Source organism: Ranitomeya imitator, chromosome 7 (genome assembly GCF_032444005.1).
Source record: "Ranitomeya imitator isolate aRanImi1 chromosome 7, aRanImi1.pri, whole genome shotgun sequence".
In the NCBI taxonomy this organism is placed as follows: domain Eukaryota; kingdom Metazoa; phylum Chordata; class Amphibia; order Anura; family Dendrobatidae; genus Ranitomeya; species Ranitomeya imitator.
Genome location: NC_091288.1, coordinates 217886220 through 218028516, shown reverse-complemented (window position 1 = coordinate 218028516; position 142297 = coordinate 217886220). Strand labels below are relative to the sequence as shown.

The 142297-nt window shown below is 51.2% G+C and overlaps 4 protein-coding genes, 1 non-coding gene and 1 pseudogene across 6 annotated transcripts; 4 read left to right on the top strand and 2 right to left on the bottom strand.

Annotated features, from left to right (window-relative positions):
• The window catches only part of LOC138645579 (kinesin-like protein KIF22), a 27737-nt pseudogene extending 13434 nt beyond the window's left edge, over positions 1-14303 (bottom strand).
• A 235-nt stretch (positions 14304-14538) lies between these two features.
• On the top strand, positions 14539-19097 carry LOC138645577 (PAXIP1-associated glutamate-rich protein 1-like). Its single transcript, XM_069734991.1, has 4 exons — positions 14539-14718; positions 14901-15322; positions 18310-18392; positions 18593-19097. Exons 2-4 carry the CDS (start codon positions 14901-14903, stop codon positions 18775-18777), a joined length of 690 nt encoding a protein of 229 aa, XP_069591092.1. The 5' UTR covers positions 14539-14718; the 3' UTR covers positions 18778-19097.
• Positions 19098-36647: 17550 nt separating this feature from the next.
• Positions 36648-48375, top strand: MVP (major vault protein). Of its 2 annotated transcripts, none has more exons than XM_069734984.1 (17): positions 36648-36741; positions 37187-37325; positions 37498-37693; positions 37863-37983; positions 38063-38194; positions 39128-39222; positions 39692-39928; positions 40103-40228; positions 40308-40466; positions 40771-41009; positions 44144-44341; positions 44830-44974; positions 45070-45281; positions 45798-45914; positions 46016-46142; positions 47529-47717; positions 47801-48375. In XM_069734984.1, exons 2-17 carry the CDS (start codon positions 37204-37206, stop codon positions 47936-47938), a joined length of 2553 nt encoding a protein of 850 aa, XP_069591085.1. In that variant the 5' UTR covers positions 36648-36741; positions 37187-37203; the 3' UTR covers positions 47939-48375. The 2 variants fall into 2 exon arrangements, with proteins under 2 accessions (XP_069591085.1, XP_069591086.1); XM_069734985.1 differs by having other exon boundaries at positions 36733-37051.
• Positions 48376-55709: 7334 nt separating this feature from the next.
• Positions 55710-117040, bottom strand: TLCD3B (TLC domain containing 3B). Its single transcript, XM_069734983.1, has 5 exons — positions 116525-117040; positions 86268-86351; positions 79645-79849; positions 58084-58179; positions 55710-57991 (listed from the first exon to the last, which is right to left on the bottom strand). Exons 1-5 carry the CDS (start codon positions 116647-116649, stop codon positions 57665-57667), a joined length of 837 nt encoding a protein of 278 aa, XP_069591084.1. The 5' UTR covers positions 116650-117040; the 3' UTR covers positions 55710-57664.
• A 15092-nt stretch (positions 117041-132132) lies between these two features.
• Positions 132133-139641, top strand: LOC138646047 (uncharacterized). The gene is made up of 5 exons (XM_069735518.1): positions 132133-132186; positions 134538-134562; positions 135792-135935; positions 138717-138863; positions 139289-139641. The coding sequence occupies exons 2-5, from the start codon at positions 134557-134559 to the stop codon at positions 139400-139402; spliced, it is 411 nt and encodes a 136-aa protein (XP_069591619.1). The 5' UTR covers positions 132133-132186; positions 134538-134556; the 3' UTR covers positions 139403-139641.
• A 168-nt stretch (positions 139642-139809) lies between these two features.
• Positions 139810-139882, top strand: TRNAK-UUU (transfer RNA lysine (anticodon UUU)). Its single transcript has one exon. It is a non-coding gene; the product is annotated as a tRNA-Lys (tRNA).
• The last annotated feature ends 2415 nt before the right edge of the window (positions 139883-142297 follow it).

Here is a 142297-nt window from a genome sequence, read left to right as displayed (position 1 = left end):
TTCATGAATAGCTGGTTTTTGGTCATTCTGCTTCACAAAAAATCGGAATAAAAAGCGATCAAAAACTGTCACATGTCCGAAAATGTAACCGATAAAAACGTCAACTTGTCCCGCAAAAAACAAGACCTCACATGACTCTGTGGACCAAAATATGGAAAAATTATAGGTCTCAAAATGTGGAGACGCAAAAACTTTTTTGCTATAAAAAGCGTCTTAGTGTGTGACGGCTGCCAATCATAAAAATTCGATATAAAAAACCCGCTATAAAAGTAAATCAAACCCCCCTTCATCACCCCCTTAGTTAGGCTAGGTTCACATTGCGTTAATGGGTTAACGCTAACGGACAGCGTTGCACGGCGAAAATGTCACAATTAACGCCGTGCAACGGGTCCGTTAGCACAACCATTGACAGCAATGTGATTTTCGGGTGTAGCGCATCGTTAGAGCGTGCCATTTTCGGCTCGCGCTAGCAAGGTGCCGTTCTTTTGTGGCGCGCCTCGGACGCTGCTTGCAGCGTCCGCGGCGCGCCCGAGGTCCGATCCCCGATCTTCCAGAGCGGGGACGTTAACGCGACCACTAAACACGACACCTAAAAAGACATTGCGTTAGCGCAATCCGCTAGTGCTAAACGGATTTCCCTAACGCAATGTGAACCTAGCCTTAGGGAAAAATAATAAAATTTAAAAAAATGTATTTATTTCCATTTTCCCATTAGGGTTAGGGTTTGGATTACATTTACGGTTGGGATTAGAATTAGGGGTGTGTCAGGGTTAGGTGTGTGGTTAGGGTTACAGTTGGGATTAGGGTTAGGGGTGTGTCTGGGTTAGAGGTGTGGTTAGGGTTACTATTGGGATTAGGGTTAGGGGTGTGTTTAGATTAGGGTTTCATTTATAATTGGGGGGTTTCCACTGTTTAGACACATCAGGGGTTCTCCAAACGCGACATCGCGTCCGATCTCAATTCCAGCCAATTCTGCATTGAAAAAGTAAAACAGTGCTCCTTCCCTTCCGAGCTCTCCCGTGCGCCCAAACAGTGGTTTACCCCAACATATGGGGTATCATCGTACTCGAGACAAATTGGACAACAACTTTTTGGGTCCAAGTTCTCTTGTTATCCTTGGGAAAATAAAAATTTGGGGGGCTAAAAATCATTTTTGTGGGGAAAAAAAGGATTTTTTATTTTCACGGCTCTGCGTTGTAAACTGTAGTGAAACACTTGGGGGTTCAAAGTTTTCACAACACATCTAGATAAGTTCCATGGGGGGTCTAGTTTCCAATATGAGGTCACTTGTGGGGGGTTTGTACTGTTTGGGTACATCAGGGGCTCTGCAAATGCAACGTGACGCCTGCAGACCAATCCATCTAAGTCTGTATTCCAAATGGCGCTCCTTCCCTTCCGAGCTCTGTCATGCGCCCAAACAGTGGTTCCCCCCCACATATGGGGTATCAGCGTACTCAGGACAAATTGGACAACAACTTTTGGGGTCCAATTTATTATGTTACCCTTGTGAAAATACAAAACTGGGGGCTAAAAAATAATTTTTGCGAAAAAAAAAAAAATTATTTTCTATTCGCCACGACAGCACCCACTAGAGAGAGGGGATCCGCCCCTAGGAACAGGAAACCTACAGAGAGATAAAAGGGGCGGCCCCCCCTCGCTCCTCAGTTGGTTTCCTGTTCCTAGAAGGGAACCCACAGAGAAGAACTCTATGGCTAAGAAGAGGAAGACCTGCCTGGGCTACCGCCTGTATCGACTCTGCTGAGCGACAGGGGTCCCAGAGCAGGTAGACAGTGTCGGGGGAATGTTCCTGCGGGCTCCCCCCTCATCTGGTGCGGCTGACAGGGAAGCCTGAAGGTACCAACGGTCTCCCTGCTGGGACACCGTTGGGTAAGTACTAATGAAAGGCACGGCGCAGTGTGGATACCTGTGGAATGCCCTCCTGAGTGGAGCTGAGCAGCGGTGTGGTATCCCTGGGGAATCTTCCCTCCGTTCCCTCCAGAGGTAAGAGGCGACATGGTGGGAAGCAGCGCTGAGAGCGCTTCCGGTTTGCAGAGACGCGGGCGCATGCGCAGTAGCGTCAGCGTCCCATGGAAGGAAGCTTGAACTTCCGGGGTCGCGGTGTCAGAGTACCATTTCCGGGGGAACCGCCATATTGGATTCCCCCATGCGATCCCAGCGTCTGGATGCCGGTCTTGTGAGTAAAAAAAAAAAAAAAAACAGGATGGGGATGTATGCAGGAGTGGCTACACTATAAAAGTCAGGATGAGAAGTGCAGTCAGTGTGCATTATGTCATCCCAAGAGGAGGTCCGTGTGCACTCCATGGAAGAGCCACTAGTACCTAGTAGCGAAACCAGGAAAAACAGCAGTGGACACTTTAAGTTAAGTGACTCCACTGATAAATCGGGAAGAAAATCATCCCGTTCCACATCCCAAACTAAGGCAACCCCGCAGCCGGTAAAATTAATACGCTGGGTGAGTGTACGCATACTTCACTGAAGTATATATTGATTCCTTTGCTTGTATTATTTTAGGCAAAAAGGACGGGAAAGAGTAAGCACAAACAATGTGCCATATGTACCGAACCCCTGCCTGACTCCTATACTAAGAGTCTATGTCAGGCATGTATAGATAACACCTTACGGCAGGAGGAATCGGTGAAAATGAACGAGATACGGCTTATAATTAGGGAAGAACTTCAGTCGTTAGGAGGCGGTTCTTCCTCGATTAATACCGAGAAAAAGAAAAGAAGAGTATCCTCACCTAGAGCCGACACGTCAGCAGAGAGTGGGGAGGTCGACTCTGAGGTCTCTCAACTGTCTGATTCTTCAGGGGAAGAAGACTTTGTTTGCTTTCCAACTGAAGGCATAAACAACTTGGTTAAATCGGTGAGAAATACGATGGGGGTATCGGAGTCAAAAGAACCCCAAACACCACAGGAAATCATGTTTGCTGGTCTTTCCCAACGGAAAGGCCACGTGTTTCCAATAAACCAGGCCATAAAGGACCTCGTTAAAAAGGAATGGGGTAAAGGTCAAAAAGGTTTTGTACCAATACCCTGTAAAAGGCGCTACCCATTTGATGACGAAGATTTAAGTACATGGACCAAAATACCAAAGGTCGATGCTGCAGTTGCATCTACATCTCGCCGGTTCTCCTTGCCCGTGGAAGATGCAGGTTCCTTAACAGATCCCATGGACCGAAAATCAGATGCGCTCCTTAAAAAATCGTGGGAGGCCTGTGTCACGGCATTCAAACCGGCAATTGCAGCCACATGTACTGGCAGATCAATGTTAGTCTGGCTGGATCAGCTGGAGCAAAATATTAAAAATGGTGTATCCAGGGAGAAGTTACGAGCGTCTATCCCTTTGATCAAGGGTGCGGCTGCCTTTATATCGGATGCCTCTATTGACTCCCTACGTCTGGCGGCCAGAACAGCTAATATCTCCAACACGGCTAGGCGGGCTTTATGGCTAAAAAACTGGAAAGGAGATGCCCAATCTAGATCAAAATTATGTGCCATACCCTGTCAGGGTGAGTACCTATTTGGAACAGTCCTTGACGATATACTCAAGAAGGCAGGTGAAAGGAAAAAAGGATTCCCTAATCCCTTTGTTCCATCTTACAGAAGGGCCTTCAGGAAGCCACCATTCGGAAAGAAGGGAGGCTTCAGAGACAGATGGAACAATAAGGATTTTAAACAAAAAGGAAACCTGTTTAATAAACGTCCATTCAAGCCAGCCGACAAATTCCAGTAATTATATTCCTCCAGTGGGTGGAAGATTAAAACAATTTAGGCAACAATGGGAAGAGATAACAATAAATACTTGGGCCATTAAATTAATATCTTCAGGCCTCACATTAGACTTTATTAGAACTCCACCGGACTCCTTCCTCCTTACCACCTTAAGATCCAGGCCTCAGCAAGAGGCACTTGAAACAGAGGTTAAAACCCTCCTACGCAAACAAGTCCTAGTGGAAGTCCCATCTTCCCAGAGGGGGAGGGGATTTTATTCTCCCTTGTTTCTGATTAATAAGCCGGATGGCTCTTTCAGAACCATAATTAATTTAAGAAAGCTGAACTCCTTTATAAGGCCTAAAACATTCAAAATGGAATCCATTCGTTCAGCCATAAAGAATTTATTTCCAAACTGTTACATGGTAGTATTGGATCTTAAGGATGCTTACTATCATATTCCTATACATCATTTATTCCAGCAGTTCCTTCGGGTAGCAGTCTGTATAGAGGGACAAATTCGTCATCTACAATATAAGGCGATGCCCTTCGGATTATCCATGGCCCCAAGGGTTTTCACAAAATTGCTATTGGAAGTTATGTCTTTCCTAAGAGTAAAAGATACTTTAGTCATTCCATATCTAGATGACCTATTGATTGTGGGTAAAGACCCCCTACAGTGTGAGCAGAGGTTACGGGAAGTAGTGGTTTCCTTACAATCCCTGGGGTGGCTGGTTAATTGGGAAAAATCTAGACTTCAGCCGGTTAAGTGTCAGAAATTCCTAGGGCTCCTTCTAGATTCAGCTGACCAGATTTGTAAGCTGCCTGAGGATAAGAAATTCTCCATAGTTGATAAGGTATCCTTAGCAATAGAAAATCGTAGTATGTCACTCAGACAGAGCATGTCATTACTAGGTTCTCTGACATCGTGTATTCCTGCGGTCCAGTGGGCACAGGCTCATACTAGGCCTCTACAAAAATTTATATTAGAGGAGGACATTAAGAATAGAGGCTGTCTGGATAGAACAGTTTATCCAACAACGGAAGTATTACACTCCCTTAGGTGGTGGTTAAATCAGAAAAACCTTTCAAAAGGGGTTCTCTGGATAATTTCCCCCTCTAGTATAGTGACCACAGATGCTGGGCCTAAAGGCTGGGGGGCACATTTTAAGGATCAGTGGGTTCAGGATCTTTGGTCTAGTTCGGAACTAGATAGTTCTTCAAATGTCAAAGAGTTGAGGGCAATATATTATTCCCTACTTCACTTTCTTCCTCAGCTCAGCGGCTCTCACACAAGAGTGTTCTCCGACAACACCACGGCAGTAGCTTACTTAAACCATCAAGGAGGTACGCGGTCGGACAGACTCAGGCAGCTGGCATCAGACATGGAATTAGCCGAAGGTCATCTGCTATCACTATCAGCAGTTCACATCAGGGGCACAGACAACTTTCGTGCCGATTTTCTGAGCCGTCACACCCTTCATCAAGGGGAATGGATGCTAAACAGAAAAATTTTCAAAATGATAACAGCGCAATGGGGTATTCCTCAAATAGACTTGTTTGCCACAAGAGCCAACCGACAGGTCAGGATGTTTGCCTCTCTAAACAGAGAGGACAAGCCGGACATACTCGATGCCCTCCAAGTGCCCTGGACTTTCGACCTGGCATATGCTTTTCCTCCATTGAATCTACTACCTTTGGTAATAAGAAAAATAAGAGAAGAAGGAACAAGGATTCTATTAATAGCCCCATTCTGGCCCAAAAGGCCATGGTTCTCATGGCTGAGGGCGATGTCAGTGTCGGACCCGTGGATTCTGCCTCAATCCAAGGACCTGCTCTCTCAGGGTCCGTTCCTTCATCCTCAGGCAAAAGGCATGAATTTAACTGCATGGAGTTTGAAAGGCAGTTACTAAATCTCAGGGGGTTTTCTAGTGGGTTAATAGATACTCTGATGAAAAGTAGAAAACCCTCAACTACCAGGATTTATGTCAGAATTTGGAGGAAATTCCTTCAATTCCATACTACACAACTTTCCGCTGATATTCCTATATTTCCAATATTGGAATTTCTACAAAAAGGTCTGGAATTAGGTCTTTCAGTAAGCACTCTGAAAGTGCAGGTGTCAGCCTTAGGAGCTCTTTTTAATTTTGATGTAGCAGGTAATAAATGGATATCTCGGTTTATATCTGCCTGTGAGAGATCGAGACCAATTAGCATACCTCGGGTCCCTCAGTGGGATCTATCGATGGTCCTAAATGCATTGACTCAATCACCTTTTGAGCCTCTCCATGCAGCCTCACTAAAAAATATTTCTTTAAAAACGGTATTATTAGTGGCATTAGTTTCTGCCAGAAGAGTAAGTGATCTTCATGCTTTATCTATAGATCCTCCCTTTTTTGTGGTAACATCAGATAGGATACTTTTAAAAACAGATCCTTGTTATCTCCCTAAGGTGGCTTCTACCTTTCATAGATCCCAGGAGATCCAGTTACCTACCTTTTATGAGAACCACTCAACTCCAGAAGAAGAAAGACTTCACACCCTAGACGTAAAAAGGACTGTCTTAGCCTATTTAGAGAGAACTAGGGACTGGAGGAAGAGTAGGGCTCTCTTTGTGTCTTTTCAGGGTAAAACCAAGGGTGCCGGAGTCACAAAGAACACATTATCTCGCTGGATCAGAGAGGCCATAATCCTGGCGTATAAGGCTGGAGGGAAAGATCCTCCAATGCATGTGGGAGCGCACTCTACAAGAGCCTTGTCGACTTCCTGGCCAGAAAGGGCAAATGTGCCAATAGACCTTATATGTAAGGCTGCAACTTGGTCTTCACCGAATACCTTCTATAAGCATTATAGATTAGATCTATCCTCTGCTTCTGATCTAACTTTTGGTGTATCGGTCCTTGACTCAGTAAACCCACCCAGTCTATAGTCTCTGAAATTCTCTCTAGTGGGTGCTGTCGTGGCGAATAGAAAATACCGGATTACGTACCGGTAATGCTCTTTTATAGAGCCCACGACAGCACCCGTTCACATCCCTCCCTTTTCTGTATATAGTTGCACATGGTGCTTGTTTGGTGAGGTGTAAATATTAGAAAGATATAATGAGGTTGTAAATATGTATATATATGGATATACCCGAACCTGTTAACTAAAACCTGGCGGCGGTTCCTCCTATTCTCTGTAAAACAACTGAGGAGCGAGGGGGGCCGCCCCTTTTATCTCTCTGTAGGTTTCCTGTTCCTAGGGGCGGATCCCCTCTCTCTAGTGGGTGCTGTCGTGGGCTCTATAAAAGAGCATTACCGGTACGTAATCCGGTATTTTAACGGCTCTGCGTTATAAACTGTAGTGAAACACTTGGGGGTTCAAAGCTCTCAAAACACATCTAGATAAGTTCCTTAGGGGGTCTAGTTTCCAAAATGGTGTCACTTGTGGGGGGGGGGGTTTAATGTTTAGGCACATCAGGGGCTCTCCAAACCAACATGGCGTCCCATCTTAATTCCAGTCAATTTTGCATTGAAAAGTCAAACGGCGCTCCTTCCCTTCCGAGCTCTGCCATGCGCCCAAACAGTGGTTTACCCCCACATATGGGGTATCGTCGCACTCAGGACAAATTGCACAACAACTTTTGTGGTCTAATTTCTTCTCTTACCCTTGGGAAAATAAAAAATTGGTGGCGAAAAGATTATTTTTGTGAAAAAATATGATTTTTTATTTTTACGGCTCTGCATTATAAACTTCTGTGAAGCACTTGTTGGGTCAAAGTGCTCACCACACATCTAGATAAGTTCCTTAGGGGGTCTACTTTCCAAAATGGTGTCACTTGTGGGGGGTTTCAATGTTTAGGCACATCAGTGGCTCTCCAAACGCAACATGGCGTCCCATCTCAATTCCTGTCAATTTTGCATTTAAAAGTCAAAAGGCGCTCCTTCCCTTCCGAGCTCTCCCATGCGCCCAAACAGTGGTTTACCCCCACATATGGGGTATCAGCGTACTCAGGACAAATTGTACAACAACTTTTGGGGTCCATTTTATCCTGTTACCCTTGGTAAAAGAAAACAAATTGGAGCTGAAATAAATTTTGTGTGAAAAAAAGTTAAATATTCATTTTTATTTAACCCCTTTACCCCCAAGGGTGGTTTGCACGTTAATGACCGGGCCAATTTTTACAATTCTGACCAGTGTCCCTTTATGAGGTTATAACTCTGGAACGCTTCAATGGATCCTGGTGATTCTGACATTGTTTTCTCGTGACATATTGTACTTCATGACAATGGTAAAAATTATTTGATAGTACCTGCGTTTATTTGTGAAAAAAACGGAAATTTGGCGAAAATTATGAAAATTTCGCAATTTTCCAACTTTGAATTTTTATGCAATTAAATCACAGAGATATGTCACACAAAATACTTAATAAGTAACATTTCCCACATGTCTACTTTACATCAGCACAATTTTGGAACCAAAATTTTTTTTTGTTAGGGAGTTATAAGGGTTAAAAGTTGACCAGCAATTTCTCATTTCTACAACACCATTTTATTTTAGGGACCACATCTCATTTGAAGTCATTTTGAGGGGTCTATATGATAGAAAATACCCAAGTGTGACACCATTCTAAAAACTACACCCCTCAAGGTGCTCAAAACCATATTCAAGAAGTTTATTAACCCTTCTGGTGCTTCACAGGAATTTTTTGAATGTTTAAATAAAAATGAACATTTAACTTTTTTTCACAAAAAATGTAATTCAGCTCCAATTTGTTTTATTTTACCAAGGGTAACAGGAGAAAATGGACCCCAAACATTGTTGTACAATTTGTCCTGAGTATGCCAATACCCCACATGTGGGGGTAAACCACTGTTTGGGCGCATGGCAGAGCTCGGAAGCGAAGGAGCGCCATTTGACTTTTCAATGCAAAATTGACTGGAATTGAGATGGGACGCCATGTTTCGTTTGCAGAGCCCCTGATGTGGCTAAACATTGAAACCCCCCACAAGTGACACCATTTTGGAAAGTAGACCCCCTAAGGAACTTATCTAGAGGTGTGGTGAGCACTTTGACCCAACAAGTGCTTCACAGAAGTTTATAATGTAGAACCGTAAAAATAAAAAATCATATTTTTTCACAAAAATTATCTTTTCGCCCCCAATTTTTTATTTTCCCAAGGGTAAGAGAAGAAATTGGACCCCAAAAGTTGTTGTACAATTTGTCCTGAGTACGCTGATAGCCCATATGTGGGGGTAAACCACTGTTTGGGCGGATGGGAGAGCTCGGAAGGGAAGGAGCGCCGTTTGACTTTTCAATGCAAAATTGACAGGAATTGAGATGGGACGTCATGTTGCGTTTGAAGAGCCACTGATGTGCCTAAACATTGAAACCCCCCACAAGTGACACCATTTTGGAAAGTAGACCCCCTAAGGAACTTATCTAGAGGTGTGGTGAGCACTTTGACCCACCAAGTGCTTCACAGAAGTTTATAATGTAGAACCGTAAAAATAAAAAATCATATTTTTTCACAAAAATTATCTTTTTGCCCCCAATTTTTTATTTTCCCAAGGGTAAGAGAAGAAATTGGACCCCAAAAGTTGTTGTACAATTTGTCCTGAGTACACGGATACCCCATATGTGGGGGTAAACCACTGTTTGGGTGGATGGGAGAGCTCGGAAGGGAAGGAGCGCCGTTTGACTTTTCAAAGCAAAATTGACAGGAATTGAGATGGGACGCCATGTTGCGTTTGAAGAGCCACTGATGTGCCTAAACATTGAAACCCCCCACAAATGACACCATTTTGGAAAGTAGACCCCCTAAGGAACTTATCTAGAGGTGTGGTGAGCACTTTGACCCACCAAGTGCTTCACAGAAGTTTATAATGCAGAGCCGTAAAAATAAAACAAAATTTTTTTCCCACAAAAATTATTTTTTTAGCCCCCAGTTTTGTATTTTCCTGAGGGTAACAGGAGAAATTGGACCCCAAAATTTGTTGCCCAATTTGTCCTGAGTGCGATGATACACCATATGTGGGGGGAACCACTGTTTGGGCACATGGGAGGGCTCAGAAGGGAAGGAGTGCCATTTGAATGCAGACTTAGATGGAATGGTCTGCAGGTGTCACATTGCGTTTGCAGAGCCCCTAATGTACCTAAACAGTAGAAACCCCCCACAAGTGACACCATTTTGGAAAGTAGACCCCCTTAGGAACTTATCTAGATGTGTGCTGAGCGCTTTGACCCACCAAGGGCTTCACAGAAGTTTATAATGGAGAGCCGTAAAAATAAAACAAAAATTTTTTCCCACAAAAATTATTTTTTAGCCCCCAGTTTTGTATTTTCCCGAGGGTAAAAGGAGAAATTCGACCCCACAATTTGTTGTCCAATTTGTCCTGAGTGCGCTGATACCCCATATGTGGGGGGGAACCACTGTTTGGGCGCATGGGAGGGCTCGGAAGGGAAGGAGCTCCATTTGGAATGAGGACTTAGATGGAATGGTCTGCAGGTGTCACATTGCATTTGCAGAGCCCCTAATGTACCTAAACAGTAGAAACCTCCCACAAGTGACACCATTTTGGAAACTAGACCCCCTAAGGAACTCATCTAGATGTGTTGTGATAGCTTTGAACCCCCAAGTGTTTCACTACAGTTTGTAACGCAGAGCCGTGAAAATTAAAAAAAAAAATCTTTCCCCCCAAAATTATTTTTTAGCCCCCAGTTTTGTATTTTCCCGAGGGTAAGAGGAGAAATTCGACCCCAAAAGTTGTTGTCCAATTTGTCCTGAGTACGCTGATACCCCGTATGTTGGGGGAAACCAACGTTTGAGCGCATGGCAGAGCTCGGAAGAGAAGGAGCGCCATTTGGAATGCAGACTTAGATGGAATGGTCTGCAGACGTCACATTGCGTTTGCAGAACCCCTAATGTACCTAAACAGTAGAAACCCCCCACAAGTGACCCCATATTGGAAACTAGACCCCCCAGGGAACTAATCTAGATGTGTTGTGAGAACTTTGAACCCCCAAGTGTTTCACTACAGTTTATAACGCAGAGCCGTGAAAATAAAAAATCTTTTTTTTTCCCACAAAAAATATGTTTTAGCCCCGAGTTTTGTATTTTCCCAAGGGTAGCAGGAGAAATTGGACCCCAAAAGTTGTTGTCCTATTTGTCCTGAGTACGCTGATACCCCATATGTTGGGGTAAACCCCTGTTTGGGCACACGGGAGAGCTCGGAAGGGAAGAAGCACTGTTTTACTTTTTCAACGCAGAATTGGCTGGAATTGAGATCGGACGCCATGTCGCGTTTGGAGAGCCCCTGATGTGCCTAAACAGTGGAAACCCCCCAATTATAACTGAAACCCTAATCCAAACACATCCCTAACCCTAATCCCAACAGTAACCCTAACAACACCTCTAACCCTGACACACCCCTAACCCTAATCCCAACCCTATTCCCAACCGTAAATGTAATCTAAACCCTAACTGTAACTTTAGCCCCAACCCAAACTGTAGCCCTAGCCCTAACCCTAGCCCTAACCCTAATCCTAACCCTAGCCCTAACCCTAGCCCTAACCCTAGCCCTAACCCTAACCCTAGCCCTAACCCTAGCCCTAGCCCTAACCCTAGCCCTAACCCTAACCCTAGCCCTAACCCTAGCCCTAACCCTAGCCCTAGCCCTAACCCTAGCCCTAACCCTAGCCCTAACCCTAGCCCTAACTCTAACCCTAGCCCTAATGGGAAAATGGAAATAAATACATTTTTTTAATTTTTCCCTAACTAAGGGGGTGATGAAGGGGGGTTTGATTTACTTTTATAGCGGGTTTTTTAGCGGATTTTTATGATTGGCAGCCGTCACACACTGAAAGACGCTTTTTATTGCAAAAAATATTTTTTGCGTTACCACATTTTGAGAGCTATAATTTTTCTATATTCTGGTCCACAGAGTCATATGAGGTCTTGGTTTTTGCGGGATGAGTTGATGTTTTTATTGGTAACATTTTCGGGCACGTGACATTTTTTGATCGCTTTTTATTCCGATTTTTGTGAGGCAGAATGACCAAAAACCAGCTATTCATGAATTTCTTTTGGGGGAGGTGTTTATACCGTTCCGCGTTTGGTAAAATTGATGAAGCAGTTTTATTCTTCGGGTCAGTACGATTACAGCGACACCTCATTTATATCATTTTTTTATGTTTTGGCGCTTTTATACGATAAAAACTATTTTATAGAAAAAATAATTATTTTTGCATCGCTTTATTCTCAGGACTATAACTTTTTTATTTTTTTGCTGATGATGCTGTATGGCGGCTCGTTTTTTGCGGGACAAGATGACGTTTTCAGCGGTACCATGGTTAGTTATATCTGTCTTTTTGATCGCGTGTTATTCCACTTTTTGTTCGGCGGTATGATAATAAAGCGTTGTTTTTTGCCTCGTTTTTTTTTTTTTTTTCTTACGGTGTTTACTGAAGGGGTTAACTAGTGGGCCAGTTTTATAGGTCGGGCCGTTACGGACGCGGCGATACTAAATATGTGTACTTTTATTGTTTTTTTTTTTTTATTTAGATAAAGAAATGTATTTATGGGAATAATATTTTTATTTTTTTTTCATTATTTTGGAATATTTTTTTTAATTTTTTTTTACACATTTGAAATTTTTTTTTTTTACTTTTTTACTTTGTCCCAGGGGGGGACATCACAGATCAGTGATCTGACAGTTTGCACAGCACTCTGTCAGATCACTGATCTGATAGGAGTGCAGGCTGCTTCACAGTGCCTGCTCTGAGCAGGCTCTGTGAAGCCACCTCCCTCCCTGCAGGACCCGGATCCGCGGCCATCTTGGATCCGGGGCTGGAGGGAGCAGGGAGGGAGGTGAGACCCTCGCAGCAACGCGATCACATCGCGTTGCTGCGGGGGGCTCAGGGAAGCCCGCAGGGAGCCCCCTCCCTGCGCGGTGCTTCCCTGTACCGCCGGCACATCGCGATCATCTTTGATCGCGGTGTGCCGGGGGTTAATGTGCCGGGGGCGGTCCGTGACCGCTCCTGGCACATAGTGCCGGATGTCAGCTGCGATAAACAGCTGACACCCGGCCGCGATCGGCGGCGCTCCCCCCGTGAGCGCTGCCGATCGCATATGACGTACTATTGCGTCCTTGGGAAGAAAAGCCCACCCCACATGGACGCAATAGTACGTCTAATGGCAGAAAGGGGTTAAACATTCCAAAAATTCCTGTGAAACCCCTGAAGGGTTAATAAACTTCTTGAATATGGTTTTGAGCACCTTGAGGGGTGTAGTTTTTAGAATGGTGTCACACTTGGGTATTTTCTATCATATAGACCCCTCAAAATGACTTCAAATGAGACGTGGTCCCTAAAATAAAATGGTGTTGTAAAAATGACAAATTGCTGGTCAACTTTTAACCCTTATAACTCCCTAACAAAAAACAATTTTGGTTCCAAAACTGTGCTGATGTAAAGTAGACATGTGGGAAATGTTACTTATTAAGTATTTTGTGTGACATATCTCTGATTTAAGGGCATAAAAATTTAAAGTTGGAAAATTGCGAAATATTCTAAATTTTCGCCAAATTTCCGTTTTTTTCACAAATAAACGCAAGTTATATCGAATAAATGTTACTACTAAAATGAAGTACAATATGTCACGAGAAAACAATGTCAGAATCACCGGGATCCGTTGAAGCGTTCCAGAGTTATAACCTCATAAAGGGACAGTGGTCAGAATTGTAAAAATTGGCCCGGTCCATAACGTGCAAACCACCCTCGGGGCTTAAGGGGTTAGGCTGAGTGTTGTAATTTCAATATAATCAGTGTTTTCTCAGCAGGAGATCATCACTGCAGGACTAGGTGTCTGGTGCCTCCTGGTCCAGCCCTGCTTCCACCACTGATTGGATGCTCTCTGTGTACACTGCGCATAGGCAGAAACCTGCCAATCGGTGGGGGTGGGTGGAGTTATACAGAGCTGTGCATTTGTATCAAGACCACAGCAGGCACCGATGAAGCGACATCGCTGGAATCAGGGTCTGTGCCCTGACATCACTCTGCGCTGAGATGGGGCAGCCAGAGCCTGTCGGTCACACCACTACGCAACCAGTGGCCGCTCTACCCCTCTATAGGCGCTGGAGTTGGGTGGTCGCTTAGCAACAGCCTCCTGCAAGAAGTGGCCATATTCAGAACACTCTCTGGGGAAAGATTGCGCCGGTGATTCCTGCAGTCTGTGCCGCCCCTGGATGGTGTGTGCCTATATATTAACACACTGTATACAGACACGTTATATATATATATACACACACACTGTATACACACGGGCCTGTGCTCCTGGCAATGACCAACCAGGGGGCGGCACAGACAGACCGCAGGAATCGCCCGTCCGCCCCCCTGATAGCTCTGCCCGTCGCTTCCGTGCCTCTCCCGCCTCACCTGCCTCCCTGTCGCCCGCAGTCGCTGCCGCCGCTTCTTCCGCTCTCAGGCCTCAGTTACTTCAGGGGAAACCATCGGTTACTGGACCTCTTTTTCGTATTTGGCGGCCTCCTTCATTAACAGCCAATGGGAAGCCCTGACCGCGTCACGTGACGCTGAATTCCGGTGCCGAACGAGAGGCGTGAGACGCAAACCACTCGTCATTGGTTAATTCAAAAAATGGAACCCGTTGCCGTGCAGGTCACATGACACGTGCGCCATGTTTACTGTGGGCACGGACAGGCGAGTTATAATTACCAGGCGGGGCTCCGGATTTGCACAATTCTTCGTCAATGATGTACTTTGTCCTTAGACCCCAAATATCCGAGGATTTCACCACAGCTGTCAGATGTCTCCTGCACGGGAGCTTCGTGTCAAAGTAAATATGGCCGCCGTAGCCTCATAGCACCAGCTCCGCAGTGTTGGGCGGCCGGATGTGACGTCATGTGCGCCTGGCGGGGTAAACAGAGACCGGACAAGATGGCGGCCTCCTCCTGTCTGTGATCCGCGGGGATATCGGTGGAGCCCGGTGAGTGACGTCACCCGGCGCGGATTATGGGCTGGTAACGTCTGCGCCGCCATTATCCTATTATAGCTAAGTCTTATCATGGCGGAATACTCCTCGCTGTGCTGTCACTGCGCCTGCGCTGCCTGAGGCCATGGAAGTCGTGAGTGACATTTCTTTATTTTTAACCCTTTCTCCTTGTTTAGATGGAGGAGGCGTCCGGAGAGGCCGAGGAGAAGGTGACGTCCGGCATGGAGTCGCTGGCTGTGAAGGAAGAAGAGGAAGACGAGGAGGAGGAGGCGCGAGAGGGTGAGGAGGGGCAGAAGGAGGACGAAGGAGAGAAAGTGGAGGAGGAGGACGGAGATGAGCAGCGGCGGCAGGAGGAAGATGACGACGAGGAGGAGGACGAGGACTGGTGCATCCCCTGCAGTGACGACGACCTGGACGAGACGGACGGATGGATGCCGGCCCCCGAGGAGATCAAGCGCCTGTATGAGCTCATCGCCAGCGAGAAGACGCTGCCCCTGCAGGTGGACCTCCTGCTGCGCCGGCCGCCCACCCCCGAGCCGGACACTCTGGACGAGGAGTCAGACCAGGAGCAGGAGGAAGAGGAGGAGGAAGATGAGACGTGAGTGACCGAGGCCCGAAACCTGTGACCTCAGGGTCACCCGAAGCCATCAGAAAATTGTGCTGGGAAAAGTGTGGGATTACACAAACCTGTAACAACCTCTAATGTATGGCTTCACTGCGGGATCAGGAGCTGAGCCTGCGCCGTACCAGGTGTCACTGCGGGAGCTGAGCCTGCGCCGTACCAGGTGTCGCTGAGGGACCAGGAGCTGAGCCTGTGCCATACCAGGTGTCACTGCGGGAGCTGAGCCTGCGCCGTACCAGGTGTCGCTGCGGGACCAGGAGCTGAGCCTGCTCTGTACCAGGTGTCGCTGCGGGACCAGGAGCTGAGCCTGCTCTGTACCAGGTGTCGCTGCGGGGTCGGTAGCTGAGCCTGCGCCATACCAGGTGTCACTGCGGGATCAGGAGCTGCGCTGCACCAGGTGTCACTGCGGGATCAGGAGCTGCGCTGCACCAGGTGTCACTGCGGGATCAGGAGCTGCGCTGCACCAGGTGTCACTGCGGGATCAGGAGCTGAGCCTGCGCTGTACCAGGTGTCGCTGCGGGAGCTGAGCCTGCGCTGTACCAGGTGTCGCTGCGGGAGCTGAGCCTGCGCCGTACCAGGTGTCGCTGCGGGGTCGGTAGCTGAGCCTGCGCCGTACCAGGTGTTTCTGCTGGATCAGGAGCTGAGCCTGCGCCGTACCAGGTGTCGCTGCGGGGTTGGTAGCTGAGCCTGCGCCGTACCAGGTGTCGCTGCGGGGTTGGTAGCTGAGCCTGCGCTGTACCAGGTGTCGCTGCGGGATCAGGAGCTGAGCCTGCGCTGTACCAGGTGTCGCTGCGGCGTCAGTAGCTGAGCATGCGCTATACCAGGTGTCGCTGCAGGATCAGGAGCTGAGCCTGCGCTGTACCAGGTGTCTCTGCGGGATCAGGAGCTGAGCCTGCGCTGTACCAGGTGTCGCTGCGGGATCAAGAGCTGAGCCTGCGCTGTACCAGGTGTCGCTGCGGGATCAGGAGCTGAGCCTGCGCTGTACCAGGTGTCGCTGCGGGGTCGGTAGCTGAGCCTGCGCTGTACCAGGTGTCGCTGCGGGATCAGTAGCTGAGCATGCGCTGTACCAGGTGTCGCTGCGGGATCAGGAGCTGAGCCTGCGCTGTACCAGGTGTCGCTGCGGGGTCGGTAGCTGAGCCTGCACCGTACCAGGTGTCGCTGCGGGGTCGGTAGCTGAGCCTGCGCCGTACCAGGTGTCGCTGCGGGGTCGGTAGCTGAGCCTGCGCCGTACCAGGTGTCGCTGCGGTATCAAAAGCTGAGCCTGCGCTGTACCAGGTGTCTCTGCGGGATCAGGAGCTGAGCCTGCGCTGTACCAGGTGTCGCTGCGGGATCATGAGCTGAGCCTGCGCTGTACCAGGTGTCGCTGCGGGGTCGGTAGCTGAGCCTGCGCTGTACCAGGTGTTTCTGCTGGATCAGGAGCTGAGCCTGCGCTGTACCAGGTGTCGCTGCGGGGTCGGTAGCTGAGCCTGCGCTGTACCAGGTGTTTCTGCTGGATCAGGAGCTGAGCCTGCGCTGTACCAGGTGTCGCTGCGGGGTCGGTAGCTGAGCCTGCGCTGTACCAGGTGTTTCTGCTGGATCAGGAGCTGAGCCTACGCTGTACCAGGTGTCGCTGCGGGATCAGTAGCTGAGCATGCGCTGTACCAGGTGTCGCTGCGGGATCAGGAGCTGAGCCTGCGCTGTACCAGATGTCGCTGTGGGGTCGGTAGCTGAGCCTGCGCTGTACCAGGTGTTTCTGCTGGATTAGGAGCTGAGCCTACGCTGTACCAGGTGTCGCTGCGGGATCAGTAGCTGAGCATGCGCTGTACCAGGTGTCGCTGCGGGATCAGGAGCTGAGCCTGCGCTGTACCAGGTGTCGCTGCGGGGTCGGGAGCTGAGCCTGCGCCGTACCAGGTGTCGCTGTGGGGTCGGTAGCTGAGCCTGCGCCGTACCAGGTGTCGCTGTGGGATCGGTAGCTGAGCCTGCGCCGTACCAGGTGTCGCTGTGGGGTCGGTAGCTGAGCCTGCGCCGTACCAGGTGTCGCTGCGGGATCAGGAGCTGAGCCTGCGCTGTACCAGGTGTCGCTGCGGGAGCTGAGCCTGAGCCGTACCAGGTGTCGCTGCGGGGTCCGTAGCTGAGCCTGCGCCGTACCAGGTGTCGCTGCGGGGTCGGTAGCTGAGCCTGCGCCGTACCAGGTGTCGCTGCGGTATCAAAAGCTGAGTCTGCGCCGTACCAGGTGTCGCTGTGGGGTCGGTAGCTGAGCTTGCGCCGTACCAGGTGTTGCTGCGGGGTCGGTAGCTGAGCCTGCGCCGTACCAGGTGTCGCTGCGGGGTCGGTAGCTGAGCCTGCGCCGTACCAGGTGTCGCTGCGGGACCTGGAGCTGAGTCTGCACCATAGCAGGTGTCGCTGCGGGAAAGTGGTCTCAGTAAATCGCGGAAACAAACTGAGCCCCGATCCGGCGATACAGACGGGAAAATAGAGGGTCTGAGAAAGTGGAAAATGGCAACTTGTTGTTTTCTCACTAAATTGTAATAAGTGTTTGGCTGCGGGTGTAATCGTACCGACCGGGGAACGGGGCTACCTGGTGACTTTTACTGCAGCAAAAACGAAACCCAGAGTAACTATAATGGAGTTACAGACTATTTCTCTGCAGTTGGATTTTTTTTTTAGCATTTTACATGGGGGGAAAAAGAAGAGTGATTCCCAAAATACGAGCCCTTGTATGTCTGTGCGAATGGAAGAATTAAAAACAAAAGTTATGGGTCCTGGAAGAAGGTGAGGAAAAAATACAAAAGCGCTGCGGAGGCAAGGGGTTAATAACTTTACGGCCTCTGCTCCTTCCCGACACGTTTCACTGCTGTAGATGCAGCGTCTTCAGTGGTTGGATCCATTGTAACGAACCTTCAGCTGTGTGATCATTGCTTCGTCCAGACGATGAATGATGAATTACATGATAGCGGAGCTGACTGTCTCTTTTTCCCCCGCAGGCCTTCCATCCCCACAGAGTTCGATTTCAATGATGAACCTATCACTCCGAAAAACTCATTGATTGACAGGCGGCGAACGCCCGGTAAGTGATGGGGGAGGGGAGCGCCTGTTCTTAGTACAGCAGGTGCTGTATAGCCATACACTGATAGGGCAGGACTGCAGTGTAAAGCATGGTGGAGGGAGTAGTAGCCACAGCCTTGGATGAGCTGTCCGGCCACAGGGTGGTCTTCTGGTGTCTGCGTGTAAACATACATATTTAACTCTTTATTTTCTGTTTGCCAGGGAGCTCGACCCGCAGTCAGAAGAGAGAGGCTCGGATGGACAAGGTGCTGTCCGACATGAAGCGACACAAGAAGATCGAGGAGCAGATCCTGAAGACCGGCCGCGATCTGTTCGATATGGACCCGGACTCTGTGCCTACCCCAAAGCGCTCATCCGCCATCTTTCCTCGCCAGCGGAAGTACTGAGCGCCACCAGCTGGACTGTAACTGCAGCAGAACTGAGCAGAGCGCCATCTTGTGGACACTTCCTCGGTCACCCACAATCTGAAGTTCAAACATCGGCTGCTTTATGTATTTAACTATTTCACGCTCACACACATTTCTTGCAAAAAGTGGCAGACCTCAGCATGCCCTGACCGCCCGGACACCTGGGACTTGTAGTTGGGGAGGATCGGCCGAGAGGACGGCCTGGGATGATTACTGCCCCAGAAGCTTCGGTCTGCCCCCCTCAGTTTTGTGCTTCTTGTCACCTGTAAATAAATGGACCTTTTTTTCCCCCTTTAAAATCTGATAGTTTCTGTTCAGGCGTGCGAGTGACAGTCAGTCATCCCACAGCGCTGCCCACGGCAAGGTGATCTGATGGGTCCTACTCTACCATACATGCCACTTTTGGGCCACCAGCCTACAACTCTGGACAAAACATGTCACTTTGGGCTAAACCTACAATTTATGGGCAGGTAGAGTTGATTAATGCCACCTGCAAGATCAGTGGGGATGCAGTCAACATCCAATGACTAAATAGAGAAAAACAAAGTTTGCAGCTTGCACGTGTTCACATTAGGAGTGCGGGTTGGTATTTTTTCTCTCTATCTATCTATATATACAGTATATTATATTTTTAAACACTTTTTTTTTTTTTTTGGCATGCTTCATTGGCTCCATAGGAGGCTAGTAGCATGCACTACACGATCGCCTCTGCTACATGGAGGTGAAGCACGGATCACCTCTATATAACAGAAATGCAGCATTGCTATGAGCGCCGACCACAGGGTGGCGCTCACAGCAATCTGCCATCAACAACCATCGAGGTCTCAAGGAGACCTCTGGTTGTGATGGCAATGCATCGATGACCCCCAATCACGTGACGGGGGTCAGCGGTGCAAGCGCTTGCGGCTGGCGGCGCTTCTTAAATGCCGCTGTCAGAGTTTGACAGTGGCATTTAACTAGTTAATGGGCGCAAGCGGAATTGCGATCCGACCGCACCCATTAACTAGTTAAATGCCTCTGTTAAAATGACAGCTCTTTACCGCCGGAGCCCACCTCAAAGCGGGGGATATTGCCAGCTGGCGCACTATCCCGTCAGCTGGCAGAAAGGGGTTAAATGTACAGATTTAATAAGTGAAGGATGGAATATTAGTGCTAAGGCTACGTTCACATTTCCGTTGTGCGGGGCTGCGTCGGCAACACAACGCAAACAAGAACGCATGCAAAACGCATAGTTTTGCGACGCATGCGTCCTTTTTTTGCCGGATTTTGGACACAAAAAAAATGCATCTTGCTGCGTCCTCTGCGCCCTAACGTGGCAAAAAAGACGCATGCATCGCAAAACGCATGCAAACGCATGTCCATGCGCCCCCATGTTAAATATAGGGGAGCATGCGTCGCCGCGGCTGCGCCCGACGCAGCCCGGCAGAACGCAAATGTGAACGTAGCCTTAGACTGACATTATACAGTAAGATGATGGCGTCATTCAAAACTCCAACTCAGCCCCCAAAAAACAAGTCCTGATATGGCGGAAAATGAGATATGGGTCTTGGATGAAGTGGAGATGAAAACAGAAATAAAAATGTCTGCTGCCGTGGGAAGGAGGTCAATACGTTCTCTAGGACGAGACCCTTTACTTCTGCAGGTTTATCCATTGTTATACACAGCTCAAAAAAATAAAGGGAACACTAATATCCCACATCCTAGATATCACTGAATGAACTATTCCAGGTGTAAATCTTTATTCATTACATAGTGGAATGTGTTAAGAACAATAAAACCTAAAAATGATGAATGTAAATCACAACTAATATCCCACGGAGGTGGAGTTGGAATGATGCTCAAAATCAGAGTGGAAAATTAAGTTACAGGCTGATCCAACTTCAGTGGAAATGCCTCAAGACAAGGAAATGATGCTCAGTGGTGTGTGTGGCCTCCACGTGCCTGTATGACCAACCTACAATGCCTGGACATGCTCCTGATAAGGCGGTCGATGGTCTCCTGATAGATCTCCCAGACCTGGACTAAAGCATCCGCCAACTCCTGGACAGTCTGTGGTGCAACGTGACGTTGGTGGATGGTGCGAGACATGATGTCCCAGATGTGCTCAATCGGATTCAGGTCTGGGGAACGGGCGGCCAGTCCATAGCTTCAATGCCTTCATCTTGCAGGAACTGCTGACACACTCCAGCCACATGAGGTCTGGCATTGTCCTGCATTAGCGGGAACCCAGGGCCAACCGCACCAGCATATGGTCTCACAAGGGGTCTGAGGATCTCATCTCGGTACCTATTGGTAGTCAGGCTACCTCTGACGAGCACATGGAGGGCTGTGCGGCCCTCCAAAGATATGTCACCCCACACTATTACTGACCCACTGCCAAACCGGTCATGCTGAAGGATGTTGCAGGCAGCAGATCGCTCTCCACGGCGTCTCCAGACTCTGTCACGTCTGTCACATGTGCTCAGTGTGAACCTGCTTTCATCTGTGAAGAGCACAGGGCGCAAGTGGCGAATTTACCAATCCTGGTGTTCTGTGGCAAATGCCAAGCGTCCTGCATGATGTTGGGCTGGGAGCACAACCCCCATCTGTGGACATCGGGCACTCAGACCATCCTCAGGGAGTCAGTCTCTAACTATTTGTGCAGATACCTGCACATTTGTGGCCTGCTGGAGGGCATTTTGCAGGGCTCTGGCAGTGCTCCTCCTGTTCCTCCTTGCACAAAAGCTGAGGTAGCGGTCCTGCTGCTGGGTTGTTGTCCTCCTACGGCCCCCTCCACATCTCCTGGTGTCCTAGCCTGTCTCCTGGTAGCGCCTCCAGCCTCTGGACACTACGCTGACAGACACAGCAAACCTTCTTGCCACAGCTTGCATTGATGTGCCATCCTGGATGAGCTGCACTACCTGAGCCACTTGTGTGGGTTGTAGAGTCCGTCTCATGCTACCACGAGTGTGAAAGCACAACCAACATTCAAAAGTGACCAAAACATCAGCCAGAAAGCATTGGTACTGAGATGTGGTCTGTGGTCCACACCTGCAGAACCGCTCCTTTATTGAGGGGGTCTTGATAATTGCCAATAATTTCCATCCATTGTTAATTAGTGTTGCTTCCTAAGTGGACAGTTTGATTTCACTGAAGTTTGATTTACTTGGAGTTAGATTCTGTTGTTTAAGTGTTCCCTTTATTTTTTTGAGCAGTGTTTAATGTTCCATAGAAATCAATGAACGGCGGCAGCAAGAAAATCTGCAGGATCAGACGCAGAAGTTCTGCAATCAGTGCCGCAGTACTGCTGATGTCCACAAGATGGCAGAGACCAAATCACAAGGGCATGAGAAACTAAAACATCCCTTATAACAAGAAACCCTACAAAGGAGGGAGAGCCCTGCGCCCCAGTACAGAGGAGGGAGAGCCCTGCGCCCCAGTACAGAGGAGGGAGAGCCCTGCGCCCCAGTACAGAGGAGGGAGAGCCCTGCGCCCCAGTACAGAGGAGGGAGAGCCCTGCGCCCCAGTACAGAGGAGGGAGAGCCCTGCGCCCCAGTACAGAGGAGGGAGAGCCCTGCGCCCCAGTACAGAGGAGGGAGAGCCCTGCGCCCCAGTACAGAGGAGGGAGAGCCCTGTCCCCGGTACAGAGGAGGGAGAGCCCTGCACCCCAGTACAGAGGAGGGAGAGCGCTGCGCCCCGGTACAGAGGAGGGAGAGCCCTGTACCCGGTACAGAGGAGGGAGAGCCCTGCACCCCAGTACAGAGGAGGGAGAGCGCTGCGCCCCGGTACAGAGGAGGGAGAGCCCTGTACCCGGTACAGAGGAGGGAGAGCGCTGAGCCCCGGTACAGAGGAGGGAGAGCCCTGTACCTGGTACAGAGGAGGGAGAGCGCTGAGCCCCGGCACAGAGGAGGGAGAGCGCTGCGCCCCGGTACAGAGGAGGGAGAGCGCTGTGCCCCGGTATAGAGGAGGGAGAGCGCTGCACCCGGTACAGAGGAGGGAGAGCCCTGTACCCGGTACAGAGGAGGGAGAGCGCTGTGCCCCGGTACAGAGGAGGGAGAGCGCTGCACCCGGTACAGAGGAGGGAGAGCGCTGTACCCGGTACAGAGGAGGGAGAGCGCTGTGCCCCGGTACAGAGGAGGGAGAGCGCTGCACCCGGTACAGAGGAGGGAGAGCGCTGTACCCGGTACAGAGGAGGGAGAGCGCTGTGCCCCGGTACAGAGGAGGGAGAGCCCTGCACCCGGTACAGAGGAGGGAGAGCCCTGCACCCGGTACAGAGGAGGGAGAGCCCTGCGCCCCGGTACAGAGGAGGGAGAGCCCTGCACCCGGTACAGAGGAGGGAGAGCCCTGCGCCCCGGTACAGAGGAGGGAGAGCCCTGCGCCCCGGTACAGAGGAGGGAGAGCCCTGCACCCGGTACAGAGGAGGGAGAGCGCTGTGCCCCGGTACAGAGGAGGGAGAGCCCTGCCCCCGGTACAGAGGAGGGAGAGCCCTGCCCCCGGTACAGAGGAGGGAGAGCCCTGCCCCCGGTACAGAGGAGGGAGAGCCCTGCGCCCCAGTACAGAGGAGGGAGAGCCCTGTACCCGGTACAGAGGAGGGAGAGCGCTGCACCCGGTACAGAGGAGGGAGAGCGCTGCACCCCAGTACAGAGGAGGGAGAGCCCTGCACCCCGGTACAGAGGAGGGAGAGCGCTGCACCCCGGTACAGAGGAGGGAGAGCCCTGCACCCTGTACAGAGGAGGGAGAGCACTGCACCCCAGTACAGAGGAGGGAGAGCGCTGCACCCGGTACAGAGGAGGGAGAGCCCTGCACCCGGTACAGAGGAGGGAGAGCACTGCACCCCAGTACAGAGGAGGGAGAGCCCTGCGCCCCTGTACAGAGGAGGGAGAGCGCTGCACCCGGTACAGAGGAGGGAGAGCCCTGCACCCGGTACAGAGGAGGGAGAGCACTGCACCCCAGTACAGAGGAGGGAGAGCCCTGCGCCCCTGTACAGAGGAGGGAGAGCGCTGCACCCGGTACAGAGGAGGGAGAGCCCTGCACCCGGTACAGAGGAGGGAGAGCGCTGCACCCGGTACAGAGGAGGGAGAGTGCTGCACCCGGTACAGAGGAGGGAGAGCCCTGCACCCCAGTACAGAGGAGGGAGAGCGCTGCTCCCGGTACAGAGGAGGGAGAGCCCTGCACCCCAGTACAGAGGAGGGAGAGCGCTGCACCCGGTACAGAGGAGGGAGAGCACTGCACCCGGTACAGAGGAGGGAGAGCCCTGCACCCGGTACAGAGGAGGGAGAGCCCTGCACCCGGTACAGAGGAGGGAGAGCGCTGCACCCGGTACAGAGGAGGGAGAGCGCTGCACCCCAGTACAGAGGAGGGAGAGCCCTGCACCCCGGTACAGAGGAGGGAGAGCGCTGCACCCCGGTACAGAGGAGGGAGAGCCCTGCACCCTGTACAGAGGAGGGAGAGCACTGCACCCCAGTACAGAGGAGGGAGAGCGCTGCACCCGGTACAGAGGAGGGAGAGCCCTGCACCCGGTACAGAGGAGGGAGAGCACTGCACCCCAGTACAGAGGAGGGAGAGCCCTGCGCCCCTGTACAGAGGAGGGAGAGCGCTGCACCCGGTACAGAGGAGGGAGAGCCCTGCACCCGGTACAGAGGAGGGAGAGCACTGCACCCCAGTACAGAGGAGGGAGAGCCCTGCGCCCCTGTACAGAGGAGGGAGAGCGCTGCACCCGGTACAGAGGAGGGAGAGCCCTGCACCCGGTACAGAGGAGGGAGAGCGCTGCACCCGGTACAGAGGAGGGAGACTGCTGCACCCGGTACAGAGGAGGGAGAGCCCTGCACCCCAGTACAGAGGAGGGAGAGCGCTGCTCCCGGTACAGAGGAGGGAGAGCCCTGCACCCCAGTACAGAGGAGGGAGAGCGCTGCACCCGGTACAGAGGAGGGAGAGCCCTGCACCCGGTACAGAGGAGGGAGAGCGCTGCACGCACCCGGTACAGAGGAGGGAGAGCGCTGCACCCGGTACAGAGGAGGGAGAGCGCTGCACGCACCCGGTACAGAGGAGGGAGAGCGCTGCACCCGGTACAGAGGAGGGAGAGCACTGCACCCGGTACAGAGGAGGGAGAGCCCTGCGCCCCTGTACAGAGGAGGGAGAGCGCTGCACCCCAGTACAGAGGAGGGAGAGCCCTGCACCCCGGTACAGAGGAGGGAGAGCGCTGCACCCGATACAGAGGAGGGAGAGCGCTGCACCCCGGTACAGAGGAGGGAGAGCCCTGCACCCGGTACAGAGGAGGGAGAGCACTGCACCCGGTACAGAGGAGGGAGAGCGCTGCGCCCCGGTACAGAGGAGGGAGAGCCCTGCACCCGGTACAGAGGAGGGAGAGCACTGCACCCGGTACAGAGGAGGGAGAGCCCTGCACCCGGTACAGAGGAGGGAGAGCACTGCACCCGGTACAGAGGAGGGAGAGCGCTGCACCCGGTACAGAGGAGGGAGAGCTCTGCACCCTGTACAGAGGAGGGAGAGCGCTGCACCCGGTACAGAGGAGGGAGAGCTCTGCACCCGGTACAGAGGAGGGAGAGCGCTGCACCCGGTACAGAGGAGGGAGAGCGCTGCACCCGGTACAGAGGAGGGAGAGCGCTGCGCCCGGTACAGAGGAGGGAGAGCGCTGCACCCCGGTACAGAGGAGGGAGAGCGCTGCACCCTGTACAGAGGAGGGAGAGCCCTGCACCCGGTACAGAGGAGGGAGAGCGCTGCACCCCGGTACAGAGGAGGGAGAGCGCTGCACCCCGGTACAGAGGAGGGAGAGCGCTGCACCCCGGTACAGAGGAGGGAGAGCCCTGCACCCTGTACAGAGGAGGGAGAGCCCTGCACCCGGTACAGAGGAGGGAGAGTGCTGCACCCCAGTACAGAGGAGGGAGAGCGCTGCACCCGGTACAGAGGAGGGAGAGCCCTGCACCCGGTACAGAGGAGGGAGAGCACTGCACCCGGTACAGAGGAGGGAGAGCACTGCACCCGGTACAGAGGAGGGAGAGCACTGCACCCGGTACAGAGGAGGGAGAGCACTGCACCCGGTACAGAGGAGGGAGAGCACTGCTCCCGGTACAGAGGAGGGAGAGCCCTGCACCCGGTACAGAGGAGGGAGAGCCCTGCACCCGGTACAGAGGAGGGAGAGCACTGCACCCGGTACAGAGGAGGGAGAGTGCTGCACCCAGTACAGAGGAGGGAGAGCCCTGCCCCCGGTACAGAGGAGGGAGAGCGCTGTACCCGGTACAGAGGAGGGAGAGCACTGCACCCCAGTACAGAGGAGGGAGAGCGCTGCACCCCGGTACAGAGGAGGGAGAGCACTGCACCCCAGTACAGAGGAGGGAGAGCCCTGCACCCCGGTACAGAGGAGGGAGAGCCCTGCACCCGGTACAGAGGAGGGAGAGCCCTGCGCCCCGGTACAGAGGAGGGAGAGCCCTGCACCCGGTACAGAGGAGGGAGAGCCCTGCGCCCCGGTACAGAGGAGGGAGAGCCCTGCGCCCCGGTACAGAGGAGGGAGAGCCCTGCACCCGGTACAGAGGAGGGAGAGCGCTGTGCCCCGGTACAGAGGAGGGAGAGCCCTGCCCCCGGTACAGAGGAGGGAGAGCCCTGCCCCCGGTACAGAGGAGGGAGAGCCCTGCCCCCGGTACAGAGGAGGGAGAGCCCTGCGCCCCAGTACAGAGGAGGGAGAGCCCTGTACCCGGTACAGAGGAGGGAGAGCGCTGCACCCGGTACAGAGGAGGGAGAGCGCTGCACCCCAGTACAGAGGAGGGAGAGCCCTGCACCCCGGTACAGAGGAGGGAGAGCGCTGCACCCCGGTACAGAGGAGGGAGAGCCCTGCACCCTGTACAGAGGAGGGAGAGCACTGCACCCCAGTACAGAGGAGGGAGAGCGCTGCACCCGGTACAGAGGAGGGAGAGCCCTGCACCCGGTACAGAGGAGGGAGAGCACTGCACCCCAGTACAGAGGAGGGAGAGCCCTGCGCCCCTGTACAGAGGAGGGAGAGCGCTGCACCCGGTACAGAGGAGGGAGAGCCCTGCACCCGGTACAGAGGAGGGAGAGCACTGCACCCCAGTACAGAGGAGGGAGAGCCCTGCGCCCCTGTACAGAGGAGGGAGAGCGCTGCACCCGGTACAGAGGAGGGAGAGCCCTGCACCCGGTACAGAGGAGGGAGAGCGCTGCACCCGGTACAGAGGAGGGAGAGTGCTGCACCCGGTACAGAGGAGGGAGAGCCCTGCACCCCAGTACAGAGGAGGGAGAGCGCTGCTCCCGGTACAGAGGAGGGAGAGCCCTGCACCCCAGTACAGAGGAGGGAGAGCGCTGCACCCGGTACAGAGGAGGGAGAGCACTGCACCCGGTACAGAGGAGGGAGAGCCCTGCACCCGGTACAGAGGAGGGAGAGCCCTGCACCCGGTACAGAGGAGGGAGAGCGCTGCACCCGGTACAGAGGAGGGAGAGCGCTGCACCCCAGTACAGAGGAGGGAGAGCCCTGCACCCCGGTACAGAGGAGGGAGAGCGCTGCACCCCGGTACAGAGGAGGGAGAGCCCTGCACCCTGTACAGAGGAGGGAGAGCACTGCACCCCAGTACAGAGGAGGGAGAGCGCTGCACCCGGTACAGAGGAGGGAGAGCCCTGCACCCGGTACAGAGGAGGGAGAGCACTGCACCCCAGTACAGAGGAGGGAGAGCCCTGCGCCCCTGTACAGAGGAGGGAGAGCGCTGCACCCGGTACAGAGGAGGGAGAGCCCTGCACCCGGTACAGAGGAGGGAGAGCACTGCACCCCAGTACAGAGGAGGGAGAGCCCTGCGCCCCTGTACAGAGGAGGGAGAGCGCTGCACCCGGTACAGAGGAGGGAGAGCCCTGCACCCGGTACAGAGGAGGGAGAGCGCTGCACCCGGTACAGAGGAGGGAGACTGCTGCACCCGGTACAGAGGAGGGAGAGCCCTGCACCCCAGTACAGAGGAGGGAGAGCGCTGCTCCCGGTACAGAGGAGGGAGAGCCCTGCACCCCAGTACAGAGGAGGGAGAGCGCTGCACCCGGTACAGAGGAGGGAGAGCCCTGCACCCGGTACAGAGGAGGGAGAGCGCTGCACGCACCCGGTACAGAGGAGGGAGAGCGCTGCACCCGGTACAGAGGAGGGAGAGCGCTGCACGCACCCGGTACAGAGGAGGGAGAGCGCTGCACCCGGTACAGAGGAGGGAGAGCACTGCACCCGGTACAGAGGAGGGAGAGCCCTGCGCCCCTGTACAGAGGAGGGAGAGCGCTGCACCCCAGTACAGAGGAGGGAGAGCCCTGCACCCCGGTACAGAGGAGGGAGAGCGCTGCACCCGATACAGAGGAGGGAGAGCGCTGCACCCCGGTACAGAGGAGGGAGAGCCCTGCACCCGGTACAGAGGAGGGAGAGCACTGCACCCGGTACAGAGGAGGGAGAGCGCTGCGCCCCGGTACAGAGGAGGGAGAGCCCTGCACCCGGTACAGAGGAGGGAGAGCACTGCACCCGGTACAGAGGAGGGAGAGCCCTGCACCCGGTACAGAGGAGGGAGAGCACTGCACCCGGTACAGAGGAGGGAGAGCGCTGCACCCGGTACAGAGGAGGGAGAGCTCTGCACCCTGTACAGAGGAGGGAGAGCGCTGCACCCGGTACAGAGGAGGGAGAGCTCTGCACCCGGTACAGAGGAGGGAGAGCGCTGCACCCGGTACAGAGGAGGGAGAGCGCTGCACCCGGTACAGAGGAGGGAGAGCGCTGCGCCCGGTACAGAGGAGGGAGAGCGCTGCACCCCGGTACAGAGGAGGGAGAGCGCTGCACCCTGTACAGAGGAGGGAGAGCCCTGCACCCGGTACAGAGGAGGGAGAGCGCTGCACCCCGGTACAGAGGAGGGAGAGCGCTGCACCCCGGTACAGAGGAGGGAGAGCGCTGCACCCCGGTACAGAGGAGGGAGAGCCCTGCACCCTGTACAGAGGAGGGAGAGCCCTGCACCCGGTACAGAGGAGGGAGAGTGCTGCACCCCAGTACAGAGGAGGGAGAGCGCTGCACCCGGTACAGAGGAGGGAGAGCCCTGCACCCGGTACAGAGGAGGGAGAGCACTGCACCCGGTACAGAGGAGGGAGAGCACTGCACCCGGTACAGAGGAGGGAGAGCACTGCACCCGGTACAGAGGAGGGAGAGCACTGCACCCGGTACAGAGGAGGGAGAGCACTGCTCCCGGTACAGAGGAGGGAGAGCCCTGCACCCGGTACAGAGGAGGGAGAGCCCTGCACCCGGTACAGAGGAGGGAGAGCACTGCACCCGGTACAGAGGAGGGAGAGTGCTGCACCCAGTACAGAGGAGGGAGAGCCCTGCCCCCGGTACAGAGGAGGGAGAGCGCTGTACCCGGTACAGAGGAGGGAGAGCACTGCACCCCAGTACAGAGGAGGGAGAGCGCTGCACCCCGGTACAGAGGAGGGAGAGCACTGCACCCCAGTACAGAGGAGGGAGAGCCCTGCACCCCGGTACAGAGGAGGGAGAGCGCTGCACCCCGGTACAGAGGAGGGAGAGCCCTGCACCCTGTACAGAGGAGGGAGAGCCCTGCACCCTGTACAGAGGAGGGAGAGCGCTGCACCCGGTACAGAGGAGGGAGAGCACTGCACCCCGGTACAGAGGAGGGAGAGCCCTGCACCCTGTACAGAGGAGGGAGAGCGCTGCACCCCGGTACAGAGGAGGGAGAGCGCTGCACCCCGGTACAGAGGAGGGAGAGCGCTGCACCCCGGTACAGAGGAGGGAGAGCCCTGCACCCTGTACAGAGGAGGGAGAGCCCTGCACCCGGTACAGAGGAGGGAGAGTGCTGCACCCCAGTACAGAGGAGGGAGAGCGCTGCACCCGGTACAGAGGAGGGAGAGCCCTGCACCCGGTACAGAGGAGGGAGAGCACTGCACCCGGTACAGAGGAGGGAGAGCACTGCACCCGGTACAGAGGAGGGAGAGCACTGCACCCGGTACAGAGGAGGGAGAGCACTGCACCCGGTACAGAGGAGGGAGAGCACTGCTCCCGGTACAGAGGAGGGAGAGCCCTGCACCCGGTACAGAGGAGGGAGAGCCCTGCACCCGGTACAGAGGAGGGAGAGCACTGCACCCGGTACAGAGGAGGGAGAGTGCTGCACCCAGTACAGAGGAGGGAGAGCCCTGCCCCCGGTACAGAGGAGGGAGAGCGCTGTACCCGGTACAGAGGAGGGAGAGCACTGCACCCCAGTACAGAGGAGGGAGAGCGCTGCACCCCGGTACATAGGAGGGAGAGCACTGCACCCCAGTACAGAGGAGGGAGAGCCCTGTACCCCGGTACAGAGGAGGGAGAGCGCTGCACCCCGGTACAGAGGAGGGAGAGCCCTGCACCCTGTACAGAGGAGGGAGAGCCCTGCACCCTGTACAGAGGAGGGAGAGCGCTGCACCCGGTACAGAGGAGGGAGAGCCCTGCACCCTGTACAGAGGAGGGAGAGCGCTGCGCCCCTGTACAGAGGAGGGAGAGCGCTGCACCCCGGTACAGAGGAGGGAGAGCCCTGCACCCTGTACAGAGGAGGGAGAGCCCTGCACCCTGTACAGAGGAGGGAGAGCGCTGCACCCGGTACAGAGGAGGGAGAGCCCTGTACAGAGGAGGGAGAGCGCTGCGCCCCTGTACAGAGGAGGGAGAGCGCTGCGCCCCTGTACAGAGGAGGGAAAGCCCTGCGCCCCTGTACAGAGGAGGGAGAGCGCTGCACCCGGTACAGAGGAGGGAGAGCACTGCACCCGGTACAGAGGAGGGAGAGCGCTGCTCCCGGTACAGAGGAGGGAGAGCCCTGCACCCGGTACAGAGGAGGGAGAGCCCTGCCCCCGGTACAGAGGAGGGAGAGCACTGCACCCCAGTACAGAGGAGGGAGAGCCCTGCGCCCCTGTACAGAGGAGGGAGAGCGCTGCACCCGGTACAGAGGAGGGAGAGCCCTGCACCCGGTACAGAGGAGGGAGAGCGCTGCACCCGGTACAGAGGAGGGAGAGTGCTGCACCCGGTACAGAGGAGGGAGAGCCCTGCACCCCAGTACAGAGGAGGGAGAGCGCTGCTCCCGGTACAGAGGAGGGAGAGCCCTGCACCCCAGTACAGAGGAGGGAGAGCGCTGCACCCGGTACAGAGGAGGGAGAGCCCTGCACCCTGTACAGAGGAGGGAGAGCGCTGCACCCGGTACAGAGGAGGGAGAGCGCTGCACGCACCCGGTACAGAGGAGGGAGAGCGCTGCACCCGGTACAGAGGAGGGAGAGCGCTGCACGCACCCGGTACAGAGGAGGGAGAGCGCTGCACCCGGTACAGAGGAGGGAGAGCACTGCACCCGGTACAGAGGAGGGAGAGCCCTGCGCCCCTGTACAGAGGAGGGAGAGCGCTGCACCCGGTACAGAGGAGGGAGAGCGCTGCACCCCGGTACAGAGGAGGGAGAGCGCTGCACCCCGGTACAGAGGAGGGAGAGCGCTGCTCCCGGTACAGAGGAGGGAGAGCCCTGCGCCCCTGTACAGAGGAGGGAGAGCGCTGCACCCCGGTACAGAGGAGGGAGAGCCCTGCACCCTGTACAGAGGAGGGAGAGCCCTGCTCCCGGTACAGAGGAGGGAGAGCCCTGCACCCGGTACAGAGGAGGGAGAGCCCTGCCCCCGGTACAGAGGAGGGAGAGCACTGCACCCGGTACAGAGGAGGGAGAGCCCTGCGCCCCTGTACAGAGGAGGGAGAGCGCTGCACCCGGTACAGAGGAGGGAGAGCGCTGCACCCGGTACAGAGGAGGGAGAGCCCTGCACCCTGTACAGAGGAGGGAGAGCCCTGCTCCCGGTACAGAGGAGGGAGAGCGCTGCACCCGGTACAGAGGAGGGAGAGCCCTGCGCCCCTGTACAGAGGAGGGAGAGCGCTGCACACGGTACAGAGGAGGGAGAGCCCTGCGCCCCAGTACAGAGGAGGGAGAGCCCTGTCCCCGGTACAGAGGAGGGAGAGCCCTGCACCCGGTACAGAGGAGGGAGAGCACTGCACCCGGTACAGAGGAGGGAGAGCCCTGCACCCGGTACAGAGGAGGGAGAGCGCTGCACCCTGTACAGAGGAGGGAGAGCGCTGCACCCCGGTACAGAGGAGGGAGAGCGCTGCGCCCCTGTACAGAGGAGGGAGAGCACTGCACCCGGTACAGAGGAGGGAGAGCGCTGCACCCGATACAGAGGAGGGAGAGCGCTGCACCCCGGTACAGAGGAGGGAGAGCCCTGCACCCGGTACAGAGGAGGGAGAGCACTGCACCCGGTACAGAGGAGGGAGAGCGCTGCGCCCCGGTACAGAGGAGGGAGAGCGCTGCACCCGGTACAGAGGAGGGAGAGCCCTGCACCCGGTACAGAGGAGGGAGAGCGCTGCACCCCGGTACAGAGGAGGGAGAGCACTGCACCCGATACAGAGGAGGGAGAGCCCTGCACCCGGTACAGAGGAGGGAGAGCCCTGCACCCCGGTACAGAGGAGGGAGAGCCCTGCACCCGGTACAGAGGAGGGAGAGCCCTGTACAGAGGAGGGAGAGCCCTGCACCCTGTACAGAGGAGGGAGAGCCCTGCACCCGGTACAGAGGAGGGAGAGCGCTGCACCCGGTACAGAGGAGGGAGAGCCCTGCACCCTGTACAGAGGAGGGAGAGCCCTGCACCCGGTACAGAGGAGGGAGAGCGCTGCACCCTGTACAGAGGAGGGAGAGCCCTGTCCCCGGTACAGAGGAGGGAGAGCCCTGCACCCTGTACAGAGGAGGGAGAGCCCTGCACCCGGTACAGAGGAGGGAGAGCCCTGCACCCGGTACAGAGGAGGGAGAGCCCTGCACCCGGTACAGAGGAGGGAGAGCCCTGCACCCGGTACAGAGGAGGGAGAGCGCTGCACCCCGGTACAGAGGAGGGAGAGCGCTGCGCCCCTGTACAGAGGAGGGAGAGCCCTGCCCCCGGTACAGAGGAGGGAGAGCGCTGCACCCGGTACAGAGGAGGGAGAGCACTGCACCCGGTACAGAGGAGGGAGAGCCCTGCACCCGGTACAGAGGAGGGAGAGCGCTGCACCCCGGTACAGAGGAGGGAGAGCGCTGCACCCCGGTACAGAGGAGGGAGAGCGCTGCGCCCCTGTACAGAGGAGGGAGAGCCCTGCCCCCGGTACAGAGGAGGGAGAGCCCTGCCCCCGGTACAGAGGAGGGAGAGCACTGCACCCGGTACAGAGGAGGGAGAGCCCTGCACCCGGTACAGAGGAGGGAGAGCGCTGCACCCGGTACAGAGGAGGGAGAGCGCTGCGCCCGGTACAGAGGAGGGAGAGCCCTGCCCCCGGTACAGAGGAGGGAGAGCGCTGCACCCGGTACAGAGGAGGGAGAGCGCTGCACCCGGTACAGAGGAGGGAGAGCGCTGCACCCGGTACAGAGGAGGGAGAGCCCTGCCCCCGGTACAGAGGTGGGAGAGCACTGCACCCGGTACAGAGGAGGGAGAGCGCTGCCCCCAGTACAGAGGAGGGAGAGCGCTGCCCCCGGTACAGAGGAGGGAGAGCCCTGCGCCCGGTACAGAGGAGGGAGAGCCCTGCACCCGGTACAGAGGAGGGAGAGCCCTGCACCCGGTACAGAGGAGGGAGAGCGCTGCACCCCGGTACAGAGGAGGGAGAGCGCTGCACCCCGGTACAGAGGAGGGAGAGCGCTGCGCCCCTGTACAGAGGAGGGAGAGCCCTGCGCCCGGTACAGAGGAGGGAGAGCCCTGCCCCCGGTACAGAGGAGGGAGAGCACTGCACCCGGTACAGAGGAGGGAGAGCGCTGCACCCGGTACAGAGGAGGGAGAGCGCTGCACCCGGTACAGAGGAGGGAGAGCGCTGCGCCCGGTACAGAGGAGGGAGAGCCCTGCACCCTGTACAGAGGAGGGAGAGCCCTGCACCCCAGTACAGAGGAGGGAGAGCGCTGCACCCGGTACAGAGGAGGGAGAGCGCTGCACCCCGGTACAGAGGAGGGAGAGCCCTGCACCCCGGTACAGAGGAGGGAGAGCGCTGCACCCCAGTACAGAGGAGGGAGAGCCCTGCCCCCGGTACAGAGGAGGGAGAGCGCTGCACCCGGTACAGAGGAGGGAGAGCCCTGCACCCTGTACAGAGGAGGGAGAGCGCTGCCCCCGGTACAGAGGAGGGAGAGCGCTGCACCCGGTACAGAGGAGGGAGAGCCCTGCACCCTGTACAGAGGAGGGAGAGCCCTGCCCCCGGTACAGAGGAGGGAGAGCACTGCACCCGGTACAGAGGAGGGAGAGCGCTGCACCCGGTACAGAGGAGGGAGAGCGCTGCACCCGGTACAGAGGAGGGAGAGCGCTGCACCCCGGTACAGAGGAGGGGGAGCCCTGCACCCTGTACAGAGGAGGGAGAGCCCTGCACCCCGGTACAGAGGAGGGAGAGCCCTGCCCCCGGTACAGAGGAGGGAGAGCGCTGTACCCGGTACAGAGGAGGGAGAGCCCTGCACCCGGTACAGAGGAGGGAGAGCGCTGCACCCCGGTACAGAGGAGGGAGAGCACTGCACCCGGTACAGAGGAGGGAGAGCACTGCACCCGGTACAGAGGAGGGAGAGCGCTGTACCCGGTACAGAGGAGGGAGAGCGCTGTACCCGGTACAGAGGAGGGAGAGCACTGCCCCCGGTACAGAGGAGGGAGAGCGCTGTACCCGGTACAGAGGAGGGAGAGCGCTGCACCCGGTACAGAGGAGGGAGAGCACTGCCCCCGGTACAGAGGAGGGAGAGCGCTGTACCCGGTACAGAGGAGGGAGAGCCCTGCACCCCGGTACAGAGGAGGGAGAGCCCTGCACCCGGTACAGAGGAGGGAGAGCGCTGCACCCCGGTACAGAGGAGGGAGAGCACTGCACCCGGTACAGAGGAGGGAGAGCACTGCACCCTGTACAGAGGAGGGAGAGCCCTGCACCCTGTACAGAGGAGGGAGAGCGCTGCACCCCAGTACAGAGGAGGGAGAGCCCTGCACCCCGGTACAGAGGAGGGAGAGCCCTGCCCCCGGTACAGAGGAGGGAGAGCGCTGCACCCGGTACAGAGGAGGGAGAGCGCTGCACCCTGTACAGAGGAGGGAGAGCGCTGCGCCCCTGTACAGAGGAGGGAGAGCCCTGCACCCTGTACAGAGGAGGGAGAGCGCTGCGCCCCTGTACAGAGGAGGGAGAGCGCTGCGCCCTATAACTTGTAGTGACTCTCGATGTACCGCAGGGGGCGCTGGTCCTGTCACGGCTGCAGACAGTTTTCCTCCACCTGCTGAGGCCTAGATGGCAATAAAAGGGTTAAGTGCTTACATGGAAAACCATGCAAATCCGGTGCAGGGTGATTGGTATCCAGGGTAACGGTAAATACAGCAGCACATACACCTGGGGCGACAGCTGCCACAGAGATATCATTACTACCCACAGCAGCCAATCACAGCGCAGCTTCCATTTTACCAGAGCAGTATATGAAATGAAAGCTGAGCTGTGATTGGTTGCTAGGGGCAACACAGACAGTCTCCTAAATCTCCACCTTTGTGTTTCTTTTTCCTGTTCTCTGCTTGCTGTCAGTGAATAGAAATATTCACACATTTACATTCAGAAGCTGAAAACCTGCCGCCCCTCGACTAATAAACACTGCTGTGGTCTGGGCCCAGAGACATAGGGGCACTGGAAGCACATATACATATATACCTCTATATAACGCGCCCTCCCCCCGGGCGGCCATGTTCTGTCGCACCTTTGTCTTTCTTATCTCCACCTAAACCTGACATGTGGTAGAACCGGCTCCTCACTATCACCTGGGGAAGTCAACGCCATAATCCCCAGAATAACGGAGGCGGCACCGCCCGCACTGAGCACACAGCCCGCACCCTCAGGGCAGTAGTGTGGACTACTACTCCCAGCGTGCTCCTCTCATGGGCAGGCTTTAGGCCTTGTTCAGATGGGGAATTTACAAAAGACCCTGCAGTTAAATCCGCAGCAAACTCCGCACTATAAGCTGAGGCGGATTCCTGGTTTTAACGGATTTTAGGAACTTTTTGGTGCAAAATAGTCCTCAGACTCAGCGCTGAGTGTTCGTTACAGTGTCTCGGTGCAGGAACGCCAAAATACAAATCCAGAAATGCTTCAAATCTGCTGACGAGCGACTCGTTCATTTGTGTGAGAAAAACACACAAGTTAGAAAAATCGTCACGTGAATTCTTTGGCGCCTTTTCTGTGTAGAAAATGCAGCGCGTCACGCGGTTTTCCATTAGCTTTCATCAAAGGTTTTTATTACAAAAACGCCGCAGAATCCCATGATATTACTACACAGCACATAAATATTACAGGGGTATAAAAACCGGATAAATGCCCCTAAAAACAGCGCTGAAAACTCGAGTCTACGCCAAGAACCGCGGGCAGTTTTTTTTTTTTGTTTTATTTTTACACGTAGATTTTCTTCCGGCTGAAAAATCCAAAATAAAAAACTTATTGTGAAGAAAACGCATCAAAAACCTCATGGAAAAACACGTAAAAAACTGTACGAAAAACTGCACCAAAATTTCATGCGTTTTTTCTTTAGGTGTGAAGATTTTATTTTCAGCTGGAAAAATCCACAAATAAAACTAGAACCGGCGCGTCTACACGAGAAAAATCGCCAGGGCGCCGCGATAACGTTTAGATCAGAGAGTTGTTGGATGGAAACCATCGACGCCATGGAGGGTCACCGCCGGCGCTCACGGGGGGCTCCGCGGGGTCTCGCCACCTCTATTTTTCGGCTGCTCCCATAATAAGGAATCCGACCCTAAAACCGCGCGTGGAAAAGGTGGCGTAACCAGAAGCAGTAACCGTCTGATTGCACCATGTGGTACAGCCTGCAGGGACAGAGGGCGCCCCACCCCGGACACATGACAGGTGGGGCGGAGGAGCGGCTGCCGCTGACTGGACGGCCTCTTCCTCCCTTATAGCTGTTTCCTCCTTCAGTCTGCTGTGCTGGGAGCACTGGGAAGGTAACTGGGAAATGTTGGGGGTCTCCCTGTCCCTATTTGGCCACCAGAGTGCGCAGATGGGGGCAGCAGAGGGGGGTGCGCAGAACTTCCTGGTAATGTAAAGAAGACGGGGGAGGGGGTCGTCCTGCAGGAGAGGGGGCTGCAGCGCAGATAGGGGGCTGCGTCGGTGCAGCAGTCCGTCCGCCCGCCCGTCCGGGGGGGATGTCAGGATTTTACTTTCACTCCCCAGTCGCGTAGATGAAGGCGGCGAATACGGAGCGTTTATTGTATGTTAGTGGACGATGGCGATGATGTCATAGTCTAAGCCCCGGTGAGAGTGACGGGAATGATGAGGGTCACGTGATGGGGGCTTCTGCCCCCCAATATCCAGAATACGGGCGAGTTATAATATCCGGTTTATTACGGTGCCGCACTCGCTAATCATGGCGTCTTCTCTCCCCCCCAGTCGTGTCCGGCCTGAGAATGACCGAAGAGTCCATCATCCGCATCCCACCGTATTACTACATCCATGTACTGGACCAGAACAGCAACATCTCCCGCGTGGAGACAGGACCCAAAACCTACATCCGGCAGGACAATGAGAGGTGAGACCCTCGCGGGCTGGGGGGTATACACTTAAAGGGGTCTCTCCAGTCTCAGCTTGTCACTGATGCGGGGGTCCCTCCTGGGCCACGTAATGAAGACACGTTCGTGTGTATCCCATCATGCCTTCCTCCATTGCGCTGACCCGCGTGTGCTGTGTGTCCTGTCCTTCAGGGTTCTCTTCCGCCCGGTCCCCATGGTGATGGTGCCGCCGCGGCACTACTGTGTGATCCAGAACCCGGTGCTGCGGGACGCCGGGAGCAGCGTTCAGTTCGATGACGTAGGACAGGCCAAGCTGCGACATGGAGACCGCGAGATCCGGCTGGCCCAGGATCCGTTCCCGCTGTACCCGGGGGAGCACCAGCAGCTGGTGGGTCCATTCATATATATCTACTGCCGATCAGAAGTGAGCCCGCCCCCCTGACTCTTCCTGTTTGCAAAGAGTCAGGAGGCAGGAAGGTCACGTGACTCATTAATTTGTGAGGCCACCAATTAGAATACGCAGAGTTAAACCATGAACTCTTTCCTCCTGGGCTCAGGGCATCACCCCGCTGACCGTGGTCCTCGCCAACACCGCCCTTCACCTGAAGGCTCTGCTGGATTTCGAGGACGTCAGTGAGAAGTTTGTGGCGGGTGACGAGTGGCTCTTCGAGGGTCCAGGTAGGATCTGCTGTAGATGGTCAGTGACTGTGAGCCTCTAATATGGGGGCACTGAGCTGTGACGCGTCGCCCCATGTAGGCACCTACATCCCCCGGAAGGAGGTGGAAGTGGTACAGACCATCCAAGCAACAGTGATCCGGCACAATCAGGCCATCCGCCTGCGGGCGCGCAAAGAGTGCCAGGACCGCGAGGACCGCGCCAGAGTCACTGGTGAGTCCACACATGGCGGGTCAGCCTGCGGATAACGGGTCGGGGGTCTGTCTGCGGATAACGGGTCGGGGGTCTGTCTGCGGATAACGGGTCGGGGGTCTGTCTGCGGATAACGGGTCGGGGGGCTGGTCTACAGATAATGGGTCAGCCTGCGGATAACGGGTCGGGGGTCTGTCTGCGGATAACGGGTCGGGGGTCTGTCTGCGGATAACGGGTCGGGGGGCTGGTCTACAGATAATGGGTCGGCCTGCGGATAACGGGTCGGGGGTCTGTCTGCGGATAACGGGTCGGGGGTTGTTCTGCGGATAACGGGTCGGGGGGCTGGTCTACAGATAATGGGTCGGCCTGCGGATAATGGGTCGGGGGTCTGTCTGCAGATAACGGGTCGGGGGTTGGCCTGCGGATAACGAGTCAGGGGTCGGCCTGCGGATAATGGGTCGGGGGTCGGCCTGCAGATAATGGGTCGGGGGTCGGCCTGTGGATAATGGGTCGGGGGTCGGCCTGTGGATAATGGGTCGGGGGTCTGTCTGCGGATAATGGGTCGGGGGTCTGTCTGCGGATAATGGGTCGGAGGTCGATCTGCGGATAATGGGGTCGGCCTGCGGATAATGGGTCAGGGGTCTGTCTGCGGATAATGGGTCGGGGGTCGATCTGCGGATAATGGGGTCGGCCTGTGGATAATGGGTCAGGGGTCTGTCTGCGGATAATGGGTCGGGGGTCGATCTGCGGATAATGGGTCGGGGGTCTGTCTGCGGATAATGGGTCGGGGGTCTGTCTGCGGATAATGGGTCGGGGGTCTGTTTGCGGATAATGGGTCGGGGGTCTGTCTGCGGATAATGGGTCGATCTGCGGATAATGGGGTCGGCCTGCGGATAATGGGTCAGGGGTCTGTCTGCGTACATCATGTTACTGGTCTCGCCCTTCTCTTTGTAGGGGAGGAATGGCTGGTGAAGAAGGTCGGCGCGTATCTTCCCGGTGTATATGAAGAGGTCGTGGATGTTGTAGACGCTTTTGTCCTGACAGACAAGGTAAGATAGGACATCACCATTACCGGCCCATGTCACGCTGTTCTGTCTGCGCACAATCTCAACAGTCATGGAGTCTAGGCGTCTGATTAGTCACTGGTTCTGGTACAGCACTTTCCACAATGGTGTTGCTTTCTCCATCCTCGCCATATCCCTGAGTGGAGTCTGGCATTGGCTCCTGTAATTCCCGGGCCCCATAGCTGTGACTTTTATGGGCTGTTTAGTAAGTGTAAAGGTCTGTATGTCGCTGTGACCGCTTTACACCCGGGTCGGGGGTGCCAGGCCTCGCCCTTCCACCTACACAGTAGAAATGTGACCTCGGCTACAATAAGGGAACACCTGCTGCGGCGGTGAGAGGGCGGCTTTCCACAATCCACCTGACATTGTGCACTCCCTGTTTGCAGAGTTTCCTTCTTTAGGGGAAAGCTTAAAGTGGCAGAACTGCTGAGGAGCAATGATTCTTTTCTTCTAGAAAGCTCTGCACATCCGAGCCACCAAGACATTCAACGATGAGAAGCGGAACCTGCGGCGAACTGGAGAGGAATGGCTGGTCACCATGGAGGACACGGAGGCCTACATCCCCAACGTGTACGAGGAGGTGGTGGGAGTTGTGGACATCACCACCCTCAACAGCCGGCAGTATTGTGTCATCCTGGACCCGGTGGGGAGAGACGGCAAACCGCAACTCGGACAGAAGAAAGTCGTGAAGGTAACGAGGAAATGGTTAATATTTCCAGAATGATGACGGAAAACCCAGCGCATCCGACATATCTGATGATCGGCCCAAGTTGTGTACAATATTGCCTAGCTTCATCTGTTCCTCTGCCGCGTAGCCCAGCCGCACCTCTGCATAGCCTAGCTGTGTTTCTGTTTTCCTGTACAGGGGGAGAAGTCCTTCTTCTTGCAGCCTGGAGAAAACCTGGAGTCGGGAATCCAAGATGTCTATATCCTATCAGAGGACGAGGGTCTGGTCCTGAGAGCTCTGCAGGTCCTGGAGGAGAAGGACGAGGTGGGTATGACCCATGGAGGCGACCTCGGCTCCTCATCTTCCTCTCCACCATTACTTGACTGCTTGTCTCTGGTTTCAGGATGGAAACGATGTTGAGCGAAAACCTGGAGATCGATGGATGATCAGGGGTCCCCTGGAGTATGTCCCCCCAGTAGAGGTGGAGGTGGTGGTGCGGAGACAGTCCATCCCCCTGGATGAGAATGAAGGGATTTATGTGCGAGACATCAAAACAGGGAAGGTCAGTATGATTACCACCACCATCATCCCATCAGCTGCACATGGAGATTTGGCCTCGCAGGCGGGGACACGTGGGTGGCTGCACTCCATCTGTATCCTCATCAGTCATCGCTGTGGTCAGGAATAGATCATGGACCCCGCTATGTGAAATCCTAGACGAGCCGCACCCTGAATCTTGACCTCTGGCGCGGCCATCCTCTTCATCCCCAACATGTCGGTCACAGGTGTAACCCTTTCCTCACAACACGCCTGTGCCTTACACTATGCACTACAGAGGACTCCACCTGCGCTCTTGCCTCCACCAGGTGCGGGCGGTCGTCGGGCACACCTACGTGCTGACACATGACGAGGAGCAGTGGGAGAAGGAGCTTCCTCCTAATGTGGAGAGCCTCCTGGCCTCTGGTAAGGACCCTGTGGCAGACAGATCGAACCGCGGGGCCAGAACACAAGAGGCGCAACCCCGAGACAAGACCAAAGTGGTGACCTACCGAGTGCCGCATAATGCTGCCGTCCAAGTGTATGACTACCGGGAGAAGAAGGCCAGGTGAGCCGTCTGCAATTTCTCCGCCTCCCCGCCATGATGACCATTTTATGACCTAAAGGGAAACCCTGCTTTCCTTCTCGACTTACCCCCTTAATCCGGACATCCCACGTATTGAGTTTTCGCCACGACATTGTAACCAAGAGCTCATGTTTGCTCACTGCCTGTGACATGCTGTGTGTAGCCTCATTCCTGTCCTAGGTCTTGCATCTCACACCTCTCCTGGGCATTGCATCTGTGGCCTTGCCTCTTCCATGCCTTGCCCCTCTTATCTCGCATCTCCTGGGCCTTGCATCTCATGCCTTTCCTGGGCCTTGCCTCTCCTGGGCCTCACCTCTTCCGGGCCTTGCCCCTCTTATCTTGCATCTCCTGGGCCTTGCATCTCCTGGGCCTTGCCTCTCCTGGGCCTTGCCTTGCCTCTCCGTGGCCTTGCCTCTCACTCCTCTTATGGGCTTGCCTTTTCCTTGGCCTTGCATCTTGCACCTCTACCAGGCCTTGCCTCCCACTCCTCTCCTGGGTTTGCCATTCCGGGGCCTTGCACCTCGTGTCTCTCCTGAGCCTTGCCTCTTCTGAACCTCACCTCACCTTTCACGCATTTTCTGAACCTCACCTTTCCCGCCTCTCCTGGGCCTTGCCTCCCTCTCCTCTCCTGTGCTTACCTCTCCTGGCCCTTTCCTCTCACTCCTCTCTCGGGCCTTGCTTCTTTCGCCTCTCCCGTGCTTTGCCTCTCACGCCTCTCACTCCTCTCCCGTGCCTTGCTTCTTTCGCCTCTCTCTCGTGCTTTGCCTCTCACTTCTCTCTCGGGCCTTGCTTCTTTCGCCTCTCCCGGGCTTTGCCTCTCACTCCTCTCTCGGGCCTTGCTTCTTTCGCCTCTCCCGGGCTTTGCCTCTCACTCCTCTCTCGGGCCTTGCTTCTTTCGCCTCTCCCGGGCTTTGCCTCTCACTCCTCTCCCGGGCCTTGCTGCTTTCGCCTCTCCCGTGCTTTGCCTCTCACTCCTCTCTCGGGCCTTGCTTCTTTCGCCTCTCCCGTGCTTTGCCTCTCTCTCCTCTCTCGGGCCTTGCTTCTTTCACCTCTCACTCTGCTTTGCCTCTCACTCCTCTCCCGTGCTTTGCCTCTCACTCCTCTCTCGGGCCTTGCTTCTTTCGCCTCTCCTGTGCTTTGCCTCTCACTCCTCTCTCGGGCCTTGCTTCTTTCGTCTCTCCTGGGCCTTGCTTCTTTCGCCTCTCCCGTGCTTTGCCTCTCACTCCTCTCTCAGGCCTTGCTTCTTTCATCTCTCCCGTGCTTTGCCTCTCCCTCCTCTCCTGGGCCTTGCTTCTTTCGCCTCTCCCGTGCTTTGCCTCTCACTCCTCTCTCGGGCCTTGCTTCTTTCGCCTCTCACTCTGCTTTGCCTCTCACTCCTCTCCTGGGCCTTGCTTCTTTCGCCTCTCCCGTGCTTTGCCTCTCACTCCTCTCTCAGGCCTTGCTGCTTTCGCCTCTCCCGTGCTTTGCCTCTCACTCCTCTCTCGGGCCTTGCTTCTTTCGCCTCTCCCGTGCTTTGCCTCTCACTCCTCTCTCGGGCCTTGCTTCTTTCGCCTCTCCCGTGCTTTGCCTCTCACTCCTCTCTCAGGCCTTGCTTCTTTCGTCTCTCTCGTGCTTTGCCTCTCACTCCTCTCTCGGGCCTTGCTTCTTTCGCTTCTCCCGTGCTTTGCCTCTCACTCCTCTCCTGGGCCTTGCTGCTTTCGCTTCTCCCGTGCTTTGCCTCTCACTCCTCTCTCAGGCCTTGCTTCTTTCGCCTCTCCCGTGCTTTGCCTCTCACTCCTCTCTCAGGCCTTGCTGCTTTCGCCTCTCCCGTGCTTTGCCTCTCCCTCCTCTCCTGGGCCTTGCTTCTTTCGCCTCTCCCGTGCTTTGCCTCTCACTCCTCTCTCAGGCCTTGCTTCTTTCGCCTCTCCCGTGCTTTGCCTCTCACTCCTCTCTCGGGCCTTGCTTCTTTCGTCTCTCCCGTGCTTTGCCTCTCCCTCCTCTCCTGGGCCTTGCTTCTTTCGCCTCTCCCGTGCTTTGCCTCTCACTCCTCTCTCGGGCCTTGCTTCTTTCGCCTCTCCCGTGCTTTGCCTCTCACTCCTCTCCTGGGCCTTGCTGCTTTCGCTTCTCCCGTGCTTTGCCTCTCACTCCTCTCTCAGGCCTTGCTTCTTTCGCCTCTCCCGTGCTTTGCCTCTCACTCCTCTCTCGGGCCTTGCTGCTTTCGCCTCTCCCGTGCTTTGCCTCTCACTCCTCTCTCGGGCCTTGCTTCTTTCGCCTCTCCCGTGCTTTGCCTCTCACTCCTCTCTCGGGCCTTGCTTCTTTCGTCTCTCCCGTGCTTTGCCTCTCCCTCCTCTCCTGGGCCTTGCTTCTTTCGCCTCTCCCGTGCTTTGCCTCTCACTCCTCTCTCGGGCCTTGCTTCTTTCGCCTCTCCCGTGCTTTGCCTCTCACTCCTCTCTCGGGCCTTGCTTCTTTCGTCTCTCCCGTGCTTTGCCTCTCCCTCCTCTCCTGGGCCTTGCTTCTTTCGCCTCTCCCGTGCTTTGCCTCTCACTCCTCTCTCAGGCCTTGCTTCTTTCGCCTCTCACTCTGCTTTGCCTCTCACTCCTCTCTCAGGCCTTGCTTCCTTTGCCTCTCCCGTGCTTTGCCTCTCACTCCTCTCTCAGGCCTTGCTTCTTTCGCCTCTCACTCTGCTTTGCCTCTCACTCCTCTCCTGGGCCTTGCTTCTTTCGCTTCTCCCGTGCTTTGCCTCTCACTCCTCTCCTGGGCCTTGCTTCTTTCGCCTCTCTCGTGCTTTGCCTCTCACTCCTCTCCTGGGCCTTGCTTCTTTCGCCTCTCCCGTGCTTTGCCTCTCACTCCTCTCTCAGGCCTTGCTTCTTTCGCCTCTCACTCTGCTTTGCCTCTCACTCCTCTCTCAGGCCTTGCTTCTTTCGCCTCTCCCGTGCTTTGCCTCTCACTCCTTTCCCGTGCCTTGCTTCTTTCGCCTCTCACTCTGCTTTGCCTCTCCCTCCTCTCCTGGGCCTTGTATGCTTCCACACTGTCCTGCTGAAGGCATCATATTATCTACTCTGTTCTAATGAGGATGATGGGAGTGATCTTGTATTCTTGCCGGGGTTTGTATGTAACCGCCTCCTTCGGTCTTGCAGGGTTGTGTTTGGCCCTGAGCTGGTGATCCTGGGCCCCGATGAGCAGTTCACAGTCCTCAGTCTCTCAGGAGGAACCCCGAAACGCTCCAATGTCATTAAGGCCATCTGCCTCCTCCTGGGGCCGGACTTCTGCACCGACCTCATCAATATTGAGACGGCGGATCACGCGCGGCTCCAGATCCAGCTGTCCTACAACTGGTGAGTCTGAGGTCAGAGGTCGCTGGGGTCGGGGTGTGCGGAGTTGTTATTTATGCATTTCCCCCTTTTTTATTCTCCCACACTTTACTTGGTAATAGGAGCCTTTTAGTCAGCGTCAATTTCCCAGCGTTTTGTTTGCATTTACTCATCTGTGAAATATTTCGGGAATTTCTTGTTCCTCGTTTTTTGATTGTCGGTAAGGAAACGTTTGTAAATGAGTCATGAGATGGAGCAAACTCTTAAAGGAACCTGTCAGCAGGAAGGGTCTCTCCCCTAATAACCCTGAATTAGAGGACACAACTGCACTAGACACGGAGATTGATTAGGACTTGCCCCTCCCCTGTGATGTCTGACATCCAATCAGCATAGCTGAGATGGGTCACGTGCCCGCAGACTAGTCTTTAAAGAGTCAGGTGGGAGGAGCTAGCTCCCTGCGGCGATCACTAGGTGCAGAAAGCGCTGATGTCGGTGTTCTCCGGCTCTCGCAGGCATTTTGAGATAAAGGATAAGACTGAACCGCTGGAGGCGTCATCCATTTTCAGCGTCCCGGACTTCGTGGGTGACGCCTGTAAAGCCATCGCCTCCCGGATCAGAGGAGCCGTGGCCTCGGTGCAGTTTGACGACTTCCACAAGGTGAGACATGAGGGGCCACGAGTACCATCTCTAGGGGCCCCAATGATTTTGTACCGCCATGATGGCCGACCCCGTTCTTCTCCTCTTGCACCCAGAACTCCAACCGCATCATCTGCTCGGCCGTCTTTGGGTTCGACGACTCGGTGAAGATCCGAAGCTCCTTCAAGTTCCCGCAGAACAACCTGGTGATCACCAGCGTGGACATCCAATCGGTGGAGCCCGTGGACCAGCGCACCCGGGACGCCCTGCAGAAGAGCGTGCAGCTCGCCATCGAGATCACCACCAATTCCCAGGAGGCGACGGCCAGGTGACGCTCCGCTGCCTCCAATGCCTTGCTCTCTTTCCATTCCTCTCTTGTTTCCAAGATCTCTGCTTGCTGTCAGTGACTTGGAACATTCTTCCATGCGTCCGGAGGCTGAACATCTGAGCAGACCTCTTACATCTCACAGCTGAGGGTTTGTTACAGTCATGTCAGTATAAACAATGTTTTCTTCCATCCTCATGTGTCGTCACGTTACTGTTCATGGGGGGGATTGTCCAGACTGGATCCAATTGTAACAAAGCCTCAGCTGTGAGAAGTATGAGGGATTTTTTTTTTACAAGGTTTATATGTACTTACAGCAAGCAGAGATCCTAAAATCAATTGAGAAATTGCCCCTCATTAATGATTGCAGGAAAACGAGAACACCCAGTAAAGGGTTAACACAGAGCGTTGCCTGTGCTGGGATATTCCTGTGCCTGCAGTGCCGCCTGGTGGTGTTAGTGGGTACTGCAGCCAGTAGATATTTGGGATATTAACCCCTTTTTTGCTGTCACCCTGCAGACACGAGGCTGAAAGATTGGAGCAAGAGGCGAAGGGCCGGCTGGAGAGGCAGCGAATCACAGACCAGGCGGAGGCCGAGAGAGCGCGCAAGGAGCTGCTGGAGCTGGAGGCCCTGAGGTACGAGGGGAGGGAGGCCCTGTGTATAGGGGTCTGGGATGAGCCCCCTAATGGTGTCTGTGGTCGGGGTACCCCACTAACCCCGCCTCCTCCATTATCAGTACCGTCGTAGAGAGCACCGGAGCCGCAAAAGCCGAAGCGCAGTCCAAAGCGGAGGCCGCAAAGATCGAGGGCGAGGGAGCGGTGCTGCAAGCCAAGCTACGAGCAGAGGCCCTGGCCATAGAGACGGTGAGCGGACCGAGCGGTGCCAAGTCGGGCGGTGCCAGGCTGGGTGTTGGCGCATGGGGCGGTGCCAGGCTGTGGGTGGCGGGACAGGGCAGATATGGTGGTGGTGGGTGGTGCCAGGCTCAGTGGTGGCAGGCGAGGCCAGGTAGGGAGGTGCTGGGCGGGGTGATGCCAGTCTGGGTGGTGCCAGGTATGGCGATCGAGCGAGACGGTGGTGGCGGGCTGTGCTGGCTGGGTGGTGCCAGGTAGGGCGGTGATAGGTAGGTGTCACGGTTCACGGGGAGGATACCTTTATCATCCCCGCCGCTCACACCAATTTGTCATGAATCAGGGTTGTTTGGTTGCCCCTGGTTCCTTTCTGAAGGGGATTTATCTATATCCCAGTTCCGGTTTGGAACTTGCAGCTCTCTGGCGCCCCTTTACCCTCAGGTCAGACAGGGTGCTGCACTTAGGATAATTAGTCGCCAGAAGGGCTGCCTGCTATGTTCTGGCTAATGAGCACACTGCAGCAAGGGCAATATACCTATTCCCACTCAGCCGGGAACAATGATTATCAACGCCGCCGTCGCTAAAAACCTCCCAAACGCACAGGCCAAATCTGCTGCCACCAGCTCCGATTTCTTAATTATTAACAGGTCCAGAGCCAACCCAAATTAGTAGCGTAATTCACTTCAGAGGACGTGACAGTACGTTATAGAGCAAGGAGAGACAAAGCTAGTAATTTTATATAATTTACTCCAAAAAAAGGCAGGCAGTGTTTACAGAAGTATAAAAAATATTATAAAGAAAAGTATCATATGTACAGTACAATTACAAATAAAATGGGATTAAAGATGGAAAAACACTTACATTTCGTTCATATCATTTCATCTCATGGCTGACTATGTGCTGTGGAGGAGAGGCACACATCTAGATGCATATCACACATCTGTCTCACAGCTAGACCCAGGAAAAAGACTAGTGAAGACTGATGTCTCACTTATCCCCCAGCCTAAAACCAAGGCACTTCCCCTGTGGTGACCTCACTCAGAGGCTGAATCCGCCCTTTTCTTAGAGTTATGACAAGCCATTTCTGTACATAATTCGCTGTATGAACCTCGTATAAGAACGACACAATGATCAGGATGTTCTCCATGTCAGGGGGGTTCTTTTAAGTATAAACACGGATACATGACCCGCTTACAGAGAAATCCGCTCCTTGCAACTGGCTGGGTTTTGCTCCTATCAATTTCAGTGAGTTATAGATCTCTCGATGGACATCCGGAATATATTATCCTTATATCTCTAGCCCGGATCGGTGCCAGTATACATAACTTTAAAAGAACAATAGAGGTCCATGCATTTTCTGTACCAGTGTGTACCTGAGCGCCCTCTTTCTGCCATGTCCAGGATGCGGAGCTGCAGCGGTTGCGCCAGGCTCGCAGTGAGGAGCTGAAGTATCTGCAGGAGAAGAACAAGCTGGAGGTGGAGAAGGAGCAAGAGCTGTCCGACATCGCCATCAAGAAGTTCCGGGGAATGACCGAGGCGATCGGTGCGGGAACCCTGCGGGACATCGCGCTGGCCGGGCCGGAGCTGCAGGTGGGTGCCCCCGTCCTCGCCCCGCACTGCAGCCACAACTTCATATTGTGCAGTCTGACTGTTTTAACCCTTTGTTCTCCCAGGTGAAACTGCTACAGGGTCTGGGCATCCAGTCGACACTGATCACAGATGGCTCCACTCCCATCAACCTCTTCAGCACCGCAACCGGACTCCTGGGGCTTCCCGGCATCGTACCCCAAAAGAAAGATGGCGAGAAATGAAACACCCCCCCCCAACCCAGTCATGTGACCAACCCTGGTCTCTGCCCCCTCCCGCCTATCCCATCCCTGTACATGCTATGTGTCCTGTTGGCCTGGGCTCTCCAGCACTGTTATGTACTGTACTGGTACTCTGCGGTAGTTGCTCTCCAGCACTGTTATGTACTGTGCTGCTCCTCTGCGGTAGTTGCTCTCCAGCACTGTTATGTACTGTGCTACTCCTCTGCGGTAATTGCTCTCCAGCACTATTATGTACTGTACTGCATCTCCGCGGTAGTTGCTCTCCAGCACTGTTATGTACTGTGCTGTGTCCTTACTCCACTCCATCCCTCCTTGCACTGTTGCAATCACTGTTGAGATCCTGCACGATATTCTCAGGTTCTGACTTGTGCCTTAAGCCCAGTGTGGGGCAGAAATCACTAATAAACCTAGAAACACAAGTTTATCAGTATAGCGTCCTGTGTGGTGGTGGGGCTTTCTGTGTGCGGGGGCGATGTCCTGCGTGGTGGTGGGACGTCCTGTGTGATGGCGGGGTTTACTGTGTGCGGGAGTGGGGCTTCCTATGTTTGAGGGTGGGGCGTCCTGTGTCTGTGGGTTCCTATGTATGAGGGCAGGGTATGTTGTTTGAGGGGTGTCGTGTATGAGGGTGGGGGCGTCCTGTATGCAGGGGCGTCCTGTGTACCGTGGTGGGGTGTCCTGTGTGTGGTGTGTCCTGTATATGATGGGGGGTGGTTCCTGTGTTTGAGGGTGGGGAGTCCTATGTGTGGGGAGTCCTGTATACGATGGTGGGGCGTCCTGTGTGGGGGATGGTTCCTGTGTATGAGGGTAGGGTGTCATGTGTATGAGAGTGGGGTGTCCTGTGTGGGGGATGGTTCCTGTGTGTGTGGGGCATCCTGTGTTTGAGGGTGAGTGTCCTGTGTATGATGGTGGGGCGTCCTGTGTGGGGGATGGTTCCTGTGTATGAGGGTGGGGTGTCCTGTGTGTGGGGGGCTGGTTCCTGTGTGGGGGATGGTTCCTGTGTATGAGGGTGAGTGTCCTGTGTATGATGGTGGGGCGTCCTGTGTGGGGGATGGTTCCTGTGTATGAGGGTGGGGTGTCCTGTGTGTGGGGGGCTGGTTCCTGTGTGGGGGATGGTTCCTGTGTATGAGGGTGGGGTGTCCTGTGTGTGTGTGGGGGGGTGGTTCCTGTGTGAGGGATGGTTCCTGTGTATGAGGGTGGGGTGTCCTGTGTGTGGGGGGCTGGTTCCTGTGTGGGGGATGGTTCCTGTGTATGAGGGTGGGGTGTCCTGTGTGTGTGGGGGGGTGGTTCCTGTGTGAGGGATGGTTCCTGTGTATGAGGGTGGGGTGTCCTGTGTGGGGGTGGTTCCTGTGGGGGAGGGGGTGGTTCCTGTGTATGAGGGTAGGGCGTCCTGTGTGGGGGGTGGTTCCCGTGTATGAGGGGGTGGTTCCTGTGTATGAGGGTGGGGAGTCCTGTATACGATGGAGGGGCGTCCTGTGCATGAGGGTGGGGCGTCTTGTGTGGGGGGTGTTTCCTGTATTTGAGGGTGGGGCGTCCTGTGTGGGGGATGGTTCCTGTGTGTGAGGGTGGGGAGTCCTGTATACGATGGAGGGGCGTCCTGTGCATGAGGGTGGGGCGTCTTGTGTGGGGGGTGTTTCCTGTATTTGAGGGTAGGGCGTCCTGTGTGGGAGATGGTTCCTGTGTATGAGGGTGGGGCGTCCTGTGTGGGGGTGGTTCCTGTGTATGAGGGTGGGGCGTCCTGTGTGTGGGAGGGGTTCCTGTGTATGATGAGGGGTGGTTCCTGTATATGAGGGTGGGGCGTCCTGTGTATGAGGGCGGGGCGTCCTGTGTATGAGGGTGGGTGTCCTGTGTGGGGGTGGTTCCTGTGTGAGAGGGTGGGGCGTCCTGTGTGGGGGATGGTTCCTGTGTATGAGGGTGGGGCGTCCTGTGTGGGGGATGGTTCCTGTGTATGAGGGTGGGGCGTCCTGTGTGGGGGATGCTTCCTTTGTATGAGGGTGGGGCGTCCTGTGTGGGAGATGGTTCCTGTGTATGAGGGTGGGGCGTCCTGTGTAGGGAATGGCTCCTGTGTATGAGGGTGGGGCATCCTGTGTATGAGGGTGGGGGTTTCTGTGTACGAGGGTGGGGCATCCTCTGTGGGGGATGGTTCCTGTGTGGTTTCTGTGTATGAGGGTGGGGTGTCCTGTGTATGAGGGTGAGGTGTCCTGTGTGGGGGGTGGTTCCTGTGTATGAGGGTGGGGCGTCCTGTGTGTGGGGGGGGTTCCTGTGTATGATGGGGGCTGTTTCCTGTGTATGAGGGTGGGGCATCCTGTGTGGGGGCTGTTTCCTGTGTATGAGGGTTGGGCGTCCTGTGTGGGGGCTGTTTCCTGTGTATGAGGGTGGGGCGTCCTGTGTGGGGGATGGTTCCTGTGTATGAGGGTGGGGCGTCCTGTGTGGGGGCTGTTTCCTGTGTGTGAGGGTGGGGCATCCTGTGTATTGGGGTGGTTCCTGTGTATGAGGGTGGGGCGTCCTGTGTGGGGTGGTTCCTGTGTGGGGGGTGGTTCCTTTGTATGATGGTGGGTGGTTCCTGTATATGAGGGTGTCCAGTGTATGAGGGTGGGGCGTCCTGTGTGGGGGTGGTTCCTGTGTATGAGGGTGGGGTGTCCTGTGTGGGGGTTCCTGTGTATGAGGTGGAGCGTCCTGTGGGGGGGTTCCTGTGTATGAGGGTGGGGCGTCCTGTGTCAGGGGATGGTTCCTGTGTGGGGGTGGTTCCTGTGTATGAGGGTGGGGCGTCCTGTGTCGGGGTGGTTCCTGTGTATGAGGGTGGGGCTTCCTGTGTGGGGGTGGTTCCTGTGTATGAGGGTGGGGCGTCCTGTGTCGGGGTGGTTCCTGTGTATGAGGGTGGGGCTTCCTGTGTGGGGGTGGTTCCTGTGTATGAGGGTGGGGCGTCCTGTGTCGGGGTGGTTCCTGTGTATGAGGGTGGGGCGTCCTGTGTGGGGGGTGGTTCCTGTGTATGAGGGTGGGGCGTCCTGTGTGTGGGGGGGTTCCTGTGTATGATGGGGGCTGTTTCCTGTGTATGAGGGTGGGGCGTCCTGTGTGGGGGCTGTTTCCTGTGTATGAGGGTTGGGCGTCCTGTGTGGGGGGTGATTCCTGTGTATGAGGGTGGGGCGTCCTGTGTGGGGGGTGATTCCTGTGTATGAGGGTGGGGCGTCCTGTGTGGGGGATGGTTCCTGTGTATGAGGGTGGGGCGTCCTGTGTGGGGGATGGTTCCTGTGTATGAGGGTGGGGCGTCCTGTGTGGGGGGTGTTTCCTGTGTGTGAGGGCGGGGCATCCTGTGTATTGGGGTGGTTCCTGTGTATGAGGGTGGGGGTTCCTGTGTATGAGGATGGGGGTTTCTGTGTACGAGGGTGGGGGATGGTTCCTGTGTATGAGGGTGGGGTGACCTGTGTATGAGGGTGGGGCGTCCTGTGTCAGGGGATGGTTCCTGTGTGGGGGTGGTTCCTGTGTATGAGGGTGGGGCTTCCTGTGTGGGGGTGGTTCCTGTGTATGAGGGTGGGGCGTCCTGTGTGGGGGTGGTTCCTGTGTATGAGGGTGGGGCGTCCTGTGTGGGGGTGGTTCCTGTGTATGAGGATGGGGCGTCCTGTGTGTGGGGGTGGTTCCTGTGTATGAGGGTGTCCTGTGTGTGGGGGTGGGGCATCCTGTGTGTGGTGTTGTTCCTGTGTGGGGAGATGGTTCCTGTGTATGAGGGTGGGGCGTCCTGTGTGGGGTGGTTCCTGTGTGGGGGGTGGTTCCTTTGTATGATGGTGGGTGGTTCCTGTATATGAGGGTGTCCAGTGTATGAGGGTGGGGCGTCCTGTGTGGGGGTGGTTCCTGTGTATGAGGGTGGGGTGTCCTGTGTGGGGGTTCCTGTGTATGAGGTGGAGCGTCCTGTGGGGGGGTTCCTGTGTATGAGGGTGGGGCGTCCTGTGTGGGGGTGGTTCCTGTGTATGAGGGTGGGGTGTACTGTGTGGGGGGGTTCCTGTATATGAGGTGGAGCGTCCTGTGGGGGGGGTTCCTGTGTGTGGGTGGTTCCTGTGTTGTGGGGGTGGTTCCTGTGTATGAGGGTGGGGCGTCCTGTGTGGGGGTGGTTCCTGTGTATGAGGGTGGGGCGTCCTGTGTGGGAGGTGGTTCCTGTGTATGAGGGTGGGGCGTCCTGTGTGTGGGGGTGGTTCCTGTGTATGAGGGTGTCCTGTGTGTGGGGGTGGGGCATCCTGTGTGTGGTGTTGTTCCTGTGTATGAGGGTGGGGCGTCCTGTGTGGGGTGGTTTCTGTGGATGATGGTGGGTGGTTCCTGTGTATGAGGGTGTCCAGTGTATGAGGGTGGGGCGTCCTGTGTGGGGGTGTGTCCTGTGTGGGGGTTCCTGTGTGGGGGTGGTTCCTGTATATGAGGTGGAGCGTCCTGTGGGGGGGTTCCTGTGTATGAGGGTGGGGCGTCCTATGTGGGGGTGGTTCCTGTGTTGTGGGGGTGGTTCCTGTGTATGAGGGTGGGGCGTCCTGTGTGGGGGTGGTTCCTGTGTTGTGGGGGTGGTTCCTGTGTATGAGGGTGGGGCGTCCTGTGTGTAAGTAATCGGTGGGCCCTTTCCATCCAATAGCTGGGAACCTGCCTGGACCTGATATACCTCACTGCTGCGGGTTCGTCACCTTGTACCAGACTGATACATTTTCTACACTGTAACAAACCCTCAGCTGTGGCAGGAGCGGTCGGGGTGAATGCTGCTGCTGCTACTTGTGTCTACAATCACTGACTGCAAACATCTTACAAATGTAGAAAATGTGTCCCCGAGTTACCGGGGGAAACACCAGTTGCCGGGGGAAACACCAGGACTGCGGCTCCGTCCACCGCTGCACTAGATGCTCAGTGATAAATTTGACACCTTTTTCTGGTGTAAATATTGTAATTCTGCCCCGCCCCTGGCCCCGCCCATTCCTCAGCGCTCCACAGTCTCCGCCTCCCAGTCAGTGATGATGTCACACATCGCTCTGTGATGTCACTGGTGGGTGGAGCAGAACAATCCGCACAGGAAGATGGAAGCGCGTGTCGCCCTCTGCTGGTGGCTGCTGTCGGGGCTCCTCACAGTGATTGCAGGTGACCCCCGTGCGCTTCGCCCCGATCCCCCCACGTATGAGAGGGTCACTGTGTCCTAATGGCCGCCGCTTCCTCTCACAGGCACGGAGCGTCCTCGTACAGCCTCACCCTCCACGGTGTCCCCGAGCGTCACCCCCGAGGCTTCTGGCCCCACCCCCGAGGCTTCTGGCCCCACCCCCCACTTTTTTGAGTACGCGGATGACGACCAAATCAAAACTGCTGAAATCTCCAGCGTCATCGGAGAAGTCTCCTCAGCGGAAACGAGAGGTAAACCCCCTGGAATATGAAGGGTTAACTCCCAGAGGCAACCAAAATGGCCGCCATTACCCCCCACCTCTGTGACCAGATGGGCGAGTGGTGCAGCTCCGCCCTCCTGTCCAGGGACGGCCCCCGAGGAGCCCTGGTGGCGGCCATATTGGTTTCCCAGGAACATAGGGCTCTGATCTAGAGCCTTCAGTGATGTTGGGGGTTGGGGTAGATCTCGGGGTACACGATTGGTGCAGCTGGGGATCATGTCAGCTCCTTGTCCTCTAGTGAAGGAGGCCCAGATCCTGCGGATCGTGCTGCTGGGCGCGGTGCTGGCCTTCATCATCCTCATCCTGTATCACATCTTCTGCCGCGTGTGAGTATCTCATCTCCTCCAGCCAGAAAGTGACATGACAGCTGCAAAGCAAACTCTCCACTCACACACAAAGCTGCAGCCGCAAAACTGGAACCGTATGTTATCACTGGGGGTGACCGCAGCTCTGGAGGTGACTGGAGGATAAGGCGCGTTGTAACAGCAGAATACTGACTGCAGCTGTGGAGGCGACTGGAGGATAAGACACGACGTAACAGCAGAATAGTGAGTGCAGCTCTGGAGGCGACTGGAGGATAAGACGCGTTGTAACAGCAGAATACTGACTGCAGCTCTGGAGGCGACTGGAGGATAAGACACGACGTAACAGCAGAATAGTGAGTGCAGCTCTGGAGGTTACTGGAGGATAAGACGCGTTGTAACAGCAGAATAGTGACCGAAGCTCTGGAGGCGACTGGAGGATAAGACACGACGTAACAGCAGAATAGTGAGTGCAGCTCTGGAGGTGACTGGAGGATAAGACACGAGGTAACAGCAGAATAGTGAGTGCAGCTCTGGAGGTGACTGGAGGATAAGACACGACGTAACAGCAGAATAGTGAGTGCAGCTCTGGAGGCGACTGGAGGATAAGACGCGTTGTAACAGCAGAATACTGACTGCAGCTCTGGAGGCGACTGGAGGATAAGACACGACGTAACAGCAGAATAGTGAGTGCAGCTCTGGAGGATGACTGGAGGATAAGACACGAGGTAACAGCAGAATAGTGAGTGCAGCTCTGGAGGCGACTGGAGGATAAGACGCGAGGTAACAGCAGAATACTGACTGCAGCTCTGGAGGCGACTGGAGGATAAGACACGACGTAACAGCAGAATAGTGAGTGCAGCTCTGGAGGCGACTGGAGGATAAGACGCGTTGTAACAGCAGAATACTGACTGCAGCTCTGGAGGCGACTGGAGGATAAGACACGATGTAACAGCAGAATAGTGAGTGCAGCTCTGGAGGTGACTGGAGGATACGATGACGACAGATCAGGCTAATGGCGGCTGTAATTAACCCTTTGGCGTCGTGCTCTTCGCTCCTCACAGACTTCTCCTTGCTTCCACAGGTTCTGTGCTTTCGGGGTGTGACGCAGACCCTCCATCCTGCGCCGGCCGTTTCGGGCACTCGCCCTTTTCTATGGTAATATTATGAGCAGCAGTCACTCCTGTCTGGCGCATTATTCCTGGGCCCCCCGCGTGCGGAGGCTTCGGGGGTCCTCCTCCCAGCATGCACCGCTCCCCCCACACAATGACGCACCCCCACAGCCGCTCTTTGGATTTGCGTTTAATCCCGTTAATACCTTTGTACACGTTTTATAAATTGCGTTACATTTACTAACATTTCGCTCGGCTGAAATATTTACATTCATCAAAAATAATCAGAAGAGGCGGAATAAATTAATAAATTAATAATAAATAAATAAATAAGGACGGGAAAAAAATGGGATCCGCGGGGGCGGGGAGAACGGAGACGTCTGTGTGTGGGCGGAGCCGATCCGTCAGAACCGCCCACAAACCCTGGAATAGCAGCAACCTATAAAAAATAGATATCATTTCTGTACGAGAAGTCGCCCCCTGGTGGAGAACAGACACATTACAACGTACCTGGATGCCTAGCCCCTCCCACTTTATAAGGAAGCCCCTCCCCTGCTTAAGCCCGGTCTGTACCATTGCTACAATGAGGGGTGATTATCCGATCCTTGCACACGGCCGACATTTTTACACATTAAAGTGTCTTGTCAGTTCGCGGGGGATTACACGACATCACTGAGGCCGCCATTTTATGGACTGAACCATTATTCAGAAGGCGTGGGGGAATTTTATGTATTTTTCAAGGGACGGACCATTGCTAAGATATCATAAAAAATAAATATATGGAAAATTATTAGCAGTGACAAAACTAAAAGGGGCGGTGCGCTCAGCGATCAACGGGTTCTGATCAAGGCAAACACAGCTGGCTGATTGGCTAATATCTCGCCATGCTTAACCCTTAAATGTGCAGCTTTGAGCAAATTTTTTTTTTTTTATTTTACTTTTTTTTGCTTATTTCATTGCAGCCATTCCCTAATTGTCCGGGCAGTTAGACTTAACCCCTAACATGCTGCTGCCCAATACTCTCCCATATCTACAGGGAGGAAATGCGGAAAGCGCTGACCCTTCACCCACACAATTAAAGGGGAAGTTACTATAGAGTTTGGCCAGTATAACCCCCTTGGTGGGGCTTTCAGAGCGCAGAGCTGTACCCTAACCCTTCCCCCTAGTGGTGGCGGTGAGTAGTGCAGGATGCATTTGCTACCATCCCTACGCACAATAACACTGACCCCTGGTGGACACTGAGGATATTGCACGGTCGTGGTTGACCCCTGGTGGACACTGAGGATATTGCACGGTCGTGGATGACCCCTGGTGGACACTGAGGATATTAAACGGTCGTGGTTGACCCCTGGTGGACACTGAGGATATTGCACGGTCGTGGATGACCCCTGGTGGACACTGAGGATATTAAACGGTCGTGGATGACCCCTGGTGGACACTGAGGATATTGCACGGTCGTGGATGACCCCTGGTGGACATTGAGGATATTGCACGGTCGTGGATGACCCCTGGTGGACACTGAGGATATTGCACGGTCGTGGATGACCCCTGGTGGACACTAAGGATATTGCACGGTCGTGGATGACCCCTGTGGACACTGAGGATATTGCACGGTCGTGGATGACCCCTGGTGGACACTGAGGATATTGCACGGTCGTGGATGACCCCTGGTGGACACAGAGGATATTAAACGGTCGTGGATGACCCCTGGTGGACACTGAGGATATTGCACGGTCGTGGATGACCCTTGGTGGACACTGAGGATATTGCACGGTCGTGGATGACCCCTGGTGGACACTGAGGATATTGCACGGTCGTGGATGACCCCTGGTGGACACTGAGGATATTGCACGGTCGTGGATGACCCCTGTGGACACTGAGGATATTGCACGGTCGTGGATGACCCCTGGTGGACACTGAGGATATTGCACGGTCGTGGATGACCCCTGGTGGACACTGAGGATATTAAACGGTCGTGGATGACCCCTGGTGGACACTGAGGATATTGCACGGTCGTGGATGACCCCTGGTGGACACTGAGGATATTGCACGGTCGTGGATGACCCCTGGTGGACACTGAGGATATTGCACGGTCGTGGATGACCCTTGGTGGACACTGAGGATATTGCACGGTCGTGGATGACCCCTGGTGGACACTGAGGATATTGCACAGTCGTGGATGACCCTTGGTGGACACTGAGGATATTGCACGGTCGTGGATGACCCCTGGTGGACACTGAGGATATTGCACGGTCGTGGATGACCCCTGGTGGACACTGAGGATATTGCACGGTCGTGGATGACCCCTGGTGGACACTGAGGATATTGCACGGTCGTGGATGACCCCTGGTGGACACTGAGGATATTGCACGGTCGTGGATGACCCCTGGTGGACACTGAGGATATTGCACGGTCGTGGATGACCCCTGGTGGACACTGAGGATATTGCACGGTCGTGGATGACCCCTGGTGGACACTGAGGATATTGCACGGTCGTGGATGACCCCTGGTGGACACTGAGGATATTGCACGGTCGTGGATGACCCCTGGTGGACACTGAGGATATTGCACGGTCGTGGATGACCCCTGGTGGACACTGAGGATATTACACGGTCGTGGAAACGATGAGTGCCACCTGGTGGTCACTGAGAGGACTACAGAGGAGGAATCGGTAGCAGAATCCGTTAATACTGTCACACTGTGGGTGAGAGCCTTCAGAGGGCGGTCAGGGTGTCCCCCTAGCGCCCCCTCTCCTCTCCGGAGACCCCCGGTGACCTCTATAGCAGTGCATGACGCAGTGCTGTCTATGCATCCAGCAAGGCACAGTCCATTATGCCGCAGCGGTCACACCGAGTCTCAGATTTGGGGATGAGCCGGTTGGGTGGGAGCGTCTATGAGGGGTCACTGTGAGCAGTCCTGGTCTTTGGCTGAGGGGCTGTCGGTGACGGGATGTCCATTCCTGGGCCGCTGGCTCATCCTACACTGCTGGAACAAGCTGTACGCTCTTCGGCAGATTAGGTAAAACCAGTAAACCTGGGGCGCCATGAGGACGGCCGCGCCAACGTTGTACTCCGGGGAGAGACTGAAGGGCACCCTGTAGAGGGGCAGTCCCACCCGCCGCCCGTACACCCAGTACATGTAGGGGAACAGCAGCAGGCGGCAGCAGAAAAAAGTCACTAGCATGACGACGCCATTGAGCCGGTGCAGAAGGGTGTCCTGCTTCTTATACTGCAAGATGGAGAGAAAGAAGAAAAGGCGCCGTCATTATCTACACAGAGGCCGGAGAGACGGCAGAGTGCCGCGTCTAATACCGCACTCACCTGGATCAGCACTTTACCCAGACAAACAAACGGGGTACTGACTTCAGCCATCAGCATGCACCCCAAGAAAAAGTCTCCCTTCCCTTCTCTCCACAGCTGCAAAACACAAAAATGATAGCCATATACAACATGTACACACCAGGCGGCATTATACTACTTATATCATTGTACATAGGGCCAGTATTATAGTAGTTATATTCTTGTACATAGGAGCAGTATTATAGTAGTTATATTCTTGTACATAGGAGCAGTATTATAGTAGTTATATTCTTGTACATAGGAGCAGTATTATAGTAGTTATATTCTTGTACATAGGGGCAGTATTATAGTAGTTATATTCTTGTACATAGGAGCAGTATTATAGTAGTTATATTCTTGTACATAGGAGCAGTATTATAGTAGTTATATTCTTGTACATAGGAGCAGTATTATAGTAGTTATATTCTTGTACATAGGAGCAGTATTATAGTAGTTATATTCTTGTACATAGGGGCAGTATTATAGTAGTTATATTCTTGTACATAGGAGCAGTATGATAGTAGTTATATTCTTGTACATAGGGGCAGTATTATAGTAGTTATATTCTTGTACATAGGGGGCAGTATTATAGTAGTTATATTCTTGTACATAGGAGCAGTATTATAGTAGTTATATTCTTGTACATAGGGGCAGTATTATAGTAGTTATATTCTTGTACATAGGAGCAGTATTATAGTAGTTATATTCTTGTACATAGGAGCAGTATTATAGGAGTTATATTCTTGTATATGGGGGCAGTATTATAGTAGTTATATTCTTGTATATGGGGGCAGTATTATAGTAGTTATATTCTTGTACATAGGAGCGGTATTATAGTAGTTATATTCCTGTACATAGGGGGCAGTATTATAGTAGTTATATTCCTGTACGTAGGGGACAGTATTATAGCAGTTATATTCTTGTACATAGGAGCAGTATTATAGTAGTTATATTCTTGTATATAGAGGCAGTATTATAAAAGTTATATTCTTTTACATAGGGGCAGTATTATAGTAGTTATATTCTTGTACATAGGGGCAGTATTATAGTAGTTATATTCTTGTACATAGGAGCAGTATTATAGTAGGTATATTCTTGGTCATAGGAGCAATATTATAGTAGTTATATTCTTGTACATAGGGGCAGTATTATAGTAGTTATATTCTTGTACATAGGGGCAGTATTATAGTAGGTATATTCTTGGTCATAGGAGCAATATTATAGTAGTTATATTCTTGTACATAGGGGCAGTATTATAGTAGTTATATTCTTGTACATAGGAGCAGTATTATAGTAGTTATATTCTTGTACATAGGAGCAGTATTATAGTAGTTATATTCTTGTACATAGGGGCAGTATTATAGTAGATATGTTCTTGTACATAGGGGCAGTATTATAGTAGTTATATCTTGTACATAGGGGCAGTATTATAGTAGTTATATTCTTGTACATAGGAGCAGTATTATAGTAGTTATATTCTTGTACATAGGGGCAGTATTATAGTAGTTATATTCTTGTACATAGGGGCAGTATTATAGTAGGTATATTCTTGGTCATAGGAGCAATATTATAGTAGTTATATTCTTGTACATAGGGGCAGTATTATAGTAGTAATATTCTTGTACATAGGAGCAGTATTATAGTAGTTATATTCTTGTACATAGGAGCAGTATTATAGTAGGTATATTCTTGGTCATAGGAGCAATATTATAGTAGTTATATTCTTGTACATAGGGGCAGTATTATAGTAGTTATATTCTTGTACATAGGGGCAGTATTATAGTAGGTATATTCTTGGTCATAGGAGCAATATTATAGTAGTTATATTCTTGTACATAGGGGCAGTATTATAGTAGTTATATTCTTGTACATAGGAGCAGTATTATAGTAGGTGTATTCTTGGTCATAGGAGCAATATTATAGTAGTTATATTCTTGTACATAGGGGCAGTATTATAGTAGATATGTTCTTGTACATAGGGGCAGTATTATAGTAGTTATATCTTGTACATAGGGGCAGTATTATAGTAGTTATATTCTTGTACATAGGGGCAGTATTATAGTAGATATGTTCTTGTACATAGGGGCAGTATTATAGTAGTTATATCTTGTACATAGGGGCAGTATTATAGTAGTTATATTCTTGTACATAGGGGCAGTATTATAGTAGATATGTTCTTGTACATAGGAGCAGTATTATAGTAGTTATATTCCTGTATATAGAGGCAGTATTATAGTAGTTATATTCTTGTACATAGGGGCAGTATTATAGTAGGTACAGTGGGGCAAAAAAGTATTTAGTCAGTCAGCAATAGTGCAAGTTCCACCACTTAAAAAGATGAGAGGCGTCTGTAATTTACATCATAGGTAGACCTCAACTATGGGAGACAAACTGAGAAAAAAAAAATCCAGAAAATCACATTGTCTGTTTTTTTAACAATTTATTTGCATATTATGGTGGAAAATAAGTATTTGGTCAGAAACAAACAATCAAGATTTCTGGCTCTCACAGACCTGTAACTTCTTCTTTAAGAGTCTCCTCTTTCTTCCACTCATTACCTGTAGTAATGGCACCTGTTTAAACTTGTTATCAGTATAAAAAGACACCTGTGCACACCCTCAAACAGTCTGACTCCAAACTCCACTATGGTGAAGACCAAAGAGCTGTCAAAGGACACCAGAAACAAAATTGTAGCCCTGCACCAGGCTGGGAAGACTGAATCTGCAATAGCCAACCAGCTTGGAGTGAAGAAATCAACAGTGGGAGCAATAATTAGAAAATGGAAGACATACAAGACCACTGATAATCTCCCTCGATCTGGGGCTCCACGCAAAATCCCACCCCGTGGGGTCAGAATGATCACAAGAACGGTGAGCAAAAATCCCAGAACCACGCGGGGGGACCTAGTGAATGAACTGCAGAGAGCTGGGACCAATGTAACAAGGCCTACCATAAGTAACACACTACGCCACCATGGACTCAGATCCTGCAGTGCCAGACGTGTCCCACTGCTTAAGCCAGTACATGTCCGGGCCCGTCTGAAGTTTGCTAGAGAGCATTTGGATGATCCAGAGGAGTTTTGGGAGAATGTCCTATGGTCTGATGAAACCAAACTGGAACTGTTTGGTAGAAACACAACTTGTCGTGTTTGGAGGAAAAAGAATACTGAGTTGCATCCATCAAACACCATACCTACTGTAAAGCATGGTGGTGGAAACATCATGCTTTGGGGCTGTTTTTCTGCAAAGGGGCCAGGACGACTGATCCGGGTACATGAAAGAATGAATGGGGCCATGTATCGTGAGATTTTGAGTGCAAACCTCCTTCCATCAGCAAGGGCATTGAAAATGAAACGTGGCTGGGTCTTTCAACATGACAATGATCCAAAGCACACCGCCAGGGCAACGAAGGAGTGGCTTCGTAAGAAGCATTTCAAGGTCCTGGAGTGGCCTAGCCAGTCTCCAGATCTCAACCCTATAGAAAACCTTTGGAGGGAGTTGAAAGTCCGTGTTGCCAAGCGAAAAGCCAAAAACATCACTGCTCTAGAGGAGATCTGCATGGAGGAATGGGCCAACATACCAACAACAGTGTGTGGCAACCTTGTGAAGACTTACAGAAAACGTTTGACCTCTGTCATTGCCAACAAAGGATATATTACAAAGTATTGAGATGAAATTTTGTTTCTGACCAAATACTTATTTTCCACCATAATATGCAAATAAATTGTTAAAAAAAACAGACAATGTGATTTTCTGGATTTTTTTTTCTCAGTTTGTCTCCCATAGTTGAGGTCTACCTATGATGTAAATTACAGACGCCTCTCATCTTTTTAAGTGGTGGAACTTGCACTATTGCTGACTGACTAAATACTTTTTTGCCCCACTGTATATTCTTGGTCATAGGAGCAGTATTATAGTAGTTATATTCTTGTACATAGGGGGCAGTATTATATTAGTTATATTCTTCTACATAGGAGCAGTATTATAGTAGTTATATTCTTGTATATAGGGGGCAGTATTATATTAGTTATATTCTTGTACATAGGAGCAGTATTATAGTAGTTATATTCTTGTACATAGGAGCAGTATTATAGTAGTTATATTCTTGTACATAGGAGCAGTATTATAGTAGTTATATTCTTGTACATAGGAGCAGTATTATAGTAGTTATATTCTTGTACATAGGAGCAGTATTATAGTAGTTATATTCTTGTACATAGGGGCAGTATTATAGTAGTTATATTCTTGTACATAGGGGCAGTATTATAGTAGTTATATTCTTGTACATAGGAGCAGTATTATAGTAATTATATTCTTGTACATAGGAGCAGTATTATATTAGTTATATTCTTGTACATAGGAGCAGTATTATATTAGTTATATTCTTGTACATAGGAGCAGTATTATAGTAGTTATATTCTTGTACATAGGGGCAGTATTATAGTAGTTATATTCTTGTACATAGGGGCAGTATTATAATAGTTATATTCTTGTACATAGGAGCAGTATTATAGTAGTTATATTCTTGTACATAGGGGCAGTATTATAGTAGTTATATTCTTGTACATAGGAGCAGTATTATAGTAGTTATATTCTTGTACATAGGGGCAGTATTATATTAGTTATATTCTTCTACATAGGAGCAGTATTATAGTAGTTATATTCTTGTACATAGGAGCAGTATTATATTAGTTATATTCTTGTACATAGGAGCAGTATTATAGTAGTTATATTCTTGTACATAGGGGCAGTATTATATTAGTTATATTCTTGTACATAGAAGCAGTATTATAGTAGTTATATTCTTGTACATAGGAGCAGTATTATAGTAGTTATATTCTTGTACATAGGAGCAGTATTATATTAGTTATATTCTTGTACATAGGAGCAGTATTATATTAGTTATATTCTTGTACATAGGAGCAGTATTATAGTAGTTATATTCTTGTACATAGGGGCAGTATTATATTAGTTATATTCTTGTACATAGGAGCAGTATTATAGTAGTTATATTCTTGTACATAGGGGCAGTATTATATTAGTTATATTCTTGTACATAGGAGCAGTATTATAGTAGTTATATTCTTGTACATAAGAGCGGTATTATAGTAGTTATATTCTTGTACATAGGGGCAGTATTATAGTAATTATATTCTTGTACATAGGAGCAGTATTATATTAGTTATATTCTTGTACATAGGAGCAGTATTATAGTAGTTATATTCTTGTACATAGGGGCAGTATTATATTAGTTATATTCTTGTACATAGGAGCAGTATTATAGTAATTATAGTCTTGTACATAGGAGCAGTATTATAGTAATTATATTCTTGTACATAGGAGCAGTATTATAGTAGTTATATTCTTGTACATAGGGGCAGTATTATAGTAGTTATATTCTTGTACATAGGAGCAGTATTATAGTAGTTATATTCTTGTACATAGGAGCAGTATTATAGTAGTTATAGTCTTGTACATAGGAGCAGTATTATAGTAGTTATATTCTTGTACATAGGAGCAGTATTATAGTAGTTATATTCTTGTACATAGGGGCAGTATTATAGTAGTTATATTCTTGTACATAGGAGCAGTATTATAGTAGTTATATTCTTGTACATAGGAGCAGTATTATAGTAGTTATATTCTTGTACATAGGAGCAGTATTATAGTAGTTATATTCTTGTGCATAGGAGCAGTATTATAGTAGTTATAGTCTTGTACATAGGAGCAGTATTATAGTAGTTATATTCTTGTGTATAGGAGCAGTATTATAGTAGTTATATTCTTGTACATAGGGGCAGTATTATAGTAGTTATATTCTTGTGTATAGGAGCAGTATTATAGTAGTTATATTCTTGTACATAGGGGCAGTATTATATTAGTTATATTCTTGTACATAGGAGCAGTATTATAGTAGTTATATTCTTGTACATAGGGGCAGTATTATAGTAGTTATATTCTTGTGTATAGGAGCAGTATTATAGTAGTTATATTCTTGTACATAGGGGCAGTATTATAGTAGTTATATTCTTGTGTATAGGAGCAGTATTATAGTAGCTATATTCTTGTACATAGGAGCAGTATTATAGTAGTTATATTCTTGTACATAGGGGGCAGTATTATAGTAGCTATATTCTTGTACATAGGAGCAGTATTATATTATAGTAATTATATTCTTGTACATAGGAGCAGTATTATAGTAGTTATATTCTTGTACATAGGGGCAGTATTATAGTAGTTATATTCTTGTACATAGGGGCAGTATTATAGTAGTTATATTCTTGTACATAGGAGCAGTATTATAGTAGTTATATTCTTGTACATAGGGGCAGTATTATAGTAGTTATATTCTTGTACATAGGGGCAGTATTATAGTAGTTATATTCTTGTACATAGGGGCAGTATTATAGTAGTTATATTCTTGTACATAGGGGCAGTATTATAGTAGTTATATTCTTGTACATAGGGGGCAGTATTATATTAGTTATATTCTTCTACATAGGAGCAGTATTATAGTAGTTATATTCTTGTATATAGGGGGCAGTATTATATTAGTTATATTCTTGTACATAGGAGCAGTATTATAGTAGTTATATTCTTGTACATAGGAGCAGTATTATAGTAGTTATATTCTTGTACATAGGAGCAGTATTATAGTAGTTATATTCTTGTACATAGGAGCAGTATTATAGTAGTTATATTCTTGTACATAGGAGCAGTATTATAGTAGTTATATTCTTGTACATAGGGGCAGTATTATAGTAGTTATATTCTTGTACATAGGGGCAGTATTATAGTAGTTATATTCTTGTACATAGGAGCAGTATTATAGTAATTATATTCTTGTACATAGGAGCAGTATTATATTAGTTATATTCTTGTACATAGGAGCAGTATTATATTAGTTATATTCTTGTACATAGGAGCAGTATTATAGTAGTTATATTCTTGTACATAGGGGCAGTATTATAGTAGTTATATTCTTGTACATAGGGGCAGTATTATAATAGTTATATTCTTGTACATAGGAGCAGTATTATAGTAGTTATATTCTTGTACATAGGGGCAGTATTATAGTAGTTATATTCTTGTACATAGGAGCAGTATTATAGTAGTTATATTCTTGTACATAGGGGCAGTATTATATTAGTTATATTCTTCTACATAGGAGCAGTATTATAGTAGTTATATTCTTGTACATAGGAGCAGTATTATATTAGTTATATTCTTGTACATAGGAGCAGTATTATAGTAGTTATATTCTTGTACATAGGGGCAGTATTATATTAGTTATATTCTTGTACATAGAAGCAGTATTATAGTAGTTATATTCTTGTACATAGGAGCAGTATTATAGTAGTTATATTCTTGTACATAGGAGCAGTATTATATTAGTTATATTCTTGTACATAGGAGCAGTATTATATTAGTTATATTCTTGTACATAGGAGCAGTATTATAGTAGTTATATTCTTGTACATAGGGGCAGTATTATATTAGTTATATTCTTGTACATAGGAGCAGTATTATAGTAGTTATATTCTTGTACATAGGGGCAGTATTATATTAGTTATATTCTTGTACATAGGAGCAGTATTATAGTAGTTATATTCTTGTACATAAGAGCGGTATTATAGTAGTTATATTCTTGTACATAGGGGCAGTATTATAGTAATTATATTCTTGTACATAGGAGCAGTATTATATTAGTTATATTCTTGTACATAGGAGCAGTATTATAGTAGTTATATTCTTGTACATAGGGGCAGTATTATATTAGTTATATTCTTGTACATAGGAGCAGTATTATAGTAATTATAGTCTTGTACATAGGAGCAGTATTATAGTAATTATATTCTTGTACATAGGAGCAGTATTATAGTAGTTATATTCTTGTACATAGGGGCAGTATTATAGTAGTTATATTCTTGTACATAGGAGCAGTATTATAGTAGTTATATTCTTGTACATAGGAGCAGTATTATAGTAGTTATAGTCTTGTACATAGGAGCAGTATTATAGTAGTTATATTCTTGTACATAGGAGCAGTATTATAGTAGTTATATTCTTGTACATAGGGGCAGTATTATAGTAGTTATATTCTTGTACATAGGAGCAGTATTATAGTAGTTATATTCTTGTACATAGGAGCAGTATTATAGTAGTTATATTCTTGTACATAGGAGCAGTATTATAGTAGTTATATTCTTGTGCATAGGAGCAGTATTATAGTAGTTATAGTCTTGTACATAGGAGCAGTATTATAGTAGTTATATTCTTGTGTATAGGAGCAGTATTATAGTAGTTATATTCTTGTACATAGGGGCAGTATTATAGTAGTTATATTCTTGTGTATAGGAGCAGTATTATAGTAGTTATATTCTTGTACATAGGGGCAGTATTATATTAGTTATATTCTTGTACATAGGAGCAGTATTATAGTAGTTATATTCTTGTACATAGGGGCAGTATTATAGTAGTTATATTCTTGTGTATAGGAGCAGTATTATAGTAGTTATATTCTTGTACATAGGGGCAGTATTATAGTAGTTATATTCTTGTGTATAGGAGCAGTATTATAGTAGCTATATTCTTGTACATAGGAGCAGTATTATAGTAGTTATATTCTTGTACATAGGGGGCAGTATTATAGTAGCTATATTCTTGTACATAGGAGCAGTATTATATTATAGTAATTATATTCTTGTACATAGGAGCAGTATTATAGTAGTTATATTCTTGTACATAGGGGCAGTATTATAGTAGTTATATTCTTGTACATAGGGGCAGTATTATAGTAGTTATATTCTTGTACATAGGAGCAGTATTATAGTAGTTATATTCTTGTACATAGGGGCAGTATTATAGTAGTTATATTCTTGTACATAGGGGCAGTATTATAGTAGTTATATTCTTGTACATAGGGGCAGTATTATAGTAGTTATATTCTTGTACATAGGAGCAGTATTATAGTAGTTATATTCTTGTACATAGGGGCAGTATTATAGTAGTTATATTCTTGTACATAGGGGCAGTATTATAGTAGTTATATTCTTGTACATAGGGGCAGTATTATAGTAGTTATAGTCTTGTACATAGGAGCAGTATTATAGTAGTTATATTCTTGTACATAGGAGCAGTATTATAGTAGTTATATTCTTGTACATAGGAGCAGTATTATAGTAGTTATATTCCTGTACATAGGAGCAGTATTATAGTAGTTATATTCTTGTACATAGGAGCAGTATTATAGTAGTTATATTCTTGTACATAGGAGCAGTATTATATTAGTTATATTCTTGTACATAGGAGCAGTATTATAGTAGTTATATTCTTGTACATAGGAGCAGTATTATAGTAGTTATATTCTTGTACATAGGAGCAGTATTATATTAGTTATATTCTTGTACATAGGAGCAGTATTATAGTAGTTATATTCTTGTACATAGGAGCAGTATTATAGTAGTTATATTCTTGTACATAGGGGCAGTATTATATTAGTTATATTCTTGTACATAGGAGCAGTATTATAGTAGTTATATTCTTGTACATAGGGGCAGTATTATAGTAGTTATATTCTTGTACATAGGAGCAGTATTATAGTAGTTATATTCTTGTACATAGGGGCAGTATTATATTAGTTATATTCTTGTACATAGGAGCAGTATTATAGTAGTTATATTCTTGTACATAGGGGCAGTATTATATTAGTTATATTCTTGTACATAGGAGCAGTATTATAGTAGTTATATTCTTGTACATAGGAGCAGTATTATAGTAGTTATATTCTTGTACATAGGAGGAGTATTATAGTAGTTATATTCTTGTACATAGGGGCAGTATTATATTAGTTATATTCTTGTACATAGGAGCAGTATTATAGTAGTTATATTCTTGTACATAGGAGCAGTATTATAGTAGTTATATTCTTGTACATAGGGGCAGTATTATATTAGTTATATTCTTGTACATAGGAGCAGTATTATAGTAGTTATATTCTTGTACATAGGAGCAGTATTATAGTAGTTATATTCTTGTACATAGGAGGAGTATTATAGTAGTTATATTCTTGTACATAGGGGCAGTATTATATTAGTTATATTCTTGTACATAGGAGCAGTATTATAGTAGTTATATTCTTGTACATAGGAGCAGTATTATAGTAGTTATATTCTTGTACATAGGAGCAGTATTATAGTAGTTATATTCTTGTACATAGGAGCAGTATTATAGTAGTTATATTCTTGTACATAGGGGCAGTATTATAGTAGTTATATTCTTGTACATAGGAGCAGTATTATAGTAGTTATATTCTTGTACATAGGAGCAGTATTATATTAGTTATATTCTTGTACATAGGAGCAGTATTATAGTAGTTATATTCTTGTACATAGGGGCAGTATTATATTAGTTATATTCTTGTACATAGGAGCAGTATTATAGTAATTATATTCTTGTACATAGGAGCAGTATTATAGTAATTATATTCTTGTACATAGGAGCAGTATTATATTAGTTATATTCTTGTACATAGGAGCAGTATTATAGTAGTTATATTCTTGTACATAGGGGCAGTATTATATTAGTTATATTCTTGTACATAGGAGCAGTATTATATTAGTTATATTCTTGTACATAGGAGCAGTATTATAGTAGTTATATTCTTGTACATAGGAGCAGTATTATAGTAGTTATATTCTTGTACATAGGAGCAGTATTATAGTAGTTATATTCTTGTACATAGGGGCAGTATTATATTAGTTATATTCTTGTACATAGGAGCAGTATTATATTAGTTATATTCTTGTACATAGGAGCAGTATTATAGTAGTTATATTCTTGTACATAGGAGCAGTATTATAGTAGTTATATTCTTGTACATAGGAGCAGTATTATAGCAGTTATATTCTTGTACATAGGAGCAGTATTATAGTAGTTATATTCTTGTACATAGGAGCAGTATTATAGTAGTTATATTCTTGTACATAGGGGCAGTATTATAGTAGTTATATTCTTGTACATAGGGGCAGTATTATAGTAGTTATATTCATGTACATAGGAGCAGTATTATAGTAGTTATATTCTTGTACATAGGGGCAGTATTATAGTAGTTATATTCTTGTACATAGGAGCAGTATTATAGTAGTTATATTCTTGTACATAGGAGCAGTATTATAGTAGTTATATTCTTGTACATAGGAGCAGTATTATAGTAGTTATAGTCTTGTACATAGGAGCAGTATTATAGTAATTATATTCTTGTACATAGGAGCAGTATTATAGTAGTTATAGTCTTGTACATAGGAGCAGTATTATAGTAATTATATTCTTGTACATAGGGGCAGTATTATAGTAGTTATATTCCTGTACATAGGGGCAGTATTATAGTAATTATATTCTTGTACATAGGAGCAGTATTATAGTAGTTATATTCTTGTACATAGGGGCAATATTATAGTAGATATATTCTTGTACATAGGGGGGCAGTATTATAGTAGTTATATTCTTGTACATAGGAGCAGTATTATAGTAATTATATTCTTGTACATAGGAGCAGTATTATAGTAGTTATATTCTTGTACATAGGGGCAATATTATAGTAGATATATTCTTGTACATAGGGGGGCAGTATTATAGTAGTTATATTCTTGTACATAGGAGCAGTATTATAGTAGTTATATTCTTGTACATAGGGGCAGTATTATAGTAGTTATATTCTTGTACATAGGAGCAGTATTATAGTAGTTATATTCTTGTACATAGGAGCAGTATTATAGTAGTTATATTCTTGTACATAGGGGCAGTATTATAGTAGTTATATTCTTGTACATAGGAGCAGTATTATAGTAATTATATTCTTGTACATAGGAGCAGTATTATATTAGTTATATTCTTGTATATAGGAGCAGTATTATAGTAGTTATATTCTTGTACATAGGGGCAGTATTATATTAGTTATATTCTTGTACATAGGAGCAGTATTATAGTAATTATATTCTTGTACATAGGAGCAGTATTATAGTAATTATATTCTTGTACATAGGAGCAGTATTATATTAGTTATATTCTTGTACATAGGAGCAGTATTATAGTAGTTATATTCTTGTACATAGGGGCAGTATTATATTAGTTATATTCTTGTACATAGGAGCAGTATTATATTAGTTATATTCTTGTACATAGGAGCAGTATTATAGTAGTTATATTCTTGTACATAGGAGCAGTATTATAGTAGTTATATTCTTGTACATAGGAGCAGTATTATAGTAGTTATATTCTTGTACATAGGGGCAGTATTATATTAGTTATATTCTTGTACATAGGAGCAGTATTATAGTAGTTATATTCTTGTACATAGGAGCAGTATTATAGTAGTTATATTCTTGTACATAGGAGCAGTATTATAGTAGTTATATTCTTGTACATAGGAGCAGTATTATAGTAGTTATATTCTTGTACATAGGAGCAGTATTATAGTAGTTATAGTCTTGTACATAGGAGCAGTATTATAGTAATTATATTCTTGTACATAGGAGCAGTATTATAGTAGTTATAGTCTTGTACATAGGAGCAGTATTATAGTAATTATATTCTTGTACATAGGGGCAGTATTATAGTAGTTATATTCCTGTACATAGGGGCAGTATTACAGTAGTTATATTCTTGTACATAGCAGCAGTATTACAGTAGTTATATTCTTGTACATAGGGGCAGTATTATAGTAGTTATATTCTTGTACATAGGGGCAGTATTATAGTAATTATATTCTTGTACATAGGAGCAGTATTATAGTAGTTATATTCTTGTACATAGGGGCAGTATTATAGTAGCTATATTCTTGTACATAGGGGGGCAGTATTATAGTAGTTATATTCTTGTACATAGGAGCAGTATTATAGTAGTTATATTCTTGTACATAGGGGCAGTATTATAGTAGTTATATTCTTGTACATAGGAGCAGTATTATAGTAGTTATATTCTTGTACATAGGAGCAGTATTATAGTAGTTATATTCTTGTACATAGGAGCAGTATTATAGTAGTTATATTCTTGTACATAGGAGCAGTATTATAGTAGTTATATTCTTGTACATAGGGGCAGTATTATAGTAGTTATATTCTTGTACATAGGGGCAGTATTATAGTAGTTATAGTCTTGTACATAGGGGCAGTATTATAGTAATTATATTCTTGTACATAGGAGCAGTATTATAGTAATTATATTCTTGTACATAGGAGCAGTATTATATTAGTTATATTCTTGTACATAGGAGCAGTATTATAGTAGTTATATTCTTGTACATAGGGGCAGTATTATAGTAGCTATATTCTTGTACATAGGAGCAGTATTATATTAGTTATATTCTTGTAAATAGGAGCAGTATTATAGTAATTATAGTCTTGTACATAGGGGCAGTATTATAGTAGTTATATTCTTGTACATAGGAGCAGTATTATAGTAGTTATATTCTTGTAAATAGGAGCAGTATTATAGTATAGTCTTGTACATAGGGGCAGTATTATATTAGTTATATTCTTGTAAATAGGAGCAGTATTATAGTAATTATAGTCTTGTACATAGGGGCAGTATTATAGTAGTTATATTCTTCTACATAGGAGCAGTATTATAGTAGTTATATTCTTGTACATAGGGGCAGTATTATAGTAGTTATAGTCTTGTACATAGGAGCAGTATTATAGTAGTTATAGTCCTGTACATAGGGGCAGTATTATAGTAGTTATATTCTTGTACATAGGAGCAGTATTATAGTAGTTATATTCTTGTACATAGGAGCAGTATTATAGTAGTTATAGTCTTTTACATAGGAGCAGTATTATAGTAGTTATATTCCTGTACATAGGGGCAGTATTATAGTAGTTATATTCTTGTACATAGGAGCAGTATTATAGTAATTATATTCTTGTACACAGGAGCAGTATTATATTAGTTATATTCTTGTACATAGGAGCAGTATTATAGTAGTTATATTCTTGTACATAGGGGCAGTATTATAGTAGTTATATTCTTGTACATAGGGACAGTATTATAGTAGTTATATTCTTGTACATAGGAGCAGTATTATAGTAATTATATTCTTGTACATAGGAGCAGTATTATATTAGTTATATTCTTGTACATAGGAGCAGTATTATAGTAGTTATAATCTTGTACATAGGAGCAGTATTATAGTAGTTATATTCTTGTACATAGGGGCAGTATTATAGTAGTTATATTCTTGTACATAGGGGCAGTATTATAATAGTTATATTCTTGTACATAGGAGCAGTATTATAGTAGTTATATTCTTGTACATAGGGGCAGTATTATAGTAGTTATAGTCTTGTACATAGGAGCAGTATTATAGTAGTTATAGTCCTGTACATAGGGGCAGTATTATAGTAGTTATATTCTTGTACATAGGAGCAGTATTATAGTAGTTATATTCTTGTACACAGGAGCAGTATTATATTAGTTATATTCTTGTACATAGGAGCAGTATTATAGTAGTTATATTCTTGTACATAGGGGCAGTATTATAGTAGTTATATTCTTGTACATAGGGACAGTATTATAGTAGTTATATTCTTGTACATAGGAGCAGTATTATAGTAATTATATTCTTGTACATAGGAGCAGTATTATATTAGTTATATTCTTGTACATAGGAGCAGTATTATAGTAGTTATAATCTTGTACATAGGAGCAGTATTATAGTAGTTATATTCTTGTACATAGGAGCAGTATTATAGTAGTTATATCCTTGTACATAGGGGCAGTATTATAGTAGTTATATTCTTGTACATAGGAGCAGTATTATAGTAGTTATATTCTTGTACATAGGGGCAGTATTATAGTAGTTATAGTCTTGTACATAGGAGCAGTATTATAGTAGTTATAGTCCTGTACATAGGGGCAGTATTATAGTAGTTATATTCTTGTACATAGGAGCAGTATTATAGTAGTTATATTCTTGTACATAGGAGCAGTATTATAGTAGTTATAGTCTTTTACATAGGAGCAGTATTATAGTAGTTATATTCCTGTACATAGGGGCAGTATTATAGTAGTTATATTCTTGTACATAGGAGCAGTATTATAGTAATTATATTCTTGTACACAGGAGCAGTATTATATTAGTTATATTCTTGTACATAGGAGCAGTATTATAGTAGTTATATTCTTGTACATAGGGGCAGTATTATAGTAGTTATATTCTTGTACATAGGGACAGTATTATAGTAGTTATATTCTTGTACATAGGAGCAGTATTATAGTAATTATATTCTTGTACATAGGAGCAGTATTATATTAGTTATATTCTTGTACATAGGAGCAGTATTATAGTAGTTATAATCTTGTACATAGGAGCAGTATTATAGTAGTTATATTCTTGTACATAGGGGCAGTATTATAGTAGTTATATTCTTGTACATAGGGGCAGTATTATAATAGTTATATTCTTGTACATAGGAGCAGTATTATAGTAGTTATATTCTTGTACATAGGGGCAGTATTATATTAGTTATATTCTTGTACATAGGAGCAGTATTATAGTAGTTATATTCTTGTACATAGGAGCAGTATTATAGTAATTATATTCTTGTACATAGGGGCAGTATTATAGTAGTTATATTCTTGTACATAGGTGCAGTATTATAGTAGTTATAGTCTTGTACATAGGGTCAGTATTATAGTAATTATATTCTTGTACATAGGAGCAGTATTATATTAGTTATATTCTTGTACATAGGAGCAGTATTATAGTAGTTATATTCTTGTACATAGGGGCAGTATTATAGTAGCTATATTCTTGTACATAGGAGCAGTATTATATTAGTTATATTCTTGTAAATAGGAGCAGTATTATAGTAATTATAGTCTTGTACATAGGGGCAGTATTATAGTAGTTATATTCTTGTACATAGGAGCAGTATTATAGTAGTTATATTCTTGTAAATAGGAGCAGTATTATAGTAATTATAGTCTTGTACATAGGGGCAGTATTATAGTAGTTATATTCTTGTAAATAGGAGCAGTATTATAGTAATTATAGTCTTGTACATAGGGGCAGTATTATAGTAGTTATATTCTTGTACATAGGAGCAGTATTATATTATAGTAATTATATTCTTGTACATAGGAGCAGTATTATAGTAGTTATATTCTTGTACATAGGGGGCAGTATTATAGTAGCTATATTCTTGTACATAGGAGCAGTATTATATTAGTTATATTCTTGTACATAGGAGCAGTATGATATTATAGTAATTATATTCTTGTACAAAGGAGCAGTATTATAGTAATTATATTCTTGTACATAGGGGCAGTATTATAGTAGTTATATTCTTGTACATAGGGGCAGTATTATAGTAGTTATATTCTTGTGTATAGGAGCAGTATTATAGTAGTTATATTCTTGTACATAGGGGCAGTATTATAGTAGTTATATTCTTGTACATAGGGGCAGTATTATATTAGTTATATTCTTGTACATAGGAGCAGTATTATAGTAGTTATATTCTTGTACATAGGGGCAGTATTATAGTAGTTATATTCTTGTACATAGGGGCAGTATTATAGTAGTTATATTCTTGTGTATAGGAGCAGTATTATAGTAGTTATATTCTTGTACATAGGGGCAGTATTATAGTAGTTATATTCTTGTGTATAGGAGCAGTATTATAGTAGTTATATTCTTGTACATAGGAGCAGTATTATAGTAGTTATATTCTTGTACATAGGGGGCAGTATTATAGTAGTTATATTCTTGTACATAGGAGCAGTATTATATTAGTTATATTCTTGTACATAGGAGCAGTATTATATTATAGTAATTATATTCTTGTACATAGGAGCAGTATTATAGTAGTTATATTCTTGTACATAGGAGCAGTATTATAGTAGTTATATTCTTGTACATAGGGGTAGTATTATAGTAGTTATATTCTTGTGTATAGGAGCAGTATTATAGTAGTTATATTCTTGTACATAGGGGCAGTATTATAGTAGTTATATTCTTGTGTATAGGAGCAGTATAATAGTAGTTATATTCTTGTACATAGGGACAGTATTATAGTAGTTATATTCTTGTGTATAGGAGCAGTATTATAGTAGTTATATTCTTGTACATAGGAGCAGTATTATATTAGTTATATTCTTGTACATAGGAGCAGTATTATATTATAGTAATTATATTCTTGTACATAGGAGCAGTATTATAGTAGTTATATTCTTGTACATAGGAGCAGTATTATAGTAGTTATATTCTTGTACATAGGGGCAGTATTATAGTAGTTATATTCTTGTACATAGGGGCAGTATTATAGTAGTTATATTCTTGTACATAGGGGCAGTATTATAGTAGTTATATTCTTGTGTATAGGAGCAGTATTATAGTAGTTATATTCTTGTACATAGGAGCAGTATTATAGTAGTTATATTCTTGTACATAGGAGCAGTATTATATTAGTTATATTCTTGTACATAGGAGCAGTATTATAGTAGTTATATTCTTGTACATAGGAGCAGTATTATATTAGTTATATTCTTGTACATAGGAGCAGTATTATAGTAGTTATATTCTTGTACATAGGAGCAGTATTATAGTAATTATATTCTTGTACATAGGAGCAGTATTATAGTAGTTATATTCTTGTACATAGGGGCAGTATTATAGTAGTTATATTCTTGTACATAGGAGCAGTATTATAGTAGTTATATTCCTGTACATAGGAGCAGTATTATAGTAGTTATATTCCTGTACATAGGGAGCAGTATTATAGTAGTTATATTCTTGTACATAGGAGCAGTATTATAGTAGTTATATTTTTGTACATAGGAGCAGTATTATAGTAATTATATTCTTGTACATAGGAGCAGTATTATAGTAGTTATATTCTTGTACATAGGGGCAGTATTATATTAGTTATATTCTTGTACATAGGAGCAGTATTATAGTAGTTATATTCTTGTACATAGGGGCAGTATTATATTAGTTATATTCTTGTACATAGGGGCAGTATTATAGTAATTATGTTCTTGTACATAGGAGCAGTATTATAGTAATTATATTCTTGTGCATAGGAGCAGTATTATAGTAGTTATAGTCTTGTACATAGGAGCAGTATTATAGTAGTTATATTCTTGTGTATAGGAGCAGTATTATAGTAGTTATATTCTTGTGTATAGGAGCAGTATTATAGTAGTTATATTCTTGTACAAAGGAGCAGTATTATAGTAGTTATATTCTTGTACATAGGGGCAGTATTATAGTAGTTATATTCTTGTGTATAGGAGCAGTATTATAGTAGTTATATTCTTGTACATAGGGGCAGTATTATAGTAGTTATATTCTTGTGTATAGGAGCAGTATTATAGTAGCTATATTCTTGTACATAGGAGCAGTATTATAGTAGTTATATTCTTGTACATAGGGGCAGTATTATAGTAGTTATATTCTTGTACATAGGGGCAGTATTATAGTAGTTATATTCTTGTGTATAGGAGCAGTATTATAGTAGTTATATTCTTGTACATAGGGGCAGTATTATAGTAGTTATATTCTTGTACATAGGGGCAGTATTATAGTAGTTATAGTCTTGTTCATAGGAGCAGTATTATAGTAGTTATATTCCTGTACATAGGAGCAGTATTATAGTAGTTATATTCTTGTACATAGGAGCAGTATTATAGTAGTTATATTCTTGTACATAGGAGCAGTATTATATTAGTTATATTCTTGTACATAGGAGCAGTATTATAGTAGTTATATTCTTGTACATAGGAGCAGTATTATAGTAGTTATATTCTTGTACATAGGAGCAGTATTATATTAGTTATATTCTTGTACATAGGAGCAGTATTATAGTAGTTATATTCTTGTACATAGGAGCAGTATTATAGTAGTTATATTCTTGTACATGGGGCAGTATTATATTAGTTATATTCTTGTACATAGGAGCAGTATTATAGTAGTTATATTCTTGTACATAGGGGCAGTATTATAGTAGTTATATTCTTGTACATAGGAGCAGTATTATAGTAGTTATATTCTTGTACATAGGGGCAGTATTATATTAGTTATATTCTTGTACATAGGAGCAGTATTATAGTAGTTATATTCTTATACATAGGGGCAGTATTATATTAGTTATATTCTTGTACATAGGAGCAGTATTATAGTAGTTATACTCTTGTACATAGGGGCAGTATTATATTAGTTATATTCTTGTACATAGGAGCAGTATTATAGTAGTTATATTCTTGTACATAGGAGCAGTATTATAGTAGTTATATTCTTGTACATAGGAGGAGTATTATAGTAGTTATATTCTTGTACATAGGAGCAGTATTATAGTAGTTATATTCTTGTACATAGGAGCAGTATTATAGTAGTTATATTCTTGTACATGGGGCAGTATTATATTAGTTATATTCTTGTACATAGGGGCAGTATTATAGTAGTTATATTCTTGTACATAGGAGCAGTATTATAGTAGTTATATTCTTGTACATAGGGGCAGTATTATATTAGTTATATTCTTGTACATAGGAGCAGTATTATAGTAGTTATATTCTTGTACATAGGAGCAGTATTATAGTAGTTATATTCTTGTACATAGGGGCAGTATTATAGTAGTTATAGTCTTGTTCATAGGAGCAGTATTATAGTAGTTATATTCCTGTACATAGGAGCAGTATTATAGTAGTTATATTCTTGTACATAGGAGCAGTATTATAGTAGTTATATTCTTGTACATAGGAGCAGTATTATATTAGTTATATTCTTGTACATAGGAGCAGTATTATAGTAGTTATATTCTTGTACATAGGAGCAGTATTATAGTAGTTATATTCTTGTACATAGGAGCAGTATTATATTAGTTATATTCTTGTACATAGGAGCAGTATTATAGTAGTTATATTCTTGTACATAGGAGCAGTATTATAGTAGTTATATTCTTGTACATGGGGCAGTATTATATTAGTTATATTCTTGTACATAGGAGCAGTATTATAGTAGTTATATTCTTGTACATAGGGGCAGTATTATAGTAGTTATATTCTTGTACATAGGAGCAGTATTATAGTAGTTATATTCTTGTACATAGGGGCAGTATTATATTAGTTATATTCTTGTACATAGGAGCAGTATTATAGTAGTTATATTCTTATACATAGGGGCAGTATTATATTAGTTATATTCTTGTACATAGGAGCAGTATTATAGTAGTTATACTCTTGTACATAGGGGCAGTATTATATTAGTTATATTCTTGTACATAGGAGCAGTATTATAGTAGTTATATTCTTGTACATAGGAGCAGTATTATAGTAGTTATATTCTTGTACATAGGAGGAGTATTATAGTAGTTATATTCTTGTACATAGGAGCAGTATTATAGTAGTTATATTCTTGTACATAGGAGCAGTATTATAGTAGTTATATTCTTGTACATGGGGCAGTATTATATTAGTTATATTCTTGTACATAGGGGCAGTATTATAGTAGTTATATTATTGTACATAGGGGCAGTATTATAGTTGTTATATTCTTGTACATAGGGGCAGTATTATAGTAGTTATATTCTTGTACATAGGAGCAGTATTATAGTAGTTATATTCTTGTACATAGGGGCAGTATTATATTAGTTATATTCTTGTACATAGGAGCAGTATTATAGTAGTTATATTCTTATACATAGGGGCAGTATTATATTAGTTATATTCTTGTACATAGGAGCAGTATTATAGTAGTTATATTCTTGTACATAGGAGGAGTATTATATTAGTTATATTCTTGTACATAGGAGCAGTATTATAGTAGTTATATTCTTGTACATAGGAGCAGTATTATAGTAGTTATATTCTTGTACATGGGGCAGTATTATATTAGTTATATTCTTGTACATAGGAGCAGTATTATAGTAGTTATATTCTTGTACATAGGAGCAGTATTATAGTAGTTATATTCTTGTACATAGGAGGAGTATTATATTAGTTATATTCTTGTACATAGGAGCAGTATTATAGTAGTTATATTCTTGTACATAGGAGCAGTATTATAGTAGTTATATTCTTGTACATGGGGCAGTATTATATTAGTTATATTCTTGTACATAGGAGCAGTATTATAGTAGTTATATTCTTGTACATAGGAGCAGTATTATAGTAGTTATATTCTTGTACATAGGAGCAGTATTATAGTAGTTATATTCTTGTACATAGGAGCAGTATTATAGTAGTTATATTCTTGTACATAGGAGCAGTATTATAGTAGTTATATTCTTGTACATAGGGGCAGTATTATAGTAGTTATATTCTTATACATAGGGGCAGTATTATAGTAGTTATATTCTTGTACATAGGGGCAGTATTATAGTAGTTATATTCTTGTACATAGGGGCAGTATTATAGTAGTTATATTCTTGTACATAGGGGCAGTATTATAGTAGTTATATTCTTGTACATAGGGGCAGTATTATAGTAGTTATATTTTTGTACATACTGGCAGTATTATAGTCTTTTTTCCCTCACTACTCACCACTGACACAGGGAAGCAGACCGCCACCATGAAGACGTGGTGCAGGACCATGAGGAACTCCTTGTACAGGTAGGCCCTGGTAAGCTGCCAGCCTCCTGGGTGACCTTTCAACTTGTGCTTGTGCCAGTAGCAGAGGTACATGGCGTAGATGTCATAAATAAAGTATGGGACGGCGAATCGTGTGTAGGTGGCCGCCAACCAGTGTCTGAAAATACAAGAGTGGCTGATTAGTGAATTGTCTGCAGACGTTCGCACTGTTTCCTGCTCGTCTTTCATCCATCTTGTCACCCCCATTGGGGGTCGGTGGGCACGGGAGGTGACACCCTAATGGGGCAATTAAACAGATGTCAGGACGGGGTAATCCCTCCTATGGTCTGATGTAATCTCCATCTGCCAGGCTGGCCGCTGCGGTGTGGAGGATGGGAGTGGTAATCTCTGTTAAACTTACTAATTCTTACAAATAACACAGATTACAGTACGGGAGGGGTTAACCTTGAGCCGCGCGACCTCTGCTTAACCGCTACATGGCCGCACTGAGTGTATCAGAACTGTACTGCGGCCGCGGTTTGTTGGACGCTCAGCCCCTGTTCACACTGCGCGTCGCCACTGCTGCATCAAGACAATTCTGAGACTTTTGTGCATTTTGAAAGGAAAATTGATAACATCCTGAGTCTCAGGAGCGCAGTGTCCAGGTCCTGCCAACAGGTGCCACCACATGCATTGATCATTACCAAGCGGAGCGGTGGGGGCCTACATGAGCCCGGGATATCGCAGGCCGCGGGCATCGATCCTGAGTGACGGGCAGAGCTGTGGCATCGGAAAATAACAGGTGGCATCGGGGCCCAGACAGGATGGATTGTTATCCTATGGTGTGAGCAGAGGAATCACCACAGCCGAGATCATCACTGCACAGCCGCAGCCACGCCGGAGACAGAACCACCTGGAGACAGAGCCACGCCGGAGACAGAACCACCTGGAGACAGAGCTACGCCGGAGACAGAGCCACCTGGAGACAGAGCTACGCCGGAGACCGAACCACCTGGAGACAGAGCCACACCGGAGACAGAACCACCTGGAGATAGAGCTACGCCGGACACAGAACCACCTGGAGACAGAGCTACGCTGGACACAGAACCACCTGGAGACAGAGCCGCACCGGAGACAGAACCACCTGGAGACAGAGCTACGCCGGAGACCGAACCACCTGGAGACAGAGCTACGCCGGAGACCGAACCACCTGGAGACAGAGCTACGCCGGAGACAGAACCACCTGGAGACAGAGCTACGCCGGAGACAGAACCACCTGGAGACAGAGCCGCACCGGAGACAGAACCACCTGGAGACAGAGCTACGCCGGAGACCGAACCACCTGGAGACAGAGCTACGCCGGAGACCGAACCACCTGGAGACAGAGCCACGCCGGAGACAGAACCACCTGGAGACAGAGCTACGCCGGAGACAGAGCCACCTGGAGACAGAGCTACGCCGGAGACCGAACCACCTGGAGACAGAGCCACACCGGAGACAGAACCACCTGGAGATAGAGCTACGCCGGAGACAGAACCACCTGGAGACAGAGCTACGCCGGAGACAGAACCACCTGGAGACAGAGCTACACCGGAGACAGAACCACCTGGAGATAGAGCTACGCCGGAGACAGAACCACCTGGAGACAGAGCTACGCCGGAGACAGAACCACCTGGAGACAGAGCTACGCCGGAGACCGAACCACCTGGAGACAGAGCTACGCTGAGGACAGAACCACCTGGAGGCAGAGCTACGCCGGAGACAGAGCCACCTGGAGACAGAGCCACGCCGGAGACAGAGCCACCTGGAGACAGAGCTACGCCGGAGACCGAACCACCTGGAGACAGAGCTACGCTGAGGACAGAACCACCTGGAGACAGAGCTACGCCGGAGACAGAACCACCTGGAGACAGAGCCACGCCGGAGACAGAGCCACCTGGAGACAGAGCTACGCTGAGGACAGAACCACCTGGAGGCAGAGCTACGCCGGAGACAGAGCCACCTGGAGACAGAGCTACGCCGGAGACAGAGCCACCTGGAGACAGAGCTACGCCGGAGACCGAACCACCTGGAGACAGAGCTACGCCGGAGACAGAACCACCTGGAGGCAGAGCTACGCCGGAGACAGAGCCACCTGGAGACAGAGCTACGCCGGAGACAGAGCCACCTGGTGACAGAGCTACGCCGGAGACAGAACCACCTGGAGACAGAGCTACGCTGAGGACAGAACCACCTGGAGACAGAGCTACGCCGGAGACCGAACCACCTGGAGACAGAGCTACGCCGGAGACAGAGCCACCTGGAGACAGAGCTACGCTGAGGACAGAACCACCTGTAGGCAGAGCTACGCCAGAGACAGAGCCACCTGGAGACAGAGCTACGCCGGAGACAGAGCCACCTGGAGACAGAGCTACGCCGGAGACAGAACCACCTGGAGACAGAGCTACGCCGGAGACAGAACCACCTGGAGACAGAGCTATGCCGGAGACAGAGCCACCTGGAGACAGAGCTACGCCGGAGACAGAGCCACCTGGAGACAGAGCTACGCCGGAGACCGAACCACCTGGAGACAGAGCCACACCGGAGACAGAACCACCTGGAGATAGAGCTACGCCGGAGACAGAACCACCTGGAGACAGAGCTACGCCGGAGACAGAACCACCTGGAGACAGAGCTACACCGGAGACAGAACCACCTGGAGATAGAGCTACGCCGGAGACAGAACCACCTGGAGACAGAGCTACGCCGGAGACAGAACCACCTGGAGACAGAGCTACGCCGGAGACCGAACCACCTGGAGACAGAGCTACGCTGAGGACAGAACCACCTGGAGGCAGAGCTACGCCGGAGACAGAGCCACCTGGAGACAGAGCCACGCCGGAGACAGAGCCACCTGGAGACAGAGCTACGCCGGAGACCGAACCACCTGGAGACAGAGCTACGCTGAGGACAGAACCACCTGGAGACAGAGCTACGCCGGAGACAGAACCACCTGGAGACAGAGCCACGCCGGAGACAGAGCCACCTGGAGACAGAGCTACGCTGAGGACAGAACCACCTGGAGGCAGAGCTACGCCGGAGACAGAGCCACCTGGAGACAGAGCTACGCCGGAGACAGAGCCACCTGGAGACAGAGCTACGCCGGAGACCGAACCACCTGGAGACAGAGCTACGCCGGAGACAGAACCACCTGGAGGCAGAGCTACGCCGGAGACAGAGCCACCTGGAGACAGAGCTACGCCGGAGACAGAGCCACCTGGAGACAGAGCTACGCCGGAGACAGAACCACCTGGAGACAGAGCTACGCTGAGGACAGAACCACCTGGAGACAGAGCTACGCCGGAGACCGAACCACCTGGAGACAGAGCTACGCCGGAGACAGAGCCACCTGGAGACAGAGCTACGCTGAGGACAGAACCACCTGTAGGCAGAGCTACGCCGGAGACAGAGCCACCTGGAGACAGAGCTACGCCGGAGACAGAGCCACCTGGAGACAGAGCTACGCCGGAGACAGAACCACCTGGAGACAGAGCTACGCCGGAGACAGAACCACCTGGAGACAGAGCTATGCCGGAGACAGAGCCACCTGGAGACAGAGCTACGCCGGAGACAGAACCACCTGGAGACAGAGCTACGCCGGAGACAGAACCACCTGGAGACAGAGCTACGCCGGAGACCGAACCACCTGGAGACAGAGCTACGCCTGAGACAGAGCCACCTGGAGACAGAGCTACGCCGGAGACAGAACCACCTGGAGACAGAGCTACGCCGGAGACAGAGCCACCTGGAGACAGAGCTATGCTGGAGACAGAGCCACCTGGAGACAGAGCTACGCCGGAGACAGAGCCACCTGGAGACAGAGCTACGCCGGAGACAGAGCTACCCTGGAGACAGAGCCACCTGGAGACAGAGCTACGCCGGAGACAGAGCCACCTGGAGACAGAGCTACGCCGGAGACCGAACCACCTGGAGACAGAGCCACACCGGAGACAGAACCACCTGGAGATAGAGCTACGCCGGAGACAGAACCACCTGGAGACAGAGCTACGCCGGAGACAGAACCACCTGGAGACAGAGCTACACCGGAGACAGAACCACCTGGAGATAGAGCTACGCCGGAGACAGAACCACCTGGAGACAGAGCTACGCCGGAGACAGAACCACCTGGAGACAGAGCTACGCCGGAGACCGAACCACCTGGAGACAGAGCTACGCTGAGGACAGAACCACCTGGAGGCAGAGCTACGCCGGAGACAGAGCCACCTGGAGACAGAGCCACGCCGGAGACAGAGCCACCTGGAGACAGAGCTACGCCGGAGACCGAACCACCTGGAGACAGAGCTACGCTGAGGACAGAACCACCTGGAGACAGAGCTACGCCGGAGACAGAACCACCTGGAGACAGAGCCACGCCGGAGACAGAGCCACCTGGAGACAGAGCTACGCTGAGGACAGAACCACCTGGAGGCAGAGCTACGCCGGAGACAGAGCCACCTGGAGACAGAGCTACGCCGGAGACAGAGCCACCTGGAGACAGAGCTACGCCGGAGACCGAACCACCTGGAGACAGAGCTACGCCGGAGACAGAACCACCTGGAGGCAGAGCTACGCCGGAGACAGAGCCACCTGGAGACAGAGCTACGCCGGAGACAGAGCCACCTGGAGACAGAGCTACGCCGGAGACAGAACCACCTGGAGACAGAGCTACGCTGAGGACAGAACCACCTGGAGACAGAGCTACGCCGGAGACCGAACCACCTGGAGACAGAGCTACGCCGGAGACAGAGCCACCTGGAGACAGAGCTACGCTGAGGACAGAACCACCTGTAGGCAGAGCTACGCCGGAGACAGAGCCACCTGGAGACAGAGCTACGCCGGAGACAGAGCCACCTGGAGACAGAGCTACGCCGGAGACAGAACCACCTGGAGACAGAGCTACGCCGGAGACAGAACCACCTGGAGACAGAGCTATGCCGGAGACAGAGCCACCTGGAGACAGAGCTACGCCGGAGACAGAACCACCTGGAGACAGAGCTACGCCGGAGACAGAACCACCTGGAGACAGAGCTACGCCGGAGACAGAACCACCTGGAGACAGAGCTACGCCGGAGACCGAACCACCTGGAGACAGAGCTACGCCGGAGACAGAGCCACCTGGAGACAGAGCTACGCTGAGGACAGAACCACCTGGAGGCAGAGCTACGCCGGAGACAGAGCCACCTGGAGACAGAGCTACGCCGGAGACAGAGCCACCTGGAGACAGAGCTACGCCGGAGACAGAACCACCTGGAGACAGAGCTACGCCGGAGACAGAACCACCTGGAGACAGAGCTACGCCGGAGACAGAGCCACCTGGAGACAGAGCTACGCCGGAGACCGAACCACCTGGAGACAGAGCTACGCCTGAGACAGAGCCACCTGGAGACAGAGCTACGCCGGAGACAGAACCACCTGGAGACAGAGCTACGCCGGAGACAGAGCCACCTGGAGACAGAGCTATGCCGGAGACAGAGCCACCTGGAGACAGAGCTACGCCGGAGACAGAGCCACCTGGAGACAGAGCTACGCCGGAGACAGAGCTACACTGGAGACAGAGCCACCTGGAGACAGAGCTACGCCGGAGACAGAGCTACGCCGGAGACAGAGCTACCTGGAGACAGAGCTACGCCGGAGACAGAGCCACCTGGAGATAGAGCTATGCCGGAGACCGAACCACCTGGAGACAGAGCTACACCGGAGACAGAACCACCTGAAGATAGAGCCACCTGGAGACAGAACCACGCTGGAGACAGAGCCACCTGGAGACAGAGCTACGCCGGAGACAGAACCACCTGGAGACAGCCACCCAGAGAGCAACTCCAGAGACAGAGTCACCCTGGAGACAGAGCCACTCCGGAGACAGCCACGCCGCAGACCGAGCCGTGCCGGAGACAGAGCCACGCCGGAAATAGTGCCACACTGGAGACAGAGCCATCCCAGAGACAGAACCACCCCGTGAGAGAGCCACGCCGGAGAGAGAGCCACATCGGAGAGAGAGCTACGCCGGAGAGAGAGCCATGCCGGAGACGGAGACACTCAGAGACAAAGCCAAGTAGAAGACACCCGGCGACAGAGCCACAGACACCCAGAGATACAGCCACGCTGGAGACAGAACAAAGCTGATGACGGAGACATCCAGAGCCACGCTGGAGACAGAGCATTATAAGAGAGCGGCCGATGTCAGGCGACTGTCAGCACTAGAGATGTGTGACAAGCAAGAAAATAGTAGCTGATAACAGGGAGCAACAGACTGTTCACACCCGTCCTACAGTCACCTCCCCCAGTAATGGCTGATAACAGAGAGTAATAGACTGTCATCTATACATGATCGTACCCTGCAGTGAGGGCGTCACATCGAGTTCAGGGGTCTTCTTCCCGTATGACGCCCGGTCTTGCTCCCTTGCTCAGTCCCCGGTGGCGGCTCTGGTATCATGTGACCCGGCTCTCCAGACGCGGCTCCTCCGCACATCAGATTATATACATATTTAATGGCGCCTTCTGTTCCTTGGCTCCGCTGCTCTCTGCCCCCCACATGTGACCCCCGCGGTGACACTCACCGGTCCTCGATGACATCTTTACAGCTGGAGGCCACTATGTATCCGGCAGTGGAGGCCAGGACGGCTTGTATGGAGGAGACCAGCCTGTAATGGAAGGAGAGAGGAGCTCAGAGGAGGAGGCACGGTATACGGGGGGCAGCACATATATACAGCCAGAGGGGCCCGAGCGCTGCCAAGGGACCGACAGATGTGCGACACACTGGGCCACAGCCCTGCGTAACAGTGATGATGGGTCAGACACCAATCCTACCCTGGGGCCGGACACCGTCCATGCCTCTATACACACAGGGCAGGCACCACACACACCACAAGCTGCAAACAAGCAAAGAATGGGATGGAGATCACCCTGTCCAGACAACGCAGGAAATAGGGGGCGCTCTTGTTTTTGCACATCAGTGGTACAGACCATAATCTTATCATGTATCTTGGTATGTAGGGAGCTCCCCCTAGTGGTGGCTGCAGACAGGATCTTATCACGTATCTTGGTATGTAGGGAGCTCCCCCTAGTGGTGGCTGCAGACAGGATCTTATCACGTATCTTGGTATGTAGGGAGCTCCCCCTAGTGGTGGCTGCAGACAGGATCTTATCATGTATCTCTGTATACAGGGAGCTCCCCCTAGTGGTGGCTGCAGACAGGATCTTATCATGTATCTCTGTATACAGGGAGCTCCCCCTAGTGGTGGCTGCAGATAGGATCTTATCATGTATCTCTGTATACAGGGAGCTCCCCCTAGTGGTGGCTGCAGACAGGATCTTATCATGTATCTCTGTATACAGGGAGCTCCCCCTAGTGGTGACTGCAGACAGGATCTTATCATGTATCTCTGTATACAGGGAGCTCCCCCTAATGGTGGCTGCAGGCAGGATCTTATCATGTATCTCTGTATACAGGGAGCTCCCCCTAGTGGTGGCTGCAGACAGGATCTTATCATGTATCTCTGTATACAGGGAGCTCCCCCTAGTGGTGTCTGCAGACAGGATCTTATCATGTATCTCTGTATACAGGGAGCTCCCCCTAGTGGTGGCTGCAGACAGGATCTTATCATGTATCTCTGTATACAGGGAGCTCCCCCTAGTGGTGGCTGCAGACAGGATCTTATCATGTATCTCTGTATACAGGGAGCTCCCCCTAGTGGTGACTGCAGACAGGATCTTATCATGTATCTCTGTATACAGGGAGCTCCCCCTAGTGGTGACTGCAGACAGGATCTTATCATGTATCTCTGTATACAGGGAGCTCCCCCTAGTGGTGGCTGCAGACAGGATCTTATCATATATCTCTGTATACAGAGAGCTCCCCCTAGTGGTGGCTGCAGACAGGATCTTATCATGTATCTCTGTATACAGAGAGCTCCCCCTAGTGGTGGCTGCAGACAGGATCTTATCATGTATCTCTGTATACAGGGAGCTCCCCCTAGTGGTGGCTGCAGACAGGATCTTATCATGTATCTCTGTATACAGGGAGCTCCCCCTAGTGGTGACTGCAGACAGGATCTTATCATGTATCTCTGTATACAGGGAGCTCCCCCTAGTGGTGGCTGCAGACAGGATCTTATCATGTATCTCTGTATACAGAGAGCTCCCCCTAGTGGTGGCTGCAGACAGGATCTTATCATGTATCTCTGTATACAGGGAGCTCCCCCTAGTGGTGGCTGCAGACAGGATCTTATCATGTATCTCTGTATACAGGGAGCTCCCCCTAGTGGTGACTGCAGACAGGATCTTATCATGTATCTCTGTATACAGGGAGCTCCCCCTAGTGGTGACTGCAGACAGGATCTTATCATGTATCTCTGTATACAGGGAGCTCCCCCTAGTGGTGGCTGCAGACAGGATCTTATCATGTATCTCTGTATGCAGGGAGCTCCCCCTAGTGGTGGCTGCAGACAGGATCTTATCATGTATCTCTGTATACAGAGAGCTCCCCCTAGTGGTGGCTGCAGACAGGATCTTATCATGTATCTCTGTATACAGGGAGCTCCCCCTAGTGGTGGCTGCAGACAGGATCTTATCATGTATCTCTGTATACAGGGAGCTCCCCCTAGTGGTGACTGCAGACAGGATCTTATCATGTATCTCTGTATACAGGGAGCTCCCCCTAGTGGTGACTGCAGACAGGATCTTATCATGTATCTCTGTATACAGGGAGCTCCCCCTAGTGGTGGCTGCAGACAGGATCTTATATATTAATCCGGGCAAAATGTTTGACTTATTTATGGTGTTCAGATTCGGGAGTCTATGAAGAGACAGTAGAAGTGGAGGGTAAATAATGAAGTTTTGAAACTTTAATGATGAATCTTTGTGAACGGCAGTCAGGACATTTTGGGAAAACGTGGATCATTTTGAGGCAGAGAGCAAAATAACTTCCCGTTTGTATTGGAGGATGATGCTAAATGCCCTCAGTATCAGGCAGCTGCAACAAAAACAAATTCAATCCTGCCCAGTATGTCAGATACATGCTAGGGTGGGCTAGAGGGGGATCTAGTGACGTTATTTGTCCATCTTTATAGCTTCTAAGCAAGAGTCCCAAATGTTACACTTTGAGAGGACCCCTAGTCAGTGTAGACCCCCATAATGTAGCTCTATAGGAAGAGCCTTTCATCGAGAGGAATGGTAGATTTAGACATTTGCAGATAATGAGCTCTCGGGTTCCTCACACGTGTCTGAGAATTGTGCCGTGCATTGGTGTTCAGCCCCATGATCAGCAATTTGTAGGACCACCTGTCTCTGCAGTCTTTTGGGGTCTGTCTCTCCTCCTTTCTCTGCAGTCTTTTGGGGTCTGTCTCTCCTCCTTTCTCTGCAGTCTTTTGGGGTCTGTCTCCCACCTTTCTCTGCAGTCTTTTGGGGTCTGTCTCCCACCTTTCTCTGCAGTCTTTTGGGGTCTGTCTCCCACCTTTCTCTGCAGTCTTTTGGGGTCTGTCTCTCCTCCTTTCTCTGCAGTCTTTTGGGGTCTGTCTCCCACCTTTCTCTGCAGTCTTTTGGGGTCTGTCTCCCACCTTTCTCTGCAGTCTTTTGGGGTCTGTCTCTCCTCCTTTCTCTGCAGTCTTTTGGGGTCTGTCTCTCCCACCTTTCTCTGCAGTCTTTTGGGGTCTGTCTCCCACCTTTCTCTGCAGTCTTTTGGGTCTGTCTCTCCACCTTTCTCTGCAGTCTTTTGGAGTCTGTCTCTCCCTCCTTTCTCTGCAGTCTTTTGGGGTCTGTCTCTCCTCCTTTCTCTGCAGTCTTTTGGGGTCTGTCTCTCCTCCTTTCTCTGCAGTCTTTTGGGGTCTGTCTCTCCAGCTTTCTCTGCAGTCTTTTGGGGTCTGTCTCCCACTTTTCTCTGCAGTCTTTTGGGGTCTGTCTCCCTCCTTTCTCTGCAGTCTTTTGGGGTCTGTCTCTCCTCCTTTCTCTGCAGTCTTTTGGGGTCAGTCTCTCCACCTTTCTCTGCAGTCTTTTGGGGTCTGTCTCTCCTATCTCTGCAGTCTTTTGGGGTCTGTCTCTCCTCCTTTCTCTGCAGTCTTTTGGGGTCTGTCTCTCCTCCTTTCTCTGCAGTCTTTTGGGGTCTGTCTCTCCTCCTTTCTCTGCAGTCTTTTGGGGTCTGTCTCCCACCTTTCTCTGCAGTCTTTTGGGGTCTGTCTCTCCCACCTTTCTCTGCAGTCTTTTGGGGTCTGTCTCTCCCACCTTTCTCTGCAGTCTTTTGGGGTCTGTCTCTCCACCTTTCTCTGCAGTCTTTTGGGGTCTGTCTCCACCTTTCTCTGCAGTCTTTTGGGGTCTGTCTCTCCCTCCTTTCTCTGCAGTCTTTTGGGGTCTGTCTCTCCAACCTTTCTCTGCAGTCTTTTGGGGTCTGTCTCCCACCTTTCTCTGCAGTCTTTTGGGGTCTGTCTCTCCACCTTTCTTTGCAGTCTTTTGGGGTCTGTCTCCCTCCTTTCTCTGCAGTCTTTTGGGGTCTGTCTCTCCCTCCTTTCTCTGCAGTCTTTTGGGGTCTGTCTCCCTCCTTTCTCTGCAGTCTTTTGGGATCTGTCTCCACCTTTCTCTGCAGTCTTTTGGGGTCTGTCTCTCCTCCTTTCTCTGCAGTCTTTTGGGGTCTGTCTCCCTCCTTTCTCTGCAGTCTTTTGGGGTCTGTCTCTCCACCTTTCTCTGCAGTCTTTTGGGGTCTGTCTCCCACCTTTCTCTGCAGTCTTTTGGGGTCTGTCTCCCACCTTTCTCTGTAGTCTTTTTGGGGTCTGTCTCTCCCCCTTTCTCTGCTGTCTTTTGGGGTCTGTCTCCCACCTTTCTCTGCAGTCTTTTGGGGTCTGTCTCCCACCTTTCTCTGCAGTCTTTTGGGGTCTGTCTCTCCTCCTTTCTCTGCAGTCTTTTGGGGTCTGTCTCTGCTCTTTTCTCTGCAGTCTTTTGGGGTCTGTCTCTCCTCCTTTCTCTGCAGTCTTTTGGGGTCTGTCTCTCCACCTTTCTCTGCAGTCTTTTGGGGTCTGTCTCTCCACCTTTCTCTGCAGTCTTTTGGGGTCTGTCTCTCCCTCCTTTCTCTGCAGTCTTTTGGGGTCTGTCTCCCTCCTTTCTCTGCAGTCTTTTGGGGTCTGTCTCTCCACCTTTCTCTGCAGTCTTTTGGGGTCTGTCTCTCCCCCTTTCTCTGCAGTCTTTTGGGGTCTGTCTCCCTCCTTTCTCTGCAGTCTTTTGGGATCTGTCTCCACCTTTCTCTGCAGTCTTTTGGGGTCTGTCTCTCCTCCTTTCTCTGCAGTCTTTTGGGGTCTGTCTCCCTCCTTTCTCTGCAGTCTTTTGGGGTCTGTCTCTCCACCTTTCTCTGCAGTCTTTTGGGGTCTGTCTCCCACCTTTCTCTGCAGTCTTTTGGGGTCTGTCTCCCACCTTTCTCTGTAGTCTTTTTGGGGTCTGTCTCTCCCCCTTTCTCTGCTGTCTTTTGGGGTCTGTCTCCCACCTTTCTCTGCAGTCTTTTGGGGTCTGTCTCCCACCTTTCTCTGCAGTCTTTTGGGGTCTGTCTCTCCTCCTTTCTCTGCAGTCTTTTGGGGTCTGTCTCTGCTCTTTTCTCTGCAGTCTTTTGGGGTCTGTCTCTCCTCCTTTCTCTGCAGTCTTTTGGGGTCTGTCTCTCCACCTTTCTCTGCAGTCTTTTGGGGTCTGTCTCTCCACCTTTCTCTGCAGTCTTTTGGGGTCTGTCTCTCCCTCCTTTCTCTGCAGTCTTTTGGGGTCTGTCTCCCTCCTTTCTCTGCAGTCTTTTGGGGTCTGTCTCTCCCACCTTTCTCTGCAGTCTTTTGGGGTCTGTCTCTCCACCTTTCTCTGCAGTCTTTTGGGGTCTGTCTCTCCCTCCTTTCTCTGCAGTCTTTTGGGGTCTGTCTCCCTCCTTTCTCTGCAGTCTTTTGGGGTCTGTCTCTCCCACCTTTCTCTGCAGTCTTTTGGGGTCTGTCTCTCCACCTTTCTCTGCAGTCTTTTGGGGTCTGTCTCTCCACCTTTCTCTGCAGTCTTTTGGGGTCTGTCTCTCCACCTTTCTCTGCAGTCTTTTGGGGTCTGTCTCTCCACCTTTCTCTGCAGTCTTTTCGGGTCTGTCTCTCCACCTTTCTCTGCAGTCTTTTGGGGTCTGTCTCTCCACCTTTCTCTGCAGTCTTTTGGGGTCTGTCTCTCCACCTTTCTCTGCAGTCTTTTGGGGTCTGTCTCTCCCCCTTTCTCTGCTGTCTTTTGGGGTCTGTCTCCCACCTTTCTCTGCAGTCTTTTGGGGTCTGTCTCTCCACCTTTCTCTGCAGTCTTTTCGGGTCTGTCTCTCCACCTTTCTCTGCAGTCTTTTGGGGTCTGTCTCTCCACCTTTCTCTGCAGTCTTTTCGGGTCTGTCTCTCCACCTTTCTCTGCAGTCTTTTGGGGTCTGTCTCTCCACCTTTCTCTGCAGTCTTTTGGGGTCTGTCTCCCACTTTTCTCTGCAGTCTTTTGGGGTCTGTCTCCCACCTTTCTCTGCAGTCTTTTGGGGTCTGTCTCTCCACCTTTCTCTGCAGTCTTTTGGGGTCTGTCTCTCCACCTTTCTCTGCAGTCTTTTGGGGTCTGTCTCTCCCCCTTTCTCTGCTGTCTTTTGGGGTCTGTCTCCCACCTTTCTCTGCAGTCTTTTGGGGTCTGTCTCCCACATTTCTCTGCAGTCTTTTGGGGTCTGTCTCCCTCCTTTCTCTGCAGTCTTTTGGGGTCTGTCTCCCACATTTCTCTGCAGTCTTTTGGGGTCTGTCTCCCACCTTTCTCTGCAGTCTTTTGGGGTCTGTCTCTCCCACCTTTCTCTGCAGTCTTTTGGGGTCTGTCTCTCCAGCTTTGCACATCTAGAGGTGACATTTTGCCCCCTCGTTCTTGTTCTGTGAGATTGGATGGAGACGTCTGTGATCAGTAATTTTCACGTCTTGACACAGATTTTCTGTGATTTGTTTCTGGACGGTGACTGCGCCGTTCACACACAGGAATATGCTCTGATCTAAACCCTCCATTGTGGCTCTGGCAGGATGTTGAGGGTCTTTGTCCTGCTGGAAGGTGAACTACGCCCCAGTCTCAAGTCTTCTGCTTCTTGGAATGCCTGTTAGGTTTTTCTCCAGGATTGTCCCGTATTTAGATCCATCCATTTTCCCATCACCTTTGACCAGCTTTCCTGCCCCTGCTGAAGAAAAGCCTCCCCACAGCATTATGCTGCCACCGTGCGTGACGGTGGGTATGACATTTTCAGAGTGCTGTGCAGTGTTAGTTTTCCACTACACTTTGGTCTCATCTGACCAGAGCTCCTTCTTCCTCATGTTTGCTGTGTCCCCTACATGGGACTTCTTATTGCTGGTGTCCCAAACTGGTTTGTTCTTGCCATTCTCCCATAAAGGCCAGATTTGTGGAGTATATGTTGTCCTGTGGACAGATTCTCTCTGTGAGCTGTGGATTTCTACAGCTCCTCCAGTGATCATGGACCTCTTGGCTGCTCAGTGTTTTGCTTGGGATGTGAGGTGTTGTGAATTCTGTGGCAGAGCTCCCTCCTGTGGTCACAAGTGGTACTGCGGCTTCTGAGTTTCCTTCCTCAGGTGTTGTGGTGAAGTCGTTAGGTGCTGCTCTATTTAACTCCACCTAGTGCTTTGCTCCTGGCCTCCAGTCAATGTTCTAGTATTGGTCTTTCTTCCTCCTGGATCGTTCCTGTGGCCGTCTGCTCTGCATAAGCTAAGTTTTGCTTGTGTCATTTTTGTTTGCTATTTTTTCTGTCCAGCTTGCTTTATTGGTTTTTCTGGCTTGCTGGAAGCTCTGGGACGCAGAGGGAGCACCTCCGTACCGTTAGTCGGTGCGGAGGGTCTTTTTGCCCCCTCTGCGTGGTTGTTTGTAGGGTTTTGTGTTGACCGCAAAGTTATCTTTCCTATCTTCGGTCTGTTCAGTAAGTTGGGCCTCACTTTGCTAAATCTATTTCATCTCTACGTTTGTATTTTCATCTCTACTCACAGTCATTATATGTGGGGGGCTGCCTTTTCCTTTGGGGTATTTCTCTGAGGCAAGGTAGGCTTATTTTTCTATCTTAGGCCTAGCTAGTTTCTCAGGCTGTGCCGAGTTGCATAGGGAGCGTTAGGCGCAATCCACGGCTGCCTCTAGTGTTGTTTGGAGAGGATTAGGGATTGCGGTCTGCGGAGTTCCCACGTCTCAGAGCTCGTTCTATGTCTTTTAGTTATTGTCAGGTCACTTTGTGTGCTCTGAACTTCAAGGTCCATTGTGGTTCTGAATTACCTAATCTTAACAGTACTGGAGGCCAAAAGTACTAATGATTCTCAATAGAGGGAAAAAAGAAGTTCTGAGACCATTTTTTTTTCTTTGCACTGTGTTTTGCCTTTTTTTTCCCCTAGACATTTGGGTGGTTCAGGACACAGGTGTAGTGATGGACATTAAAGGTCTGTCTTCATGTGTGGATCATCTCACTGCAAGAGTACAAAATATTCAAGACTTTGTGGTTCAGAATTCTATGTTAGAACCGATGATTCCTATTCCTGATTTATTTTCTGGAGATAGAGCTAAATTTCTGAGTTTCAAAAATAATTGTAAACTGTTTCTGGCTTTGAAACCTCGCTCCTCTGGTGACCCAGTTCAACAAGTTAGGATCATTATTTCTTTTTTACGTGGCGACCCTCAGGACTGGGCATTTTCTCTTGCGCCAGGAGATCCTGCATTATGTAATATTGATGCGTTTTTCCTGGCGCTTGGATTGCTGTACGATGAACCTAATTCGGTGGATCAGGCAGAGAAAAATTTGCTGGCTCTTTGTCAGGGTCAGGATGAGATAGAGGTATATTGTCAGAAATTTAGAAAGTGGTCCGTGCTCACTCAATGGAATGAAGGTGCGCTGGCAGCAATTTTCAGAAAGGGTCTCTCTGAAGCCCTTAAGGATGTCATGGTGGGATTTCCTATGCCTGCTGGTCTGAATGAATCTATGTCTTTGGCTATTCAGATCGGTCGACGCTTGCGTGAGCGTAAATCTGTGCACCATTTGGCGGTATTATCTGAGCATAAACCTGAGCCTATGCAGTGCGACTCATGCTATCTCCGATTGTCCTAAGCGCACTAAGCGGTTCGCTAGGTCTGCCACCATTGGTACGGTACAGTCTAAATTTCTATTGTCCGTTACTCTGATTTGCTCTTTGTCATCCTATTCTGTTATGGCATTTGTAGATTCAGGCGCTGCCCTGAATTTGATGGACTTGGAGTTTGCTAGGCGCTGTGGTTTTTTCTTGGAGCCCTTGCAGTGTCCTATTCCATTGAGAGGAATTGATGCTACGCCTTTGGCCAAGAATAAGCCTCAGTACTGGACCCAGCTGACCATGTGTATGGCTCCTGCGCACCAGGAGGATATTCGCTTTCTGGTGTTGCATAATCTGCATGATGTGGTCGTGTTGGGGTTGCCATGGCTACAAGCCCATAATCCAGTATTAGATTGGAAATCCATGTCGGTGTCCAGATGGGGTTGTCAGGGGGTACATGGTGATGTTCCATTTCTGACTATTTCGTCATCCACCCCTTCTGAGGTCCCAGAGTTCTTGTCTGATTACCGGGATGTATTTGATGAGCCCAAGTCCAATACCCTACCTCCGCATAGGGATTGTGATTGTGCTATCGATTTGATTCCTGGTAGTAAGTTTCCTAAAGGTCGACTGTTTAATTTATCTGTACCTGAGCACGCCGCTATGCGGAGTTACGTGAAGGAGTCCTTGGAGAAAGGCCATATTCGCCCGTCATCGTCGCCATTAGGAGCAGGGTTCTTTTTTGTGGCCAAGAAGGATGGTTCGCTGAGACCTTGTATAGATTACCGCCTTCTAAATAAAATCACGGTTAAATTTCAGTACCCCTTGCCATTGTTATCTGATTTGTTTGCTCGGATCAAGGGGGCTAGTTGGTTCACCAAGATAGATCTTCGTGGTGCGTATAATCTTGTGCGTATTAAGCGAGGCGATGAATGGAAAACTGCATTTAATACGCCCAAGGGCCATTTTGAGTACCTAGTTATGCCTTTCGGACTTGCCAATGCTCCATCGGTGTTTCAGTCCTTTATGCATGACATCTTCCGAGAGTACCTGGATAAATTCCTGTTTGTATACTTGGATGACATTTTGGTCTTCTCGGATGATTGGGAGTCTCATGTGAAGCAGGTCAGAATGGTGTTTCAGATCCTGCGTGCTAATTCTTTGTTTGTGAAGGGATCAAAGTGTCTCTTTGGTGTTCAGAAGGTTTCATTTTTTCCCCTTCTACTATCGAGATGGACCCTGTTAAGGTCAAGGCCATCTATGATTGGACTCAGCCGACATCTCTGCAGAGTCTGCAAAAGTTCCTGGGCTTTGCTAATTTTTATCGTCGCTTCATCTGTAATTTTTCTAGTATTGCTAAACCATTGACCGATTTGACCAAGAAGGGTGCTGATGTGGTCAATTGGTCTTCTGCTGCTGTGGAAGCTTTTCAAGAGTTTAAGCGTCGTTCTTCTTCTGCCCCTGTGTTGTGCCAACCTGATGTTTCGCTTCCGTTCCAGGTCGAGGTTGATGCTTCTGAAATTGGAGCAGGGGCTGTTTTGTCGCAGAGAAGTTCTGATTGCTCGGTGATGAAACCATGCGCCTTCTTTTCCAGGAAGTTTTCGCCTGCTGAGCGAAATTATGATGTTGGCAATCAAGAGTTGCTGGCCATGAAGTGGGCATTCGAGGAGTGGCGTCATTGGCTTGAAGGAGCTAAGCATCGCGTGGGTCTGTCTCCCACCTTTCTCTGTAGTCTTTTGGGGTCTGTCTCTCCCCCTTTCTCTGCTGTCTTTTGGGGTCTGTCTCCCACCTTTCTCTGCAGTCTTTTGGGGTCTGTCTCCCACCTTTCTCTGCAGTCTTTTGGGGTCTGTCTCCCACCTTTCTCTGCAGTCTTTTGGGGTCTGTCTCTCCTCCTTTCTCTGCAGTCTTTTGGGGTCTGTCTCTCCACCTTTCTCTGCAGTCTTTTGGGGTCTGTCTCTCCAGCTTTCTCTGCAGTCTTTTGGGGTCTGTCTCTCCACCTTTCTCTGCAGTCTTTTGGGGTCTGTCTCTCCCTCCTTTCTCTGCAGTCTTTTGGGGTCTGTCTCCCTCCTTTCTCTGCAGTCTTTTGGGGTCTGTCTCTCCCACCTTTCTCTGCAGTCTTTTGGGGTCTGTCTCTCCACCTTTCTCTGCAGTCTTTTGGGGTCTGTCTCTCCCTCCTTTCTCTGCAGTCTTTTGGGGCCTGTCTCCCTCCTTTCTCTGCAGTCTTTTGGGGTCTGTCTCTCCCACCTTTCTCTGCAGTCTTTTGGGGTCTGTCTCTCCACCTTTCTCTGCAGTCTTTTGGGGTCTGTCTCTCCACCTTTCTCTGCAGTCTTTTCGGGTCTGTCTCTCCACCTTTCTCTGCAGTCTTTTGGGGTCTGTCTCTCCACCTTTCTCTGCAGTCTTTTGGGGTCTGTCTCCCACTTTTCTCTGCAGTCTTTTGGGGTCTGTCTCCCACCTTTCTCTGCAGTCTTTTGGGGTCTGTCTCCCACTTTTCTCTGCAGTCTTTTGGGGTCTGTCTCCCACCTTTCTCTGCAGTCTTTTGGGGTCTGTCTCTCCACCTTTCTCTGCAGTCTTTTCGGGTCTGTCTCTCCACCTTTCTCTGCAGTCTTTTGGGGTCTGTCTCTCCACCTTTCTCTGCAGTCTTTTGGGGTCTGTCTCCCACTTTTCTCTGCAGTCTTTTGGGGTCTGTCTCCCACCTTTCTCTGCAGTCTTTTGGGGTCTGTCTCTCCACCTTTCTCTGCAGTCTTTTGGGGGTCTGTCTCTCCACCTTTCTCTGCAGTCTTTTGGGGTCTGTCTCTCCCCCTTTCTCTGCTGTCTTTTGGGGTCTGTCTCCCACCTTTCTCTGCAGTCTTTTGGGGTCTGTCTCCCACATTTCTCTGCAGTCTTTTGGGGTCTGTCTCCCTCCTTTCTCTGCAGTCTTTTGGGGTCTGTCTCCCACATTTCTCTGCAGTCTTTTGGGGTCTGTCTCCCACCTTTCTCTGCAGCTCTGAAGGAGCTAAGCATCGCGTGGTGGTCTTGACTGATCACAAGAACTTGACTTATCTCGAGTCTGCCAAACGGTTGAATCCTAGACAGGCCCGTTGGTCGTTGTTTTTCTCCCGTTTTGACTTTGTGGTTTCGTACCTTCCGGGCTCTAAGAATGTGAAGGCGGATGCCCTGTCTAGGAGTTTTGTGCCCGACTCTCCGGGTTTGTCTGAGCCGGCGGGTATTCTCAAAGAGGGAGTAATTTTGTCTGCCATCTCCCCTGATTTGCGGCGGGTGCTGCAAAAATTTCAGGCTAATAAACCTGATCGTTGCCCAGCGGAGAAACTGTTTGTCCCTGATAGGTGGACGAATAAAGTTATCTCTGAGGTTCATTGTTCGGTGTTGGCTGGTCATCCTGGAATCTTTGGTACCAGAGAGTTAGTGGCTAGATCCTTCTGGTGGCCGTCTCTGTCGCGGGATGTGCGTTCTTTTGTGCAGTCCTGTGGGATTTGTGCTCGGGCTAAGCCCTGCTGTTCTCGTGCCAGTGGGTTGCTTTTGCCCTTGCCGGTCCCGAAGAGGCCTTGGACACATATCTCTATGGATTTTATTTCGGATCTCTCCGTCTCTCAAAAAATGTCGGTCATTTGGGTGGTCTGTGATCGCTTCTCTAAGATGGTCCATTTGGTACCTTTGTCTAAATTACCTTCCTCCTCTGATTTGGTGCCATTGTTCTTCCAGCATGTGGTTCGTTTACATGGCATTCCAGAGAATATCGTTTCTGACAGGGGTTCCCAGTTTGTTTCGAGGTTTTGGCGAGCCTTTTGTGCTAGGATGGGCATTGATTTGTCTTTTTCCTCGGCTTTCCATCCTCAGACTAATGGCCAGACCGAACGAACCAATCAGACCTTGGAAACATATCTGAGATGTTTTGTTTCTGCTGATCAGGATGACTGGGTGTCCTTCTTGCCTTTGGCTGAGTTCGCCCTTAATAATCGGGCCAGCTCGGCTACCTTGGTTTCGCCGTTTTTCTGCAACTCTGGGTTCCATCCTCGTTTCTCTTCAGGGCAGGTTGAGTCTTCGGACTGTCCTGGTGTGGATACGGTGGTGGACAGGTTACAGCAGATTTGGACTCATGTAGTGGACAATTAGACCTTGTCCCAGGAGAAGGCTCAACGTTTCGCTAATCGCAGACGCTGTGTGGGTCCCCGAATTCGTGTTGGGGATTTGGTTTGGTTGTCATCTCGTCATATTCCTATGAAGGTTTCCTCTCCTAAGTTTAAGCCTCGTTTCATTGGTCCGTATAGGATTTCTGAGGTTCTTAATCCTGTGTCTTTTCGTTTGACCCTTTCAGATTCTTTTTCCATCCATAACGTATTCCATAGGTCATTGTTGCGGAGATACGTGGCACCTATGGTTCCATCTGTTGATCCTCCTGCCCCGGTTTTGGTTGAGGGGGAGTTGGAGTATATTGTGGAGAAGATTTTGGATTCTCGTGTTTCGAGACGGAAACTCCAGTATCTGGTTAAGTGGAAGGGTTATGGTCAGGAAGTTAATTCCTGGGTTTTTGCCTCTGATGTCCATGCTGCCGATCTTGTTCATGCCTTTCATATGGCTCATCCTGGTCGGCCTGGGGGCTCTGGTGAGGGTTCGGTGACCCCTCCTCAAGGGGGGGGGTACTGTTGTGAATTCTGTGGCAGAGCTCCCTCCTGTGGTCACAAGTGGTACTGCGGCTTCTGAGTTTCCTTCCTCAGGTGTTGTGGTGAAGTCTTTAGGTGCTGCTCTATTTAACTCCACCTAGTGCTTTGCTCCTGGCCTCCAGTCAATGTTCTAGTATTGGTCTTGCTTCCTCCTGGATCGTTCCTGTGGCCTGTCTGCTCTGCATAAGCTAAGTTTTGCTTGTGTTATTTTTGTTTGCTATTTTTTTCTGTCCAGCTTGCTTTATTGGTTTTTCTGGCTTGCTGGAAGCTCTGGGACGCAGAGGGAGCACCTCCGTACCGTTAGTCGGTGCGGAGGGTCTTTTTGCCCCCTCTGCGTGGTTGTTTGTAGGGTTTTGTGTTGACCGCAAAGTTATCTTTCCTATCTTCGGTCTGTTCAGTAAGTTGGGCCTCACTTTGCTAAATCTATTTCATCTCTGCGTTTGTATTTTCATCTCTACTCACAGTCATTATATGTGGGGGGCTGCCTTTTCCTTTGGGGTATTTCTCTGAGGCAAGCTAGGCTTATTTTTCTATCTTAGGCCTAGCTAGTTTCTCAGGCTGTGCCGAGTTGCATAGGGAGTGTTAGGCGCAATCCACGGCTGCCTCTAGTGTGGTTGGATAGGATTAGGGATTGCAGTCAGCAGAGTTCCCACGTCTCAGAGCTCGTCCTATGTCTTTTGGTTATTGTCAGGTCACTGTGTGCTCTGAACTTCAAGGTCCATTGTGGTTCTGAATTACCTAATCTTAACAGTGAGGTTAGGTGGCCATGTCTTGGGGAGGTTCGCAGTTGTGCCATACTCCTACCATTTTTGGATGATGGATTGATGCTCCGTGAGATGTTCAAATCTTGGGCTATTTTTTTTAGAACCCAAACCAGCTTTAGTCTTCTCCACAACTTTATCCTTGACCTGTCTGGTGAGCTCCTTAGTTTTCATGATGCTGTTTTATCCCTACTGTTCTCACGCAAAGCTCTGAGGCCTTCACAGACCAACTGTAGTTACAGCGAAGGAAATAAGTATTTGATCCCTTGCTGATTTTGTAAGTTTGTCCACTGACAAAGACATGAACAGTCTATAATTTTAAGGGTCGGTTAATTTTAACATTGAGAGATAGAATATCAAAAATAAAATCTAGAAAATCACATGGTATAAATTATATAAATGTATTTGCATTTTGCAGTGAGAAACAAGTATTTGATCCCTCTGGCAAACAAAACGTAATACTTGGTGGTAAAACCCTTGTTGGCAGGCTCAGCAGTCAGACGTTTTTGTGGTTGATGATGAGGTTTGCGCACATGTCAGGAGGAATTTTGCTCCACTCCTCTTTGCAGATCATCTCTAAATTATTAAGATTATGATTCTGTCGCTTTACAACTCGAAGCTTCATCTCCCTCCATGTTTTCTATGGGATTCAGGTTTGGAGACTGGCTAGGCCACTCCATGTCCTTAATGTGCTTGTTTTTGAGCTGCTCTTTTGTTGCCTTGGCTGTATGTTTTGGGTCATTGTCTTGCTGGAAGACCCATTTTTAATGTCCTGGCGGAGGGAAGGAGATTGTCACTCAGGATTTTATGGTACATGGCTCCATCCATTCTCACATTGTTGCGGTGAGGTAGTCCGGTGCCCTTAGCAGAGAAACACCCCAAAATATAATGTTTCCCCCTCCATGCTTGACAGTGGGGATGGTGTTCTTTGGGTCATAGGCAGCATTTCTCTTCCTCCAAACACGGCGAGTTGAGTTAATGCCAAAGACCTCAATGTTTGTCTCATCTGACCACAGCACCTTCAATCACTCACAGAATCATCCAGGTGTTCACTGGTAAACTTCGGACGGGCCGCACATGTGCCTTCTTCAGCAGGGGGCCTTGTGGTCACTGCAGGATGTTATACCTTAAAATTATAGACTGTTCATGTCTCTGTCAGTGGGCAAATGTACAAAATCAGCAAGGGATCAAATACTTATTTCCCGCACTGTATATGGCACTCATTATACTGTATACTGAGAAGAAATCACACCCTTGAGGACGCAATGTACTAATTATGTGACTTCTGGAGGCGATTGGTCGCTCAGGATGTTATTTAGGAGCGTCCGACTACAGGGGGCTGCAGACTAATGCACAGAACAATGGTCGTACTTATAGTTTGTAAATACGAACAAAACCTCGGATCATTTCCTTTATACTATTGGTGTCACAAAAAATCCCAATAAAATACAATTACGTTTGTGGGTGTAACATGAATAAGTGTGGAAACGTTCACGGGGTGTGAAGACTTTTTTTCCCTTCTCTCCTGGTTCTGTCTCCGCTGTGTTGCATTATTGGACTTGTAGTGTTTCCTATGACTCTGTTTTCAGCTATAACCTGTATAACTCCACAATGTATACACGTATATACTCCGTTACCGTAGCAGTAGGATAAGGGCAGTGTGCTGGGCATGATGGGGGTTGTAGTGCTGTGATCCACAGCGTCCGGCCCTCGGCTCTAGTAACTGCCAGAAAGGTCACAGCGACGAATCTACAAGATCCGGATTCCCATAATACCGTCCCTGCCTGAGCTAAATATATAGAGCGGCCGGGGCAGACTGCAGCTAATCCGGGCCGTGTATCTAATCCTCTGCTGTATGATACTGCCTGCTGAGCCGTGTATCTAATCCTCTCCTGTGTGATACTGACTGCTGAGCCGTGTATCTAATCCTCTCCTGTGTGATACTGACTGCTGAGCCGTGTATCTAATCCTATCCTGTGTGATACTGACTGCTGAGCCGTGTATCTAATCCTCTCCTGTGTGATACTGCCTGCTGAGCCGTGTATCTAATCCTCTCCTGTGTGATACTGACTGCTGAGCCGTGTATCTAATCCTCTCCTGTGTGATACTGACTGCTGAGCCGTGTATCTAATCCTATCCTGTGTGATACTGACTGCTGAGCCGTGTATCTAATCCTCTCCTGTGTGATACTGACTGCTGAGCCGTGTATCTAATCCTCTCCTGTGTGATACTGACTGCTGAGCCGTGTATCTAATCCTCTCCTGTGTGATACTGTCTGCTGAGCCGTGTATCTAATCCTATCCTGTGTGATACTGACTGCTGAGCCGTGTATCTAATCCTCTCCTGTGTGATACTGTCTGCTGAGCCGTGTATCTAATCCTATCCTGTGTGATACTGACTGCTGAGCCGTGTATCTAATCCTCTCCTGTGTGATACTGACTGCTGAGCCGTGTATCTAATCCTATCCTGTGTGATACTGACTGCTGAGCTGTGTATCCAATCCTCTCCTGTGTGATACTGCCTGCTGAGCCGTGTATCTAATCCTCTCCTGTGTGATACTGACTGCTGAGCCGTGTATCTCATCCTCTCCTGTGTGATACTGTCTGCTGAGCCGTGTATCTAATCCTCTCCTGTGTGATACTGTCTGCTGAGCTGTATCTAATCCTCTCCTGTGTGATACTGACTGCTGAGCTGTGTATCTAATCCTCTCCTGTGTGATACTGACTGCTGAGCCGTGTATCTCATCCTCTCCTGTGTGATACTGACTGCTGAGCTGTGTATCTCATCCTCTCCTGTGTGATACTGACTGCTGAGCCGTGTATCTAATCCTCTCCTGTGTGATACTGACTGCTGAGCCGTGTATCTAATCCTATCCTGTGTGATACTGACTGCTGAGCTGTGTATCTAATCCTCTCCTGTGTGATACTGACTGCTGAGCCGTGTATCTAATCCTATCCTGTGTGATACTGACTGCTGAGCTGTGTATCTAATCCTATCCTGTGTGATACTGTCTGCTGAACCGTGTAGCTAATCCTATCCTGTGTGATACTGACTGCTGAGCTGTGTATCTAATCCTATCCTGTGTGATACTGACTGCTGAGCCGTGTATCTAATCCTATCCTGTGTGATACTGACTGCTGAGCCGTGTATCTAATCCTCTCCTGTGTGATACTGACTGCTGAGCCGTGTATCTAATCCTCTCCTGTGTGATACTGACTGCTGAGCTGTGTATCTCATCCTCTCCTGTGTGATACTGACTGCTGAGCCGTGTATCTCATCCTCTCCTGTGTGATACTGACTGCTGAGCTGTGTATCTCATCCTCTCCTGTGTGATACTGACTGCTGAGCTGTGTATCTCATCCTCTCCTGTGTGATACTGACTGCTGAGCTGTGTATCTCATCCTCTCCTGTGTGATACTGTCTGCTGAGCTGTGTATCTCATCCTCTCCTGTGTGATACTGACTGCTGAGCTGTGTATCTAATCCTCTCCTGTGTGATACTGTCTGCTGAGCCGTGTATCTAATCCTATCCTGTGATACTGTCTGCTGAGCCGTGTATCTAATCCTCTCCTGTGTGATACTGACTGCTGAGCTGTGTATCTAATCCTCTCCTGTGTGATACTGACTGCTGAGCTGTGTATCTAATCCTCTCCTGTGTGATACTGTCTGCTGAGCTGTGTATCTAATCCTCTCCTGTGTGATACTGTCTGCTGAGCCGTGTATCTCATCCTCTCCTGTGTGATACTGACTGCTGAGCCGTGTATCTAATCCCCTCCTGTGTGATACTGACTGCTGAGCCGTGTATCTCATCCTCTCCTGTGTGATACTGTCTGCTGAGCTGTGTATCTCATCCTCTCCTGTGTGATACTGACTGCTGAGCCGTGTATCTAATCCTATCCTGTGTGATACTGTCTGCTGAGCTGTGTATCTAATCCTCTCCTGTGTGATACTGACTGCTGAGCCGTGTATCTAATCCCCTCCTGTGTGATACTGACTGCTGAGCCGTGTATCTAATCCTATCCTGTGTGATACTGTCTGCTGAGCCGTGTATCTCATCCTCTCCTGTGTGATACTGACTGCTGAGCCGTGTATCTAATCCCCTCCTGTGTGATACTGACTGCTGAGCCGTGTATCTCATCCTCTCCTGTGTGATACTGTCTGCTGAGCTGTGTATCTCATCCTCTCCTGTGTGATACTGACTGCTGAGCCGTGTATCTCATCCTCTCCTGTGTGACACTGTCTGCTGAGCCGTGTATCTAATCCTCTCCTGTGTGATACTGACTGCTGAGCCGTGTATCTAATCCTCTCCTGTGTGATACTGTCTGCTGAGCTGTGTATCTAATCCTCTCCTGTGTGATACTGTCTGCTGAGCTGTGTATCTAATCCTCTCCTGTGTGATTTCATTGCAGCCATTTGGTAAATTCTATAAAGTTCTTTCTTTTTCTCATTACTGTACACTCTGCTCTCCATTTTGACTGAAAAAAACTGAAATGTAGAGATTTTTGCTAATTTAATAAAAAAGAAAAACCGAAATATGACATTATTATTATTATTATTATTATTATTATTATTATTATTATTATTATTTCTATAGCAGCATTGATTCCATGGTGCTGTACATGAGAAGGGGTTACATTAAAATACAAATATCACAGTAAACTAACAATGACAGACTGGTACAGAGGGGCGAGGACCCGGCCCCCGCGGACTTACATTCTACAGGATGGTGGGGAAGGAGACAGTAGGTCGGGGGTTGCAGGAGCTCCACATGGCCATAAGTATTTGGACCCTTTGCTCAGACCCTCATATATAAGTCCCGTGCTGCCTATTTCCTTGTGATCCTCCCTGAGATGGTTCTGCTCCTTCATTGGCGGTCAGCTGTGTAATTAGACTGATAGGACTTGATTTGGAGCGGCACACACCTGTCTATATAAGACCTCACAGCTCACAGTGCATGTCAGACCAAAGGAGAATCATGAGGCCAAAGGAACTGGCCGAGGAGCTCAGAGACAGAATTATGGCACAGATCTGGCCAGGGTTACCACAGAGTTTCTGCAGGACTCAAGGTTCCTAAGAGCACAGTGGCCTCCATAATCCTTAACCCCTTTACCCCCAAGGGTGGTTTGCACGTTAATGACCGGGCCAATTTTTACAATTCTGACCACTGTCCCTTTATGAGGTTATAACTCTGGAACGCTTCAACGGATCCCAGTGAATCTGACATTGTTTTCTCGTGACATATTGTACTTCATGACAATGGTAAAAATTCTTTGATAGTACCTGCGTTTATTTGTGAAAAAAACGGAAATTTGGCGAAAATTATGAAAATTTCGCAATTTTCCAACTTTGAATTTTTATGCAATTAAATCACAGAGATATGTCACACAAAATACTTAATAAGTAACATTTCCCACATGTCTACTTTACATCAGCACAATTTTGGAACCAAAATTTTTTTTTGTTAGGGAGTTATAAGGGTGAAAAGTTGACCAGCAATTTCTCATTTCTACAACACCATTTTTTTTTAGGGACCACGTCTCATTTGAAGTCATTTTGAGGGGTCTATATGATAGAAAATACCCAAGTGTGACACCATTCTAAAAACTACACCCCTCAAGGTGCTTAAAACCACATTCAAGAAGTTTATTAACCCTTCTGGTGCTTCACAGGAATTTTTTGAATGTTTAAATAAAAATGAACATTTAACTTTTTTTCACAAAAAATTTAATTCAGCTCCAATTTGTTTTATTTTACCAAGGGTAACAGGAGAAAATGGACCGCAATCATTGTTGTACAATTTGTCCTGAGTACGCCAATACCCCACATGTGGGGGTAAACCACTGTTTGGGCGCATGGCACAGCTCGGAAGCGAAGGAGCGCCATTTGACTTTTCAATGCAAAATTGACTGGAATTGAGATGGGACGCCATGTTTCGTTTGGAGAGCCCCTGATGTGGCTAAACATTGAAACCCCCCACAAGTGACACCATTTTGGAAAGTAGACCCCCTAAGGAACTTATCTAGAGGTGTGGTGAGCTCTTTCACCCACCAAGTGCTTCACAGAAGTTTATAATGTAGAACCGTAAAAATAAAAAATCATATTTTTTCACAAAAATTATCTTTTCGCCCCCAATTTTTTATTTTTCCAAGGGTAAGAGAAGAAATTGGACCTCAATAGTTGTTGTACAATTTGTCCTGAGTAAGCTGATATCCCATATGTGGGGGTAAACCACTGTTTGGGCGGATGGGAGAGCTCGGAAGGGAAGGAGCGCCGTTTGACTTTTCAATGCAAAATTGACAGGAATTGAGATGGGATGCCATGTTGCGTTTGGAAAGCCACTGATGAGCCTAAACATTGAAACCCCCCACAAGTGACACCATTTTGGAAAGTAGACCCCCTAAGGAACTTATCTAGAGGTGTGGTGAGCACTTTGACCCACCCAGTGCTTCACAGAAGTTTATAATGCAGAACCGTAAAAATAAAAAAATCATATTTTTTCACAAAAATTATCTTTTCGCCCCCAATTTTTTATTTTTCCAAGGGTAAGAGAAGAAATTGGACCCCAAAAGTTGTTGTACAATTTGTCCTGAGTGCGCTGATACCCCATATGTGGGGGTAAACCACTGTTTGGGCGGATGGGAGAGCTCGGAAAGGAAGGAGCGCCGTTTGACTTTTCAATGCAAAATTGACAGGAATTGAGATGAGACGCCATGTTGCGTTTGCAGAGCCCCTAATGTACCTAAATAGTAGAAACCACTCACAAGTGACACCATTTTGGAAAGTAGACCCCCTAAGGAACTTATCTAGATGTGTGGTGAGCGCTTTGACCCACCAAGGGCTTCACAGAGGTTTATAATGGAGAGCCGTAAAAATAAAACAAAATTTTTTTCCCACAAAAATTATTTTTTAGCCCCCAGTTTTGTATTTTCCCGAGGGTAACAGGAGAAATTGGACCCAAAAATGTGTTGTCCAATTTGTCCTGAGTGCGCTGATACCCCATATGTGGGGGGAAACCACTGTTTGGGCGCATGGGAGGGCTCGGAAGGGAAGGAGTGCCATTTGAATGCAGACTTAGATGGAATGGTCTGCAGGCGTCACATTGCGTTTGCAGAGCCCCTAATGTACCTAAACAGTAGAAACCCCCCACAAGTGACACCATTTTGGAAAGTAGACCCCCTAAGGAACTTATCTAGATGTGTGGTGAGCGCTTTGACCCACCAAGGGCTTCACAGAGGTTTATAATGGAGAGCCGTAAAAATAAAACAAAATTTTTTTCCCACAAAAATTATTTTTTAGCCCCCAGTTTTGTATTTTCCCGAGGGTAACAGGAGAAATTGGACCCAAAAATGTGTTGTCCAATTTGCCCTGAGTGCGCTGATACCCCATATGTGGGGGGAAACCACTGTTTGGGCGCATGGGAGGGCTCGGAAGGGAAGGAGTGCCATTTGAATGCAGACTTAGATGGAATGGTCTGCAGGCGTCACATTGCGTTTGCAGAGCCCCTAATGTACCTAAACAGTAGAAACCCCCCACAAGTGACCCCATATTGGAAACTAGACCCCCCCGGGAACTTATCTAGATGTGTTGTGAGAACTTTGAACCCCAAGTGTTTCACTACAGTTTATAACGCAGAGCCGTAAAAATAAAAAATCTTTTTTTTCCCACAAAAATTATTTTTTAGCCCCCAGTTTTGTATTTTCCCAAGGGTAACAGGAGAAATTGGACCCCAACAGTTGTTGTCCTATTTGTCCTGAGTACGCTGATACCCCATATGTTGGGGTAAACCCCTGTTTGGGCACACGGGTGAGCTCGGAAGGAAAGAAGCACTGTTTTACTTTTTCAACGCAGAATTGGCTGGAATTGAGATCGGACGCCATGTCGCTTTTGGAGAGCCCCTGATGTGCCTAAACAGTGGAAACCCCCCAATTATAACTGAAACCCTAATCCAAACACTCCCCTAACCCTAATTCCAACGGTAACCCTAACCACACCTCTAACCCTGACACACCCCTAACCCTAATCCCAACCCTATTCCCAACTGTAAATGTAATCTAAACCCTAACTGTAACTTTAGCCCCAACCCTAACTGTAGCCCTAACCCTAGCCCTAGCCCTAACCCTAGCCCCAACCCTAACCCTAGCCCTAACCCTAACCCTAGCCCTAACCCTAGCCCTAACCCTAGCCCTAACCCTAGCCCTAACCCTAACCCTAGCCCTAACCCTAGCCCTAACCCTAACCCTAGCCCTAACCCTAGCCCTAGCCCTAGCCCTAACCCTAGCCCTAACCCTAGCCCTAACCCTAACCCTAACACTAGCCCTAACCCTAGCCCTAACCCTAGCCCTAACGGGAAAATGGAAATAAATACATTTTTTTATTTTTCCCTAACTAAGGGGGTGATGAAGGGGGGTTTGATTTACTTTTATAGCGGGTTTTTTAGCGGATTTTTATGATTGGCAGCCGTCACACACTGAAAGACGCTTTTTATTGCAAAAAATATTTTTTGCGTTACCACATTTTGAGAGCTATAATTTTTCCATATTTTGGTCCACACAGTCATGTGAGGTCTTGTTTTTTGCGCGACGAGTTGACGTTTTTATTGGTAACATTTTCGGGCACGTGACATTTTTTGATCGCTTTTTATTCCGATTTTTGTGAGACAGAATGACCAAAAACCAGCTATTCATGAATTTCTTTTGGGGGAGGCGTTTATACCGTTCCGCGTTTGGTAAAATTGATAAAGCAGTTTTATTCTTCGGGTCAGTACGATTACAGCGACATCTCATTTATATCATTTTTTTATGTTTTGGCGCTTTTATACGATAAAAACTATTTTATAGAAAAAATAATTATTTTGGCATCGCTTTATTCTCAGGACTATAACTTTTTCATTTTTTTGCTGATGATGCTGTATGGTGGCTCGTTTTTTGCGGGACAAGATGACGCTTTCAGCGGTACCATGGTTATTTATATCTGTCTTTTTGATCACGTGTTATTCCACTTTTTGTTCGGCGGTATGATAATAAAGCGTCGTTTTTTGCCTCGTTTTTTTTTTTTTTTTCTTACGGTGTTTACTGAAGGGGTTAACTAGTGTGCCAGTTTTATAGGGCGAGTCGATACGGACGCGGCGATACTAAATATGTGTACTTTTATTGTTTTTTTTTTTTTTTATTTAGATGAAGAAATGTATTTATGGGAATATTTTATTTTTTTTTTCATTATTTAGGAATATTTTTTTTTAATTTTTTTTACACATTTGGAAATTTTTTTTTTTACTTTTTTACTTTGTCCCAGGGGGGTACATCACAGATCAGTGATCTGACAGTTTGCACAGCACTCTGTCAGATCACTGATCTGACATGCAGCGCTGCAGCCTTCACAGTGCCTGCTCTGAGCAGGCTCTGTGAAGCCACCTCCCTCCCTGCAGGACCCGGATCCGCGGCCATCTTGGATCCGGGACCTGGAGCAGGGAGGGAGGGCGGCAAGACCCTCGCAGCAACGCGATCACATCGCGTTGCTGCGGGGGGCTCAGGGAAGCCCGCAGGGAGCCCCCCTCCCTGCGCGGTGCTTCCCTGCACCGCCGGCACATCGCGATCATCTTTGATCGCGGTGTGCCGGGGGTTAATGTGCCGGGGGCGGTCCGTGACCGCTCCTGGCACATAGTGCCGGATGTCAGCTGCGATAGGCAGCTGACACCCGGCCGCGATCGGCGCCGCTCCCCCCGTGAGCGCTGCCGATCGCATATGACGTACTATTGCGTCCTTGGGAAGTAGGGCCCACCCCCCATGGACGCAATAGTACGTCTGATGGCAGAAAGGGGTTAATGGAAGAAGTTTGGGACCACCAGAAGTCTTCCTAGACCTGGCCGTCCAGCCAAACTGAGCAATCGTGGGAGAAGAGCCTTGGTGAGAGGTAAAGAAGAACCCCAAGATCACTGTGGCTGAGCTCCAGAGATGCAGCAGGGAGATGGGAGAAAGTTCCACAACTATCACTGCAGCCTCCACCAGTCCGGCCTTTATGGCAGAGTGGCCGACAGAAGCCTCTCCTCAGTGCAAGACATATGAAAGCCGCATAGAGTTTACTAAAAAAACACATGAAGGACTCCCAGACTATGAGAAATAAGATTCTCTGGTCTGATGAGATGAAGATAGACCTTTTTGGTGATAATTCTAAGCGGTATGTGTGGAGAAAACCAGGCCCTGCTCATCACCTGCCCAATACAATCCCAACAGTGAAGCATGGTGGTGGCAGCATCACGCTATGGGGTGTTTGTCAGCTGCAGGGACAGGACGACTGGTTGTCATTGAAGGAAACATGAATGTGGCCAAGTACAGAGATATCCTGGATGAAAACCTCTTCCAGAGGGCTCTGGACCTCAGACTTGGCCGAAGGTTCACCTTCCAACAAGACAATGACCCTAAGCACACAGCTAAAATAACAAAGGAGCGGCTTCAGAACAACCCTGTGACCATTCTTGACCGGCCCAGCCAGAGCCCTGACCTAAACCCAATGGAGCATCTCTGGAGAGACCTGAAAATGGCGTCCACCAACGTTCACCATCCAACCTGACGGAACTGGAGAGGATCTGCAAGGAAGAATGGCCGAGGATCCCCAAATCCAGGGGGGAAAAACATCATTCCCAAAAAGACTCCTGGCTGTACTAAAGGGGGCTTCTACCAATACTGAGCCAAGGGGCTGAAGACTTATGGCCATGGGAGAGTTCAGATTTTCTTTTTTATAAATTTGCTAAATTTCTACATTTCTGTTTTTTCAGTGAAGATGGTGCAGAGTGAACATTAATGAGGAAAAAATGAACTTTACTGAATTTACCAAATGGCTGCAATGAAACAGAGTGAAGAATGTAAAGTGGTCGGAATCCTTTCCCCTATATACAGCGTACTCCTCCTATACAGCTCTGGCAGAAATGAAGAGACCCCTGAAGAATGTTCAGTTTCTCTGATTTTCTCTTTATATTTCTGAGTAAAATGTAAATTGTTCTTTTATTCTATAAACTACTGACAACGTCTCTGAAGTTCTAAGCAATACATTTTGTATTTATTTCTTGAAAATGAGAAATGGTGAAAATAACAAAAATGCAGACATCAACTAATGCAAGAAAACAAGTTCATAATCATTTAGAAACAACAATACTAATGTTTTACCTCAGGAATCAATATTGTGTGGAATAACCATGATTGTTAATCTCAGCTTTCCTCCAGTCTCTCACACGGCTTTTCGGGTGGATTCCTTCTGCTCAATGTTCCCCAACTCTGAGGACTGGGTTTTCCAGCAGGACAATCCTCCATGCCACACAGCTGGGTCAATCAAGGTGTGGATGAAGGACCAGCACATCACATCCCTGTCATGGCCGCCCAATCTCCAGACCTGAACCTCATTGAAAACCTCTGGAATGTAATCAGGAGGGGGATAGAGAGTCGCAAGCCGTCAAACACAGAAGAACGGCCGACATTATTGTACCAGGAGCCGCGTGAGAGACTGGAGGAAAGCTGCCGAGACGCAGGAAAGCTGAGATTAACAATCATGGTTATTCCACACAACATTGATTTCTGAGGTAAAACATTAGTATTGTTGTTTCTAAATGATTATGGACTTGTTTTTTTGCATTAGTTGAGGTCTGCTAGCTCTGTTTTTGTTTTGTTTTTTGTTTTGTTTTTTTTATTTTGACCATTTCGCATTTTTCAGAAAATGAATACAAAATTTTATTGCTTAGAACTTCAGAGACGTTGTCAGTAGTTTATAGAATAAAAGAACAATTTACATTTTACTCAAAAATATAAAGAGAAAATCAGAGAAACTGAACATTCTTCAGGGGTCTCTTCATTTCTGCCAGCGCTGTATAGAAGGAGATATCCCCCATATTTCACTGTACACCTGACACATCCTGGACATCCATCATTGTCCATGTACCGGGACACATTACTGCTCTGTATATAGACAGGAAACCCCAAATCCGACACAAGGCAGTCCTATGTAACAGCTCAGATAATGCAATACATGTATCCTGCAGTCCTATGTAACACCACAGATAACACAGTGATAACTCTCTGAGTACAGATAATGTAGTAGATGTCACCTGCAGTCCTATGTAACACCACAGATAACACAGTGATCTCTCTCTGAGTACAGATAGTGTAGTAGATGTCACCTGCAGTCCTATGTAACACCACAGATAACACAGTGATAACTCTGAGTACAGATAGTGTAGTAGATGTCACCTGCAGTCCTATGTAACACCACAGATAACACAGTGATAACTCTCTGAGTACAGATAATGGAGTAGATGTCACCTGCAGTCCTATGTAACACCACAGATAACACAGTGATAACTCTGAGTACAGATAATGTAGTAGATGTCACCTGCAGTCCTATGTAACACCACAGATAACACAGTGATCACTCTCTGAGTACAGATAATGTAGTAGATGTCACCTGCAGTCCTATGTAACACCGCAGATAACACAGTGATAACTCTCTGAGTACAGATAATGTAGTAGATGTCACCTGCAGTCCTATGTAACACCACAGATAACACAGTGATAACTCTCTGAGTACAGATAATGTAGTAGATGTCACCTGCAGTCCTATGTAACACCACAGATAACACAGTGATCACTCTCTGAGTACAGATAATGTAGTAGATGTCACCTGCAGTCCTATGTAACACCACAGATAACACAGTGATAACTCTCTGAGTACAGATAATGTAGTAGATGTCACCTGCAGTCCTATGTAACACCACAGATAACACAGTGATAACTCTCTGAGTACAGATAATGGAGTAGATGTCACCTGCAGTCCTATGTAACACCACAGATAACACTGTGATAACTCCCTGAGTACAGATAATGTAGTAGATGTCACCTGCAGTCCTATGTAACACCACAGATAACACAGTGATAACTCCCTGAGTACAGATAATGGTATGGATGTCACCTGCAGTCCTATGTAACACCACAGATAACACAGTGATAACTCTCTGAGTACAGATAATGTAGTAGATGTCACCTGCAGTCCTATGTAACACCACAGATAACACAGTGATAACTCTCTGAGTACAGATAATGGTATGGATGTCACCTGCAGTCCTATGTAACACCACAGATAACACAGTGATCACTCTCTGAGTACAGATAATGTAGTAGATGTCACCTGCAGTCCTATGTAACACCACAGATAACACAGTGATAACTCCCTGAGTACAGATAATGGTATGGATGTCACCTGCAGTCCTATGTAACACCACAGATAACACAGTGTTAACTCTCTGAGTACAGATAATGGTATGGATGTCACCTGCAGTCCTATGTAACACCACAGATAACACAGTGATAACTCTCTGAGTGCAGATAATGTAGTAGATGTCACCTGCAGTCCTATGTAACACCACAGATAACACAGTGATAACTCTGAGTGCAGATAATGTAGTAGATGTCACCTGCAGTCCTATGTAACACCACATATAACACAGTGATCACTCTCTGAGTACAGATAATGTAGTAGATGTCACCTGCAGTCCTATGTAACACCACAGATAACACAGTGATAACTCTCTGAGTACAGATAATGTAGTAGATGTCACCTGCAGTCCTATGTAACACCACAGATGACACAGTGATAACTCTGAGTGCAGATAATGTAGTAGATGTCACCTGCAGTCCTATGTAACACCACAGATAACACAGTGATATCTCTGAGTACAGATAATGTAGTAGATGTCACCTGCAGTCCTATGTAACACCACAGATAACACAGTGATATCTCTCTGAGTACAGATTATGTAGTAGATGTCACCTGCAGTCCTATGTAACACCACAGATAACACAGTGATATCTCTCTGAGTACAGATTATGTAGTAGATGTCACCTGCAGTCCTATGTAACACCACAGATAATACAGTGATATCTCTCTGAGTACAGATTATGTAGTAGATGTCACCTGCAGTCCTATGTAACACCACAGATAACAGTGATATCTCTCTGAGTACAGATTATGTAGTAGATGTCACCTGCAGTCCTATGTAACACCACAGATAACACAAGGATAACTCTCTGAGTACAGATAATGTAGTAGACGTCACCTGCAGTCCTATGTAACACTACAGATAACACAGTGATAACTATCTGAGTACAGATAATGTAGTAGATGTCACCTGCAGTCCTATGTAACACCACAGATAACACAGTGATATCTCTCTGAGTACAGATAATGTAGTAGACGTCACCTGCAGTCCTATGTAACACTACAGATAACACAGTGATAACTATCTGAGTACAGATAATGTAGTAGGTGTCACCTGCAGTCCTATGTAAAACCACAGATAACACAGTGATAACTCTGAGTACAGATAATGTAGATGTCACCTGCAGTCCTATGTAACACCACAGATAACACAGTGATAACTCCCTGAGTACAGATAATGTAGTAGATGTCACCTGCAGTCCTATGTAACACCACAGATAACACAGCGATAACTCCCTGAGTACAGATAATGTAGTAGATGTCACCTGCAGTCCTATGTAACACCACAGATAACACAGTGATAACTCCCTGAGTACAGATAATGTAGTAGATGTCACCTGCAGTCCTATGTAACACCACAGATAACACAGTGATAACTCTTTGAGTAAAGAAAATGAAGTAGATGTCACCTGCAGTCCTATGTAACACGACAGATAACACAGTGATAACTCTCTGAGTACAGGTGGTGCAGTCACTGCCACCTGCAGTCCTATGTAACACAGTGATAACTATCAGAGTACAGGTAGTGCAGTCACTGTCACTGCAGTCCTATGTAACAGTGACAACTCTGAGTACAGGTGGTGCAGTCACTGCCACCTGCAGTCCTATGTAACACAGTGATAACTCTGAGTACAGTTGGTGCAGTCGCTGCCACCTGCAGTCCTATGTAACAGTAGCTGGCGCTGGGCTCTGCTACATCTGTATATAAGGTAACACTGTATCTCGGGATCTCGGTGACACACATACATGGAGCAGCGCTGCAGGCTGGGGCATTGGTCGGGCACGGCTGGCACTGTATATAGGTGTGTACCCGGCTCTGTATACAATATATACTGCCTGCAGCACCGCCCTGGTGGTCCTCTCCCCCCGGTGCCCCTCTCCCCCCGGCCGGTGCCCCTCTCCCCCCGGTGCCCTCTCTCCACGGTTCCCCTCTCCCCCCGGTGCCCCTCTCCCCCCCGGTGCCCCTCTCCTCCCGGCCGGTGCCCCTCTCCCCCCCGATGCCCCTCTCCTCCCGGCCGGTGCCCCTCTCCTCCCGGCCCCCCTCTCCTCCCGGTGCCCCTCTCCTCCCGATGCCCCTCTCCCCCCGGTGCCCCTCTCCTCCCGGTGCCCCTCTCCTCCCGGCCGGTGCCCCTCTCCCCCCGGTGCCCCTCTCTCCCCGGTGCCCCTCTCCCCCCGGCCGGTGCCCCTCTCCCCCCGGCCGGTGCCCCTCTCTCCCCCGGTGCCCCTCTCCCCCTGGTGCCCCTCTCCCCCCGGTGCCCCTCTCTCCCCGGTGCCCCTCTCCCCCCGGTGCCCCTCTCCCCCCGGTGCCCCTCTCCTCCCGGTGCCCCTCTCTCCCCGGTGCCCCTCTCTCCTCCCGATGCCCCTCTCCCCCCGGCCGGTGCCCCTCTCCCCCCCCCCCGGTGCCCCTCTCTCCCCGGTGCCCCTCTCCCCCCGGTGCCCCTCTCCCCCCGGTGCCCCTCTCCTCCCGGTGCCCCTCTCTCCCCGGTGCCCCTCTCTCCTCCCGATGCCCCTCTCCCCCCGGCCGGTGCCCCTCTCTCCCCGGTGCCCCTCTCCCCCCCCCCCCCCCCCCCGGTGCCCCTCTCTCCCCGGTGCCCCTCTCCCCCCCCCCCCCCGGTGCCCCTCTCTCCCCGGTGCCCCTCTCCCCCCGGTGCCCCTCTCTCCCCGGTGCCCCTCTCCCCCCGGTGCCCCCTCTCCCCCCGGTGCCCCTCTCTCCCCGGTGCCCCTCTCCCCCCGGCCGGTGCCCCTCTCCCCCCGGTGCCCCTCTCCCCCCGGTGCCCCTCTCTCCCCCCGGTGCCCCTCTCTCCCCGGTGCCCCTCTCCCCCCGGCCGGTGCCCCTCTCTCCCCGGTGCCCCTCTCCCCCCGGTGCCCCTCTCTCCCCCCGATGCCCCCTCTCCCCCCGGCCGGTGCCCCTCTCCCCCCGGTGCCCCTCTCTCCCCCCGGTGCCCCTCTCTCCCCGGTGCCCCTCTCTCCCCGGTGCCCCTCTCCCCCCGGTGCCCCTCTCTCCCCCCGGTGCCCCCTCTCCCCCCGGTGCCCCTCTCTCCCCCCGGTGCCCCCTCTCCCCCCGGCCGGTGCCCCTCTCCCCCCGGTGCCCCTCTCCCCGGTACCTGGCTGACACTATGACGGTGTTGGATTCCTCCCCACGGAACAGCCGCAGCCTCCGCAGTCCGGCCTTGGAGAGGAGGAAGAGACCCGGGAAGAAGAGGCTGCCAGCGGCCAGGACATGTACCATTGCGGCAGCGGAGAGGATGGAGAGGCAGGGATGGGGGGTGGGGTGGGGGAGGGGGAGACAGAGACACCGCACAGGGGGGACACCCTGCACACACACCCGGAGAGGGGGCAACAGACAGACAAAGGGGGGCCGAGACCTGGGAGAAGACAAAGGCAGAGGGCGGGGGCCGGTGAGGAGTGGTACCCTGCGGCTCAGGGATGAGGGGGATGCTCCACCGCACAGAGACCGCACCGGGGCCGCCAGTGACAGCAGCGACCAGAGGAGGAGGGATCTACGGCAGCGTGGAAGTGGTGTCTGCAGCCCCGGGCGTCATAATCCGGGTTCACATGTCTCCAGTGTAATCCGCCCCCCACCCCATGACAGCTGCCGGGGGCTCACCGCGACCCCCACTGCCGGAGACAGACCACTGGGGGCAGAAGAGCTCACACTATAACCGGGAAAAGATTACCCAGAGCTGCACTCACTATTCTGCTGGTGCAGTCACTGTGTACATACATTACATTACTGATCCTGAGTTACATCCTGTATTATACTCCAGAGCTGCACTCACCATTCTGCTGGTGCAGTCACTGTGTACATACATTACATTACTGATCCTGAGTTACATCCTGTATTATACTCCAGAGCTGCACTCACTATTCTGCTGGTGCAGTCACTGTGTACATACATTACATTACTGATCCTGAGTTACATCCTGTATTATACTCCAGAGCTGCACTCACCATTCTGCTGGTGCAGTCACTGTGTACATACATTACATTACTGATCCTGAGTTACATCCTGTATTATACTCCAGAGCTGCACTCACTATTCTGCTGGTGCAGTCACTGTGTACATACATTACATTACTGATCCTGAGTTACATCCTGTATTATACCCCAGAGCTGCACTCACTATTCTGCTGGTGCAGTCACTGTGTACATACATTACATTACTGATCCTGAGTTACATCCTGTATTATACTCCAGAGCTGCACTCACCATTCTGCTGGTGCAGTCACTGTGTACATACATTACATTACTGATCCTGAGTTACATCCTGTATTATACTCCAGAGCTGCACTCACCATTCTGCTGGTGCAGTCACTGTGTACATACATTACATTACTGATCCTGAGTTACATCCTGTATTATACTCCAGAGCTGCACTCACTATTCTGCTGGTGCAGTCACTGTGTACATACATTACATTACTGATCCTGAGTTACATCCTGTATTATACCCCAGAGCTGCACTCACTATTCTGCTGGTGCAGTCACTGTGTACATACATTACATTACTGATCCTGAGTTACATCCTGTATTATACTCCAGAGCTGCACTCACTATTCTGCTGGTGCAGTCACTGTGTACATACATTACATTACTGATCCTGAGTTACATCCTGTATTATACTCCAGAGCTGCACTCACTATTCTGCTGGTGCAGTCACTGTGTACATACATTACATTACTGATCCTGAGTTACATCCTGTATTATACTCCAGAGCTGCACTCACTATTCTGCTGGTGCAGTCACTGTGTACATACATTACATTACTGATCCTGAGTTACATCCTGTATTATACTCCAGAGCTGCACTCATTATTCTGCTGGTGCAGTCACTGTGTACATACATTACATTACTGATCCTGAGTTACATCCTGTATTATACTCCAGAGCTGCACTCACTATTCTGCTGGTGCAGTCACTGTGTACATACATTACATTACTGATCCTGAGTTACATCCTGTATTATACCCCAGAGCTGCACTCACTATTCTGCTGGTGCAGTCACTGTGTACATACATTACTGATCCTGAGTTACCTCCTGTATTATACCCCAGAGCTGCACTCACTATTCTGCTGGTGCAGTCACTGTGTACATACATTACATTACTGATCCTGAGTTACCTCCTGTATTATACCCCAGAGCTGCACTCACTATTCTGCTGGTGCAGTCACTGTGCACATACATTACATTACTGATCCTGAGTTACCTCCTGTATTATACCCCAGAGCTGCACTCACTATTCTGCTGGTGCAGTCACTGTGCACATACATTACATTACTGATCCTGAGTTACATCCTGTATTATACCCCAGAGCTGCACTCACTATTCTGCTGGTGCAGTCACTGTGCACATACATTACATTACTGATCCTGAGTTACATCCTGTATTATACCCCAGAGCTGCACTCACTATTCTGCTGGTGCAGTCACTGTGTACATACATTACATTACTGATCCTGAGTTACCTCCTGTATTCTACCCCAGAGCTGCACTCACTATTCTGCTGGTGCAGTCACTGTGTACATACATTACATTACTGATCCTGAGTTACCTCCTGTATTATACTCCAGAGCTGCACTCACTATTCTGCTGGTGCAGTCACTGTGTACATACATTACATTACTGATCCTGAGTTACATCCTGTATTATACCCCAGAGCTGCACTCACTATTTTGCTGGTGCAGTCACTGTGTACATACATTACATTACTGATCCTGAGTTACATCCTGTATTATACCCCAGAGCTGCACTCACTATTCTGCTGGTGCAGTCACTGTGTACATACATTACATTACTGATCCTGAGTTACATCCTGTATTATACCCCAGAGCTGCACTCACTATTCTGCTGGTGCAGTCACTGTGTACATACATTACATTACTGATCCGGAGTTACATCCAGTATTATACCCCAGAGCTGCACTCACTATTCTGCTGGTGCAGTCACTGTGTACATACATTACATTACTGATCCGGAGTTACCTCCTGTATTATACCCCAGAGCTGCACTCACTATTCTGCTGGTGCAGTCACTGTGTACATACATTACATTACTGATCCTGAGTTACCTCCTGTATTATACCCCAGAGCTGCACTCACTATTCTGCTGGTGCAGTCACTGTGTACATACATTACATTACTGATCCTGAGTTACATCCTGTATTATACCCCAGAGCTGCACTCACTATTCTGCTGGTGCAGTCACTGTGTACATACATTACATTACTGATCCTGAGTTACATCCTGTATTATACCCCAGAGCTGCACTCACTATTCTGCTGGTGCAGTCACTGTGTACATACATTACATTACTGATCCTGAGTTACATCCTGTATTATATCCCAGAGCTGCACTCACTATTCTGCTGGTGCAGTCACTGTGTACATACATTACATTACTGATCCTGAGTTACATCCTGTATTATACTCCAGAGCTGCACTCACTATTCTGCTGGTGCAGTCACTGTGTACATACATTACATTACTGATCCTGAGTTACCTCCTGTATTATACTCCAGAGCTGCACTCACTATTCTGCTGGTGGAGTCACTGTGTACATAAATTACATTACTGATCCTGAGTTACCTCCTGTATTATACTCCAGAGCTGCACTCACTATTCTGCTGGTGCAGTCACTGTGTACATACATTACATTACTGATCCTGAGTTACCTCCTGTATTATACTCCAGAGCTGCACTCACTATTCTGCTGGTGGAGTCACTGTGTACATAAATTACATTACTGATCCTGAGTTACCTCCTGTATTATACTCCAGAGCTGCACTCACTATTCTGCTGGTGCAGTCACTGTGTACATACATTACATTACTGATCCTGAGTTACATCCTGTATTATACTCCAGAGCTGCACTCACTATTCTGCTGGTGCAGTCACTGTGTACATACATTACATTACTGATCCCGAGTTACATCCTGCATTATACCCCAGAGCTGCACTCACTATTCTGCTGGTGCAGTCACTGTGTACATACATTACATTACTGATCCTGAGTTACATCCTGTATTATACTCCAGAGCGGCACTCACTATTCTGCTGGTGCAGTCACTGTGTACATACATTACTTATCCCGAGTTACCTCCTGTATTATACTCCAGAGCTGCACTCACTATTCTGCTGGTGCAGTCACTGTGTACATACATTACTGATCCTGAGTTACATCCTGTATTATACTCCAGAGCTGCACTCACTATTCTGCTGGTGCAGTCACTGTGTACATACATTACTGATCCTGAGTTACATCCTGTATTATACTCCAGAGCTGCACTCACTATTCTGCTGGTGCAGTCACTGTGTACATACATTACATTACTGATCCTGAGTTACATCCTGTATTATACTCCAGAGCTGCACTCACTATTCTGCTGGTGCAGTCACTGTGTACATACATTACATTACTGATCCTGAGTTACCTCCTGTATTATACCCCAGAGCTGCACTCACTATTCTGCTGGTGCAGTCACTGTGTACATACATTACATTACTGATCCCGAGTTACATCCTGCATTATACCCCAGAGCTGCACTCACTATTCTGCTGGTGCAGTCACTGTGTACATACATTACATTACTGATCCTGAGTTACATCCTGTATTATACTCCAGAGCGGCACTCACTATTCTGCTGGTGCAGTCACTGTGTACATACATTACTTATCCCGAGTTACCTCCTGTATTATACTCCAGAGCGGCACTCACTATTATGCTGGTGCAGTCACTGTGTACATACATTACTTATCCCGAGTTACCTCCTGCATTATACCCCAGAGCTGCACTCACTATTCTGCTGCTGCAGTCACTGTGTACATACATTACATTACTGATCCTGAGTTACCTCCTGTATTATACTCCAGAGCTGCACTCACTATTCTGCTGGTGCAGTCACTGTGTACATACATTACTGATCCTGAGTTACATCCTGTATTATACTCCAGAGCTGCACTCACTATTCTGCTGGTGCAGTCACTGTGTACATACATTACATTACTGATCCTGAGTTACATCCTGTATTACACTCCAGAGCTGCACTCACTATTCTGCTGGTGCAGTCACTGTGTACATACATTACATTACTGATCCTGAGTTACATCCTGTATTATACCCCAGAGCTGCACTCACTATTCTGCTGGTGCAGTCACTGTGTACATACATTACATTACTGATCCTGAGTTACATCCTGTATTATACCCCAGAGCTGCACTCACTATTCTGCTGGTGCAGTCACTGTGTACATACATTACATTACTGATCCTGAGTTACATCCTGTATTATACTCCAGAGCTGCACTCACTATTCTGCTGGTGCAGTCACTGTGTACATACATTACATTACTGATCCTGAGTTACATCCTGTATTATCCTCCAGAGCTGCACTCACTATTCTGCTGGTGCAGTCACTGTGTACATACATTACATTACTGTTCCTGAGTTACATCCAGTATTATACTCCAGAGCTGCACTCACTATTCTGCTGGTGCAGTCACTGTGTACATACATTACATTACTGATCCTGAGTTACATCCTGTATTATACTCCAGAGCTGCACTCACTATTCTGCTGGTGCAGTCACTGTGTACATACATTACATTACTGATCCTGAGTTACATCCTGTATTATACCCCAGAGCTGCGCTCACTATTCTTTCTGGACTATTGGACATCATGCCTCCCTCCCCTCCGCCTGCAGTTTTCCTTATGGATTGATTTTCCAGCCATTGATCGGCAGCTTCTGCTGATGCAGGCGGAGGACGGGCGCCGGCTGCGCCTCCCCGGATTCTGCTTACTCGGCCGTTCACTCCTCAGCTGCTGGTTCCTGCTCTGATTTTCAGAAATCCCCCCTTTCCCTAATGTGCGGCTCTGACATCAGACCCCAGTGGACCCTCAGCTGCAGTCATCCTCCGCTCCTATACGGGGCAGCTATAGGTCCCTCTGGAGGCCCCAGCCCACTGATGGCAATAGGCACCATGTAATACTCCACAGCACCTGCGGGGGCGCTGCAGGAAGAAAAGAAATTACTTTTTGCCCTGATTCCTCCATTGATAGAAAGAAGCAAGAAGGAAAAAAGACTCCGGCAGCAGGTGTCGGCAACAGGGAAAGAAAGAGTTAATACAGAGGGGCTGAGGATTTATGCAAAACCCCATTTTTGCCTAGAGAAGCTTTGATTTGCAAAATGGGAAAAAAGATGAAGGAGAAGATTGGGGGGGGGTGAGAGGCTGGGAGCGGAGGGTCGGGGTGCGGAGGTGCAGGGGTCCGTCAGGGGATTTGGTTTTCTAAATAAATACATTTAAATAAGTATGTGCCCCCCACCCCCACCGCACTTTTCTTTTTTTCCCCACACATAGGGGGCGGCCTCTCCAAAAATGGCAAATTAATCGAAAGGGGGCAGCTGTTCTGTGTGGGAAGAGGGGGGGGGGTGTCATGTCTGACAGATCGCGATGTTCTGGGGCGCAGAAACTTATTAATGGCCCTCTGGTGCCCACTGCTCATACAGCAGCCGCTCCGCACCCGGCGCTACAGACGGCGCCCTCTGGTGCCCACTGCTCATACAGCAGCCGCTCCGCACCCGGCGCTACAGACGGCGCCCTCTGGTGCCCACTGCTCATACAGCAGCCGCTCCGCACCCAGCGCTACAGACGGCGCCTTCTGGTGCCCACTGCTCATACAGCAGCCGCTCCGCACCCAGCGCTACAGACGGCGCCCTCTGGTGCCCACTGCTCGTACAGCAGCCGCTCCGCACCCAGCGCTACAGACGGCGCCCTCTGGTGCCCACTGCTCGTACAGCAGCGGCTCCGCACCCAGCGCTACAGACGGCGCCCTCTGGTGCCCACTGCTCATACAGCAGCCCCTCCGCACCCAGAGCTACAGACGGCGCCCTCTGGTGCCCACTGCTCATACAGCAGCCGCTCCGCACCCGGCGCTACAGACAGCGCCCTCTGGTGCCCACTGCTCGTACAGCAGCCGCTCCGCACCCAGCGCTACAGACGGCGCCCTCTGGTGCCCACTGCTCGTACAGCAGCCGCTCCGCACCCAGCGCTACAGACGGCGCCCTCTGGTGCCCACTGCTCATACAGCAGCCTCTCCGCACCCAGCGCTACAGACGGCGCCTTCTGGTGCCCACTGCTCATACAGCAGCCGCTCCGCACCCAGCGCTACAGACGGCGCCCTCTGGTGCCCACTGCTCGTACAGCAGCCGCTCCGCACCCAGCGCTACAGACGGCGCCTTCTGGTGCCCACTGCTCATACAGCAGCCGCTCCGCACCCAGCGCTACAGACGGCGCCTTCTGGTGCCCACTGCTCATACAGCAGCCGCTCCGCACCCAGCGCTACAGACGGCGCCCTCTGGTGCCCACTGCTCGTACAGCAGCCGCTCCGCACCCAGCGCTACAGACGGCGCCTTCTGGTGCCCACTGCTCATACAGCAGCCGCTCCGCACCCAGCGCTACAGACGGCGCCTTCTGGTGCCCACTGCTCATACAGCAGCCGCTCCGCACCCAGCGCTACAGACGGCGCCCTCTGGTGCCCACTGCTCGTACAGCAGCGGCTCCGCACCCAGCGCTACAGACGGCGCCCTCTGGTGCCCACTGCTCATACAGCAGCCACTCCGCACCCAGAGCTACAGACAGCGCCCTCTGGTGCCCACTGCTCATACAGCAGCCACTCCGCACCCAGAGCTACAGACGGCGCCCTCTGGTGCCCACTGCTCATACAGCAGCCGCTCCGCACCCGGCGCTACAGACAGCGCCCTCTGGTGCCCACTGCTCATACAGCAGCCACTCCGCACCCAGAGCTACAGACGGCGCCCTCTGGTGCCCACTGCTCATACAGCAGCCGCTCCGCACCCGGCGCTACAGACAGCGCCCTCTGGTGCCCACTGCTCGTACAGCAGCCGCTCCGCACCCAGCGCTACAGACGGCGCCCTCTGGTGCCCACTGCTCATACAGCAGCCGCTCCGCACCCGGCGCTACAGACAGCGCCCTCTGGTGCCCACTGCTCGTACAGCAGCCGCTCCGCACCCGGCGCTACAGACAGCGCCCTCTGGTGCCCACTGCTCGTACAGCAGCCGCTCCGCACCCAGTGCTACAGACGGCGCCCTCTGGTGCCCACTGCTCATACAGCAGCCGCTCCGCACCCAGCGCTACAGACGGCGCCCTCTGGTGCCCACTGCTCATACAGCAGCCGCTCCGCACCCGGCGCTACAGACGGCGCCCTCTGGTGCCCACTGCTCATACAGCAGCCGCTCCGCACCCGGCGCTACAGACGGCGCCCTCTGGTGCCCACTGCTCATACAGCAGCCGCTCCGCACCCGGCGCTACAGACGGCGCCCTCTGGTGCCCACTGCTCATACAGCAGCCGCTCCGCACCCGGCGCTACAGACGGCGCCCTCTGGTGCCCACTGCTCATACAGCAGCCGCTCCGCACCCAGCGCTACAGACGGCGCCTTCTGGTGCCCACTGCTCATACAGCAGCCGCTCCGCACCCAGCGCTACAGACGGCGCCCTCTGGTGCCCACTGCTCGTACAGCAGCCGCTCCGCACCCAGCGCTACAGACGGCGCCCTCTGGTGCCCACTGCTCGTACAGCAGCGGCTCCGCACCCAGCGCTACAGACGGCGCCCTCTGGTGCCCACTGCTCATACAGCAGCCACTCCGCACCCAGAGCTACAGACGGCGCCCTCTGGTGCCCACTGCTCATACAGCAGCCGCTCCGCACCCGGCGCTACAGACAGCGCCCTCTGGTGCCCACTGCTCGTACAGCAGCCGCTCCGCACCCAGCGCTACAGACGGCGCCCTCTGGTGCCCACTGCTCGTACAGCAGCCGCTCCGCACCCAGCGCTACAGACGGCGCCCTCTGGTGCCCACTGCTCATACAGCAGCCTCTCCGCACCCAGCGCTACAGACGGCGCCTTCTGGTGCCCACTGCTCATACAGCAGCCGCTCCGCACCCAGCGCTACAGACGGCGCCCTCTGGTGCCCACTGCTCGTACAGCAGCCGCTCCGCACCCAGCGCTACAGACGGCGCCTTCTGGTGCCCACTGCTCATACAGCAGCCGCTCCGCACCCAGCGCTACAGACGGCGCCTTCTGGTGCCCACTGCTCATACAGCAGCCGCTCCGCACCCAGCGCTACAGACGGCGCCCTCTGGTGCCCACTGCTCGTACAGCAGCCGCTCCGCACCCAGCGCTACAGACGGCGCCTTCTGGTGCCCACTGCTCATACAGCAGCCGCTCCGCACCCAGCGCTACAGACGGCGCCTTCTGGTGCCCACTGCTCATACAGCAGCCGCTCCGCACCCAGCGCTACAGACGGCGCCCTCTGGTGCCCACTGCTCGTACAGCAGCGGCTCCGCACCCAGCGCTACAGACGGCGCCCTCTGGTGCCCACTGCTCATACAGCAGCCACTCCGCACCCAGAGCTACAGACAGCGCCCTCTGGTGCCCACTGCTCATACAGCAGCCACTCCGCACCCAGAGCTACAGACGGCGCCCTCTGGTGCCCACTGCTCATACAGCAGCCGCTCCGCACCCGGCGCTACAGACAGCGCCCTCTGGTGCCCACTGCTCATACAGCAGCCACTCCGCACCCAGAGCTACAGACGGCGCCCTCTGGTGCCCACTGCTCATACAGCAGCCGCTCCGCACCCGGCGCTACAGACAGCGCCCTCTGGTGCCCACTGCTCGTACAGCAGCCGCTCCGCACCCAGCGCTACAGACGGCGCCCTCTGGTGCCCACTGCTCATACAGCAGCCGCTCCGCACCCGGCGCTACAGACAGCGCCCTCTGGTGCCCACTGCTCGTACAGCAGCCGCTCCGCACCCAGCGCTACAGACAGCACCCTCTGGTGCCCACTGCTCATACAGCAGCCGCTCCGCACCCAGCGCTACAGACGGCGCCCTCTGGTGCCCACTGCTCATACAGCAGCCGCTCCGCACCCAGCGCTACAGACGGCGCCCTCTGGTGCCCACTGCTCGTACAGCAGCCGCTCCGCACCCAGCGCTACAGACGGCGCCCTCTGGTGCCCACTGCTCATACAGCAGCTGCTCCGCACCCAGAGCTACAGACGGCGCCCTCTGGTGCCCACTGCTCATACAGCAGCCACTCCACACCCAGCGCTACAGACGTCGCCCTCTGGTGCCCACTGCTCGTACAGCAGCCGCTCCGCACTTAGCGCTACAGACAGCGCCCTCTGGTGCCCACTGCTCATACAGCAGCCACTCCGCACCCAGCGCTACAGACAGCGCCCTCTGGTGCCCACTGCTCGTACAGCAGCCGCTCCGCACCCAGCGCTACAGACAGCGCCCTCTGGTGCCCACTGCTCATACAGCAGCCACTCCACACCCAGCGCTACAGACGGCGCCCTCTGGTGCCCACTGCTCGTACAGCAGCCGCTCCGCACCCAGCGCTACAGACAGCGCCCTCTGGTGCCCACTGCTCATACAGCAGCCACTCCGCGTCCAGAGCTACAGACAGCGCCCTCTGGTGCCCACTGCTCATACAGCAGCCACTCCGCGTCCAGAGCTACAGACAGCGCCCTCTGGTGCCCACTGCTCATACAGCAGCCACTCCGCGTCCAGAGCTACAGACAGCGCCCTCTGGTGCCCACTGCTCGTACAGCAGCCACTCCGCACCCAGAGCTACAGACAGCGCCCTCTGGTGCCCACTGCTCATACAGCAGCCACTCCGCACCCAGCACTACAGACAGCGCCCTCTGGTGCCCACTGCTCATACAGCAGCCACTCCGCGTCCAGAGCTACAGACAGCGCCATCTGGTGCCCACTGCTCGTACAGCAGCCACTCCGCACCCAGAGCTACAGACAGCGCCCTCTGGTGCCCACTGCTCATACAGCAGCCACTCCGCACCCAGAGCTACAGACAGCGCCCTCTGGTGCCCACAGCTCGTACAGCAGCCACTCCACACCCAGCGCTACAGACGGCGCCCTCTGGTGCCTACTGCTCATACAGCAGCCACTCCACACCCAGCGCTACAGACGGCGCCCTCTGGTGCCCACTGCTCATACAGCAGCCACTCCACACCCAGCGCTACAGACAGCGCCCTCTGGTGCCCACTGCTCATACAGCAGCCACTCCGCGTCCAGAGCTACAGACAGCGCCCTCTGGTGCCCACTGCTCATACAGCAGCCACTCCGCGTCCAGAGCTACAGACAGCGCCCTCTGGTGCCCACTGCTCATACAGCAGCCACTCCGCGTCCAGAGCTACAGACAGCGCCCTCTGGTGCCCACTGCTCGTACAGCAGCCACTCCGCACCCAGAGCTACAGACAGCGCCCTCTGGTGCCCACTGCTCATACAGCAGCCACTCCGCACCCAGCACTACAGACAGCGCCCTCTGGTGCCCACTGCTCGTACAGCAGCCGCTCCGCACCCAGCGCTACAGACGGCGCCCTCTGGTGCCCACTGCTCGTACAGCAGCCACTCCGCGTCCAGAGCTACAGACAGCGCCATCTGGTGCCCACTGCTCGTACAGCAGCCACTCCGCACCCAGAGCTACAGACAGCGCCCTCTGGTGCCCACTGCTCATACAGCAGCCACTCCGCACCCAGCACTACAGACAGCGCCCTCTGGTGCCCACTGCTCATACAGCAGCCACTCCGCACCCAGCACTACAGACAGCGCCCTCTGGTGCCCACTGCTCATACAGCAGCCACTCCGCGTCCAGAGCTACAGACAGCGCCCTCTGGTGCCCACTGCTCGTACAGCAGCCACTCCGCACCCAGAGCTACAGACGGCGCCCTCTGGTGCCCACTGCTCATACAGCAGCCACTCCACACCCAGCGCTACAGACAGCGCCCTCTGGTGCCCACTGCTCGTACAGCAGCCGCTCCGCACCCAGCACTACAGACGGCGCCCTCTGGTGCCCACTGCTCATACAGCAGCCACTCCACACCCAGCGCTACAGACGTCGCCCTCTGGTGCCCACTGCTCGTACAGCAGCTGCTCCGCACCCAGCGCTACAGACGGCGCCCTCTGGTGCCCACTGCTCGTACAGCAGCTGCTCCGCACCCAGAGCTACAGACGGCGCCCTCTGGTGCCCACTGCTCGTACAGCAGCCGCTCCGCACCCAGAGCTACAGATAGGTCTCAGGTTCCGTTTTCTGCACCGTTCATTGTGCGGTTATATGACCAGACAGCACCGATCTCCGGATCGCTGCGATCACAGGACGTCATTTATTATTACTATTTTACTGTCTTTTATTAGATAGGAATTTTCTGGACAATCGACACTGAATATGGGGGAAGTTGTTTTTGTACATTAATTTTTAGCCTTTTTATACTATTAAAAACTTTTTTAACTTTATTCTTTCATTCCCCTCAAATCGTTTGGTCGCTTGTGCTATAAGCCGTCAGTGTTCTCCTCCACACAAAACAAGGGCGCTCTATTGTGGTAAAGCATGTCATTGTGAAACACATGAAATATTAATAGCAGGACGGCTTCTGAATATTAGGAAGAAATACATGAGGCGATTCGCACAAAATTTGGCGGAATAATGTCTGCCCATCAACCAATGTCAAGGTGGCCTCATAAGACTGATGGGTCTCTGACCAGACTGCCGTATACCACGTGTGAGGGTCGCACGCACTGCACGGACTGATACCACGTGTGAGGGTCGCACGCACTGCACGGACTGGCCGGCACCTCTCCTAACCATGACAGCGTGATGGATCACTGTGCAGCTGTCGAGCTCAGGTCGGGAGAGCCGAAAGACCGTACGAGGTTTACGATGCTCGCAGGAGAAATACGGCAGTCTGTCTCTGCAATGAGGCCGATGTCTGAAATCCTGGGTGAATGTGGACACCTCTCTCGGTAAAGCGCAATTAAAATCACATCATGGTGAAGGGCGGAGTGCTCGGTCAGTGAGCGGACACAGAAAGAACAAAAAACTGACATCCAGACTAATGTGAACAGGAGCAAACCAGGATCAGCTCCCTCCATATGCACAATGCCTATAGGAGAACAGCAAATGACTGAACCCCCCACCGCCCACCAAACCCAGGACCCCCAGGCGCTCTCTGGACAGACAGGACCCCAGGCGCTCTCTGGACAGGACCCCCAGTCGCTCTCTGGACAGGACCCCCAGGCGCTCTCTGGACAGGACCCCCCAGGCGCTCTCTGGACAGGACCCCCCAGGCGCTCTCTGGACAGACAGGACCCCCAGGCGCTCTCTGGACAGACAGGACCCCCAGGCGCTCTCTGGACAGGACCCCCAGTCGCTCTCTGGACAGGACCCCCAGTCGCTCTCTGGACAGGACCCCCCAGGCGCTCTCTGGACAGACAGGACCCCCAGTCGCTCTCTGGACAGGACCCCCAGGCGCTCTCTGGACAGACAGGACCCCCAGTCGCTCTCTGGACAGGACCCCCAGTCGCTCTCTGGACAGGACCCCCAGTCGCTCTCTGGACAGGACGCCCAGGCGCTCTCTGGACAGACAGGACCCCCAGTCGCTCTCTGGACAGGACCCCCAGGCGCTCTCTGGACAGACAGGACCCCCAGGCGCTCTCTGGACAGGACCCCCAGTCGCTCTCTGGACAGGACCCCCAGGCGCTCTCTGGACAGGACCCCCAGTCGCTCTCTGGACAGGACCCCCCAGGCGCTCTCTGGACAGGACCCCCAGGCGCTCTCTGGACAGGACCCCCAGGCGCTCTCTGGACAGACAGGACCCCCAGGCGCTCTCTGCACAGGACCCCCAGTCGCTCTCTGGACAGGACCCCCAGGCGCTCTCTGGACAGGACCCCCCAGGCGCTCTCTGGACAGGACCCCCCAGGCGCTCTCTGGACAGGACCCCCAGGCGCTCTCTGGACAGGACCCCCAGGCGCTCTCTGGACAGGACCCCCAGGCGTTCTCTGGACAGGACCCCCCAGTCGCTCTCTGGACAGGACCCCCCAGGCGCTCTCTGGACAGGACCCCCAGGAGCTCTCTGGACAGGACCCCCAGGCGCTCTCTGGACAGGACCCCCAGGCGCTCTCTGGACAGGACCCCCAGGCGCTCTCTGGACAGGACCCCCAGGCGCTCTCTGGACAGGACCCCCAGGCGCTCTCTGGACAGGACCCCCAGGCGCTCTCTGGACAGGACCCCCAGGCGCTCTCTGGACAGACAGGACCCCCAGGCGCTCTCTGGACAGGACCCCCAGTCGCTCTCTGGACAGGACCCCCAGGCGCTCTCTGGACAGGACCCCCAGGCGCTCTCTGGACAGACAGGACCCCCAGTCGCTCTCTGGACAGGACCCCCAGTCGCTCTCTGGACAGGACCCCCAGGCGCTCTCTGGACAGACAGGACCCCCAGGCGCTCTCTGGACAGGACCCCCAGGCGCTCTCTGGACAGGACCCCCAGTCGCTCTCTGGACAGGACCCCCAGTCGCTCTCTGGACAGGACCCCCAGGCGCTCTCTGGACAGGACCCCCAGGCGCTCTCTGGACAGGACCCCCAGGCGCTCTCTGGACAGGACCCCCAGGCGCTCTCTGGACAGGACCCCCAGGCGCTCTCTGGACAGGACCCCCAGTCGCTCTCTGGACAGGACCCCCAGTCGCTCTCTGGACAGGACCCCCAGGCGCTCTCTGGACAGGACCCCCAGGCGCTCTCTGGACAGGACCCCCAGGCGCTCTCTGGACAGGACCCCCAGTCGCTCTCTGGACAGGACCCCCAGGCGCTCTCTGGACAGGACCCCCAGGCGCTCTTGGACAGGACCCCCAGGCGCTCTCTGGACAGGACCCCCAGGCGCTCTCTGGACAGGACCCCCAGGCGCTCTCTGGACAGGACCCCCAGTCGCTCTCTGGACAGGACCCCCAGGCGCTCTCTGGACAGGACCCCCAGGCGCTCTCTGGACAGGACCCCCAGGCGCTCTCTGGACAGACAGGACCCCCAGGCGCTCTCTGGACAGGACCCCCAGGCGCTCTCTGGACAGGACCCCCAGGCGCTCTCTGGACAGGACCCCCAGGCGCTCTCTGGACAGGACCCCCAGGCGCTCTCTGGACAGGACCCCCAGGCGCTCTCTGGACAGGACCCCCAGGCGCTCTCTGGACAGGACCCCCAGGCGCTCTCTGGACAGGACCCCCAGGCGCTCTCTGGACAGGACCCCCAGTCGCTCTCTGGACAGGACCCCCAGTCGCTCTCTGGACAGGACCCCCAGGCGCTCTCTGGACAGGACCCCCAGGCGCTCTCTGGACAGGACCCCCAGGCGCTCTCTGGACAGGACCCCCAGTCGCTCTCTGGACAGGACCCCCAGGCGCTCTCTGGACAGGACCCCCAGGCGCTCTTGGACAGGACCCCCAGGCGCTCTCTGGACAGGACCCCCAGGCGCTCTCTGGACAGGACCCCCAGGCGCTCTCTGGACAGGACCCCCAGGCGCTCTCTGGACAGGACCCCCAGGCGCTCTCTGGACAGGACCCCCAGGCGCTCTCTGGACAGACAGGACCCCCAGGCGCTCTCTGGACAGGACCCCCAGGCGCTCTCTGGACAGGACCCCCAGGCGCTCTCTGGACAGGACCCCCAGGCGCTCTCTGGACAGGACCCCCAGGCGCTCTCTGGACAGGACCCCCAGCTGCCGTGCATCGTCCACTGGTGACATTCCCACTCGTGGGGACTCCATACTCAGCGCTGTACCCTCTCCAGGACCCTGCACGTGATTCGCCGGAGAAAGATTGTCCTCTGACGGCCACCGTACCGCCGATCTGCAGAGCCCGATCTCCATGGTAACGAGGGACGCGGGACGAAGTCTCGCGAGATGCGGGTACCCTACGGAGCCTGGAGGAGGGTGAGGAAGAAAGAGGGGAGCACGGGGGGCTGTGTGTGTGACCGGAGGGGGGGAGGGGGCTGTGTGTGTGACCGGAGGGGGGGAGGGGGCTGTGTGTGACCGGAGGGGGGGAGGGGCTGTGTGTGTGACCGGAGGGAGGGGGCTGTGTGTGTGACCGGAGGGGGGGAGGGGGGCTGTGTGTGTGACCGGAGGGGGGGAGGGGGGCTGTGTGTGACCGGAGGGAGGGGGGGGGGCTGTGTGTGTGACCGGAGGGTGGGGGGGGGGCTGTGTGTGTGACCGGAGGGAGGGGGGGGCTGTGTGTGTGACCGGAGGGAGGGGGGGGCTGTGTGTGTGACCGGAGGGAGGGAGGGGGGGGCTGTGTGTGTGACCGGAGGGAGGGAGGGGGGGGCTGTGTGTGTGACCGGAGGGAGGGAGGGGGGGGCTGTGTGTGTGACCGGAGGGAGGGGGGGGGGGCTGTGTGTGTGACCGGAGGGAGGGGGGGGCTGTGTGTGTGACCGGAGGGAGGGGGGGGCTGTGTGTGTGACCGGAGGGAGGGAGGGGGGGGCTGTGTGTGTGACCAGAGGGAGGGAGGGGGGGGGCTGTGTGTGTGACCGGAGGGAGGGAGGGGGGGGCTGTGTGTGTGACCGGAGGGAGGGAGGGGGGGGCTGTGTGTGTGACCGGAGGGAGGGAGGGGGGGCGTGTGTGTGACCGGAGGGAGGGGGGGCCGTGTGTGTGACCGGAGGGAGGGAGGGGGGGCCGTGTGTGTGACCGGAGGGAGGGGGGGCCGTGTGTGTGACCAGAGGGGAGGGGGGGCCGTGTGTGTGACCGGAGGGAGGGGGGGGGGGCCGTGTGTGTGACCGGAGGGAGGGGGGGGCCGTGTGTGTGACCGGAGGGAGGGAGGGGGGGGCCGTGTGTGTGACCGGAGGGGGGGGGGGCTGTGTGTGTGACCGGAGGGGGGGGGGGCTGTGTGTGTGACCGGAGGGGGGGAGGGGGGGGCTGTGTGTGTGACCGGAGGGAGGGAGGGGGGGGCTGTGTGTGTGACCGGAGGGAGGGAGGGGGGGGCTGTGTGTGTGACCGGAGGGAGGGAGGGGGGGGCGGTGTGTGTGACCGGAGGGAGGGAGGGGGGGCGTGTGTGTGACCGGAGGGAGGGGGGGCCGTGTGTGTGACCGGAGGGAGGGAGGGGGGGGCCGTGTGTGTGACCGGAGGGAGGGAGGGGGGGCCGTGTGTGTGACCAGAGGGGAGGGGGGGCCGTGTGTGTGACCGGAGGGAGGGGGGGCCGTGTGTGTGACCGGAGGGAGGGGGGGGCCGTGTGTGTGACCGGAGGGAGGGAGGGGGGGGCCGTGTGTGTGACCGGAGGGGGGGGGGCCGTGTGTGTGACCGGAGGGGGGGGGGGCTGTGTGTGTGACCGGAGGGGGGGGGCTGTGTGTGTGACCGGAGGGGGGGGCTGTGTGTGATCGGGGGGCCGCTGTGCTGAGAGTTACGGGCAGCACCAGGTACATGATAAAATGTTTCCAATGTGCCCACCAATTAGTCAAAGGGGCGTGGTTATCAGTTTTCATATTGGGTCACATGACCGTTGTGGGCACTGCAGGCAGCGTACAGGAAATGGCGCAGACTGGTCACATGTGTGTGTGACCGGAGGGAGGGAGGGGGGGGCTGTGTGTGTGACCGGAGGGAGGGAGGGGGGGGCTGTGTGTGTGACCGGAGGGAGGGAGGGGGGGGCTGTGTGTGTGACCGGAGGGAGGGAGGGGGGGGCGGTGTGTGTGACCGGAGGGAGGGAGGGGGGGGCGTGTGTGTGACCGGAGGGAGGGAGGGGGCCGTGTGTGTGACCGGAGGGAGGGAGGGGGGGCCGTGTGTGTGACCGGAGGGAGGGAGGGGGGGCCGTGTGTGTGACCAGAGGGGAGGGTGGGGCCGTGTGTGTGACCGGAGGGAGGGGGGGGCCGTGTGTGTGACCGGAGGGAGGGGGGGGCCGTGTGTGTGACCGGAGGGAGGGAGGGGGGGGCCGTGTGTGTGACCGGAGAGGGGGGGGGGCTGTGTGTGTGACCGGAGGGGGGGGGGGGCTGTGTGTGTGACCGGAGGGGGGGGGGGCTGTGTGTGTGACCGGAGGGGGGGGGCTGTGTGTGATCGGGGGGCCGCTGTGCTGAGAGTTACGGGCAGCACCAGGTACATGATAAAATGTTTCCAATGTGCCCACCAATTAGTCAAAGGGGCGTGGTTATCAGTTTTCATATTGGGTCACATGACCGTTGTGGGCACTGCAGGCAGCGTACAGGAAATGGCGCAGACTGGTCACATTTTAGGCTCAGAGGCGACTTTTTTTCTGCAGACGATGAATTTGCACAAATCTGACTGTTCTTGTCTTTCTCTCCTAGGATCCAGTAGCCGAAGGTGATGGCGGTGAGTGTCTGTGGCCCCCTCTGCGGTGTCTGTGGCCCCTCTGCGGTGTCTGTGGCCCCTCTGCGGTGTCTGTGGCCCCTCTGCGGTGTCTGTGGCCCCCTCTGCGCTGTCTGTGGCCCCTCTGCGGTGTCTGTGGCCCCCTCTGCGGAGTCTGTGGCCCCCTCTGCGGAGTCTGTGGCCCCTCTGCGGAGTCTGTGGCCCCTCTGCGGTGTCTGTGGCCCCTCTGCGGTGTCTGTGGCCCCCTCTGCGGAGTCTGTGGCCCCTCTGCGGAGTCTGTGGCCCCTCTGCGGAGTCTGTGGCCCCTCTGCGGAGTCTGTGGCCCCCTCTGCGGAGTCTGTGGCCCCTCTGCGGAGTCTGTGGCCCCTCTGCGGAGTTTGTGGCCCCTCTGCGGAGTCTGTGGCCCCCTCTGCGGAGTCTGTGGCCCCTCTGCGGAGTCTGTGGCCCCTCTGCGGAGTTTGTGGCCCCTCTGCGGCCCCTCTGAGGTGTCTGCGGCCCCTCTGCGGAGTCTGTGGCCCCCTCTGCAGTGTCTGCGGCCCCCTCTGCAGTGTCTGCAGCCCCCTCTGCGGTGTCTGCGGCCCCTCTGCGGAGTCTGTGGCCCCTCTGCGGTGTCTGCGGCCCCTCTGCGGAGTCTGTGGCCCCCCTGTGGCCCCCTCTGCGCTGTCTGCGCCCCTCTGCGGAGTCTGTGGCCCCTCTGCGGAGTCTGTGGCCCCTCTGCGGAGTCTGTGGCCCCTCTGCGGTGTCTGCGGCCCCTCTGCGCTGTCTGCGGCCCCTCTGCGGAGTCTGTGGCCCCTCTGCGGAGTCTGTGGCCCCTCTGCGGAGTCTGTGGCCCCTCTGCAGTGTCAGTGGCCCCTCTGCGGCCCCTCTGCGGTGTCTGCGGCCCCTCTGCGGAGTCTGTGGCCCCTCTGCGGTGTCTGCGGCCCCTCTGCGGCCCCTCTGCGGTGTCTGCGGCCCCTCTGCGGAGTCTGTGGCCCCCTCTGTGGCCCCCTCTGCGCTGTCTGTGGCCCCTCTGCGGAGTCTGTGGCCCCTCTGCGGAGTCTGTGGCCCCTCTGCGGAGTCTGTGGCCCCTCTGCGGTGTCAGTGGCCCCTCTGCGGAGTCTCTTGTGGCCGTGGTCTCGTGCTATAATCGCACTGATGGTCACGATGAGAAATGTTCCTGTCTCTCGGTGTCGGACGTCGCTCGCTCTCCGGTGTCTGTTGCCGCTATGTCTCCTCTCCATTTTCTTTTCCAGGCTCTGACGTTTCCTGCGGTCTCGTCCTCGGCAGCGGCGGTCTCTCCTGAGCTCAGCGTCCCTCTGCCCGGGGTCATACTCCTGACTGTCTCGCTGTATCTCATCGTGCTGCTGCTTCTCCTCATGATCCACCAGTGTCTCCAGGTGGGTGACACCATCCGACACCCCTCGAGTGGCCCATCACCCCCTCCTCCCTTGGAGTGGCCCATCACCTCCTCCACCCCCCCCCCCCCCGAGTGGCCCATCACCCCCTCCTCCCCCTCGAGTGGCCCATCACCCCCCTCCTCCCCCTCGAGTGGCCCATCACCCCCTTCCTCCCCCTCGAGTGACCCATCACCCCCTTCCTCCCCCTCGAGTGGCCCATCACCCCCCTCCTCACCCTCGAGTGGCCCATCACCCCCCTCCTCCCCCTCGAGTGGCCCATCACCCCCTCCTCCCCCTCGAGTGGCCCATCACCCCCCTCCTCCCCCTCGAGTGGCCCATCACCCCCCTCCTCCCCCTCGAGTGGCCCATCACCCCCCTCCTCCCCCTCAAGTGGCCCATCACCCCCTTCCTCCCCCTCGAGTGGCCCATCACTCCCCCTCGAGTGGCCCATCACCCCCTCTTCCCCCTCGAGTGGCCCATCACCCCCCCCTCCCCCTCGAGTGGCCCATCACCCCCTCCTCCCCCTCGAGTGGCCCATCACCCCCCCTCCCCCTCAAGTGGCCCATCACCCCCCTTCCCCCAGAGTGGCCCATCACCCCCCTCCTCCCCCTCGAGTGGCCCATCACCCCCCTCCTCCCCCTCGAGTGGCCCATCACCCCCCCTCCCCCCGAGTGGCCCATCACCCCCCTCCTCCCCCTCGAGTGGCCCATCACCCCCTCCTCCCCCTCGAGTGGCCCATCACCCCCCTCCTCCCCCTCGAGTGGCCCATCACCCCCTCCTCCCCCTCGAGTGGTCCATCACCCCCTCCTCCCCCTCGAGTGGCCCATCACCCCCCCTCCTCCCCCTCGAGTGACCCATCACCCCCTCCTCCCCCTCGAGTGGCCCATCACCCCCTCCTCCCCCTCGAGTGGCCCATCACCCCCTCCTCCCCCTCGAGTGGCCCATCGCCCCCTCGAGTGGCCCATCACCCCCTCCTCCCCCTCGAGTGGCCCATCACCCCCTCTTCCCCCTCGAGTGGCCCATCACCCCCTCCTCCCCCTCGAGTGTCCCATCACCCCCTCCTCCCCCTCAAGTGGCCCATAACCCCCTCCTCCCCCTCGAGTGTCCCATCACCCCCTCCTCCCCCTCGAGTGGCCCATCACCCCCTCCTCCCGCCCGAGTGGCCCATCACCCCCTCCTCCCCCTCGAGTGGCCCATCGCCCCCTCGAGTGGCCCATCACCCCCTCCTCCCCCTCGAGTGGCCCATCACCCCCTCTTCCCCCTCGAGTGGCCCATCACCCCCTCCTCCCCCTCGAGTGTCCCATCACCCCCTCCTCCCCCTCGAGTGGCCCATCACCCCCTCCTCCCCCTCGAGTGGCCCATCACCCCCCTCCTCCCGCCCGAGTGGCCCATCACCCCCTCCTCCCCCTCGAGTGGCCCATCACCCCCTTCCTACCCCTCGAGTGGCCCATCACCCCCTCCTCCCCCTCGAGTGGCCCATCACCCCCTCTTCCCCCTCGAGTGGCCCATCACCCCCTCCTCCCCCTCGAGTGGCCCATCACCCCCTTCCTACCCCTCGAGTGGCCCATCACCCCCTCCTCCCCCTCGAGTGGCCCATCACCCCCTCTTCCCCCTCGAGTGGCCCATCACCCCCTCCTCCCCCTCGAGTGTCCCATCACCCCCTCCTCCCCCTCGAGTGGCCCATCACCCCCTCCTCCCGCCCGAGTGGCCCATCACCCCCTCCTCCCCCTCGAGTGGCCCATCACCCCCTTCCTACCCCTCGAGTGGCCCATCACCCCCCTCCTCCCCCTCGAGTGGCCCATCACCCCCTCTTCCCCCTCGAGTGGCCCATCACCCCCTCCTCCCCCTCGAGTGGCCCATCACCCCCTTCCTACCCCTCGAGTGGCCCATCACCCCCTCCTCCCCCTCGAGTGGCCCATCACCCCCTCTTCCCCCTCGAGTGGCCCATCACCCCCTCCTCCCCCTCGAGTGGCCCATCACCCCCTCTTCCCCCTCGAGTGGCCCATCACCCCCTCTTCCCCCTCGAGTGGCCCATCACCCCCTCTTCCCCCTCGAGTGGCCCATCACCCCCTCCTCCCCCTCGAGTGGCCCATCACCCCCTCCTCCCCCTCGAGTGGCCCATCACCCCCTCCTCCCCCTCGAGTGACCCATCACCTCCTCCTCCCCCTCGAGTGGCCCATCACCCCCTCCTCCCCCTCGAGTGGCCCATCACCCCCTCCTCCCCCTCGAGTGGCCCATCACCCCCTCCTCCCCCTCGAGTGGCCCATCACCCCCTCCTCCCCCTCGAGTGACCCATCACCCCCTCCTCCCCCTCGAGTGGCCCATCACCCCCTCCTCCCCCTCGAGTGGCCCATCACCCCCTCCTCCCCCTCGAGTGGCCCATCACCCCCTCCTCCCCCTCGAGTGACCCATCACCCCCTCCTCCCCCTCGAGTGGCCCATCACCCCCTCCTCCCCCTCGAGTGGCCCATCACCCCCTCCTCCCCCTCGAGTGGCCCATCGCCCCCTCCTCCCCCTCGAGTGGCCCATCACCCCCTCCGCCCCCTCGAGTGGCCCATCACCCCCTTCCTCCCCCTCGAGTGGCCCATCACCCCCTCCTCCCCCTCGAGTGGCCCATCACCCCCTCCTCCCCCTCGAGTGGCCCATCACCCCCTCCTCCCCCTCGAGTGGCCCATCACCCCTTCTCTAGGTCATGACTCTGGTCGCTGCTGGTTACCGGCATTCTGGGATGTGTAGTTCTCCTGCTCCTCCTCACCCGCTGCTCTCCCCCTCTTATTCCCAGGCTCGGGGCTGCTGCCCGTCCTGTCTGGGGTGGCAGAAGGTGGGCGACTTTGGCTTCTGTGACCTGTGTGCAGGCTGCGCCCAGTCCTGTGACTGCAAGGTCCCCTCCATCACCCGCTGTATGGATTCCTGCTGTCCGGCCAAACCGGTGAGTGACCACAGTACTCGGAAAAGGTCACGGGGTGTGAAGACTTTATCAAGGCACATTATATTGTATCCTCCGGTCACCTCCAGAGCTGCGGTCACTATTCTGCTGTTACATCGTGTGTTATCCTCCGGTCACCTCCAGAGCTGCGGTCACTATTCTGCTGTTACATCGTGTCCTATCCTCCAGTCACCTCCAGAGCTGCGGTCACTATTCTGCTGTTACATCGTGTCCTATCCTCCAGTCACCTCCAGAGCTGCACTTACTATTCTGCTGTTACCTCGTGTCTTATCCTCCAGTCACCTCCAGAGCTGCGGACACTATTTTCCCTTTATATGATGCCGCATAGTAAGAATGAGCAGTGCATTCTGGGATCCCAGACTTGTGGATGCAGTAAAGTAAGTGCCCCCCTTGTCTCCCTTCTGCAGGGCTGCGCCAGATGCCGCGACGTCTCCGGATGCCCCTGCGGCTTCGCCTGCGTTTATCAGCCCCCGGACTGCAGCATCATTAACTGCATCTGCTGCGAGATCAAGATGCGGTGAGGAGGTCGGGGCTGCGTCCCCCCAGAGTGCACAGAAGCCCCCAACACCCCAGTGCCTTCTCCCGTGCCTGCTGTGTGCCCGCCTCCCTGTAGAGGGCAGTGTCACACTCCTCGTATCACGTGCCGTCCTGTGTGCAGCTGTGCTCCCAGTCCAGTATCGGGGTCCCCTCTATTCTTGAGGGTCTTATGTTATATGTCTATTTTTATATTATTTTTTGTATATTAAATAGTTAATTTTAACTGTTTGTTGCTCGGACTCGTCACTGTGACTCACCTGTAGCAGGGAATCGCTGTGAGATCTGCCGTCATATGTGATAAGCCCTGACTGCACAGCGCAGGGCTTCTGTGACAGTGTAGCAGGCAGGTCTGCACATGTGTAGGGCATTGGTGACATCAGAGTCCTATGGAGCCCGGATAGCTCAGTCGGTAGAGCATCAGACTTTTAATCTGAGGGTCCAGGGTTCAAGTCCCTGTTCGGGCGGCTCCAAAAATTTTTTTTTTTATATTCTCTACATGGCGGAGACCTCCTCTATGGGACGTGTTAGCGCCTCTGCGTCTCCCCGTTTTATCGACACGCTGAAATCTGCGTCATATCGCGGAGACTGATGATGGCGGATATTAGTAGATGTAAGAACGCAGGCGGCCTGCAGATGGCGACAAAGAGACAACTACTGGCTGTATGGTGGAGAGTGAGATGTGATGAGAGCTGGTGGCCTGCAGGTGGCGATGGAGAGAGACCCACTGGCTGTATGGTGGAGAGTGACATGTGTTGAGCCTATGCTGCCTGCAGGTGGCGATGGAGAGAGACCCACTGGCTGTATGGTGGAGAGTGACATGTGTTGAGCCTATGCTGCCTGCAGGTGGCGCTGCAGAGGTGAGGCTGACCATGACACTCACATCAGTGCTTTTATTTATTTTATTTTTTTTCTCTTTTCCTGCATTTTTTTTTCTCCTCCTTAAAGGGACTCTGTCACCTGAATTTGGAGGGAACAATTTTCAGCCATGGAGGCGGGGTTTTCGGGTGTTTGATACACCCTTTCCTTACCCGCTGGCTGCAATATTGGATTGAAGTTCATTCTCTGTCCTCCATAGTACATGCCTGCACAAGGCAATCTTTTTTTGCAACCCCGATATGTGGTGATAGGCACTGGCGGCCTGCAGGTGGCACTAGAGTAGAGCGGTGACCCTAGTCTGGCTATAACAGGGTCAGGGCGCTGTGCCTCACTGGCGCCATTCTCTGGCACTGGGGACATTTGTCTCCTCCCCAGAAGAACCTCGTCGGCCCCAATATTCAATCAATACTGCAGAATACAATGTCTCCTCCCGGAGGTCTCGCCCTCTGATGTCTTAGCCCCCTGTTAGGTAACGGGATCTCCCCGCTATGTCTTCAGATGCGGGGTGTTTGCCCTTGGCTGACCTTTCCCCCGGTATATTTAGCGCCCGCCGCCTCCTACTTACATGAATGTATTGATCGGATATAAATAGAGATTCTATTAGTGCTGGCAGGAAGCGGCTCCCTGGTGCCCGGGTAATGTCGCCCCCAGGGACGCGGCGCGGGGCGAGCAGTCTGTACAGTAATGTAATTAGCAGGAAGCTGCTGGCGGTAATGAGTCCCCGGAGCCGCCGCTCGCCGACACCGACCACGGGGGAACCAGCCGCTCCCGCCATGCTGCAGGCTTGGTCTTCAGAAGTTTAGGAAACACCTTTGCAATATGGCAGCCGCACCGTGGTGGTCTGCATGCGGTGATGGGGTTAATGTGAGGAAAGGATCCCTGGTGGTCTGTGGTAATGAAGGGGTTAATGTCGGTGTCCCTGGTGATCTAGGGCAGTGAATGTTATCAAGAGTCCTGGTAGTCGAGAGTCAGAGTCCGTTTCCCTGGTGGTCGGGGCAGTGATGGGGTTATTGTCCGTTTCCCTGGTGGTCTGGGGCAGTGATGGGGTTAATGTCCGTTTCCAGGATGATCGGGGCAGTGATGGGGTTAATGTCCGTTTCCTTGGTGGTCGGGGCAGTGATGGGGTTAATGTCTGTTGCCCTGGTGGTCTGGGGCAGTGATGGGGTTAATGTCCGTTTCCCTGGTGGTCGGGGCACTGATGGGGTTAATGTCCGTTTCCCTGGTGGTTTGGGGCAGTGATGGGGTTAATGTCCGTTTCCCTGGTGGTCTGGGGCACTGATGGGGTTAATGTCCGTTTCCCTGGTGGTCGGGGCAGTGATGGGGTTAATGTCCGTTTCCAGGATGGTCGGGGCAGGGATGGGGTTAATGTCCGTTTCCCTGGTGGTCTGGGGCAGTGATGGGGTTAATGTCCGTTTCCCTGGTGGTTTGGGGCAGTGATGGGGTTAATGTCCGTTTCCCTGGTGGTCTGGGGCAGTGATGGGGTTAATGTCTGTTGCCCTGGTGGTCTGGGGCACTGATGGGGTTAATGTCTGTTTCCCTGGTGGTCTGGGGCAGTGATGGGGTTAATGTCCGTTTCCCTGGTGGTCTGGGGCAGTGATGGGGTTAATGTCCGTTTCCCTGGTGGTCTGGGGCACTGATGGGGTTATTGTCCGTTTCCCTGGTGGTCTGGGGCAGTGATGGGGTTATTGTCCGTTTCCCTGGTGGTCTGGGGCAGTGATGGGGTTAATGTCCGTTTCCCTGGTGGTCTGGGGCAGTGATGGGGTTAATGTCCGTTCCCCTGGTGGTCTGGGGCACTGATGGGGTTAATGTCCGTTCCCCTGGTGGTCTGGGGCAGTGATGGGGTTAATGTCCGTTCCCCTGGTGGTCTGGGGCAGTGATGGGGTTAATGTCCGTTTCCCTGGTGGTCTGGGGCAGTGATGGGGTTAATGTCCGTTCCCCTGGTGGTCTGGGGCAGTGATGGGGTTAATGTCCGTTTCCCTGGTGGTCTGGGGCAGTGATGGGGT

Bases quoted from the DNA above. Each gene is read 5' to 3' on its own strand.
- LOC138645577 (XM_069734991.1), top strand. From the start codon at position 14,901: ATGGAGGAGGCGTCCGGAGAGGCCGAGGAGAAGGTGACGTCCGGCATG. The intron at 15,323-18,309 runs GTGAGTGACCGA...TTTCCCCCGCAG, and splicing joins GAGGAGGAGGAAGATGAGAC to GCCTTCCATCCCCACAGAGT. The intron at 18,393-18,592 runs GTAAGTGATGGG...TCTGTTTGCCAG, and splicing joins TGACAGGCGGCGAACGCCCG to GGAGCTCGACCCGCAGTCAG.
- MVP (XM_069734984.1), top strand. From the start codon at position 37,204: ATGACCGAAGAGTCCATCATCCGCATCCCACCGTATTACTACATCCAT. The intron at 41,010-44,143 runs GTGAGCCGTCTG...TCGGTCTTGCAG, and splicing joins TACCGGGAGAAGAAGGCCAG to GGTTGTGTTTGGCCCTGAGC. The intron at 45,915-46,015 runs GTACGAGGGGAG...CTCCATTATCAG, and splicing joins CTGGAGCTGGAGGCCCTGAG to TACCGTCGTAGAGAGCACCG.
- TLCD3B (XM_069734983.1), bottom strand. From the start codon at position 116,649: ATGGTACATGTCCTGGCCGCTGGCAGCCTCTTCTTCCCGGGTCTCTTC. The intron at 79,850-86,267 runs GTGAGTGTCACC...TTGTATTTTCAG, and splicing joins AAAGATGTCATCGAGGACCG to ACACTGGTTGGCGGCCACCT. The intron at 58,180-79,644 runs GTGAGTAGTGAG...TGTGTTTTGCAG, and splicing joins TCTGCTTCCCTGTGTCAGTG to CTGTGGAGAGAAGGGAAGGG.
- LOC138646047 (XM_069735518.1), top strand. The intron at 135,936-138,716 runs GTGGGTGACACC...TCTTATTCCCAG, and splicing joins TGATCCACCAGTGTCTCCAG to GCTCGGGGCTGCTGCCCGTC. The intron at 138,864-139,288 runs GTGAGTGACCAC...TCCCTTCTGCAG, and splicing joins CCTGCTGTCCGGCCAAACCG to GGCTGCGCCAGATGCCGCGA.